This window comes from Columba livia, chromosome 1 (genome assembly GCF_036013475.1).
Source record: "Columba livia isolate bColLiv1 breed racing homer chromosome 1, bColLiv1.pat.W.v2, whole genome shotgun sequence".
Taxonomy (NCBI): Eukaryota; Metazoa; Chordata; class Aves; order Columbiformes; family Columbidae; genus Columba; species Columba livia.
This window is the reverse complement of record NC_088602.1, coordinates 98183816-98305711: the sequence shown is the minus strand read 5'-3', so window position 1 is coordinate 98305711 and position 121896 is coordinate 98183816. Positions and strand designations below refer to the sequence as shown.

Here is a 121896-nt window from a genome sequence, read left to right as displayed (position 1 = left end):
GGACATAAAAATGAGGTTGCATAGATTCAGATGAGCGTTAATGAGTGTGAAGGCCTGTAAGAGTAATGCGTTTTTTACTATTATTATAACATATGTTTATCTTTAAAGAAGGCATCTGTAAAAGGTATCGCACAGGGATTTAAGTCATGTGGGTAGGTGCAAGTAGCACAGGATTAGGTGGGTGTGGGACCAGACTAAGATCGAGGAAATTATATCATTCCCAAATTCAGAAAATTCAGCAGTGAATCTCAAGGGGGAGATGAGGGGAGAACTACACTAGAAGATGTTTTAAGAGAGGTGAACACAAGGATGTTTCGTTTCGTTTTCTTTTGCTTTTTTTTTGCAAATTCCGTGTGACACCTTCCAAAAACACAGCAGAAGACAGTGGCTCTGTTGGTCAGCTCAGGCATCTCCCCCAGACCCATGTGTGGAGACCTGTCCCTTGTGGGACAAATTCAGCTCCCAGAATTACACAGCAGATTTTTACTTATTTGCAGCAACCTTTCTTCCTATGGTACCACTTTTGCAGTATGTTGAAAAGCAGCAAACTGCTTTTTGGGAACACATGGCTCATTCAAAGCTGGTCAGTAAGCACGTGTATATCTACCTACAGGACTGGCCATGCACTCATTGCATACTGCTGATGCCCCTGGAAATCCCAGGGATAGTGGTCCCAATAAGCCAGGTCCAAATTAATTTTGAAATGTGAGAATCACTAACTGAGGGCAAAGCATGGTACCTGGATTTAGAAAGCAAGATAAAGACCACCTGGGGAATGATAGAACAGTCTGCAGAAGTCTGGTACCCCGAAAAATACTCAGCTAAATTATCAGACAGCCTGTGACTCACAGAGAATAACAAGGGGAAGGGCAACAGCCAACGAGGATTTGTGAAGAGCAACCTGACCTCGAGGTCAGGTTGGATGGGGTTCTAAGCAACCTGGTCTAGTGAAAGGTCTCCCTGCCCATAGCAGGAGGGTTGGAACTAGATGATCTTTAAGGTCCCAACCCAAAGCATTCTACAGTTCTATGAATCTATGAAATTACATCAAACTAACTGAATTTCCTTCTCTGTCAGGGCCACAGGCCTGGTGGTTAGGGTTATGCTGTAGATTTGCTATATCTTGACTTCAGTCAGATTTTCACCAGCATGAGGCTGGAGAGGCCTGAGCAGCACTTACACAGACAAAACTGGAACTTAGAGCAGCCCTGATAAAATAAAATTAAGCAGATCTGAAATCAGCAGGGTGAAACTCAGCAAGATGGATGTGGAGGGCAGCAATCAGGAAGGAAATCTCTGGTGCCTAGAAGAAGGACAAGCTGGTGAGATGGACTAGGCTGCTGCGCAAACTGGTCTGGGGGTCAGAGTCAAGCAGGGAGTGAACATGAGTTGACAATGTGATACTGTTAGAAAAAAGGCAAATGTCATTCTGGGACATGCCAGCAAGTGCTGTAAACAATTAGTCTGCTCTGCTCCACATTGAGGAACCCTGAGCAGCAGCCCTGTGCCCAGATCTTGGCACCAGGCTCTGCAGAGGATGCAGGCAGACAGGGGCATGTAGGAAAGAGAAGCAAGAAGAGCTGCAAGGGACTGAAACTCAGGTTTTATGAGGAAAGATGAAAGAATAATTCATTTAGGCTAGAAAAGGGTTCTGCCATAAATACTGCTCAGAACAGTATTAAATGCTAGAATTCACAGACTTGCTGGCACTTGGTGACTATGCTGGGTTCTTCGAGAGACTTCAGGCACAGAAGTGGGGAGGTGGTGCAAAATATTTAGGAACGAGCACGCTACCAAGGGCAATGCAGACGAGCTTACTTCAGAGCAGGGAATGGTCCCACTGATGTCCCGGGACACCCACCTGCCCTCTCTGTCATAGTTTTGCAGTCCCACCCTGTTCTTGACCAAGATCTGAACCCACCAGAGCTACCAGCTTCCATAAAAACCCTGCTCTGAGCTGACATTGCTGGTGAAAGGAGCAAAGAGGACCAAGTCCCATGCCCTACGTTTCAACATATTAATTTCTTAGGCGATGTTGAGCCCCCAAGGATGCTGTCATGGGCTTTGGGCAAACAGGGCAGCAATGACAGGACCAGCTGTCAGTTTGTCTGCCACGTGGCACCCCAGGGGGACAGGGCGAGCATAGAGCAAGCATAGTCTACTGAAAAAAAAACAACCAAACAACAACAAAAAAGGCAACAGTAAATAATTTCTGACTGTGGAGAAAAGGAGGTCTGAAGATGGGTTAGCTCCATAAAAAGAGTAAATCAGCCAGTGGAGAAAGGTTGCATGGGGGGTTACTACTGTTGTTCAGGACTCTCTTCCTACAAATAGATGCCAGTCTCAAGGGTGAAGATGGGGTACCTTCCCCCCAGCATCACTGGCTGTGGTTGTCTCTGCAAAGTACCACTTGTTTTGGGGTGGGAGGGTGAGGGGAAGATCACATGTGACTCTGGAAATTGCCAAAACCATGCTTGTTTGTCTTTGGAAAACCAAAATCCCACTTACTTTCCCCATGCTTCACATGACATGCCTCTCTCCCTGAGTCTTTTTTTGAAAAATTGCAAAGCATCTATGAAGCTTGTTTTCTTTTTTGCTTATGATAAAAAGTGCAAGGTATCACAGTTTGTCTGCGTACTGCACTGTACAGACCAACATGTCCAGTGATTTTTCTCACTCTCACAATGCACCTTGGCTGCTTTCATCAGTTTACTGTTTCCAGACTCATTTTCTGAGCAGCTGTCCTCTATAATCTCAATTTGGATCACATCAGAGAGAACCACTGCCTTCTGACACTGATCCAGCCTGAGGCAGGTGTAAACCTTCCCCACCTCCACAGCACAGCTCATACCAGAATACTCAGGACTTTCCGTGAGCCCCCCACTGCCACACAGTAAATCAGCAGAATCAAAGACATGATCTTACCCGGGGTAGAAATGACTTTCCCATCAATTGACATGATTTAATGCATGTATGCTACATTACAAAGTGTTGTATTTTACCAATAGCACATCCTTCTGGGACTGTGCATCCCATCCCTTGGGAGGTTCCCATTCCTACATGGAGAAGGGCAAAGAGAAATAGTTTCCTGCGTGAACTGACACACACCCCTGCCCTCACCCCCACCACTTCTTCCTCACAGAGAACAACCAGACTTTACTACCAGTATTTTTGAGAATGGAAAAGAAGCATGTGACAGTACTTTTAACGTCTGCTGCTTTTCCATGCCCTCCTCCGTGTTTCTTTCCTGGAGCTGTACACAATCTCCAGTGAAGAAAAGATTTTGAGTAACCCTCTGAAAATCCTTCTGCACTGTGTCCAGGAAGCCAGGCCTGGTGGGACAAAACAAAGAAACAAAAAACACTGTGGGTTTCCTAGTCAAAGGAATACTGTCCAGTTTGAGCACACATATCCATGGATAACAGAGATCAAAAGCAAAAACGGACAAGCATCTATCTCAGTTATTTTAATTAACACAAATGCTGACTTTCACAAAGTCATTATGTCCATTGACTGAGGTGCCCCACCGAACTCCCCGAGGTTCGGGAGTCCGCACAGCTGCTTTGACAGTACTTGGCAATGCCACTGTATTCATTTTCTCTGTTATGAAACACTGTGGTTGCCCCAGGCTTAGTGGGTTTGCTTTGTTGCTGCATTACAGCCACTGGACTTTACAGTATGTTACGTGGAGGAAAAACACAGGGGGCAAAAATTCAGCAACTGAAGATCTCACCCCATGGTATGCAGCAATATGCCAGAAAGAAATATGAAGATGACACAAATATTAATTCCCCATTATATGAGTCTTTTGTTCCCTCATTTGCTCTCAAATGCAAGTTTGTCACAGACAGAAAAGTGCTGGCTCTTCAATAACCACATACACTGCAAATTAAAAAAACAAAAAAGGAATGTTACTAACAGTCAACATATGTTTTACCACATCTTTGCAGAGCAAATAACTTTTAATATGTGCTGCATCTAAAACATTATTATGTAAAATAACATGTATTCTGTGTTTTCAATAGCTTAACCTCAGGATTGGATGGTAAGTTTTTTGCATAACATATTTTAGGTAAGAGCCCATTGAGAGATGGAAGTTTTCCCACCATTAAAAATGCTAGCTGATTACAACATTCTAGAACTTGTTCACTTGGAATCTACAAACTTATTCATGCCTGGTAGCCCAAGCAGATTCCACAATTCGTGTAGCTGCATGGCAGATGGAGTTAATACTTCGGAGAAAAACCTTTCCCAAAGAGGCAGGGGACACCAGTGTCTTCTTTCTTCCTTTGCAGTACAAGATTACCCTAAAAGGATGAAGAACTGGAGGACTACTGTAAGACTGAGAGCTCCTGATAATTTCCTAAGAGTTGTGTGTTATTAATGAATCACACTCATCATACAAATCAGAAACAGGTAACATCATGGTTTCTGGCTGGACAGATGGGTGGCATATATGGCTGTAGATTTTTCCTGGAAAGTGCTGACACAAATTGACAAAAGTAAGTTCTAATTTATGTCTAATGTTGCCTTGTTAGACTTGTCAGAAAAAAATAGGACTTTAAAAGTCCTAAGTGAATAAACAATCAAATGTCCATATTTTTAAGATGCAATACTACACTATAAACTGGATTCCAGCTTCACTTAAATGCTCCATATTGTTCTATTTCAGGCACAATAAGACATTTTGTTCAGCCACAAATTATTTTTTTCACTCCTCTGTTCATCCAAACCACTGAATATTCCCATTTTGGAGCAACCTGAAACAAACTGTTTTAGTTCTTTCAGCACTGCCAATGAACTGCAAAAAACACCCCTTGTTAGCCAAGGTCTGTTTGCAGGTCCCAGGCTCTGTTTTAATCCTTCAAAGCCTCTCTGTGTTTTCCAGCAATTGTGAGTGTTTCAGGCAGAGCATGTGTGTACGTTTATCTGTAAAATAAATTCTGGCACAAAGCTTTAGTATGATGGGAAAAGCTTTTTGATTTATGAGACTGAAAAACTGCTTTGCTTTGTTTTGCTTCTTCAGTACCTGGATGAAATGTAAGACTAATTTAAAGAGGACTTAGGAAGGATATTTTATTTTAATTTAGGATTACAGTCACTTTAGCTAATGGCCTATAAGAAGATCAAAGTTTAAAGACACGTTTTCTGTTTCTATCTGAAATACAAAAACCCCCTCAAATCTCATATTTGTTCTAGAAGTTTTACTGATGTTATGGACTTTTTATTTGTCATGTCTTATACCCGCCTGTGGAGTCTTAGATGGTTCAAGTCCTTAATGGTTACTTCTATAAAGAAGTAGTCATTGAGTTATGTGGGTGCTGACAGAAGCCAAAACCAAAACTGACTGTTACCATAACAAGAGACACATTGAATTAATACTGGGGTACCTCTTCAGCTGGAGAGAAATTCTAGCAATCCATCTGACTAAGCATCTCTTCCCTTACAGCTGCCCCATGGTCACTGTCTGGTATTTATAATGTCACCACTTCCCCCGTCGCCCCATGATTGCAGCATCTTCCAGGAAAGCAAAACATAGGTAATTTTTTTTTTAATTGTCAGCCCCAGCAGCCACATGAGAAGTGAGGCAGTGCTAAGGCTTTGGGCCCCAAGAAGTTAATAAGCACCAGGCCAGGGCTTTCCTCACCCAGGGGTTGCACACAGATCAGCTACAGCTTGTCTTCGTATCTACACCTGAGCGAAACAGCAACCCACGTGTGCCCCATCCCCCTCTCACGCACTGGCAGTGTCACACTGCAGCTCTGCAGTGCAGTGCCTCTTGGTCACCCATGTCCAAGCTGGTGCTCCAAGAAGCGGAGAAGGGACAGACCAATGTCAGCATAGGGTGCTGAAAAACTTGGCCTTGCAGAGAACCACCCTTTATAAACCAGAGAAAAGCTGATGTTAAAAGAAGAGGCTTGGAGGATGGCTTCTGTGAGAAAGGGAGGGTAAAAGGGAAATTAGGTATGGTTATGTCTCACCTAACCCTTGACCCCTCCGGAGCATATCTGTTGTGCAGGGTATTTTGTACATAAAAATGGAAGGTGAAAGATAAGCCGTTTTTAAGTGCTGGTGCCTGGCAGCATCTGTGACGAGGTTGTCTGTACTGGATGTCTCTCTCACCTGGGCAGCTCTGCTGGGAATGGAGATTCATTCACTCATCTCTTTCACTAAGAGATAAAAACAAGTGCTGAAAAACATAACGATATCTCCTAAATGGTGATTCTGACACAGAAAATACCTGATGTGTGTGTCAGATATTCCCAAACAGCTACATTCCCTGAAATAGCCAACAGAAGTAAAGCAGCAGATTAAAATGGGATGTCTAGACAAAACCTGCTTTCATAGATGTTATCATAAAATCATAGAATTGTTTGGGTTGGAAGGGACCTTCAAAGATCATCTAGTCCGACCTCCCCGCAATGAGCAGGGACATCTTTATTTCCCCTAACACCCTACAAACTCATGTTTGTGTGGATACATGCTGTGGACAAGCATTTTCCTTTCTCTCTGTCATGGCATCAATGACTGTAAGGGAAGCAGTGTGTATTTTCTTTTAATCCAGCTCTTCCTCTAGTTTGACTCCAAGATTTATAGAGCTAAAACATCTTCATTTGTCTTCCACTTACTTTTGCCTTGGCAACATCAGCTGCAGTATGAGAGCGTAGGCTCCCCAGTGAAATATGGTTGTGGGTCTGACTTTCCTATCTTTCAGACCAAGATCCCACTTCAGCTACTAGTAAATTCAGTGGGAAATGTGTCAGATGTATTGGTTACAAAATGTGTTTTATTTGTGATAAAAGTACTTGAGTTTAATCCCGGTTTTATGAAAGTCTGTAGCAAAGCTCCTGCAGTCTTCTGAAGGGCCAAGTCTTCACTCACTGTGGTTTTTCTAATGAGAAAGTGGACAGTGTCACTCAAACAGGAATATTTCTGTCCTTACTAACTCCCCTCCTAGGAAAAGTCCTACAAGCATCCTCAAAGTGCTACACAGCTGGCCACAGATAGGGAATTTATCTGCCATGTCTTTTGATGAGGCATGAAATAAAATTTAGTTGTTTTACTGCCTCAGAATTGTGCTGGCTGCTCAGGGGTGGCAGGAGAAAAAGCCATATTGCCATCCAACTCGGCAAACCCAGCTTTGAACTGACATAGCAAGCACACAGTGACTTCTTGGAGCAGAACTGCACATTACCATTTAGCTGGATGAATGCATGAGACAGAAAAGTTGTTCTTGATTAAAAACAAATTTTGAGCATGGCAAGAAAATGAGTAAGGATAAACAGATTAAGTGTGATATGTCTGAAGGCTTCCCACAGTATAAAAGCCATATGTGGGAGGCATGAGCCTAAAATTAAACTCCTAACAGTGTGAGTTAAGTTTTTTGAAAGAGGCACCTGACACAATCAGTGGAGGAAAGTCTGAGTAATTGGCTCACTGGGGGAGGTTCTTACTACTTTCCCATGATCTGCACCTTCTTTCTTCTGCTGCGCTCCTCCAAACAGGAAAACAGCATTCAAGGGTCAGACCAGACAAGCTGGCTTACATGTCCCTCCAGCCCTGCTCATCCAAAGGAGTCCCCGTGCAGAGCCAAAGCAGCTGTGGGCAGCCCCAACTAAGCCATGACCCATTCAATGCCAACCCAAGCCTAGGCTGGAGCTGGTATGAATTATGAAGTCAAGTCAACCTGCTAGCAGCCTCCTTTTCCACTGCTTAGCCAGCTAAAGCCCCTCATCACAAGCTTGTATAGGAGAGTCTTTTTAAAAAACAGGCAACAGATCATTTTTTTTAACCAGTCAATCACAGACTAATTGCAACAAGCAATTGCTTGGGACAACAAACAATTAACACAGGGCCTTCCTCACAAACAATGCACTTCTGGTTGCCATCTCTGTGGTCGGCATTGTGGGCTATGACCTCAACTCTCTCACAAGCAGAAAGGCAGTGTGGCATGTTTCTAAGCTACATAATTCTTTTCTTACTTCATTCAGTCCACCAAACTGATTTCATTTGAGGCTGCCAAATTTTGTTTGCTTGGTGATGCTGCAGCCTGGGCTTCCACAATGAGCCTAAACTTCTGTCAGGAATGCTGTCTGACCTTTTCATTGCCCGGGAGCAACCAGTATCCTCTAGGTCCACATCATCTGCCACCCTTTGCCATGCAGCTGGCATTCCCACACACATCCCTGGAGGCTCACCACTCATCAGTGGATGCGAGGGAGCCTACGATTAGTGGGAACCCAGCATCTCCCAAGGCTTTAGAACAAACCACTTGCACTGCCACTCAAACCACATTTTCCAGCAACTGTGCAATCAAGCAATCGTTCACCCAGACCAAACTCAATAGCTGTCTGTTGCTTTTGCCTGCAAGCCACTCAACTCTGCTGGTTTCTTCCTGATTAGTCTTCTTTATAGACCTAAACAACAACATCTTATCTTCATTGAGGAAGAAATAAATCAGATCCAGTCAAGGTACATTTGTTAGTGACTAGGAAATTCTGAAGTTTTAGGGTCTTCCCATAATGCTGAAAGCCCAATCTCTGCTGCTCACCACCTTGTCTGGAGGCCTTTGCAGAAGGAGCCCATACAGCAGCTCAGAGGCTTTTCGATTCCCATCAGACATGCACCAGCAGTGAGACTGTAGATGTTCCCACAGCCACTCTTGCTCCCACAAAGACCTGCTGTGAACATGTCAAAAAATCCTGTTCAAGTGGAGCATACAGGGCCTACACATAACATTTTTGGCAAAACAAAGGTCCAAATTAACCCCACTGAGAGAGCAGCGGTGGGGAGATCAACCCCAAGGGACCATTACAGCTCCCAAAATATGAGCAAGACTTGCCAGTCTTCTGTCATCAAACTCTTTACCAGTTATATAGGTTTTCTCTTTTTTTCTTTTTTCTTTTTTATTTCCATGGGGCAGACTGTCTCCTTACGCAGGGTGCAGCTCACTTTGCCCGTGCCTGGCTGCTGTTTTGGTAGTCCCAGGTTGTGGAGCTCAGAAGGATGCTGCACAGTCATGGGAAAGAGCACCCTGGCCCGTGCCCTGCAGTAAAATCAGCTTCGATAAGCAAATGCAATGAATGGATTTGTTATTTCAAGCCATTGGCTATCCCAGTCAGGCATGAAATTGACAAACGATTGGGAAGGGGAGCTTTTCCTCTTCTCCCTCTGTGGAGGAGTTGTCTTCATCCAACTCTGCACCGCTCCAAGATGAAGTAATTTTGGCTCTCTCTGTTTTAGCTATTAGAGATAACAAACTCAAATTTCTTAGTCATCCAAAGGCAAAACTCTCATTAGCTCTTTGCTGGTATGTATTACGGCCTGATTTTCACTGTACCCTATGCTCTTGGTGCAAGCATGTGGGTCAGCAAGACACGGAACCTGCTCCTACCCAAGGCAAGTTACCTAAAATTGATGTTGTGGAAGGGCAAGAGGTGAAATTCAAACATTATTAGTAACATTTCCATAGAGTGCCCACACAACTGTTCACAGGAGGATGTAATTATCACAAAGGATAACCAAGAAAGACTGATGGAAGAGAGTGCAAGGTTTTGCATTGTTGCTCACAGGCTGCACTATAAACAGGGCCTGAAACACCATGTGCACCCACGTTTCCACCCAGGAGTTACAAGGCAGTCCAACTTGAGAGTGCACCTGAAGGTTAGTTTGGGTTTTGTTTGGGTTTTTTTTTGTTTTTAATGAGACAGGGCAAATCTTGCCTTCAGAAACACCAAGTAATCATAAGGTAGTCGGTGGGTATTTCTGACTGGACTAACCATTGGGGAAAAAAACACTAGCTGCATGCTACATCTGTGTAAAATGTCTGTGCTCAGCACCACATGGAGCTGGATGCCTGTGGCTCTTTGCATAGGCATCCTTTTAGGTTTTTAATTTGGGAGCACAATCAAATGTTAGGGACATGCAGACAGGTCAACATGGAGGCAAGAGTTATTACACACGCCCCTCCTAGTTGTATCTATTTATTGAGACTGGCCACAGCAAAGGCAGTAAGGGAAATATTTAACTACTACTACCCTGTTTCCCCAAAAATAAGACCTATCCTGAAAATAAGCCCTAGTATGATTTTTCTGGATTTTTGAGGATGCTCAAAATATAAGCCCTACTCCAAAAATAAGCCCTAGTTAAAGTTCATTAAAAAGTCAACTTAAATAGTGTCCAGGCAGATATTCATGTTAAAAAGTAGTAAGTTTTGGAGCAAAAATTAGTATAAGGCTCTGTCTTGTTTTCGGGAAAACAGGGCAGAAACCAGGAGCCCCAGCATGCTCCAGAAGCCAAAGGGAGCATGTCTTTTTCACCATCTATGTCACACCTAAAATCTTATACAGGTGAGTATGCCTTCCTCTATGCTACATCACAGATATAGCTGGGTAACAGATACACTATAGTTACTAGAAACCTGATTCTTTAGGCTGCACTTCCTCAGGCAGATAGCAGAAGCCTACTACATGGTGAAGCATGCAACCAAAGCATCATAAATATCTGTTATTCACTGTGACCTGCTCTAGACCAAGAGAGTAAAAAATATTTTTCATAAGGTATCCTGAAAGTATTGTTGATTAAGGAATGCACTCAAAATAATGAGCTCTCTTGGAAACACATTAAAAAGAAAAAAGAGATTAAATTCATTAGATTGATTTGCGCTGACTAATTATTAACCCAACTTTGTCAAGCAGTATTCTAAACAAAAAGGACTATTTAATCTGTTTTTCCTTAATTTTAATTTAACTTATTAATTTTAATTTAATTAATTTTAATTTTTATTGCCTCTTGGTTTTCCAATGGTATAGAGCACTTTTTCTCTTTGTTCAACCTTCAAAGAACCCTTCTTCATCAAAAAAAAATTGGTTTTGAGTTGGCTAGTGTGAGAATGACTAATTTCCGTCTACCACACTCATCTTAATCACTGGTCAGCCAAGATTTGGAATCCAGAAGATTGTCTCAAATTAAGAAGATAATAAAGCCAGTTGTTTTATTGATAGCATCTGTTTATTTATCAGATTAGAAAACAAACAAACTAACAAACAAAACAGATCTGTTTTCCTGAAGACAGGAAGACAGGAATGATCAACATCAGCCTTTCTGGATGGCAGCTGGTCCCAAAGCACCTGGTCAGAGCTGCTCTACCTATTCATCCTCATCACCTCCTTTCATGGTGGTCTCATGGTGGGCTCTCTCATAAACCTTAGTTCTGCCCCAAAAACCCATTTATCCATAAAGTACAAATTCTTGAGCTAGCTGTGGATTCACTGAGTGTTTTAATTGATGTAACTGTTGTCTCCTAAAATGATATCACCAAAACATGCTTTCTGTTCCACCAGAAAGTTGACAGAATTAGCTTTATGGAGATCTAGAGAGTTACATGTTTAAGATACCAACAAAGGCAGTGGTATATTTAGGTGTCAGCTCAGTCAAATTCAATTTGCTCAGATTTGTTTTAGCCATATAAATATGCACCAAATTATGCATGCATGTGTGCACACAAGCACACCCCCACACACACAAATGCACTGAACCAATATATGTACATAATTATATGAACACACAGAAAATATTTTCCTACAGTTATACCCGTATACACCAAACAGTTGAGTTCATAATTTTTTTATTTATTTTTCTACCATGAAACAGAAAATCTGCTGAATCCAGAAGAGAAGAAACTGATGAATGGTGGACAGATTAAGATGCCTACAGCTGGTGAGGAAGCTCAAAGTTTGTGGGGCTGCTGCTGCCAACTCAGTGTGTGTGGCAGGACAGAAAGGAGAGGAGAACATACACTGATGTGCCCCATCACAGGAACATTAACAAAAAATGAAAGAGAATATTATCTTTCCAACAGGACAAGACCACCTCTTATCAATATGGTCTTAACCGAAACTGTCCTCTGGGGAAGGTCCTCCTGCTGTTTCCCAGTCTGTTTCCCTCCTTCTATGAGATAGCTATAAGATTTTATGACCAGCTAATGTAGTCCAGGATGGCAAATGCCCATATTCCCCACTTTCCCACCATTTCTTTTCTCTGTCCTAAGGAGTCAAGGCATGGACAAATCCCATTGACGTAAATGCTGTGGTGTAGCAAGAATGTTTGCCACCAGGCCATGCTCTGGAATGACAAATATGCAAGAATTAGCATCTATAACTCTCCATAAACATTGAGGTTAATCTCCAGGGTTTACAAGACTCTTTAAATGTGTTTTAATAGGACAATATGCTTTACACAGGACCCATCCAACACTTCACATTTCAGCGAAGTTTACAAGAAGGTAAAATGAGCTAGGGTAATAGTTCAGATGTACAGCCAAGGCTCTACTGAGAATGCCAAAGTCAAAGTAATAAATGGATTTGCAAGTATAATACCTTCCCAAATGGCTGAAGAGCATTCCAAGGCTGGCAGGACAGTCAGAAAGGAAGAGCTGTGAAAATTGCATTGTTCCTTTTCAAACTCTGAAATCTAAAGAAATTGATGAAATCACCACACATTGAATGCAAAATGATGGTCTGGCTTCAACCTGCACTCTGCAAGACTCACCCAGCACAGGACTCCGCTCCTTGGGCGGTCCTGCTGAGGAGACCAGTGCTGCTCACAGTTTGGGGTTGCTGAGGATGAGTAATGGTGGTTCATTAAAACTGAAGCCTATGTGGACATCTGTGTGGTCACCTACCATAGGAAAGGAAAGTTGAAGCCCTGGCAAAACCTGTTCTTCTCCACTGAAGACAAAATCTTCCTTCTAGCCTCCTAAAGCCATGTGAGATTAATCCTGCCCTGAGTTTATCTGAGCCTTGGTTGTCTACTTGCATCAATAACCTCCACCTCTGTGGTCACAGCAAGCCATCAGCCCCAAGTACAACTTGGTTTCATTTTGGAGAATGATTTTTAAGATGACTGGTCTCAGTCTCACCATTAGCATCCAACAAAGACATACAAAAGGTGGAATAAGCCTTTGCTAATAGATGACAAGTTTGTTTTGGGTTAACTTAGTATTTCCATGTTTTTCATCCAAAAATGAATATCAACAAGAAAATAAAGGTGGGAATTTCAATAAATGACACATTTCTGTTAAATCAGTATAAAAACCAGCCAGAGTATCTTAATAAACATAACGAATGAATTAGGCATTTAAATAACAATGACTTCATGTTTCACTTCTTTATGCTCACCCTAATTATGACAGAAAAATTCCCCAACCTAGACTCTCTTTCCATGTCTCTGTAAAGACCTGAGGGGACTTTTTGAAGGAAGCCAGCCAATATTGTAGCTGCATTTGCTATTGTCTCTGTTTATCACTTGGCACAACCCCATCAGAGTATGGGTAGATTGGCAGTAACAGGATGATTGCCTCATTATAATAATTCAATCTGCACTGAGACAGGCTGTCTCCTGTGCTACGTGAGAAACAGCTAGAAACTTTACTTCATAAGTAAAATTACCACTGGCCATTTTAAAATACCAAGAGCAGCTGTCATTCGATTGTGGTTCGGCTGGTTCTATTCTCTGGTGCAGGGGCTGCAGTGGGCTGAGAAGCCTCCATCGCAGGAAGGAACTGACCTTCCTGCCATACTGGAGCGAAGAGGTGACAAGCAAGAGAACACTTGACCATTCTTCCAGCACAAAATCAGAAAGTTCAGGAGAAACATCCTTATAGACCAAGAGAAAACATTCTGTAATTGCTTGTATAGCAAATTGGGAACAATTTTTGCTCCTTTAGAAACATAAGCTTGACCTGGTTGCTACAGCTGAAATCTGGAAGGCAGATTCCCATGGCTGGAATGTTTAAATCAATCTTTATTATGTATTTCAGGAGGATCAGCTGTGCAAAAGCCAAGGAGGACTTGCACTGTTTGTGAAAAGTGTTCTGATCTGCTTTCAAGTTTTTAGCAACTCTGGAACAAATTTTCTTATATTGTTATGGATTAGTGTCCTCAGAAATGGTGTTTGAGATGGGTACCACCAGTATTAACTTCAATGCCAACAGGAAAGAATGAGTTCAGCTCCCTGGATTATGATGCATAGGGACAAAAAACTGCATTGGCATGGGCGCTACAGCCCGTGTAGTACAAGATACCTCCCATTGCATCTATCAACACATTTATGGCATGTCCAGACATACAGAAGACATAGCATGACTTTAATACATGCAGTGTATTATATGTATTGTGTAAAATCTGGTGTGTAACATACCATCTGAACATTTTTTTCTTTACAGCTTACTAGCAGATCAGAGAGTGCAAAGTAGTAGCTGCACAGATACAAGCCATCATGGTTGGATCATGTTTATTGGGATCATCATCATATGGCCTCTGCCAGGATTAGGTATTTTGAAAAGCCTGGCTTCAGAAAACTGAAAATATTACGAGGAAGAATTTAAGGACAGAAACGCAGATGACTGACAACTGCTGAATGATAGCAGATAAGTGATGGCTGATGTATCCTGGTTGGTAAAGAACTTCTTTCACCACTAAGTAGCTATTGGTGTCTGATAGGGCTTGAGCTTGGTCAAAGCTTTTTTTATTGATGGCTATTCATATGAGGTCTCTCTGAGGTGGGTCTTTTGGTGTCTAGGAAGTTGAGAACCCATAATAAAGATTTTCGTCCAGAGAAGTCACTAATTAAAAAAAAGAGTACGAGTGTTAATGAATGTGAATTACAGGCTGTAAATTATAGCAGTATGGTAAGAAAAGGACACAAGCAAACATCTATGGTCAGCAGGAGTTTTAAAAGTATGTTAGCTACAAATAGGGTCATCACAAAGGTAACACATTGCTTCTAAACGGACATGCTAAGACTGCCAACAATAGACCCAAAGAGGTAAAAATGTTGAGTAAATATTTCCCACTTGTATTTTGGGAAAAGTCAGATAATGTATTGCATCTTATGTAAGAAAAACAACCCTTTCTTTTATAGCAATAATTTCTGAATGTAGAAATGCTTAATTGGCAGTTCTTGAATAATTTTAATCCAAGAGGCAAAGATGTTCACTGAACCCCTGCTGCTGATTTTGAATAAGTCTTGGAACACTAGAGAAGTTAGAGATGTGAAGGAAAGATAATGTTGTGCCAGCACTTAAAGAGAGTAACTAAGATGACATGAATAAATATAGGCCTATGAGCCTGACGTCAATCTGAACAAAATAACAGAATGGTTATTTGGGGACTCTACTAAGAATTAAAGGGGAAAAAATAGAATTATATTGAAATTATCATGAACTTATTAAAACCAGACCTTATCCAAATAATTATATAATATTGGAGCATGTACAAGTTTCATTAGTAAAGGTAACGGTGCGCATGTAAATTGTACTGTTGGACTATTTTACCAACTGATAGGACCTAAAATCAAACTGTCTTTGGGGCATCAACCAGTCTCATGAGCTAGGTTCTTGGCCCTTCACTCTTTAACAACCGTTACCTGCTGATGGAGCTGGCAAATAAGACAAAGACCGGGAGGGACTGGTGAATGGAGAAGATGCAACAGCTAATCTGGGAGATGGATCCAGTTTGCTCTGTAACTGTGACACAGCAAAGGAGGCCAGACTTACCAGTGAGGAGCCTGGTGGTTCTGAAAAGATTTCCAGATCCTGATAGAAAGTCAAATGAACATGAGCGAGTTCCATGTCTGAAGGGGCCAAGACAGCTTGTGGCTTTGCAAAGCAGGGTCTGTTAAGGCAAAGACATTCCCTGTGCTTCACAATGGTGTGATGGCTCCTACAAGTGTTGAAGTGTTCAGAAGAAGGGTCCTGAAAAATAATGCAGAGGATTCAGAAAAAAACATACTAACTTAATTAAAGGGTGAGAAAGCATGCCTTATTCTGAGAGACTCAAGAGCTCAGTTTATGTGACATGTCCAAAGGAAGGCTCAAGGATGACTTGATACTAACAAGTTATGCCTGCGTAGACAGCAGAGCTTTCACAAAGATGGACTCCTTCACTTGTTGGACAAACATTTAACAAATCTCATGGTCTGATGCTGAGTTTAGATTTATTCTGACAGAAATAAGACACTGGTTTTCAGAGGGGAGAATAAATAACTTCCAAAATTACTCACCAATAGGCTCCTTGTTATTGATCAGTTTCTAAGAAAGCTTGGAGGATTCCCTAGCAAGGAAAAAAAAAAGTACTGTAAAACATTGAAATCAAGAAACTTCAAGCAGGAAGAAAGCCAGATAGGTCACATGGGTTGTGTTAAAATTAAGATCTGTCTGGAGGACCCTCAAGTCCATTCTGACCTTAAAAAAATCTGAGAGAACAGTTAGTGATGATACACTCTTTCAGTGAGTCTTTCATCCAGCATACTGTCTCATCACTGGGACAACTAGGAAGACCTTTCTTTACACAATAGAGTGCTCAAACTTTCCCAAACTTACTCTTTGCTTTTAACAGCTAGATGCTCTTACAGACAGACAAAAAAAAAGACCTCTTGGCTAGTGCAGCCACCATGTTTCTCACTGTAAAGCTTTTCAACAGTTGTTCTTTTAACCCTATCTTGAGAGTGTGGCAATTTTCCCATGCTAATAGGACTTATTGATCTTGCAAATTAGTGAACATTTAGTAGCAAGGACGTTAGAAGTTCAAAACCATTTATCCCTTTTCTTCAGACTCCTCAGCTCCTTTTGTGGCATTGTAGAACTTTGTGCTGACCAATTTTATGAGGAAGCTAGATGTATCTCTTGTGACTTATTAAGAGCTGATCCGAGGGGAAGCACCTCTGCAAGCTGCTCTGCTGTAGTTCGCATGGCCTTGAAGCCCATCAGTTTGACCACGTCTAAACTCTTAAATCACAACTCAAGCAAAATCATTGTGGTTTCCCCCCTTTTCCCATTAAAATTTTTTGAAACTACCAAGTTTTCCATGGCCTTTTCCCAAAACCACAACCTGCTGCAAATTCAGTGAAAAGCAATTCCAAACTTAACCCAGATTAATAATGCTTTCAATTAGAATGGCCAAGTTTTGCAGTTTAACAGATTAAACGCTGTCATGTTTAACGTCTCTTTGTGAACATTTTGTTCCACTCAAACCACAATCCCACAACAAATTATTACCGCCAAACTAAAGCTATAAAAAAGTCCACCTTTGCATTTTGAAAACTCCACACTTTAGTGGAGTTCAGAACCACAGTTTAATTTTGTCCTGTTGCATAAAGATGGGAGGAACCTGCTTCTAGATCCAGAAGGGTTTCCAAGTCATAGCCCTACCCAGAGCAGGATATTTGGACCCATATGCTTTTGTTTGTATTCTTCACTTTTTTTTCCTTAAAATGGAGGGCGTGCTCAGATCATCTGTAAGTGCTTCAAGCTAACATGTTTTCAGCCCTTAACCTCCCTTTAGCTGAAAATCATTGCCCCTTGACTGAAGTGTAATATCCAGCCACAGTTCCTCACCAGTGCAATGTGAAACAGGTTTTCTGGCTCACCCTCATGGAGAGGTAAGAGATGAGAAGGGTGAACACCTACAAAGATGCTAATTCAGTTGTTTGTGATCACGCTCGCTACCCCCTACATTTTTCCAAGGTTGGTTTCTTCCCCCAGCTTCTGCATTCTTTTCCCTAGGTATGATATCTGGAGACAGAAACATGGGCTGATGATGACTGAAACCACATTCCCCTGAAAAGGATGGCCCTTGCACTTTCTAGGCCAAAGTACTCTCTGGGACTGTGCTAAAAAAAGATTTATAGATTTTAATCTCCTCATAAGGTATGACTGTTAAGTAGTCTATAATATATAGGATATAATACATAGGAATTTATTTAGCACTTTTTTCTTATTTCATCTGTCAGTAGATTGCCATTTCAATTATTTATTAAGAAAATTATGTTTTTCAACGTAAATGCATTACTTTTGCTATCTGCTTTCAATTAGCTGGGAATTCACTGTGTTCAGCCAAATGTCCATTCATCAACAAATTCCAGATTCCTGGCAGTCTGAACAAATTCCCAATTTTCTTCTTTTATGGGTAAAATAAGTGAAGATATTCATGCCTCATACTAAATTATGGCTGGGGTTAGAGTAGCCTGGAGGGAGGAGAAAACAACTATGGAAGGTCGTGAAATATATTAGTAGAAGTTTTGATAGAAGTAGAGCTAAAATATTTCACAGCCTTTTTTTCTTCAGGTGTTTTTTCATGTTCACTAGATGCCCTCCTGCCCTCCTTCATGAGTAACTCAATGAACTGAGCTGGTCACTCTCCAAAATGCATGCAACAGGTTGATGAGACCATCTATAGCTGCAGGGCTTTGCCTTGCACAGGGACCTGCAAAGTAAAATACATCCCGCACCACTGCAACTCTTCACATGATGTCCAACCCTTCCAATTAGTGAATTCACATTTTCAGTGCAAGGCTGTGCTGCAAAGTGGCTTCACCAGCGTCACAGGCTGCCCCAGGGCCACCTGTACACCCTGGAACATCAAGTGAGTAGTGAGCAGGGAGAAGCACAGTGGCCATCCGTGTGCCTGGGCAGGACAGGGTCCAGGCTTCTGCCTCAGAAGTATTCCTGTGCTGGTCCTCCTTTCTCCTCCTCCAAAACACAGCTACCTAGCTGTGGGCTAGATAATTGCTGCCACAGCTATGTGGCTTGTGAGACCCCAGACGGTTTCTCAGCCCAGCACCACGTCACACCCTGTAACTGTGTACATCACAGCCAGTTCCCTCCACAGCCAGCTGCTCGCTGGGAGGACAAAGCCCCAGGCTGCAGCCTGAGAGGTGGGCTTCTTACAGAGGAGTTATCCTGAAAAGGAAGCAGAAGTGCTTTTTAAAATGCAAATATATTTTTATAAATGCCTCATGTCCAAAGGCACTTTTGCTACCTGCTTGCTATTGACACCTCACTCGGTGCTGGGCCAAAGCCCTTTACAAGGAATCTTCTAGGTAAAGCCAGGAGAAAGGCTCTGCCCCTGCCACCTTGCGCATGGAGGGCAACCAGAGATGCTGCACCAGCCTCTGTGAGTGCTCACCGCAGCTCTGAGCTCAGCTACTCTCCAGGCACTGCTTGGAGTGGTACTTCTGTGTGTGGTGTGATTGGCCCCAAGCCATGGGGAGAACAGATGAGATGGCTGGAGTGATCCCACTGGCCTGAATGTATCAGCCTCCTTCATCTCTGCAGGGCACCAGGTCACATGCCCGAGGAGGTCCTGGGCACACCACAGCTCCCTGCTGAGCCACGTTTCCTTCCCAGAGGGCATGGAGATGGGGAGGAGGGTAACTTCCCAACAGGGAGTCAGGACCCAGCCAGGATGCTTGCTTGGATGAAGGAGCTTTGGTGTGAGACAGACTTAAAGTATAAGTAGTATTTAAAACTCAACTTTTCCCTTCCAAACTAGGAAGATTTTGAGTCATTTTAGTAATTCATTTTATTTCTTCCTTTTTTTTTTTAGCAAAACTGCTGTCTCCCCTGGCTTCCTCAGCTGTTGTTGCCAAAAATCCTCTGTCCTGGTCATCACCTATCAGTCATACAAAGCCATCTTGGTTTTGTGCTGCACTTTTGTTTCCCAGCTCAGCCAACACTGACTGTCTGATTATGTTTGTTTGGTAACCTACTCTTTCCTCATTTCCACTCACAGTGGATACTTTCTGCTCCTTTTGTTTTCTCTTTCCAATGATCCAGTAAGGCTTTTCTGTGGAGCAGAACTCTTTGGCCTTTCTCATCATATTCAGGTGTTCATAGGTCTCTCCCTCTCCTTGCACACTCTGAGATTGTGCTCTCCTGTGCACCGTATTTTTCACCATGTGAGTGAAGAAACAGAGTCACCAATCTGCTTTTCATTCCCCAGGCTCTGCAGAAAGCTGACTGTCCTTACGTGGGCTGACGCCTTTTCCACCAGGCGTAGGAGAGGCAGGAAGATGAGATCTTTTTTCCTTACGTGATTTGTGTGCATCTTAGCCAGATATTTCCACATGGCAAGAGGACTAGGCTGATGTTTTGGAATAAAATCTGTGCCACCTTCACTTCTTGGTGGCACAAAGCCCTGAGAGCCACCTTGCCATGCAGCAGCTCTGCCAACGGTGAGTGTTCCAGATGAGGGCTCTCTCAACAGGCAAAACCATCATCACCTCTTCAACATCTGTCTAATGTCCTACAGCCCAGGCAATCATGAATTCATGTGTTTATTTTACTGGTAGAATGCACCTGCAACTTAAATATTGTATGATAAGCAGATGTTCACTTCTATAAATTGAACAGTGCACAAAGATTTATAGACCCCAGAGGTTCAGATCTAGCAAGTGAGAGCCAAGGTCACAACTGGACCTTCAGATTCAATAAATCTTGACATTACTGGAGGGTTGGGGGAGGGGAGGAAGGCGTCGTTATAGACATATAACAATTTTTAAACTATGCCAGTGATGATCTGCAAAGCAGATGTAAGGCTGATTTTGATATGTTAAACTGACCCTCCGAGGCAAAAAATGAAATAACTCAGGATTTGATTTGAAGTCACATATGGAATATAGGAGTGGAAATGGTGATAAGCCCCTGTTCATATGAGAAGCAGAGGGAAAAAAACCTCCATTAAAAAGAATAAAGTTCTGTTTTCATGCTGTGAGAAGGACAATGTTGATATAATAATCCGTGAATTTATTTGAATTATAGTACTTTAAATGACATATCTGTGCTGTATTTTTCTTTCATGCAGTGCACTAATGAAAACTACTGGTTTAGCTACAGAAAGACCAAATTGCTGCTTGAGCAGAGTAGGTACTCACTGCAACCCAATTGTGTCTCTTGGCTGCAATGGCAGACCTGGTGCTGCAGGGTGCATTTGGAGGCCTGGCAAAGAAAACAGGTTGTTGGAAGTAATTCAGACTCTAATATCTCTTCAGGCCTTGGTGTCTTTGCTGGAGCTTTAACCACAGGTTGGTGGCAAGGACAGATGAGAAGGGAAGAGAGGCAGTATGGACACCCTGCACCAGTGTTACCGGAGAAGAAAGAGAGGTTGGAAATTGAGAGAAGGAGTGTAAGAGGCAAGGAGGGAATTTTTAAATGGGCACCAAAATATTCTGACATGGCTGCATTTAAGCACTTTCATATGGGCAACTCAGTACCGTTGCCTTGTGACAGCTGCAATAAGACAGCACAAAGTCTGTAAATAGAAGTGGCTAAAACACCAGAGGCAGCCTGGACCAAGTCCTGCCAGCCCAGAGCCCAGCCTGGGCCATGAAGCCCTCCAGAGAAGTAGTACAAATCTGTCTACTGCAGACTCCACGCCATCCCTGGTGGCTCTCAGGTTAGTGCAGTTAAAGTTACCTTTCATCAGGCAACCTGACCTCGCAGGACGGGCTGGGAAAGCCGGAGCGGCCGCTGATGTACACGGGGTGTACGTGACCGGCTCCTCCCGCACCCCCTCCGCCCTCTGGGCACCGGTCCCGCTCCACACCTGCAGCTTTGCGGCTGCCCACGATGTTTTAAAACAAACAGTTCAACTGGCCCATTGAGCAATTTGCAGTTACAACAAAAACCCACATGGAGGTTTCCAACGGGCAATTATAAATTACAGTGGTGTTTTGGTGTTTCTGCCTTTCTGTTTAGAGTAACTCATAGCAGCTTGTGAGAATCATCTAACTAGCAATTTTTAGGGACTTCCAAAACATGTAGTTCAGCCAAAAGCAAAGCAGAAAAAACACTACCAGCGAGAATTTCCCCAGATACTGAATAATAACTAATAAATACAATTACCCATTACTGTAGAGGACAGAGTCAAAGAAGAGAACACAAGAGGCAGACAAAAGAAAACAAACATGATAACGTTGTACTGGCTTTTTTTTCTTATTGAAGTAGATATACATGTGAACATGTCCCCCAAATTCATACACCTGAAAGCAGACCTGTCTGAAGCAGAATCAGACAGGAAGATGTAGCATTTGATGGCTTCTGTGGCAATGGAAATGAACATTTTGGAGCCAAAGTTATCACTAGCTGCCAGATACAATATTTGCAAATTAGAGTGCTCCCAAATAAGACTGTGGGATATACCCTGGCTGCCAGCTGTAATACTGATGAATAGTTGTGTCATCTGGAATGTATGACAGTCTGAAGCACCATCTCAGGATTTTCAAAGTGCTTGCACAAGCATGTTCTAGATGTCCATGGGCAGATATCTGCATGACCCCCTGAAAGGAAATCCAGTGGGAAAAGCTGGAGCAAGGCCAGGGTGGCTGTGGCCCAGAGCATTACCCTGTCTTGCTCTCATCCTTGCTCCAGTTTTTCACCTCTGGGCACAGGGCTCATTTTAACTCTCACACCCATGTGTGCAAGACATGGGCATATTTTGCTTCAGAGGATGTAATGAAGCTTATGATATGTACAGGCTTGGAAAAGGCTGCTGTAACAATCTGATGTGCAACAAACCTTCTGTTAACTGGTCTTTGATAACCAACAGTGTGTTTTCTGCACACAGATCCCAAGTTACAGGATGGAGGCAGAGGGAGTGATTACCTGCCCCTGTGCCACCCAGCAGCCCCAGCCAGCAGCCCACTGCAGTCATCCCAGTCATCACATCCCCTCGCCTGGAGATTTTTCCCCATGACCACAAGCTCCAGGATCATTAAGGAAAGGTATTTCTCAATGGTTTCTCCACCGCTTCTTGTGAAAGTCCTACACAACCAGGGCAAGTGGGAAGTATTTACACTGTCTGGCCTTTGTTACAGTATCTTTAAACACTGACTCCAAAATAATTCTGATATACATACTAAATAAACACATTGTGGCTTCTTTACTGGTGAGGCAAAGACTGTGAATTTCCCTGTCTTGGAAGTTGCAAAAGACAGCTTTGGTATGTACAACATTTTTTAAGGGAGTCCCTGGCGTCCTTAATGAAACATTAATTTAGGTAAATCAATATTTGGCTGCATTGTCATCCTATATCAGACCAGACTGCAGGTGAAAGTGAGTTTAGCAGTTACTATTTATTCCTATCTGACTATCAATCCCATTTCCCATTGCTGAAATAAGGCATTAAAAATCAAAGTAATCTCTCACTGAAAAGAAGACATTCCTAACAGCTGTATCCTTCAAAGGCTTTGGCCTTTTCTTTCCCCTTACCATCTCTCTAGGTAGCCCTCTGGGACACACGGTTATGTGGGATGCCAACTGCTCACTATTCATCATGGCCCTGTTCTCCAAGGGCCCATTGACTTTCAATAATTTATCACTCGTTGTTTTGTGTGTTGCTGCAGAAATAAATCAGAACTGAGAGCGCCAGATGCTCCCGCATCCCATTGTACTGTGTTAATTTATTAAAAAGGGGTTTTCTCAGCCCAGCCGTGGGGTGCAGGAATCTCCTCCACAAGCAGCAGTGAGGACAAGGGTTAAGGTCCACTGAGCCAAGGGCAAAGAGTGTTGAGAGAGAGACTTCAACGTGGAAGCACATGAGCTTGGAAACCCTTGCAGGGTGAACAGGCGGTCGGCTTTCCAAGTAGAGTTAGTGGTGATAGTGCTCCAAGAAAAATACATTTAGTCCTTCAGCATGTAGCTGTTCTTCTGGGCTCACAGTCTCTTTTTGTTTCTTGGACTAGGTCTCACACTCGGATACGGCAAGTAAATATCAAGCCATAAATCACAAGTTGATGCTTGCTTATCTTTCCTCAAGGTTGTATAATATGATGGAAAAGATCAAGCATATGCAAAGCTATTTTACGCTGCACATGCAGAGTGCAAAGGGCCCTGAGTCTCTTCCAATTACCCCACAAGAATGATAGGCCTCCTGCTAATGAGCAGATCTATTTTTCTGAGGCATCACACAAATCCTCTCATGGATGGAAGAGTTTCTGCTGCTCTTGTTTTCTTTAATGTTCTTGCAATACAGCTAATTAAGCATGTAATGACCCTTCATTCAAACTTTCTGCACTTATATATTATTGTAGTTTCATCAAATGTGCCTCTGGCAGAACAGGAAATGCAAATTTCCTATGTTCCTTCCCAGAGTCCTGAAAGCACATCAGCAGCTTTTTGGTACTTACCACCCTTGGTCATTTCTCATCTCCCCTTCAGAAGGGGAAAGCCGTGACTGCTAATACATAATCTTGCCTCTGACATTACTGCTGGAGCACCAGCCTGACTCCATCTGGAAGACAGGAGGGTGCTGGAACCTCTTGAAGTTCTGGGACCTTGTTCTTGAAGTCCAGCAGCACCCAGGATTCACACTCGGTTGCAGCACTCTCTAAGGCATCAGGGTCTGAACTCACACCACTGGTGCTCTTATGAAATCAGTTTCTAGTTAACTGCAAGGGGAAGAGTCAAACTGAGAATGTATGATTCTTCCAACCTCTCAAAACACTGTTCAGGGTCATTTGTCTGGGACGATGCCTGCTCAACAGGAGTTGTATAGCAGGATAGGAGCACACCTAGCACTGCAGATGCATTAGCAGCCTCTCTGCTCATCTCTGAGCATGTAAAAATGGGACTTTGGAGCATTACATAACTAACTGACAGCTAGTTTTTGTGGTGGCAGCAAGAAAACACACTTTTTTGACACCAGCTCCTTTGCCAGGTTTCAAGTCTTCCCTGCACCTCCAGAGGGACTTTGCAACCTTTACGGGAAAGAGCTGGCAGGTGGGTTGGAAGCCCCCACTTCTGTCTCCATCCTCTCCTCCACCTTCTCAGCTTCCATTTGCATCGACATTTTCCCTAACTTGTAAGCTAGGGAAAGATATCCAGTGTGCATAATGCTAGAGCTGAAGTTTGCCAATATTATGAGAAAGCATAAGCAAGAGCTTATAATGGGAAGTGTTATGCAATCCTGTTTTTACTGATGGCAAAATCCCCCACTGTGCCTGCCACCAAGATTAATTCCAGATTTCCTTAGGTTCTGTGACATGTACAGGGCCTGTCCCAGCAGCTGCTAAGCACTATGGGGTCTAATGCTCCTTCAAATCTCTCAGCCCTAGTATCAAGAGCATTATTCTGAGGAGATTTTTCCTGAAATCTTCGTGAGACAAAATTGGGAAATCCTGATTAGTCAGTAAGACCACTGTTTATCCTCCTGGTAAAACACAGCTTCCACTAAACCAGACCCTTTCGCTCCATGAAGATAAGCAAATGATAGCAAAATTACTGTAAATTGTAAGATTACTGGTTAAGGTTGCAGCAAAACGCAATTTGCAACTTAACTCTGTTTTCTCTCATTTACAGCCTTCTTCAAATGTCTTCTTTGGCAATGAAAGCATTTGTCTCAACCTAAAAGTGAACTTTGGATGAGGGGGAGTCTGAACAAAACCCCTGCAGCTGCTTTTGAATCATCCAGGAAGAAAAAAATGCGTATTTCCCGGTATAAATATTATCTTGTTTTTATTTTGGTTTTTGTTGTTGTTTTGTTTTGTGGGTTTGTTTTATTTTTGTTTTGTTTTGGTTTTTTAGTTCAAGGAGAACATTCAGTTTACTTGGATTATTTTATTTTATCTAGATGTCAGCACGACACATCTGTATTTCTTGGTGAGACAGAGGAACATAAGAACCGCTCTGTGAGGTCAGACCATAGGTCGGTCCAAGCCCGTATCCTGCCTCCGATGGTGGCCGGTAGCAGATGCTCAGAGCAAAGCACAGAGGAAGCAGGACCGGAGCCCAGAGGCCTCCCCTGGTGTCCCTGCTGAGCTCCCAGCGCTCAGTGGTCACAGGCCTTCCTGAGCCGCAGCTGCAGCTGGGCCCCTGCGTTTGACAGTGACCTGCTTCTCTCCGAATTTGTCTAATCCCCTTTCCAGCCCCTCTACCCTCTTGGCCTTTGCAGCTTCCTGTGATAGACACAGGCACGAGGTGCTACGCTGCCTGTGAAATTAATACTTCCTTGCCCTCTTTTTAAACCCAATCATGTCCTTGGAAGACTCTTAGTTCTTACATTACGAGAAGCACTGAATAGGCTCTTTCCCTGAATAGGCCTTTTTTCATAAGCTGTTTCATTACGCCACCCGTGCAAGATTGGTCATGGCCCTCCGCATTCTTGTTTTCCTTCTCTCTGTACCTCTGGCTCTCCTGCATCGATTGTAGGGTTGCTGAAGCACAGCATGACTTGGACTTACAATTCAAACATCAACGTCCTTTCCTGGTAGTATCTAGTACTTAATTTGCCTATTTTTTACATCCATCGCTGAGTAGCAGACAACGCTGTCGCAAAATTTTCCATCATCATTCCAAACTTCTTTCTGAATGGCAGCAGCTAGTTGCTGGATAAGCAGTAGTCACTTTGTTGCTTTCCCTCTGTTTCATTACTTTACAGTTTCTCCTGCCATTTTTCTCCCAGTCACTCAGCAGTGTGAAATCCTCCTGCAACTGTTTGCTGTTGGCTCTTCTGAAGGGTTCTGCATCATCTGTGAGTGGAGTTCACTCACTATACATCCCCTCTTCCAGATCTTTGGTTGACACATCAGAGTATACCACATACATCTACTACATTTTCTAGACAAGAGCAGGTCTGCAAAAAGAATCACATCTTTTTCCCTTCGCAGCTTCATTTTCCAGTATTCCTGGGGCAAAATATCATTTTTGGAAAGCTGGACATGCTTCATCGGTGATGTCTTGCTTAGTCACATACTTACTGACCTTTGCAAGGACTGCCAACAGAGTTGCAAAGCCTGACTTTCCCCCACAGAAGCAACATTTCTCTCCTTCCACCATCTATCTCACACACAGGATCCATCCATTTCTTTCAGTTCAAATTTGTGATATAATTTTCAGCACCTTGCCCAGTATAGCAGGCCAGCACATTCTGAGGTTCATTCTTGGATTATTCTAGCTATAGTTAATATATTTGGAATAAAAGGTTCAAATTTGGGGTTTTATCAATAATTAGAAGGACAACAAATATTCTGTGTAGATGAGTTCAGTTATGTTTGCTAGTTTCCCTGTTTAAAGTGTAACTTCTTCTACAAACTGGCCCAGAGTATACCCACAACTACTTGGAAAGTTGCCCGCATAAATAAATTGTTATTTAGTTTTTGCACAGCAAAATGCAATGGCAGTTTCTTCCTCCATAAACTCCATTTTTACATTCACAATTTTGCTCCTAAAGTCCCTGGTGGGTCAAACATACTACAAGGCATCAAATGAACATTCAGAAGTTGTCACATAGTTTGGCATCTGCAATTAATGCTGTGATCTGAGTTCACAACTAATTAGAATCCTCTTACACTGGGAAATGCACTAGTATTATTTTGCCTCCATAATTTCAGTTATATTGGTACAGCTTTCTCTGTGCACACTCCTTTCCTGGTATAATTGTGCATATTTGTTGAAGTTTTAGCATATTTTCCTTTCAGCATTATTACCTCCAGCTTTACAGAGCAGAGATTTACATACCAAACCCTTTTAAAATGTAGTCAAAGTATAACACAGGGTAAAACTATGCAAGTTTATATTTGACTTATCTGTCTGTCTTACACACCTGAGTGCCATGTGTGTGCATAACACTGCATGAGCATTCATGCAGACATTGGAGAAGGTAAATCCATGAACAAAGGTATATGTATAAGAATTGTGTTTTATTTCCAAAACTGCTATGTAAGAACAAAGACGCAGAAGTTACCTATAGCAGTGAAGGCATCAAGTATTTAATCATGAACAAAATTATAAATTACAAAGCACTGTCTGCAAAATTAATGCAACCTATGAGATGCTTTAAAAATAAGCTCATGCCTAAATATTTCACGTATCCAAGGCTTCTGTGGGTATCATCACAGTACCACCTAGGTAAACAAATGTAGATTAATGGAGGGAGTGTGAGTGCTTTCACCTCTCTCCCTCAAAATTAGCAGCACCACCACACTGTGCATTCCCACATGATAATACATCAGGGCTGTGCAGCTTTGCCTCCACCCCTGAGTCAGTTCAGGGCTGTGTTTGCCTCTGGGTAATGTTAAATTTAGGGCTTACATTTCAGGACTACTCATCTTCACTTCGCAGCTCTCTCAGCTGCAGTATATCACTCACAGGCCAATACCCTGAACCCACAGCGGGGATATCCCATGTGGCATACACTAATTTATAAATGAGAATGATATCTGAATGCATCACATTTCAGTGAAGAAAAACAAACCTTATGGACTCTTTTAAGGCTGTGATAAATTAGAATGTACACGCTACAAATATTTGTCTTGCGCCCTTATTACAAGTATTTCCTTTTCAATGGTTAATTTGATTAAGAGGTGTCCCTTCGGATTAAAACTTTGTAAGATGGATATAGTTTTCTCCAAAGCATAATTCATTTTGAATGAAGAGAGGAAAACTCATAGCTCCTGAACTTATTAATAATGATCTTAATTTAAATACATTCCTGTTTTCCTTGAACACTTAGGTATGTTACAGGATAGCTGGGAGGGGAGGAAAGAGAGATTATTTTTGTTTTCCTGAAAAGGACCTGATCCCAGAAACACTGTGGAGCACATACGATGAGAAGTTAGTCACAGTGATTTCTTTGGCAAGGAGAAAGGCAGAAACAAAACCAACATTGACCCAACTTTCTGTCAAAGGCGGGGACAGGGATGAGGGAACCAGTGAGGATCATTCTTCCCTCCTGACACCCGGGAATGCATCTTACTCCAAAAAAGCCTCACTGTGCTTGCCGGCCTGTGGCTGTGAAGGAGACTGAGAACAGAAGCAGTGGTGGTCAAGGCTGCCAGGAGCAGCTCAAGGCCCAGAGAGGGTCACTCTACTGCATGGCCCTGGAGGCTGTGGGGACCTCCCTTGCGTTGCCCTCTCTGTGTGCTGCAAATTGTCACCCAGCACAGGACACTGAGACCCCAGAAAGGCAAAACCCGCAGAAGACCCCATCCCAGTTCAGCTGGCAAGTTCTGTGTGAGAGTAGCTGTCCTCTGAAGACATTACTTGGGCTGTAAACCCAAAAAGAGGGGAAGACAAAGCCCATAGGAGAAGGTGCAATTTAGGGGTTCAGAGGGTCAGGATTTTGCCTGGGGTCTGCCGTGCTAATCTTGAATGTGCCATTTTGACCCACTTCTCAGGAGCCCTTCCTGACTTTTGTCTGACCTACTTCAAGGGCAGTATCTCTGGATCACAAGTTGACTCCTGCTGTGTCTGTGCAACAAAACAACAAGGCTCCACACACAAGTTTGCTGACATACAGGCATTACAGAGAGATGATGACAAAACTGCATCTGTTTTTGCAAAATATCCGCTTTGCCTCTGCTCACAGAGCAATTCCTACAATTGTCCATTAGAAAATTAGTTCCCAGCTCAGTGCCTACATAGGGGTGAGTGATTTTGTGCCTGATTCTCTCTTCAAGGGAGAGTTTAGACATACATATATTTGGGAAACGCACCTATTTTGAGAGGCCTCTTCTTCCACAAAGATTAGTGTTTACGACTTCCATCACTGCCTCTGAGGGATGATTTTAATGATATTCAAAGTTGAATAATAGAAAAAGGCTTGTCATTTCACTTCCTCCTTAGAGGAGTATTTTCTGATAGCTTTTGAGCATTGTGTCAATAACTCCTGTCATATTTTCTCTCATTACAGAGCCTACAATACACTGCTAACAAACTTATTAACAAAACAAGGGGCATCACTGGCAGAAGAAAAAAAGGCTACTCAGACATAAATACAAAGTCTAGTAAAAAATCTCAAGCATATAAGCTCAAACTTGAATCATTGCTCCAGTTATAATTGAAGGAGTTTCTCAACACATTATTCAAATCCATGTTGATGCTGTTTTGCTTCCCACCCCCTTTCAGCACCCACAGAAACCTCTCTGCTGACCCTAAGACCCTTGGTGAGATTCAAGACAGAGTGTTTGGTCAGTGCCAGGTCTTACATCAGTGACTGGCACCTCTTCATGGCTCACATGTCCCACTTTTAAAAGAACAATTACAGCCATGCTGTGAGTTGAATGACAAAACTCAAAGGAAAATAAACTCGAAGATGTTTCCGTAGCAACTGTGTGCAGCAGTGCTGCCATCGGTTCAACGTTATAGCATCACACTCTGAACTGAGAAAAATACAGATCAAAATTTTTACCACTTCAATGTCAAGTGCAGCCTGGCAGAGACACAGCTTTACTTGGTCACACCTGCCCGTACCCAACTCATAACTCTGGCTTTTACCTTATCTGGAAGACCACTCCGGACAAGGAACAGCAACAGCCATAAACACAGGTTCAGGCATCATAGCAACCTCAGGAGCTGGCCCTGAAAAAAAATAATAATTTTGAAAAAATAAATAAGTAAAAATCAGTATTGTTAAAAGAAAATAAACATTGATAAATGTTGGTTGATTATCTCTTTCTCTTTCCCTTCCTGATCCTTCTCACTACAACAGTGGTGTAACTTTAGCATATGCTGTTTAACAAGTCGCCTTCAGCCATCTGACGTACATTGGCTTTCTTGAAACAAAAGCCATCAGTTCCCAGTGGACAAAGCCAGACTTACTCCCCTGATTGTAATCATCTTCATGCAGTGAGCCTTGCTCAGTGCTTCTTGCTCACCCTTCCTGACATGGCCTGACTCAGAAACAATGTGCCCTGGTGCCGTCCACCCTTTGTTTCCTGGCAGACTCAGAGGTCTGTATTTTCTCTCCACCACATTACCCAGGTGATGAAAATAGGGGGAGGGAAGAGGCAACAGTCCCATTACTATCCTAATAAACACATCTATCTTTTGCTTACATTACCACAACTGTTTTAACCGATGTGGTCCACTCTACTGCACAAGGCCAGCTTTTCATGCTGAATCCTGCATTATTATCTTCCAGATGGACAGTAACTATTTCCCTAACAATGCTATTCTGGTTTGAATATTTAGGTACACAGATGAAAGGCCTCTATGACATCATACTGTTAAATCTCTTTTGCACTGGTACAGTATCTATTAGTTGCACTTCTGAGACAAATGCAACATTATACCATATGACTCCAAAACCAATTTCCACTCACCTGTTCTGGAAACATCCTGTTCCATAAACTTGGGTTCCACCTTTTGAACCTGAAAACACTCTGAAAATGCTCCCCAGAGATGGTGAACCAATTACTTTCTTTAGCTGATGCATGCTTAGCATCAGTAACGTGGATTTAATTAGCAATATTAAATAAAAAGATTGTATCTCGCACTGTGATTTATGTCTTACTTCCTGCAATACAAGAGGCCTTTGGCACACTGAGGTAGAGATGCATCATATACCAGCAATAGGACATTTTTTATTAAAAAACTGTGAGGGGAGGGAAGCATTCATCAACATCCACACATTAGCTGTGCAGCTCTTCCTCCTGCTCGTCGGTTGTTAATACTCATGCCATTCATCCTTCCTATGGCTCTCCACACACCATCAGTAGGAAAAGCTTGGCCAGGGGCTTTGCAAGGTAAGGCTAAACAGCCTCAGAGTATCCAAAAGCTTCAGCTGATGAAGCAGGAGGAAGACTATGCAATCACTCTGACACACAAGAAAGAGAGCACTGCTTCTTATCCAGGTAAAGTGGTAGGTTTGTGCAACTGAGCAGGTCAATCCAGGAGGGAAAAGAACAATCAAAAAGCTGAAAGCCCTTATCAGTAGAGGAGGCAATCCTGCAATTTCTGGGCCTGCTTTGGGAAAATAGCCTCCCATTGCCTCCCAAGCAACATGCAGGGACTTGGGCAACCCACGAGACCCACAGTCACTCACAGACTTCAAATGATGAGTTTTTAACCTGAGAAAAGCACCTGATCCCACTCTTTCAAAATTATTGGAAACCTCTCAGGAGGCTTTGGAGTATTTCATAACTGCATACAATGGAGTTAAAACCTGAGAAGTCCAGTTTTCTTCTCTATAATTGAAGTAACAGCCCACCCCTATACTTAGATTAAGGTGTACTTTACAATAATGAGAAGTCATTAATTCTCTTCTTACAAGAGTTTCTTGTGAAATCCCCTCCGTTGACACAGGATGATGGAGATTAGTATGTCAGGCAGACAATATCACAGGCATTTTTCTGTGATGCAGAATTTCAGATCCTATCCTGCTCATCAACATACTTACATGGCATCAAGAACGTTCTCTCATACCTAGGAACTACGCCTTTTCCCATCCCTGTGCAGCGTTGCTAGCGTTACTTACAAAACCTCCCTACTCACAGGCTGGAGCTGGCATGGGAGTCACCATTTGTCTTTCCTGTCTGCACAAAGCTTTGATCCAGACTCTCATCTTCATAGGAGCCAGAGCACGGCTCCTTCTGGCTCTCCATCCCACCAGGTGCCATGAGCCAGAGCTGCTAATGCTGCAGCCACAGAGGAGGTGGTGTGACCCTGTTGTGAACGGGTGATGTAGATCACTTAAAAAGTCACTGTCAAAAGTATCAGCAAAAGGGGGTTTATTGAAATACGTTGTAGAAGTGCAACTTAAAGTTTGATGGCAAGGTTCATTCTTTTAATGTACTTCACAGTCATTTGAACAACGATTCAAAACTACTAAGGCAGATTCAAATTTACCAAGACAAAATCAAAGTTATCAAGACACAAATCAGAGTTACCATACTAAAAAGTCATATGCGCTGTCCGTCACTAACCAAAGATGGGCTGTTAGTGCAAGGTCTCTCTGCCTCGAGAAGCAGCCTTGAGAGGTGCCCCAGCTGAAGGGGAGATCATTGCTCTACAGCCACATTGCTTGTGAACTCAGTGAGAACTCAAAGAAAGCTCACCTGGGCTGTCATATTTACAGAATAAAGTGGTTGGCTTGTAGTCAAATCACATGCAATGGAAATGGTAGGCATGAGGCTCCTTGTACCCACAACTTTCTTTGTTCCTTGACAAATGAGTCTTGGAAAAGCGACTCACTATTCACGTGTTAATTGCATGACCAATGTTCCAAGCTCATAGGCACTGATGCTCACAGGGTCACTCTGCTCCTTCGTGGCTTTTCAGAGAACAGCCTGGAACTAGAGAAGTTCTTGCCCTGGTTATAATAGAATTACACAGAATCACAGAATGTTAGGGATTGGAAGGGACCTTGAAAGATCATCCAGTCCAATCCCCTCACCGGAGCAGGAAGACCTAGATGAGGTTACACAGGAACATGTCCAGGCAGGTGTTGAATGTCTCCAGAGAAGGAGACTCCACAACCACCCTGGGCAGCCTGTTCCAGTGTTCTGCCACCCTCACTGAGAAAAAGTTTCTTCTCAAACTTAAGTGGAATCTCCTGTGTTTCGGTTTGCACCCATTGCGCCTTGTCTTGTCATTGGTTGTCACTGAACCACCAATGGTTATGGCCTTTACCTCCTTTGGAGCCCGTAGCAAACTTCCACTAGTTTGGTTAAGGACTTGAACGCATCTGTCACAGACTCACATGGCTACCTACCTGCAACATTGCATTTTTAGCTAGGATCTGCCCCAGTCCTAGGATCCAGCTGTTGCAGCTGAAGCATGTTGACCACCCTGAGATGAGTTATGGATTTTGTGTGTAAGGGTAGGGAAGCAGCAAAGCAATTGCCCTTTCCCATAAAGTCAAGTCAAACCCTGTTCCCACAGAAATCAATGATTGAACTGCCAGGACCTCAGCAGGGATGATTCAGGTCCTTTGTGACTGTCTGCCTCTCAAAAGTAGTTTTGCTTCATTAAGATGCTGAATCTTTATCATTTGAATATTTGATTAGCTTCGGGTCTTGGGTTGTCTTCATGATGTGGTTGCCAATCGGGAATCAAAAGGGGCATCTCTGAACCTGCTGTGAGGCCATGAAACTTTACTGAGCAAACACGACATGGAAGGTGACAGGGAGTGGGCAGGCACATTTCTGGGGGAGTATCTGCCTGTTTGATACCATTGTTATGGAAACTTAAAACTTCAGGATAAACCGGGAAAGCCAGTGAAATGCAAATGGCACGAAGCCCAAGAGAGACCATATTTGCTCACTACTCACCATACTTCCACAAAACAAAATGTCTGAGTTGCTGCCTTTCATGAAAATGAGCTTTCCTGGGGTCCTAAAGGCCAAATTCCCTTGCAGGCATAAAGGTCAGGAATCCAGTTGCAGTGAGGTGATGGGCACTAATCCCAACAACCACTTGAGATGCTTACTCTGGAAACAAACTCTCACCAAAAAGTGGCAAACTAGAAGATGTGATGCAAGAGCAAAACAAACAAAAACCATGTGTTTTGTCCTAGGATGAGTTACCTACTGGGAGAGGGAGGGCAAAAGTAGCAGCTTTGTTGTATATCTCCAGCTTTTCACATCCATCTGAAACCAGCTGGCCAGTCGTGACAAAAACTTCACGCATTTTGATGAATTCAAACAGTATGGTTTTAACAACGCAGGAAGAAATGTCCTCCAGCAGCAAAGCAAGGGACCAGATAGAGGTGGGCCATCGTGCAACAATTTGCCAAGCAAAATGGCACACTACCGTAATCCAAAATAAAACTCTTTCAGACAAAGGAAAGGTTCATTTTTTCTTGCAAATGGCTTAATTAATCACTTCCCTCAGCTCCAAATGGAAATAGGTTTGAGATACAGAAGTTCAGCCTGTATTAACTTCTGGGCAAGCAGGCGCTCTTCCCTAAAATTCATTTAGCTGTCAAAACGGGGGAAAAATGCCAGCAGCAGCTATTCAAAAACTGTTAAGTCCAGGCACTTTGATGAAGCTTTTCCCTTTTTTATAAAAAGGAATAATCATAACAGAAAAGTACACTGAAACACTGAAACCCAACTCTAGCAAAGATTTTGTTCCCATTTCTCCAGAAGGGAGGGGCAGTGTGAGGACACCAACACGCAATCCTTTCATGTAAATTATTTCAAATCAAAGCTCTTGTTCTTGCCTGAAGAAAAATGTAGAATGCATCACTGTTGCCAGACCACCTGGGACATGGGGAGGAGAGGAAATTTCCACATGGGTTTGGAGACAATTCATTTATATTTATACAGCCAGATATTTTTTTCCTGAGCATTTCCCTTTGCTCTATCTAGACCACCAAGAATAGAGGGAGGCACAGAATTTCTATTGCATTAATAGACCTGGTGTTTATGGTTTTGGCTTTTATGAACTTGTGGGAACTCTTTATTGAGCCATAAACTCCACTAATGGGGATATTATCTCTAAATTATATAAGTACTACAGTATTTGGGTTAGTTAAAAGAAAGGTTCAAACCAGTTACACGCTTACAGTTTATCTCAGTTACCAACATAATCCCATAATGGGAATTTAATTGCTAATTGCTAGCTTATATTGCAGAAGAACTATAATGACAACACACAATATATAGCCTGTATAAACATGTCCAGACAATTCTATATTGCCTGCTTTCACTGCTACCTTCTCATATGGAGGGTTTTTTTATTACAATGATTAACTTCCTAAATGCCTCCAATTAGGAATTCCTCCTTGTCAGAAAAGCATTTCCACCAGTGCTTCATTTGATGTATTTTAGTAAGCCTTGTGCACACACTCCAGTGGCTTAGTGAAAAAGGGACAGCCTCATGTGTATGCTTAAATACTTTGCTAAATTAGCTTCTCAGAGAACTCTAACAAGAGAAGTCCTAGTTCCATTTAAATCAACCCAGGTTTTCCTGGAGTGAAATTTCACCAAGACCCACTGCCCAGAGCCTGAGTCAAGCTCAATGAGGACAGTCAGGTCCTCCTGCTAAGTATGGCTCTGAGCTCCAGAATGCCCCACGAGAGGGATGGCATGCACAGCCAGCACGTAGCGTGGACTCACAGCCTCCTCTACCCAGTCTGCCCAGCTGTCGAGGGTTAAGATTGCGGGGTGATAATAAAACCCTGGCAGATGTATTGTTAACCCCCCCTTCCCCCCACTTCCCCTTTTTGCCCCTCCCTCTCCCCCCTTTCCACTAAGGAGAGACGACTGGGAGGAAAGAAGGACAGAAAGAAGAGAGTTGGAAAAACGAACAATGTTTTACTAATGCTACTAATAAGAATAGAGAAAATAATACAAAATATACAAAACCAATCTTGAAAGTCTCAGCAACTGCAGAGCCGGCACCCGAAGTCCTGGATTAGACTCTGCAGCCAACCGGAGCTGGATTCAGTCTCTCACTAGGCCTCAGTTCGCAGGGACGACTAGCAAGGTCCTCTCCTAATGTCGGCCATAAGCAGAAGGGAAAAAAAGGCAAAAGGGAAAAGCGAACGAGATCCTCATGATCTCCCACTTTTATATGAAGTATTCACGTGAATGGAATGTTATACACAGTTGGTCAGTTTCTTGCTCACTTGCTTCTCGTCGCCCCTCTCGCGAGATGTCCATCCATGCTTATCAATAAGTTTGCATTCCATTGCTAGGTTTACCAAAACATGTGTCTGGTTCTCCAGGAAAATGCAGCTAATATGAAGGCTTTAGCTGACAGGCAAATTCACTGAGAGAAACAGTGAGAGAAACACTGAGAGAAACAAAACCAGGACACCAGCTCAACCTGGACTACCCACAGCTGCCCTTCCTACACCTACTGCACTCACTGTGGCGTAGCTTCAACCTGCAGCAAGGCTGGGGAGCAGCCAAGTGGTCACCATGCTTGACCTCCGTGCTCCTCTAGCAATGATGGTAGAGCTGAAGGGTGGGATTCATCTCAGTTGACAGCAATGCAAACATCGACATTTACATGGTTGTTTTAAATCCCTCCACAGGCAGCACAGAGAGAGGGGCAGTGTGTAGGCATCATGACTCCTGTAGATATTCCTGTAGGCTGGTCACTCCCTGGAGGTGCCCATTGCACTTCCATCCGCATGTAAGGAATCCACAGAGCCACTGCAGGTGCAGATATCTGCATTGTAGACATCTGCAGGTAAGGGACATAAGTCTCACCCTTAAACCTCATACTAATTTAGACTAGGCTGCATCCCACCTGTGCCACAGCAGCTCTGCAGAAGGTCTTCCTCTCGTCTTTCCAGACAATGTAATTTCTTCCAACAGATTTGCCTTTGGAAGGAAGAGTTCTCTCAAGTACCGTAAGGTGATACAGTGAATGTTTGCTGTTACAGATCACCCCACTGTGCCGCTTGCCAGGGATTTGCATGAGACCTTGGCAAAGTTTGTGAATCAGCTCCTTTACTGCTATTAATTCATAGTTTTTAATATGAAACTAGCCTGACCAAAGAGGAAAGCAAAGAAGACAGGCATCTACAGTGAAAGGCAGATGAGGATAGCTAGTTTATTTGTGTGTAGGATGTATCAGAGGAAACTTCCAGATGATTCAGAAATGCCTAGCTGTGCAGAGAAAGAGTTTATATAATCAATCCATAACCTTAATATATGATATCTTTATTAACTTCCTTCCTCTTCTTGGTTATGCTCCCTCACTGGTCTTGAACTTTACATGCGAAACTTGCAGGGACACGGACTTCCCCACACACTCTTAATCTGGCTTGCTTGACAGTTGCCTAAAACATGAGTGTTGCTTCCAACTGGGTCTCACTCACCACCCTAAACAAGCAGCAAGAAATTAGTTCATAGTAAAAAGTAACTTTAAAAAGTCTTCTTTCAAGATATTTTTCTCTCAAGTGTTATCCATACTGACCTCTAAAACAAACAAACAAAAACTTTAAAAATCTGACTGAGCTCAGATTGTGGCAATTTTCCTCCTGATATTGTAACTTCTTCACAAACACGCTGCCGTTTTGTTTTTCTCATTGTACTGTGGCTTGCTGGCTGAGCCACCTCAAAGAAGAAGAAATGCTGCAAGTAAACATCCAATGGAAAAGTTACTGAAGGTACAGGACATTATTTCTTACAGAACTAATGTTTCCCTCCATGTCACTGAATAACCTACATATGACTACAAGATGTTAAAAACTGGAAAATTCTTCTAACATTTAGTTCCATGTCTCAAACCATGGGAACACACAGAAGGGTCCAGCAACCAAGAGACTGGTGAATTACTATTAGTGATAAATGGACTGCTGTACCTGAATGCTGTCCAGTAACTGAAAACATCCAACATTTTGGTTATTGTGGAATTAAGATCCCTGCAGTTTTCCCACAGAAAGTTCACCTTTGGGAGGCAGAAATGTGTCCTGGGCTAAAAGAACAAGCCAGAGAGAAAAGATACAGGAGTCAACTGAGCACAAACTTTTGCTGTGAAGAGCTTTCCTGCCATGAAGTAGGATCAACTCACAACAGCAAAAGGGACAAATGCAGAAGGAGGACTTGGACATCTTTCAATTTGTGTAGATGAACATCCGTCTGACATTGGCACAAGTGTCTCTGTCTAGAAAAATACAGTAAATGCCTGTATGATGGGCAGGACACAGGAAAATATTGCCTGGTGAGGAACTTCATCTTTGTCCACAGATTGTCTATGGCTGCTTGTGGCTACCACATCTGAGGGGACACATCTGCTGGTGACCAGAGCAGGCACTCTGCATGGGACAGGAGCAGCAGCTGATGCAAGGTCACGAGCTGACAAGCACCCACCTCCACACAAGGACCGGTCCTCTTCACTGTTTGCAGCCTGGCCAGTTGCTTGCAGCAGCAACTATCCCAGAGAACCTAAGCCTCTTATTCTCAAATGCCAAGTTGAGGAAATAAAAATTAGCACTGAACACGCAGCAGACCCCAGCAGTGAGATGGGGAGCTGGTACTGTAATGTGAATCTCTTTGCTCCTGCCGTGGACAGCACAGATACTTGCGGAAAGAAGATATCTTTGGCTTCCCTACAGAGATCGAGAGCTGAGATTAATGGCAACTGTGAGGGCTGCCTACCCCTTCATGCGATGCATGCTTTAAAGCTATGGCCTCCTGCCACCTTGAAACTTAATATTGTGGTATTGTCTTCATTCAGGCCCCTCATCAGCAATGTGAAAAGAGAGAAGAAGCTGGTGCTAGGATTAGAGGAGAGGTTGAAATATTCTGGGCAGCATATGCTGTAAGTCACATTATACCAGGAGTATTATTGGACTGCTCATTGGCTAGGGCTGTCCCTTCTAGAAGCACTGCTGCTTGTAAAAAAGAAAACCTGGTGAAAAGTGTTTATAACACTTCAGACAACAGCATATGACACACTGTGAGCATGGTGACAAGTACTGAAAATATTTTTCAGGCCCCGTCTGCCCCGCTCCTAGAAGACCCTTTTGTGCTCATCAGGGTTATGTAAGATGCATGGGAAAAGAGGAGAAAGAGAAGTTAGAATAAAAATTCAGAAGGGTATTAATAAACACGCTAAAATTACTGTCATCAGGTGACCCATCTCAATCTTAGGACTGAGTACTTTAGTCTTGGAAAGCTGTTAGAGACCTTCATTGTTTTAGAAGTGAGAAACCACGTTTTGTTGTCCAGTTTAAATTTATTCGTGGCAACTTATACCCATTTGTTCATAGACTACCCATCTTCTTAACTGGAACAGATTATTTACTCTCCTGGCTATAATATATTTACGGAGGGAAGTCACATTATCTCTGAAACTTCATTTTATTTTGCTAATTAAGACAAATTCTTTAAGCTGTTTTCTTATCTCCATTTTCTTGGGTACCTTTCTAGTTCTTCTTTGCACTGGTTCCAGTTCGAATTCGTCTTTCTTGACCATGACTAGACCGTGATTGACCAGACCTATACACAGGGTTCCACATGTGATTATAAGAGATTATATTTCTTGCACTTTTTTTTTTTTCTTCTGAAAAGAGGGTCCTCTTTGTCCTATACACTTAAAGGAAAACAAACTACAGTGAATCTTGCATCTCTAAAAGCTACTTGGAAAGTTTTAAATGTTCAGAGTAAATCTTCCTTGGAAACCTTTGGCTGTACAAGATTTCCACAATTGAAACATATCCTTCTGAAGTTCAGAGAACATTAAGAATTTACAAGGGCAACTGCATTCGCTTAAAGTGTCAAGCTCAGTCTTGGTGGCATGTTGCAAAAATCTTCAACTTCATCAAACTGGCTTCAAACACAAGTTATTGTTGTTCTGGCTCCTGACACTATCCCTGTGGTCAGACATATTTCTTCATGTAAGAAGCAATCTTCCTCTTTTGCTCACAAAGCAGTACATGGCCTTGTCTACAACTTAGAGCACTTCAAGTTTTCACAGTTTTCTTTGTGACACCCTGGACACAGACCATCACTTTGCTATTTTATTGCAAACATCTTGCTAAGTAGCAGCAACACATGTAATTATGCCCTGCCCCAAGTCCCTTTTTTTGCTGACGATAAAGGTAAAAAGCTGCCAAAAGCTTCATATTTTGCCAGATGGTGGGAAAATAGTTTCTTTTCAGGAGCTAGGGAGCTTAGAGAGGAGACATAGAATTAAAATTTTCATTTACATTATCATGCAAAAGTGCAGAAGGTATTTCTAAACAGAACTGTAATTCTAAAAGGGATCCTGAAGTTTCAAAAAAGATACAGTTTTACTGAATTAAGTTATTCTTTAAACTACTGTCTTTCCCTCAGTTTGGGGATTTAGATACATTAAATTCTCATCCTTCTAAATCGAACATTTCCTCCCCGAATTTTAATTTCAGATTACAGAAAGCTCAGAGTTGTCAGTCTACCAAGTGTGTGAGTATCCCAGGCACCAGCAGAGGTGCGCTGGCTCACACCTCTTCCCCTGCAGAATCACTGCGGAGGAGTCAGCTCCCCACTCCACCTCAGCTCTTCCATTCTTTAAGCTGCAGTAATTACTTCTCTCACAAAAGCATGCAGTAAATTCAGATGTAATCATGGCTTTGAGCTGGCATAAGCTTAAAAAGATACCAAAAATGCTAACAGGAACTCCATTTAGTCATCATGATTTTGAGCAAAGAGAAAGGCATAAATTAATTTTCAAAGGGGAAGTACTGTGCTACTGCAAGAAAGCTGTATCCTAAATTGTACTGAAACACCTTCTCTCATACATGTCCCACCCAAGTAAACTTGGGTGGCTACTAAGCTGAGTCACATTCAAAACCAAAAGCAAAGACTGATAGCTTCCGCGCCATGCCTGCAAAATATTTACTTCTACACAGGAACGCTATAATTATCTCTGATACCAGAGCAACTTTATACTGTGCTAAAACCTTGCTAGTATTTCCTCCACAAAATCACAAGCTTTGACACAGACAGTACTTAAGCATATAGGAAAAAAAACGACAGATAGAAGCTGAAGAGCAGGAGAGGAATTACCATACTGTGCTAATATTTTAAAAGGTCGTCCAATAACCTCTTTTGCTTGCAGAACAAAGCAAAGTCAGTCAGATTTTTCTCTGCTTGGCTTAAAGGTTTCTCAATATTTTTAAGTTCTCCACATAACCAGACACAAAGATTAGAGGAAACAGTTTTAATCATACTTGTATAAGCATGAAAGCGTACTGTTGATTTAGAGTTAGAAAAATGCACAAAATGTACATCTACATTGGAATAAGAAATTAAATGTAATAAAACCTACATCAGAGGTTTTTGTTTTGCAAGAAATGTTTTCAGTATCTAAGTAAGTTTTGGAGCTGAAACAGTAATCCAAAAGTAGTCCCTCGCATGGATCAGATTATTCTTCTTTGCCAAACAGATCATCCAGAAGAGGTAAGTATTTGATCTTTTTCACAGGAAGGTATGGTGGTTGTTCACCCCACTCATCTTCATTCTGAAATTAGTAACCCAGAGAATATCTTAGAATATAATATTGAAAACAAGAAAAATTAAAAGCTAGTCAACTTGATGCTTCATTTCCACCTACAAATCTGTGAAAAAGCAGACCTTTATATAGCATATTCTCTTAAAAGATTACTACATGCACATTTTTATCATCTTGCAGAATACTTTATTAAAAATATTTTCTATCATTAGCCCTTTTTCAGATATTTTCAAATTAAATAATGCTATCTTTTCTTCACTAAACTACTCATACTTGCAAGTCTTGTAAGTCATCTATGTGTCAACACCAAAAATCATAGAAAATAATGACACAGAGGGAAAGAATTTAAAAGTCAGCTAAACAAGCACAACTCTGCTGCTAAAATCTATCTGTCACATACAGGTACTGTAGCCCCAAAATATTGCTTTTAATTCACGGTAAGTCACAAACAGAATGACAACTGGATTCTAAAGTTGGACAAGATTTAAATCCCTTCCTTTCTCTGATTATTTCCATTCCATACTGATCTCTTCATTAAAATATTCTTGTACCATACCAAAGATAGCCTAGATATTGCAGCTAACTAACGAAATAATAAAGTCAATGAAACTCCGTAAACTATACTGGTACCAATTTGGATACAGTTCATTAAAAATAGTGCTATATACCAGTATGACAGTTACAGCAAGGCTTTGGAGCTGATGAGGAACTGATTATCCCAGCATGATGATGACTGATTATGATTTCTGGTGATGCTCTTTCTCCCTTTTTGATTTCAGCTGTAACTTTCCCCCCATGACTCCATGTACCATTCTCGACTGGGGCTCTTGGGCACAGGCCACTCCTGTCTTCTTCATACCCAAACAAAACCTTATCTCTTATGTTGATCAGAACAAACGTTTCACCACAAATGTCCACTTCAACCTCCTGCTTGTTTCGCAAGCATGTTTCCTCCACACCTTCAACTTGTGAAGGCTGCCTCTTGGTTCCAAGGCCACTTGCACCCCACCTTCACCCCACAGGAGCCATCTCCTTCCCTCAACTTCCAAAAAATCAGGTCACACTCAATGGCTAGATAAGACATCCTGTGAGGGGGAAAAAACGGCCAAACATGTTCAACAGCAAGGGGATCTGTGCCCCTGCTTCTTTCACCCTTGCTTTTTGTTAGAGAGCTTTGCACCATCTTCAAGGTAAATATCCGCCAGGCACAGGCTCTGACCCTCTTTTTCTGTGGTCCAAGGCTCATGAGGCCCCTTATCCTGGCGTAATCTCCTGAGAGCAGTCATTGTTTAAATATTGAATTATAACTTAAGCACAGAATTCTTCCGTGAAAACAAAGAATACCCACTGAACAAAACCTAATGCACACTTTGAACCACAGGACTGCTGTATAAAACACATGGAAGGCCTTTGATTTTATCTGTACAAGATGGAAAATTCTTCTCAATGACAAGGTGAAAAATAAACCACCGTGGAAAGCAGAGCAAACCAGCAGCATTGGGCTCTTGTTAGACATCACCAACAGTTTGAGATCCTACAGAAGAACAAGCTGGTGAGTCAAGTGAGAGGAGTCAGGATAACAGCACAGTATTTGAGGAATATTGGTTTAAATGATGTCACCACTGAACTTGAATTTAAAGTAATGCTATGTTTCTAAACAGTCTGAATGCAATCAAACATATTGTGTACAAGCATAGCAACACACTGGCTGGGCCAAAACTGAAAAACTACATGTTGGCAGAAGGGCTTCAGATTTATCTGTTACAAAGTTGTTAAAAATCAGCATAATTGCCTTAAGCACCATCTATTTTAAAATGTTCCATTCAGCACAAGAGGGCAAGATTAATCTCTGCAGTTTGCTGATACCACATTGTTATTTACCCTAAGTAACAGGCTGGTGGAGACGTACAAAGTTGATCCACCAATACTACTCTTGCTGTACGCCTACCAGTGATGTGGTGTATCATGTACAAGTTTCTATGGAGTTGTAAAAAGTACATTGCTATTTTCTGCAGTGTCAGTGGAGTTTAAAGTATTTCCTGACTACCTCATCAAGCAATCAGATTGTTTGACATGTGACAATGATATTTGTGGGTGAAGTCGTATTCACACCCATCGTTCATGGACAAATACACCTGTTTCCCCTTCTCTCTTTTTTTTTGCCTTCTAGAAACATGTCGCATAGATGTGACACCTGTTAAGCACAGGGGTGTTACAGGGCTCCTTGTCCCTGTTTGTCTTCTCTGCTTCCTTCCAAACCTCCCAGAAAAAAGTAATTACTTGAAGAAAACAGGCACAAATATGCAAATATGAAAACTGTTGTAGTCTCCATTGGATAAGGCAGTCATGTTAAAGTTGGACAAATCATATCAATATACTGTACTGTTCCTTTGCTGGAATACACTGGTTTTACCTTGGGAAGAACCTTTATTGTCTGGAAAGCAGGGATTTGATTCTCTCTCCAGTTCATCCCATCCACAAACTTTTTATAATCCACTTGCTTATGATCATCTTCAAGCCTAAGCAGAATAACCATAAGATGATTCAAGGTTAAAGGAAATCTTTTAAAAAAGTTGTGTCATCTACAGCATACTAATACATTATCTTGAGGATAATATTTTTTAACTCATTTATTACCAAACACTAGCAGGAGTACAGAAAAACACTACCAAACTGTCAGAACTTCTATACCGTACATTCTACAAACACATTGTGTACAAGCATAGCAACACATTGGCTGGGCCAGAACTGAAAATCTTCTTGCACCTTATTATTGTTTCTCATAGTAGAATTCAACTTCTTTAATGTTTATTACATTTCAACTCATTTCACTTTACTTTTGATGCATTGCCCAATCTTTTCCAGCACTGGGATCTGACAATTGTGATGAATTGGGATGACCAGTGTATGGTTCCTTTATGTAGAAAACAAACAGGTAGAATGATGCAAGATAGCTGTGCTATAACACAAGTGACCTACTTTATATGGCTTCTACAATCATTTCCTGAAAATAAGCAACCCTTCAAAAATGCTGTTTGCACACACCTTGGGATCACTGTACAATTGACGAACACACAGCTCTCTAACCTATCAAATAATAGCCAGAATTAAGTCACAAGCTTTGTAATTTGGTTATTGTTTTATGGCATTGTTCTTTATTTCTGTGGAATAAATACATATTTGTGTCAGTTATGAGGGCCCCCTAAATGCATGAAGATACATACGCTGCCAGCTAAGGTCTACAGACACATGTGGAGCATGCCATTTCCCTCAAATTTCTAAAATCATTACCCTGCATTAATAAACCCCTTTGGAGCAGATTTGTAAACTACATCATCGTAAATCATCTGCCATTGATTTGGATGAAGCAGCTTCAGAAAAAAAGTCCTCAATTCAGCAAAACACTTTGGTAATTAAGGCACTCGGGGACCACTGTTATTCAGTGGGACTAGTCGCATCCTCAAAAGATATCCACAACCTGACGCTACCATGCAAATCATTCTTGAAATGGACAACTTAACTGCTCTGCTATAAATACTGTCCCAGTAGCTTCTGTGAATGATATCTGTCTCACCTAGGACTAGTTGCATACAAAAGGGACCTGTTTCAGGCATACAAGCACACCCTGGACGTGTTTGTGCTTCACTGGGGTCCATGGACAGATGTATACAACTAGTGAGACTCAATACCTATTATTTGGTGGAAAACATCAGGTTAAACAATTCTGCCATATCATCTGGTCACACAAATACTACTGCACAGGAGCAAGATGATATTGAGGAAACAAGTCTTCCAGAAAACCATTTTATCATTTTCTTTAAGAAACAGCACTGCACAAAACATGGGCCTCAAAACCCTTCAATCACTGCAGAGGGTTCTGGTAAAAATTAAGCATGAAGGTACTTTAAGGGAGAATTTACAGCACAAACTTGGAAAACAATACTGAAGAAGAGGAGAAATAAATCTAGTGACAAAAATAAACTGCAATAAACTGCAACCCATCCTCTCCTTCTCCTCCCCCCACATCTTTCATTTCATAGTCAGCAGGAGAGATAATAATAAAATATACTGAGAGCCATAAACAGAGATGCTAGTGATAAACTGGGATGTTAAGTACAGTGAGTTATGCTGAAGATGAAAGCGAAGTCAGAAAAGAATGCTACTGTTACCAGTATTGAAGAGGAGCCTGAAACATTGCCATGAGAAACGCTCCTGTGATAGCTTGCTTTTTTATTAGAGCTCACACGCAAGTTAACATTTTCATAAAGCCTTACTTTTGGGGAATATATCCAGTACAAAAGAATATCATCATTGCCACTTCTAGGGAGTTCTTGTTTGTTCCAGGCTTTTGCAGGTGGCAATTGGGAAAAGAAAGGAGTTTTGCATTACAAGTAACAAGACAATAAAAACGCTTATACCTCTTGGAAAAAAAAAACTATGGCACACAGATTTTGAATTTCAGAACTATCATGACTATTTTTTTCTTTCATTATATATGCATTTATCTTTTGCTTGTTGTGGAAAGTCAAAGGATTAAGTTTACTGCCAAGATGCAGAGTTGCATAAGCAGGATTTTTAAAGCAGTAGCGAAGGTGTGTAACTGCTTAAACTTTATGTTGAAGCAATGAAGTCAAGAAGAGCATTGCTTCTGCTTTCACCACACATTAACGAGGAGGAAAGACCTTTGATGTGACAGTACTATCGAACTGAGATGACAACATGGACATTAAGTTAACTATAACCAAACGTTTTAACATGGGCAGGGGAAATGGGATTTCTGAAACTCATATTTAAATAGCTACAGAAAGCAGCTTAAAATATTACTCCAGGATAATCCAGAAAGAAGAAAAAATCTACTCTTTAGATCTCTTTCCAGCTATGACTTATTGTATCAGTCTACTAAAAGCACACACTTCCAATTTGGCACAGAGCATTCAGATGGACTGAGGAGATGTTATCAATTTGTGCATTATTAGGACAGAGATGCCATACATTTCAGTGGCTGGAGTTAATATGACTGAAGCTGACCATGCTCTCCAGGAAAGGAAATTAGATTTGTCTTATCAAAAAGATGCAACAAAGATCTCTCGAAACCATGTTTCATTTCAGTTTTGGCCTATGACTTCACCAATGCATCTGGTTTTAGACTATGAAGGTCACTCCCCCATCCCTATTGTAGTTTGAAGACCTTTTTTTATCTTTGAAATTACACAAATAATCACACATTTCTGTTTCTAAAGATATATATTCATAATTAAATACTCCAGATGTGTGAAAAATCTGGTTAAATCAAATTGTGGCCATTCCTGAGGATGTTTTGCTGAGTAAAGGCTACTTACAAATATTTTTTCTTTCCCATCAAGAAATCTGCAACCCCAACATTTATTTAAAAAGTTCATGTACATGTACAGTTTTTTAAATTCCTTAGTTTTTGATAACATTAAGAAGTTGATCTGATAATAAAAGAGGAGAAGCATCATGCTAGTGCCTCGGTAACACACGTATACACCTAAATTGTCATAAACTGCTCATATGAAAAGAATTAAAACAGTAAGCACAGACAAATCTATGCAGCTGATCACTATGAATTAAGTAATTGTGTATACATTTATTCATGTATTGAACAACTAGAAATTAAACCATCAGTTCCTCAGCATACTGAATAACAGAAATAATTTCTTTTAAGAGATCCAAATATTAGTGCTAGAGAGTCTTTTCATCACAAATGGCACAGGGAGTCTCTGGCATCAAAGGTAACAAGCAGAAGACAGAGCGCAGGAGAAAGATCTTGTGACCATTTCCAATCTTGCTCCTGCTACCAGGACACTTGCTGTAGCAGGAAAAGAGGGTTTGCTTCCTGAAAGAAACAGGTCAGCCCCAAAAAAACCTTACAGGTAGGTAACTAGGTAAAGAAATTATTACCCAGTCACAAACCAGGGAAAATCTGAGCAGGCAGGAGTGGCCAGGCCTGGCCTATTAGTCACTTGGGAACTGGGATGACCGTGTAGGAGCCCCATTGCTGTCGAGCGTGGCTACCTCAGCCACTGGGGATTCACTTCTTCAGCATAACAAGCCCCCCTCTCCAGAGTCCAACAGAGGCGAAGAACTACACAGCCGCTTTTACCAGAAATTAAAATAAATATTTTTTAAAATAGGACATATGCTTGACAACTAAACCAATGTGGAACAATCAACATATAAAACTTGTCAACTCATCATCTGTTTTTTCTTCTCTCCATTTCTTTTCTTTCCTTATCTGCCAGCTGTTTATATACCCTCTGAGGAAGGACTGCATCTTTTTAAGTCCTTGTTAGCATACAATTAGCATTGCAGTAAATAAAAATAACAGAAAAACAAACCTAAATTCATTACTTAAGCACTTTAGCAACATATATTTATTAAACAAACTATAATTGTTCATTATGCCTGCATAAATTTGAAGAAATGTTTATAATGACTCTTGTGGTTTTCTGGCAGAAACAATGTACCATCTGCATTGCTTAATACATTGTGATTAGAAGTCTGTATTGCCTTGTGATTAAAAGCTGAGAAAATGCTGATGGAGAAAGGAAATACATTTTAATAAGCCAGCTCAGGTAAACTGGAAAAATGGACACATTGTCGGGTACCTAAATCCTACTATTTCTCCACCCTGCAATTAAAAAGGGTCTTATGAAACCTCAGTCTTTGTGCTAATGCTCTCTGCACTCTGTGGAAACTGAATGGTGTAGGGTACAGTAAACAAAGCCCTGGGTCATCTGGAGGTGACCACAAAATTAGACAGTAACTTCTAGTCCCATCCCTTGCTTTTAATAAGTGACAGATAATTGCAGTATAATTTACAAATGTAAATAATAAATACTTTTAGAGTATTACCTTTCAAAATGGAGAAACAGAGCCATTAAGTCCTAGAAAAATTCTTTGCCACCTAATCTTGGATAGCAAAGCTGAATAAACACATAGTTTCAGCCTTCAGCTATTATCTGATCACATTGTCTAGCATCGTTTTATAGCTGAATAGGGTCCAGCTAGTGCATTAGCTATATATACTGATTTTGTGGGAATCAGTCCAGCAACTTTTATTGTACCACTTTCTTCCTTCATAAATACAGAAACAAACCAGAGGACCACCACCACCACCACTTCATTAAGAAGCATCAGTGGACACAAAATTAAACAGTTTCTTATCCAAAAAAAAAACCTAACTAGGGAATGAATATTGTTGACAAACTTTGCCCACACTGAATTGCATACTCTCCAGGAGCAAGACTGTTCTTCACTAACAATAAACCTGCCTGTTTCCTGATTCTTCAGTCTTGAAGAAAACTACAGAAAGCAAGAGGAAAGGAAAAGTCTAAATCTCATTCAGCCAACCCCAGTCTTTGACTTCCAGATTACTGGAAATTAACTCCTATTAAACAGACTTTAAAAAAATCTTGCCCTGACTCTGTAACAATAAACTTCCCAAGCAACGCCAGCTGCACACATTGTTAAGAATGTGACAACCTTCCTTCTTACCTGCAGCGCAGTGACTCACCACAGGAACTGCCATCTTTTGAAGCAGCTGACACTGTAACTCAGACCTGGCATGACACATAGCACTCCATCATGTGAAGTACTTCTCACACTGATTTCTGAGGCCCAGCTGCACACCATTTACCCTTCTCCTACAGAAAATTAAAATACAGGCGGACCACAGCCCCTTTAGAGACAAAGGGAAACGGATGGTAATTTAGAAATCCATCTCTTATACAGGCTGAGCAGATAACTCCATTGCCTGCAGAAAGAACCCACAGCTGCTGAATCCCAACTCAGCTGTCATGGTACCTGGCTAAAGCTGGACGAAATCCAATCCTTAGTCTCCTTGTCTCCTAAGCTTATCTCTAATTTTTATTATCGCGTACTGGGCTTTCTCTTTTTAACTGCCTACACCGAGACTCTTAAGGAGAGAAGGGGTTCATTTTACAAAAGCTTTCCCTGGTATAAATTCACAAACAATAAACATGTCTCTGGAGCCCATGATGTGTCAGGCTTGTCTGTTTTTCATCAGCATTGAGTTAGTACACGAAGGAAAACCTCCAGTCCCTTGTCTGTGCATCTATTCAATTTCAGCTTTTATGAAGAGGAAACTATGAGAACTCCTTGTCTAATACAGGACGTCAACTGTCCTCCAACACATTTTGCATTGGGCAGCTTAGTGGGAGTTCTAAAAAATGAGTTTTAGATTAATGCTAAAATTCAGACATGCTTCTGATGACAAATGCTTGTAACCTGTCAGGAGTGATGAACGGCAAATTGCCAAAGTCATCTCTCTGGCTACTGCAGGGAACTATTCTGTAAGGTTTTGGTCTGGAAACAAGGCCTTTGTGAAAAATAGCCCCTCAGGCTTCCTAAAGCAGTCTTCTTGATACTGATTTAAGTAGGAAGTCTTGTTTGCAGTACAAAGATGCTGTATTAAAATGGATAGCACATTTCTGCCTGACAAGAGTATTTTCATTACCTGATAAATCCAGATGCTTAGTTTGCAATTCCTCCTGAAATCAAGAAGCATTTCTACCTGAAAGCATCTAAACATGACAGAAGACAAGACCTGCTCCTGCTTTTAACATAGTATGAAAGCACAGACAATACATTTAAGGATTTCCCACAAGGAAGAGACCAAAGATCAAGCACTTAAACCTATTACCATAAAATCTGGCTATGAAAACCAAACTCAACATGACATGAGTGTTCAAAACACCACAGGTTACTCTGAACTTTAATACAAGCCTTTAATACAAGCACACTGAATATTAGTTCTTTTTCACCTTCTCCCGTTAATACAGCTAGCCAAGCAATTAGTCTCAAAACACTTAAATGTGCTACAGAAAAATACCAAAACCACATCAACACTCCTTTTCCTTTTTAAAAATTACAATACGTTTCAGGTGAGATTAATAGCAGTAGCAAACCACTTTTATTTACTATTGATGCTGTCTACTTGATTCAAAGACATTTCATTGTACTCATCTTGGTATGTTTCTTAAAACTCATGTAATGTGTTTTCATATCATTATTGTTTTTACCTTACATATACACAGGAAGAGCTAATAAAAAAAAATAAAAGAATCTCATTGATCACGATAAGTATCGGTAGCTATTCCCATAAGACTAGTTCCACAGAATTCTGTCAAAACCCAGATGATCTACCATGTCAGATAAAATGAAGTTGCTAAGATGGATGCACCTCAGCTTATAAATACTCTGTAAATAGAAAAGTCCACACATGTACAGGGATAAAATCAGTATCACAAAATTAGTAATGTTATATAAATGACAAATTATTAGGAACTGTGTCTGCAGTAGATATTTAGCATTGATTTGCACCCATGCCGGCAGGTCATACTATCTGCCCTTAACTTACATGGTCAATAAAAGTTGTAGATCCTCATCAGCCAGCGGCAATTTAAAGGACTTGCAAACAGTCCTGCATGTCTCATGGGGCAGCACTCCACATCTACACAAACAGAAAGATGGGGAGAAGTGTACATTAGGTACTTTCCAGATTTACTTCAAGTGAATGTTGCTGTGAATAGGAAAACACCTGAGGAATATTGGGGTAGAGGTAAAGAAAACAAGGTTTCATGAAATTTTGCTATTACAAAGCTGAGAAACCTGAAATGCACATGGTGGCCTGCCTCCCCGACACTGAGATCCTTAGTGACTCTCTGTGATTCTTTATCTGTGACTTCAGAGAATAAAAGGGGTAAATGAGTCATATAAAGAATCAGTTACAAATCCTTTCTTTCTTCCCTTAAATCACTGTTATCCCCCTGTGATTTAAAATAGTGTTGGCCTGTGAACGGGCATCTGATTATCTCATAGAATGTTCAGTACAGCAGCTATAATTAAAAGTCCACAAACAAAATGAAAAAGAGAAAAAAAAAATCTATCCTCTCCTTGTCTACTGTCAAGTACTGAAAGAGGCTTAACATTACAAATAATATTCTTTGGTTTTCTCAGCAACAAACAGAAAGTAGGTAGGTTTACAAGCAGACCTTCCCAAATAACAGCTTAGGATAAATAGAGGAAACTTACTTTTTACAGTCATTGTATGTAAGCACCGCAGACAGTTGTTCAAAATTGTCGAAGTTATTTTTCTTTAGTTTTTCTTGAGCCACTGCAAGGAGGTAGTGGAGGTCTATTTTGTATTCATCTCTCACACCATAATAGTGCCCAAGGGTAATTACTTCATGTTCTGAAAACGCTCCATCAGTGATACTGACAATCAAATTTCTGTTCACAAGAACAACAGCTTACATTAGTGTTAAGTAAAGTAGTTAAAACCAGTTAATAATCACTAAATTTCAGGGGGGGGAAAGGATTAAAATGCACTTGTTAAAAAATGTTGTATTTAGATCTTTAAAGAATGTATCCACTTATATTTGAAATCCAGATCTGTTCAAGGAGGTATAATGGAAATTATCTGAACTCTTAAATTTTTACAGGATGTCCACATTTTGGCAATTAGTTGGCTATACCTACAAAAATACTGAACAATAATGATTGAAGTCTTTTACCTGGAGATGCCATATTGGCATGGAATATTAGCAGAGATCATTTTTGTCATTGCATTTACCCAACAAAACAGTCAATTAGTAAGATATGACCCTGTTTTGTTCCTAATTTGCATTCTGCAGCACATGATTCATTATCTGTAAACACAAAGTATCCACAATAACAGTTGCATAAAAAAGAGAGAGAGAATTAACAGCAAAGGGGAAGTGGGGCAGAAGATCCCAGTAGAGAACAGATAAATCAAGTGTCAAGCCACACTTCAGGAAGCATTGTGAAAGCTGGCCCTGCTGGGTAGATTTTGGGGGAAAGCTGGAGGAAGGGAAACAGAAAATGGTCACAGAGAGAATGCAAATCACAAGCCCTGCTGGCAAGAATGGAAGACAGAAGGCAGCAGCAAGACCAGTTTATGCTTGGACACTGTCAGCAGAGAATCAAATACCATGCAGGGAAGAGCCTGAGATGCGCTCTTCCATGATTGCTTGTGCTGCTCAGACAAACCAGCCCAGTCCAAGGAAACATTCCTGAGATCCACCTGATGGGCCAGTGCTGGCACTGAATAACTAGTCATTCCCGTTAATATAAAGAATTTATTACTTGTATTAGAGCTGGAGTGATTTCTGGGCGAGCTCCTGAAGGCAAATGGACACAGGCTTTGGAGCTTAAGAAGCAGGACTAGTAATTACAGTTCAGAACAATCTCCCTTTGCTTTACATTGTTGGTGGAGGGGAGAAGGACTAATTTTAAAGACTACATTGTCTTTGCGGTAGGGGCTTTGCTGCCTTCGATGATTACAGCGTTCTTCATATGCCCTGGATGATGACAGAACATTAGAGAGGAAAAACAACAGTAGCAAGGTACATGCCGAAACCTAGGAGGCTTCCTGCTCTCCTGGAACAAACTGGCCTGGACCACAGGTTACCTCAGCTGTTAAAAGGCCTCTCATCAAACCCAACTTAGTGTAACTACATTGCCATTATCATCGCAAACGTCTGCCTCTGGTGAGCTCAACATAGGCCCACGGGCCTCAGTCAAAATTAGATTAATTATAGATAATACTTGTGGATAAAGTGCACTAAGAATAAACTTCACCAAAATTGCTGATGCAACTAGAGCTGTACATCGTGGTACCCTCAAAGGTACTGCACCACTGTGATTATATATCGATCTTCGAAAACAAGCGGAACAAATTATTAGTTCTGACACAAGACTCAGACTTCTGGCTGCAGAATACTTAAATCCTTGAATGCATCTGATAATCAGTATCTTAACATCCACATGTGAACTGAAAGCAGAGAAAGTTAGTACCCTTCCAAACAGCAAAATTTTGTCAACAATTTTTCACTTCCTTCCTCTCAGAGGCTTGTGCAGTCCTGTTCAAATGAAGATATCTCTTCAGAGAACATGATAGTGCTTACACAGCTATTCAAAAAAAGGATGCTAAATACTGTATGGTGTCTACCTTGATTCAACTGCTGGGTTTTTTCATCTTAAATAAATCAGAAAGATCCTGTATCTGCAATAGCAGGAGATAAATATAAAGAAAAGACAAGTTGTTGACAGTAGCAAACCTCACTTGAGATTATGCAAATTCAATGACCAAAACCTGGTCCACCTACCAATATTATAATTCTCTTGTTATTACTACTATTCCGCTTACTGAATATTATTATTTATATTGTAGCAGCATTTGGAGATCCAGTCAAAACTGGAGCCTCTTTCCTGAAGCCTACAGTAATGCTACTGCAAACCCAAAGAAGAGGCCAATACTGCCTAAGAAACCTGGCACTCTAAATGCTTGGGCTGGCGAAACCGAAGGCACGTAGGTAACATCACCCATCTGAGTACTTCCACAAGCTGGATTTCCACCCATGGCACCAATTTTTCCAGTGTCAGGATTTTAAAGGTCTTTTATTTTCTCAAGCCAGTCAGTGACAATCAAGGCAACAAAACTGCCAGATAAAATTATTACCTCATTTGGGAATTAAGGAATATTCTAGTGATTGCTAGGGACTAATAAACAAGACCCAAGATTCACAAACAGAATTACATCTAAGTTCCTCCTGACAAAAACAAGCTGCAACAATTGTTCTCACAGCTTAGTTATATTTTGGTTTACTTTTTTCTTTTTTTTTTTTTTTTTGTTATACAAGAATAAGACAGATTGCAATCTGAATTTGGTAGGCAAAGAATAAATAATAATTAACTGCTTAAGAGAGCTGTTTCTCAAGCTGAATTGAAGACAGACATCTTTGTTAAACTCACATGGTTCTTTGTCCCTAACAGCAAACAGTCTTGCCAGTAGCTTAGGAGAAAACCAGACTGGATAGGAACATGTGATGCGCAGGCATCTAAGTTTTAGGGGTTTCTTTTCTTCCCTTTTTAAAAGAGCTTTCAAGAGTTTTAACAAGAGCTTAGGGAATAGCTCCAGTGTACACCACGTATTTATTTCTTGGATCACGTGCCACATATTCGAGTTCTGAAAGCAGCTGAAGTAAATTGCATAATAACAATTCTGCTTCGCTACATCATACTTTTAAGTGTATTTTTAAATGCGGCTCTTATAAAATTACATAGGTAGAATCAAAGAAATCTGAACAGCCAAATTCATAGCACAGTAAAGCTTTAGCTGTATTTAAGATAAGAAAAGAGGATTATCATGCTGGTTGAAGCTGTCACACAGATAATTGGCTGTACTAAAAATAATGATTTGTAGTCAGTTATAATCACAAAATGCCACAACGGATTAAAAATAAGTAGTGATGTACCTAAGAAAATACAAAACTGAAAGAAAAATACATATTCTATTCAAAGAAAAATAACTTTGACTTTTCATAGATGCAATGAAGTGCTCTTGCCTTCAGCATTAAAAGTGGGGGGTTTTGTTCTGATATATTACACATAGATTAAAAAAAAATAATAAGAAGAAAAGAGAGCCTTTGGATTATTGTATATCATATAAGTGAACAGAAACAAAATCTACTATCACTATAAAACACAAAAGTTAAATGTTTCTCAGAGGCAAATTCTTCCTCTGGCACCGTGAATGCTTCCTGTCAGACCCCCCAGTCACACAGCAGGAGGGACATGGATGACTGGTAGGTGCTCAGGCTGGCCCAGGCGAGCACAGACGCCAAGAAAGCATTTACTGCACAGATTCTGCTGCTTTCTCTCATGCTCATGGTGAGGGCTACTGCATTTTTGTTGCTGAAACCAAGTGCCTCATTGCTATATAACTAGACCCATGGCACAGAACAGCACTACCCTAAATTAAATAGCCGGGCTGTACACAGCTGAACAGAATATGACTGTGATTAAATTTACACTCAACTGAGCCTCTCCTTGATAAAATAAAAATTCTTCCCGCGTTCTACAACTGTGCTCCACCAATTTTGTCATGCAAATCTTGCAAAACTTTGACTTGCTCTTAGTGTGTGTAAGAAGATAAAGTTTTGTAGAATATTATTTCATAATTTGAATTAAAACCATAATAATTTTATTTTAAACAGTTAATGTGCATATAAATTAAAACTCTTTTCCAAATGCTATAAATTTTCCCCAGATATACATTAACTCCCAATTTTCTCCCCTTCTTACTCTGGTAATAACATTTTCCCTCTCCTCTTACTGCAATTAACAATCCAAAATCTTGCTTCTGTTGAGTAAAATATCTGAGTCTCGAAATATTTTGACCAAAACTATGGCCTCTCTTAGTTTAAATCCTACATTTTACATTCTCATTTCTGAATACCAGGTTGGTTTAATTTCTCACTGCTTTCACTCTGAATTGCTGGAAGAACCTTCTATATATGTTCTGATGTGCTTCAGAAACAATTCCTGCCTTGGTGAGCATTCCTGTAGGGATGTCATTCTACACAATATACATCTATCTATATGCTTTAGTTATTATGACAGTGCCTAAATATGTGTTACCACTGTGAAAAACAAATGCTTCTAGGTAAAATCTCCTCCCCTGTTCTACATCATTAACTTTACCAGTACCCAACACAGTTCATATGCTCAAGTACTCTGGCTGTGAGATGAGACAAACTGAAATCAGCTTCCATTTCAACATGATTTCCTCTTTCAAGTATCTATAGAATCACAGAATCATAAAACCATTTTGGTTGGGAGAAACCCTCAAGATCACTGAGTCCAACAGTTAACCTAACACTGGCACTAAACCGTGTCCCTAAGAGCCTCATCTACATGTCTTTTAAATACCTCCAGGGATGGTTAAGTCCACCACATCATTGGGCAGCCTGTTCCAGTGCCTGACAACCCTTTCCATGTGGAAATTTATCCCAATATCCAATCTGAACCTTCTGTGGCACAACTTCTGTCCTGAAATCAGCTTCCATTTCAGCACGATTTCCTCTTTCAAATATCTACACATTTGCTCATTGCCATATCTGGATCACTGCCAGAATCCAGACTTCTGCTGCCCTTATCTATGCTGAAATTACTACCCAAGCATTCATTATTGCTCTCACTACTGCTTTCCAGTCTTTTTTAAAATGCTGACCACTCCATCCTATAATTTCAATACACTTTGGTTCTGTGAAGACTATATATGATTCAAAACCCGAATAACACCATTTTCAGGAGGCAACTCAATCATTCTTTCTTGAATTTCAAAACTACTAATTAATTTGTTTGACTCTCAGGATGGACTTTATTTTTCAGTGTATATATTACTGCTGACATGACTTTCTTCACAACACCACGTGCCAGCTCCGTAAAAAGCAGACAGTTGTTCTTTTCAGCTTACTTTAAACTACCACATTTCTCTTTTTCCCTGGAGCATGGATTCACTTTCTTTCTCACACAGTCTCCAAGTAAATGCAAAACAAATGTATGCCATTTGTCAGCTTACTTGTCAGCTTACAGAAAGCATCAGGAAACAGTCATGCTCTATACATTTTGGGGGAATGTGCCTTCATTAAATCTCAAAAAACAAAATCCACTGTCTTACCTGAAAGGGTCATATTCAATCAACTTGGTATGCTCAGGGTCAGCAGCTGCAAACACCTGTCTGATTTCTCGAGAACGAGGTTCAGCTATGTCTTTCAGTTTCTTGAGGATGACACCAACATCAGCCATGGGGAACTTAACAAAGGAAAGCAAGACATCGGTTAGAGAGAAAGGCACTTTGCAACCAACTATGCATGCACCAGCAAGAGTTGTCAAGATGCAGGACAATGTTGAATTGCTAAGCAGCTAAGTACTACTAGTTTCTTCATTGTCTCACTTCAAATGCATAAATCAGCACTGTGTTAAGCTTGGAGGGAAGCTTACTACTGAAAAAAAAAAGACGCTTCCTACTGAGAATAAAAAATAATGAAACAAAAATCATCACATCATGCACTCTCAGAAAGATTATTCCAGCTACTCAAAAAGGCATCCATTCTTACTTCGAAGACTGAATTGTTAAAGCAGAGGCAGAAATATTTCAAGTATAGTTCTAACAACTTGGTCCTCACTTTATGTTGGTGCATCTTGCTTAATTCTCAATTAATAACATTCACCATGTTAAAACTTTACATCATTGGCTTCAATGAACTGTTGAACAGATATTCATACTAGACTGAGTATGCTGTTTTACATACTCAGAATTAGCAGATTGAAAATTTGTTAGGAACCAATTGTTCCTATCATGTAAGAAGAAGGCTTATTTCTGCAACTATAGGCCATTAAAATAAACTTAAATTTAGATAAACAGAACTAGAGCACTTAAGCTTCCACCCTACATTCATATTGTTGTGTTTGAGATCTACCAAAGATTTATTTGCTCCACTCATTTTTAAGATAAAACATCTATGTATTTAGTCATTAAATAGGGATTGAGTCCAAGCATGAATATCTGATACAGCCACTCATCTGCCACGCTCTACCTAACCTATAAAATGTAATAAACAGTCCAAAAACAGTTTTTTACCATTTCTTCCAGTAAGCAACATTGTTTTAACTAGCAATTATTTGAAATTTGTTGTGACTGGTATTAAGGACCTACTCACAGCAAAGATTAGGTCTCACTCTCAGTTATGCTGAAGTCTGTCTACAGCATTGTATCCATTCAAAGAGATCTAAAAAAGGGTATTTAAAGTCCCTAAGACACTGCCAGAGCAGTATAGAGTGATCCAAGTTTACGAAATACCTCAGAGGTTGCAGGTAACATGCTCAGATTTAGAGAAAACAGCTGCTGCATGCGTCAAAACTGCCCCAGGTTACAACCGTGGCATGTGATGCCATTGCTGCACCAGCAATCAAAAAGTTTCAGAGACAGCAGCTTTCTGAGTCCCCTCCCTAAGCTGTTATTGTTTGAGCTGTAAGCACACAGCTTTGTTGAAAAAGCAAGAAGCAGAAATTGCAAACTGATGGGACAGAAGGAATCAATCAGCAGAGTATTTAAAGATGGACAAAGTGTTCTGTCTATTAAGAAATCTGCCTTCTCTACATTATCAAAGCAGTTATTTTCACATCTTTTTTCTAAACTACATATTGCAAACGCCTACATAGACATTGAGTATCCAGGCAGCATGACAATAACTCTTTACCCGCTTTCCCCCATTCTCATGCAATTGCTGACATGCTAGTAGTCACAAATCTAGTGTTGTTTGATTGTCTTGCTTAAGTCAGAGGTTATTATGTGGAATTCAATGGAAGTAAAACCAACCTCCATGTTTGTGCTGCAGAAGAGTACAAAACTTGAACAATTGAGACTGTTTAAGAGACGATTAATTAATTTCCTAGGAGGCACAGTGATTCCTTCTTTGAAAGAGTCCTCCTCAAACCTGGATAATACCAGCAGGACTCTGCACAACACACATGCTCTGCTTTGCAAGCAAATTTGCACATTCTAAATGCATCTTTTTTCCTCAAATTGGATAAGAAACTAAAAGTGTTGATAAGTTTTGAGAATTAGATCCTTAAAGTTACTTTCAGCACAGGTAGCAATCAAAAATTACAATACTCAATGTTTCTCCCCCCATAACTTAAAAACAATACAATAAATACAATTTTGAAGCAGAAACATAAAACTTTCCAAATATCTCATGTGATGTCAAACAAATGTTTCAATGATGGCAAAATCAATTCCCACCTGCACAATGACTACCAATTAAAATTTCAACTAAATAAACATATGCCTATAGAAATGTGGTCAAAATGAATTTTCCATCTGGATTTCTTTCACCAGTTTTCAGAAAAAAATACTGATGCATTCTACTGAAAGAAAACCTTTGTTTATTCAGAAGGAAATTTTATTTTCTAATTTTAGAAAAAACTGACAAATATTAATCTTAAAATTGTTTCCCCTTCTTCAAACCATCTTCTGCTCTTCTCTAACAATTGCTGAAGTTCTTGTGATTTGAGTATGAAAATCCCTGATGCCCTGAGGCAAACAGGGTTTGTCCTTACTTCTGGAGCTCTATTCAAAGGATGTGAATACAGCATCTATCACTAGCAGAATAAATCTTTTTTCCTACTAGCTGTTTTAAAGTCATAGCTGTGCATTTTTAGTGTTGATTCTTCCCATTTTGCAGATTTTATTTTGATAATATACAACCATTCAGTCTGGAAAACCAAAATCTCATCTCTTTGATCCAAGGCAATAAATGCAAAAAAAGCAGTTCCAAAGAACACTTACAATCTAATGATGCATTCCGCATTTTGGAGAACAGCTTTGGTTTTGACTCTGCTCAGAGGAGAAACAGCCCAGCAGTAAGAAAACATAATGCATACAGCTTTGTATTTTACTGCTTAAAGCATTTAGCAGCCATAGCATTTCACATCAACACGAATTTTGCAGACCTTTCTCACTATTCCAGGGAAGGCAGGTGGTGCTAACTCCACGTTAATTTACAAAGAAATCACACCGCTCTGCTATTTCCATTTGAGTGAGAACAGCACGTGTGGCCCAAAGGCAGCGGCAGCGTCAGGTTGCTTCTACCTCTGCCTCAGCAGCACGATGGCATCAAGACTCGCAGTCCTCAAGGCTGTGCCAGGCCTCCTGGCGTCCTGGGAGTCCTGCAGGTTCACTCACTTTGGTGAGCCAACAGATAGGGAACAACTAAAACCTGCACTAAGAACCTCCTCCCTTCTCCAGCCACAAAAGATCTGGACAAAAGGGCAGACAACAGTATCTTGTAGTATCTTCTGGGTATTTTCTCTAGGGGTACTCTTAACAAGCCTTAGCAAAAGGATAGGTCTGGGAAAGGTCTGCCGAAGGCACAGTTCATGCTGCCACCTCACCATGAGCTATGAAGCATATGCACGACCCCAAAGTCCCCAGAGTACAGCCAAGTCCAAAGGCTGATGTTCAAGATCATCACACTGTGACAAAGCAACAATCCAGAAGCAGGATTGGAATGTAGAAATGCCTTGGCTTGTGGGCTGATGCTTTCTTAAGATCAGTCTCAGAGTGACTGGGTCAGAGTTGCATATAACAGGAATTTCCAAGTATATCAGTGTCCATTTATTCAAATATTGCAGCACAAACTTCACCATAAACAACAACAAAAAAAAATCGACATTTCTTACCAAACCAACATAAAATCCCACAAAACACTCTGCAACTTTCCTATGGTTCTCCATCCCTATATTGTTCCTTTTTTGACCTCAGTGACAATTGCTATAGAACAGTGAATTACCTCCTATTGGATAAATGTCTGGCTTTGGCGAATAAGGGCTTCTTTATCAGCCATTTGTGTAATGACTGGTAGCATTAAGTACGCATTAGAAGAGGCACCCCAGCTCTCTATTTATTGTTGCTCTCCCCTCTGAAGACAACACCAAAAGACAGTGAAACTCAGTACAAATTGTAAGCTTGAATTACTGACTGTGATATGAATTTCTAATATTACAAGAGAAACGTTTCAGCAGACAAATATGTATGAACCCCCAAAAATGAAATCAGGGAATAAAGCAGCCTCATCGGTAAGACTCTAAATTGGACGTGCCCCCATTTTGAGTACTGCGCACTGCTCCAGCCTCGACATCTCACAGTGGCCTTGCAAGAACAGACTAAAAAGAGCGAGACTCTTATCTGGATAGGATTGGGCTGAGGGGAAAAACGCGTGGGATTTACAAAATTATGAAAGTAGTGTATAAGGTAAATGAGGATCTTCACCAAGCCCCAGAACATAAGAGGTGGCACTGAAACTAGTGGGAGGTGAGTTTAAAACAGATAAAATATATTTCCTTCTTTTATCACATATTTTTTTTTGCAAAACAGGCAGTGAACTTTTCAACTTGCTGCCACAGAAAGCTGTGGAAGCAGACAGTATCTGTAGGTTCAACAAGGCTTGCATCAATTCAGGGATAAAAGTTCCACAAACAGCCTCAAGAATGAATAGGCAGGGCTATACCTTCTCACAACCCCTAATACAATAAGAGTGGATGCTGAGAAAGTAGAAGGGGAATGGACAGTAAAGAGTGAACCAGGCTTGCATGTGCTCCCTAGGTAGCATCTCCTAAATCCATTGCTACACAGAGAGCACTGAGCTGTGAACTTTAGGTGAAGAAACTAGGCATAAGTAATTCTGAAAAATAAATACATATGATACAGTACTTAAAGTAATAGAAAATAACAAGAGCTGCTTCACCTCATTTGCATGCTTCTCCATATAGTTGAATGTGTACTCATCAGCACCCACCAAAAGAAAGTTGTGACCATGGAAACAAACTTCAGCTCCAACAAACAGATCCTGAGCCTTGAAATATTCAGATGGCTCACTCTTAAGGAGCTCCTGCCCAGGCTTCTTAATGCGACCTCTTTCCAAGAACTTCCCACCAAGTATCCCTATGGGAAAAGAATTGTAAATAATTAATTGTGGCTTTACTTGGGGGGAAAAAAAAAAACAAAACTGATGAAAGAAAACCCAAAAAGCAGCCCGAACCAGCTGTTTTGTATTTAAACATCAGTTTTCATCCTTGAGTTTCCTGTTTCATAACAGAGTCTTCCCTTCCCCCTCATTGCTAACAGAGAACTGTCTCTGGCAGTGTCCACAGCAACAGTTACATTGTGCATATTGTGTGACACGTCTCATTTGAATGCCTGCCAAACACCTTCCCTTTTTTTCCTTTTCTTTAAAATGGGACAGAAATGTACCTCTTCAAATAGTTCCCACAACCCTGTTGCCAGCCTTGAGACTAACCCTTAAGAAACATTAAGATGCAAAATGTAAGATGCAGGCAATTATCCTTGAACTGTTAAAGCAAAAAAAAGAAAAGAAAAAAATCACAACTTACAGTAGCACAGTTCTACAAAGATCATGAATTCTAGTGCACTATAAATCTAATTTGTTTTTAAGGGCTTTTGAATGTTTAAAAAAAAAAAAACCAAAAAAAACCACACACACCACAGAAGTGACAGACACTGTCTTCCAAATACTGTTCTGCCAATGCAATTTAATTGCAATCTGTTATTTCCTTTGTGAGCTGGGTATGTCACGTTATTTCTTTTCACAAGCAATTCAAATAAAAGGTTGAAGAACAGTGTAGTAAATGTTCTTTATAGTTAAAATTATAAATGAATGTGAAACCCAAACTACTTATTAAACCAGAATTTGGATCAGATGTCTGTCTTAATTGCTTTACTAGCACCATAAAAGCAAAAGACAAAAACCACACTATGGTAATGGTCAGGTCTAGCTTCAATAAAAAAAATATTCAAATCACTAACTCTAATCTTAACACATTCTTTTTCACTTAGCTATTAAAACAAATATGAAATTTTAGGTTATATAATCCTGGCAACTATTTGTAATATTTAAACAGAATGGGTCACTGTAGGATTGAAATTTCACTCCTGTCTCTGCATTTCCCTGCAATTGGGCACTTAGATTGGAAATTTACCTTAATACTTCTGTCCCATAATTATTTTTAAATGTTACAAGCTAGCACATTTCACGTGGTATAAAGAAAAACAACAAAAAATGTCTCATTAGTTTAGAGATTTTATACTGAAACCTGATGAGATATTTTGATGGAAATCTACAAGAGCCAGGCTCAAAGCACAAAATAAACAACACAACCAAAGACCCTCTTCCATTAAGATCAGATCAGACTTTGCAGGTGTTTGTACAGCTGTCGGCTTGGTCTTACACTGAGTAAACAGGGAGTTGTGATCTCCTACATGGGGAGCCAAAGTTCTCATTCTTTGACCCCCATCTCAACAAGGGCTTCGAGATGTCCAGCTCTGTGCATTTATAGTGTTTAATAGTGTTATTAATTTTCCTGTTTGACTAACCTGATCTCCTTCTACAACAAGGTGACCCATTAGCGGATGAGGGAAAGGCTGTGGATGTTGTCTACCTAGACTTCAGTAAAGCCTTTGACACTGTTTCCCAAAGCATTCTCCTGGAGAAATAGGCTGTTCATGGCCTGAACTGTCGTATGCTTCTCTGTTTAATAAACTGGATGGATGGATAGGCCTGAAGAGTTGTGGTGAATGGAGGCAAATCCAGTTGGCAGCTGGTCACGAGTAGTGTTCCCCAGGGCTCAATATCGGTGCCAGTTCAGTTTAAACTCTTTGTCAATGATCTGGATGAGGGGACTGAGTACACCCTCAGTAAGTTTGCAGATGACACCAAGCTTGGTGGGAGTGTTGATGTGCTGGAGGGTAGGAAGGCCATACAGAGGGATCCGGACCAGCTGGATCTCCGGGCTGAGGCCAGCTGTATGAGATTCAACAAGGCCAAGTGCCAGTTCCTGCACTTGGGTCACAATAACCCCAGGCAGCGCTACAGGCTCGGAGAAGAGTGGCTGGGAAGACGCCCAAAGAAAAGGACTTGCCGGTGTTGATTGACAGCAGGCTGAACATGAGTCAGCAGTGTGCCAGGTAGCCAAAGAGGTCAACAGCATCCTGGCTTGTATCAGGAATAGTGTGGCCAGCAGGATTAGAGAAGTGATTGTGCCACTGTACTCGGCACTGGTGAGGCCCCACCTTGAATCCTGTGTTCAGTTTTGGGCCCCTCATCATAAGAAGGACATTGAGGTATTAGAGATAGTTCAGAGGAGGGTGACGAGGCTGATGAGGGGTCTGGAGCACAAGTCTGATGAGGAGCGGCTCGGGGAACTGGGGCTGCTCAGCTTGGAGAAAAGGAGGCTGAGGGGAGACCTTCTTGCTCTCTACAACTACCTGAAAGGAGGTTGTAGCATGTAGAGTGTTGGTCTCTTCTCCCAAGTAGCAAGTGATAGGACAAGAGGAAATGGCCTCAAGTTGCACCAGGGGAGGTTTAGATCTAACATTAGGAAAAAATTCTTCACAGAAAGGGTTGTCAGGCATTGGAACAGGATGCCCACGGAAGTGGTTCAATCACCATCCCTGGAGGGGTTTAAAAGACGTAGATGAGGTTCTTAGGGACACGGTTTAGTGGTGGACTTCGCAGTGTTAGGTTAATGGTTGGAATCGATAATCTTAAAGGTCCTTTGTAACCTAAATGATTCTATGATAATAGTGTGAAGTACTTCTCTGCAACCTTCAGGTTGCTGGATTGAGAAATGTAACAGCAACTTTATTACTTCCATCTTAGGACTGAGATTTGGAACATTTTTACTTGCCCATTTGTATCAATTCATGCAAATAAAAAGGCAAAAATAGCCCTTTAAACCTGCACACAAAAGGGATGGTCATGTCGTCATTTTGGGAGCCGTTTACTGTTTTAACTTATCCCCTCTCTAAGATGTGCTCAACCTTACTCTTCTCATACTGCATCTGCTTCAACACTTTTTCTTCTCACACACAAATGTTCTTTTCACTCCCATTTTGTATGCCTTGCTTCTTTTTCCTAGCCACTCCTATCTGACCTCTACAAAGCTTTATTCTTAACCTCAAAGAAACCCATTCACTTTTCCTTCAGACACGACTAAAATCACAGAATAACAGAATGTTAGGGATTGGAAGGGACCTCCAATCCCCCCGCCAGAGCAGGAACACGTAGATGAGGTTACACAGGAAGGGGTCCAGGGGGGTTTTGAATGTCTCCAGAGAAGGAGACTCCACAACCCCCCTGGGCAGCCTGTTCCAGTGCTCTGTCACCCTCACTGAAAAGAAGTTTCTTCTCATATTTCAGTGGAACCTCCTGTGTTCCAGTTTGCACCCATTACCCCTTGTCCTATCATTGGTTGTCACTGAGAAGAGCCTGGCTTCATCCTGGTGACACTCAGCCTTTACGTATTTGTAAACATCAATGACATCACCCCTCAGTCTCCTCCAAGCTAAAGAGACTCAGCTCTCTCAGCCTTTCCTCATAAGGAGATGCTCCACTCCCTTAATCATCTTCATGGCTCTGCACTGGACACTCTCCAGCAGTTCCCTGTCCCTCTTGAACTGAGGGGCCCAGAACTGGACACAATATTCCAGATGGGGTCTCACCAGGGCAGAGTAAATGGGAAGGAGAACCTCTCTCGACCTACTAACCACCCCCTTCTAATACACCCCAGGATGCCATTGGCCTTCCTGGACACATGGACACAGTGCTGGCTCATGGTCATCCTGTTGTCCACCAGGACCCCCAGGTCCCTTTCCCCCACACTGCTCTCCAACAGGTCAGTCCCCAACTTATATCGGAACCTGGGGTTGTTCCTGCCCAGATGCAAGACTCTACACTTTCCCTTGTTATATTTCATTAAATTTCTCCCCGCCCAACTCTCCAGCCTGTCCTGGTCTCGCTGGATGGCAGCACAGCCTTCTGGCGTGTCAGCCACTCCTCCCAGCTTGGTGTCATCAGCAAACTTGCTGATAGTACACTCTAGTCCCTCATCCAAGTGATTGATGAATATATTGAATAATACTGGTCCCAGTACTGACCCTTGAGGCACTCCACTAGATACAGGCCTCCAACTGGACTCCGCTCCACTGACCACGACTCTCTGGATTCTTCCATTCAGCCAGTTCACAGTCCACCTCACTACCTGATCGTCCAGACCACACTCCCTCAGTTTAGCAGCAAGGATGCTGTGGGAGACTGTGTCAAATGCTTTACTGAAGTCAAGGTAGACCACATCCACTGCTCTGCCATCATCTATCCAGCTGGTTATGTCTTTATAAAAGGCTACGAGGTTGGTTAAGCATGACTTCTTGGTGAAGCCATGCTGACTGCCTCTAATGACCCTCTTATCCTTGATAGGCCTTGAGATGGCACCAATGATAAGTTGTTCCATCACCTTTCCAGGGATGGAGGTGAGGCTGACCAGTCTATAGTTACCTGGGTCCTCCTTCTTGCCCTTTTTGAAGACTGGAGTGACATTTGCTTTTCTCCAGTCCTCAGGCACCTCCCCATGACTTAGCAAAGATGACGGAGAGTAGCCTAGCAATGACTTCAGCCAGCTCCCTCAGCACCAGCGGGTGCATCCCATCAGAATCCATGGATTTATGTATGTCTGGATTGCTTAACTGGTCCTTAATCCAGTCCTTATCAACAAAGGCAAACTCCTCCATTGTCCTGACTTCCTCTGGTGCCTCAGGGCAGGATGAGGAAGAGATTAAGAGAGAGAAGAGAGGGGGAGAAGCAACAAAAGAAAGTTGGAAACAAAGAAAATTCTACAGTCTCAGGCCTCTTCTCAACTACTGCTCTACCTCCCCCCCAACCCTACTTCATATCCTGCCTCTTCAAAGCTGTTCTCACTAAACTCTCCAATGGCTAGTTCTCAGCTACATCCTTCCATTTAATCTTTCTACCACCTCTGAAAGTCAGCTACTCCACCCACTTCAACATCCTAAGCAAGTTAAAAACCCATTTCCTTGCCTTTCATATGCATCTTAAAGCATTTCTTACTGTTTGTATGCAAACTTGCCCATTTATTGTTTATTGACTAGCAATGTTCAATGGGCCCCCAGCTGCAACCCCAGCATATATTCTTGTTCCCAAACAACAAGAAGCCAGAAAGCAATCTCTGGTCTGGCACCCATGCTGGCAAGAGCCTGACCGACAGACTACATCCACAATGCATGGTGTGTGGCCCTGGCTCTGCTCTGTGTGCTGTGTGACAAACCTGGGGTCTTCAAACACAGCTACTCTTTGTGTCTTCAAACTGTTTGAAGACATGTAAGGGCCATGCTGCAGTCCAACAGAGTGGTGTTTTACAGCATAAAACTGAGGGTATGTATTGCAGCTGAGTGTGGCAGAAGGGATTTTGAAGTGTGCAAAACCTCCTGGGATACTGACAGATAACTGATAAGGGTGGAGCAAGCCAAACGTGGTGCAGCCTTGTCCTTACTGCCTTGCAAGAGGCTTTCCTGGAGTTAATAATCTTCCAGGAGGAGCCTCGGGCTCTCTGGGACCTTGTCTAGTTGGAATGGTGCAAAGGAGAACCAGGAGTGACCAAGCAGGCAATACAGATTATGAGGGTCCAAGATTCAAACTGTTCTCTGGACTTCTTTAATTTAATGGTGCAGCTGTGCCCTTAGCATCCTTTGTGTCTCCAGACATAAAGAACACTATTCAAACATGTCACTCACCAGTGCAGGACTAAGCTGCTCTTGAACCTCACAGCAGCATTATATAATAAATATAAATATACATGTATATATCTTTATCTGTAATAAAAGAAGTTGCATAAATTACACACCACTGGATGGCAGGAAACCAGTAAAATAATGCTGAAAGGAAACTGTTGCCATAAACAGTGTTAAATCCTGACGTTGCAGTACAGCAGGACTAACTGGGAATGCTCACTGAAACTTGGGCAGGTACTCTACACATTCTCAAAATATTTCTCAGAGAATTGCTTGTATTTTAATTGGGGGTGAGGTCACTACTTACGCATTCATAGCATAGTTGGGTATGACCACAAATGTCATTAGAAGTTCTTTGCATTGAAAAGGCTCAGGCTTTCCCAAAAACCTACTCATGTGCATGGCACTTAAAATGCCTTACAGAAAGAGTTCTCTAGAAATACAGGCTATAGATATTCACCACTCCTTCATTTTTTATGGACGTGAAGTTCATCATAGGTCTGACAATTATTAACATCAGAAATCATTTTCCGTAAAGGATTAACGTAGGGTCACAAGAATACTTAGCCTTTAACTGTAAGCTGAATGACTGGACCTCAGGAAGTCAACTGCTGGCACCAGAACCTGCAGCAAAGGGGAGTGACCAGCTCTCCCTAGAACAGTCTTTGCTCTGGACAGTGAACTGGGAGCACCATATAACATCCTATGGTGCCCTGTGCCAAGAAGGTCGTATACAGCAATTCAAGCAGTATGAAAAGAGTTAGTCATGATGTTCCACGAGAACCTAACATGGTAACGAAGGAAATCTTCTATTACCCTTTTTCCCTTGTCTTTGAGAGAATATGATTTCCTGACTTTTTCTGCTCCGTGGTTTTATCAGAGGCTGACAGCAGCTTTTAAGAGTCAGTCCTTCAAACACACGTTGAGAGGTGTCCGAGCAGTTCTGTATGTTAACGGATCTGAAACTGTTGCTGCAGGTGTTCTGTGGGCTTCACAAAAATACCCTAATCTCTCCAACAGGTTCATGCTTCCCTATCTCTCAGAATAACTTCGAACATCCTTCCCAGCACTATATCCTTCCATCCATGTGCAAGACACTCCACAGAAATAAAAAGATGCTGAAAATCATAGACCCTTTCATATCCCCAGCTGGAGGCAGCCCATTTTGGACAACAGTCATCAAAAGAATTTAACCATGACAACATCAGGTCATCCATCTCCAGCAACAGGATGAGCATGATCAAGCAACTGAGAAGTAACAAAGCATTTGTCACTTAAACACTGGTCATCTGGCTCTTGAAATTCACTTCAGTATTACACACATACACACACACACACACACATACAGATAATAGCATGGGACAATCTTCATGCTTTATATGCTCAATGCTACATGATTAATTATATATTACGTTAAAAAATATCACAGCTGTTTTGCTTTCATGAGCTGTTTCTATCCAATGGATGCTATATAGATATCATAACACAATCTTGCAAAACAAAGGATTTACTCTTTCATTCTTGATGTCTTACATTTCCTGTTTCTATTTATCATCAGTTATAATTTAATTCCTGTATGTTATCCACAACAAAAGCAAACATTTAAAGGCCAAATTTGCAAATTAAAATGCAATTAAAGTTCTAACGCATTAAAGGTCCAACTCCCAAAGGATATTGTGAAGTACTGTCATACTATGAACAGTGTTATTCTGAGTGATGAAGATTATAAATTACTATGACATAGAACTATGCAAGATAATGCAGTAGAGCTGCTGATGTAATTCTCATTGCTTTTAAAAATCCATATCCCTGCTTCTGCTAGTGATGAGTCTGGCCACAGTGTTTACTATAAACTCCAATCAAACGAGCAGGGCAACTGGGATTGATTATAAGACATTACTACATCCTACCTGTGTTTCGCTGTGTATGTTCAAAAACTGAAATGGTGTCATCGCTCAAGAAGCAGCAAATAAGGAATTTCCGATCCTTGTCAATAGGACTATCTGTGATGAGTTTTGCAAGAAAGCGCAGGATGTTACTTTCCAGGCCATATCTAAAAAGCAAAAGAAGAGGTAAGAAATGAAAAATGGAGTATGAGAAAATTTTTCATCACTAAGAGATGCACCCTTCTGAGTTTTGTAACACACCTTAGTTATTCACGTATCAAGAAGGGAAATGGCATAAGATTCCCTGCTTTGTCAAAAACCATTTTCAGCTTAAATTAATGAAACCAGATAGAGTCAGCCAGACAGAAAGGAATCATTTTCCGGGGAAAATTACTTTTCTGCCACAGGTCTGGAATGAATTTGTATTCAAATTCAGTTGCAAATCAAGCTCTAAGTTTCTTTCCAGAAAATTTATAAAGGAAGAATACATTTAGGTACATGTATTTTCAAATCAAATTCTGAATAGCAATACATACTAGGATTATCTCCACAAAATCGGGCCCACCAAATGATCTTACTGGTTGGATATTTGTTGAGTGATTGGGTTTTAAATTATTTACAGTACTGCCATATGCACTACCAATACATTCTAAGCCTTTTTCTTCTTTTACAGAGGTTCTACAGGTGAATCTCTAGTATGTGACTTTGCTTTCCACTTAGGCTTCAAAAACCATTGCCTGACAAACCATTTCATAATGGAAAGTAAAGGATTAATGCTTTAATATTGCTATAGTAAACTGCATGAAATTCAGCAGACAAAATAAGTAAATGCCAGAAAGTCAAACAGAAAAACAAATCAGTGTTGGACTGCTGAAACATACAAAAACCCAGACTAATTCCTGGAAAAGAACCTCCATCAAACTCCCACTGAAGACAGCAGAAGGGAAGGAGGTGGGGGATAGGAGGCTCAGAATATTTGCCTTCTCAAAAGAGAAATTTTGCTGAGTTCAGAGAAAACTGGAGTACTGTATCATTTAAAAAGTCCTCATGCACCTATCCCTTAAAAGTCTGATGAGCTACATATTTTGCTAAAAAAATGACATCCGTACTTAACATTTACTTCCTTCACAAAAAGACAGAATTAAAAATGTTGGAATTATTTTTCACTGAAATACCTGTCTTTCTCCATTAATTTCTTGAAATCTTTTCTGGGAGGCTTAAGCAGCAGACCCATGCAGGAGCACAGAGAATCCTCTTCAGAACCAAATCCATTATAAGGAGGAAATGTTTTTTCTGGCTTTGGAGGCGGTGGAGCCTTATATGGAATTGGGGTAAAATCCTCTACAAGAAAGACAGCAAGATCTATTTATTACTGTTCCGATTAAGCCATTTTACTATGGATTTTAACTTCCAATATGAATACTTATTAGTCTATTTCTGTAGCAGATAGCTGATCAAAGTCAAACCAGGATCCCTCCTACTGTTACAGGGTAGAAAAAGGTTCTACAGAAGCCACCATAAAATTATTGTTTCTTCAAAAGTTTCAGGATTTCATCTATAAACTTAAAATGCTTGACAAATATCATTAAGATACACAGGCAAAAGGAAAGATAAATATTGTTTCAAAAAGGGATGAAATAATAAATTAATAATGCTAAATTAATTTTTCAGTTTTATCCTTTGAGACAACATGATAGAGTAAATACTTGGCTTATGAGTTTCCTTCTCTCTGCTTTTTGCCAGAGGAAAATAAATACATAAAATTTTATTCATTATTTAAAGCATACATAGATGAGAATAATTTGGTACATTGAAGCCAATAGCTTCAGTCCACATCTCTCTTTATCCAGAGTTTTGGAACCTTTGTTTTTACTCATTTTCCCCAGTCTCAAGTCTCTCCTCACAGTGATCAATGGTCTTGACTATCCCAGATACACAGCAGGAGTTCTCCTGACCCAGCAGAGACTTGTCTGGTCAGGAACCTGCACTCACTTCCCATAGGGGTTACTTCCAAAAGCCCTGCTGCCCTATGGCCACTCCTAACTCCTCTCTTGGTGAAAAGCTTGCTGTATCATTTGGCCCCTTGTTGCTTCCCTGTACTGCTCTTTTGCTGCAACACAGCTCCCAGCTGCCAGTGGGGTTCATGAAATATTCAAACTGCATAATACAATCTGCTGGTTAAATAAGGTTATTGGAAAATGGAATAGGTGAAAGGAAAAAAGTAATTTGTACACAGGAGAAAAAAAATGGGCAGACCTAAGGAAAACGAAGACATAAATCGTAGAAACACAGGATAAGTCAGGTTGGATGGTACCTCGGGAGGTCTCTAGGGTGGCCTCCTGCCCAGGAAAGGATCAGCCCCAGGCCAGACCAGGCTGCTCAGAGCTGTGTCCACTTGGGGCTTGACACTTCCCAAGATGAAGCCTGTACAGCCCTGGCAGCCTGCTCCAGGGAGAAAAGATTTTCCTGATATCCAACTCTGAGCCTCTTGTTTCCACTCACGCATGTTGTCTTGTGCCCTCCCACCTGTGAAGAGCCAGGCTGCCTGGTCTCAGCAACCTCCCCACGGGTGGGTGCAGGCGGCTGCTCAGTTCCCTACCCAGGCTGAGCATCCCTGCTCCCTGGGCACTCCTCAGTCCTGAGTGTCCTGGGGCCTCCCCTGAACTTGCCCTGGTTGGTCCATGTCTTTCCTGTCCTGGCAGACCCAAAAGGGGACACAGCACCTCAATGAAGTCTCACAAGCACTGAGCAGCAGGGAATAGTCACTTCCCTCAATTTTGGGGCAGCCAAGGCTGCAGCTGTAGCCCCATCCCAGCTCCAGAACCCACAGAGTCCTTCCCGCACCAACAGAGGTGCAATGAGAAGGTCAGAGATAACTGGGGTCCCACTCGTTACAGCACTGCCTGCATAGTGGCGCACCACCTCCACACCCCGGTGCGCTGGAGATGCTCCCCTAAAGAACAGAGAGCTGGCTGGGCTGGTAAGTGAAAAACACATGAGGCAAACTGGAAGAAGATGGATCACAAACTACAGGCCAGGGGGCAAGGAGTGTTATAAGTGACCAACATATAAAAGTGGACCCCATGAAATAAAGCATTTTTCTTTAAAAGTTAACTTTTCTACCCAGAACTGAAGAGAGATGAATAATCTAAACTTGTAGCATGAGTTTTCATGCAAACAGAGAAGGACAAAACTGCTGTCATTCTGAATAATTCCTGGATTGGTTTGTGACTAAAATGTTTTACATATGGCTACATCCAAAGATCAAAGAAACATACTGTCTCAAAATCTGACTTGCCTAACAGTAGTATGAAGCAGAAAAAATACAGAAAGCATTCAGACATCAGAGTTTTTCTTTAACCTGAAAACACAATAAGATCGTGTTTGGCCTTTATTTCTTAGGACATGGTCTGACTTGAAAAGTTGATCACAGAATCAAAGAATTGAAGAATCATACAATCACTGTGGTTGGCACAGACCCTCAGGACTGAGTCCAACCATAACCTAACTCTGGCACTAAACCATGTCCCTAAGAACCTCATCTACACATCTTTTAAACACTTCCAGGGATGGTGACTCCACCACTTCCCTGGGCAGCCTGTGCCAATGCCTGACAACCCTTTCCACGAAGAAATTTTTCCTAATATCCAATCTGAACCTTCCCTGGTGCAACTTGAGACCATTTTCTCTTGTCCTATCACTTGCTACTCAGGAGAGTAAAGCAACACCCTCCATGCTACAACCTCATTTCAGGTAGTTGTAGAGAGCGAGAAGCTCTCCCCTCACAACCCCCTTTTCTTTAGGCTAAATCAAGAGAGGGTTTTGCAAAACCATGCCAACATTCTCCTCCATAATAAGTACATGTGCTCTTTCTGTGATTCAGAAGTAAAAAAGCCAAGCCCATATGCAAAATAAAGTCCATTCAGAAATTTTCAAAGCCATCTGCACTGTGACATAGTAAGTGTATATGCAGACACGCACAAAAACACTATTTTCTAAATACTGTTTGTGACAAAATCGCCCCTCGGGACATTCGCGGTGTGCCCCGTTATGTAACTTCTACACGCCGCTCTTGTGACACACACGGAGGGCGCCAATCGACGTACAGCGAGGCAGAAAGCAAGCCCGCATACCCACAGGTGCTGAGCGGGCGTGTGCCAAGCGCCGCGCACGGACGGACAGACGGAGCGGCCCGTGTCCCGACGAGGGTTTCCCGCGGCGCCGGGGGGAGGAAGGAGGGAGCAGCACGAGGGGCGGCAGGCGCGCGCCGGCGGCTCCCGCGCTCCCACAGCGCCACCTCGTGGCCGCGCCCCCACCGCAACGCGGGCTCTGCTCATGGGGGTCTCGGTGCTGCTTACAAACCTTGATTTTTTAATTATGCACTGTGTTAATCTGCACTAGCATTTTCTCCCTCAAAGGCCGGAGGCTTGTGACAATGTATTTTTGGCATAAACAAACGCCTTCTCTTTGCGTGGCTGCAAATAACACCCTTCCTGCCAAAATGTGTTTGGGAAGCCGGGACATCCAGTTGAACTGATAAATTTGCAAGACAAGCTAATGTGTTTACATGCAGGTCACAGTGTATGCACAGTAACACTCACTCATAAGGCATTGATTAAGAAATGCTAAAACATTTCCCTGTGTATGTCCTTTAGCCCATATGGATGAAAATCAGATTTATAAACTAAAAGGGAACTACAAATTAAGAGGAATATCATGTTATTCCTCTTATCCCGTTATCGCCCCAAAGACTACATTAAATCCCTCATAACCCAAACTTGGAGTAAACGACATCCACAGAGAAGTTCAGTGCTTTGGTTCCCATCCTTTCCCTGGTACAAAATGACCTTGCTTCACTCAGATTCACTAACAAGAACAACGCAAACATCCTGCCTTGTGCCACCTACAGTTTCCAGGATTTTAAAGGATTATGTATGCAGAGTCTCTCCTGTGAATGAGGAAATTCTGAAAGAAATTGCCATGGAGAAATGCAGTTTACCAAACTAGTTACAAGCTCATTTCTGCAACTTTTGAAGAGCCAGCTAGGTGCAGTAGCCAGCCATACCAGAGCCTCATTTCATCTTTGCTGTGCCACACACCATTAGGGTGGAATCAGACAGCAACTTGCATTTAGACATAAAATGCACTCCTCTCAAGGCTATGACTGTTTCTTAAGAAAATTACCTCTGTCCACTCTGGAAAAGGAATCAATGCTCTCTTCTTCCAGGCCGTACCGTTTTCAGTGTGAATTTACAGTAGGTGGAGGGTAAATTGAAAGTCTGGGATTACAGATTTCTATTTCCAGAAATAATAGCACAGATATTTCCCCCATGGACAGTTTAACCCCTTATTAATTCATCAATTGATGCCCAGCAGGAGACAGGCTGGCACTGGGGTTTATTTCACCTAGTATATCAAACCTTTACCGCATATTAGTAACTTTTTCTCACAACATCAAAACCTGAGTGAGATTAGAACAAGCACTGGGAACATGAGGAAACAAAGCAGCTCCAGCCATATCTTTAGCATATAAACAGTCTGAAGACAGCATAGCCTGCTTAGTTAGGAAAACTAAATTCCTCAAGAAAGTGTTGCCACAAAGGAAGCATTAAACCACCTTGAATGAGCTTGTCTGCTTTCAGTTTCAATATACACTGAAGGTTTTGGTATATATTGTAAGATTACCTCCTGCCCTCAGTCAAAGAACTATAGGAAAACCCTCATGTATTAGATAAAACCATATTTCAAGGAAGAGTCGAGTGCTGCTTATTTTGGATAAGAGTGATAACCACACTGAACATCAGTAGGTAGCAGGCAGGCAAAAAATTCTACCTTCAGAGTAAGAGAAGAGACACCTCTGAGCTTTGCAGCCAAGAACAGGAGAGAGAAATCCCACTAGCCTTGGACAATATAAGATATGGTGATATCCTGGAGAGATGACACGGTTAACACGATGTTCTCTATACGTAAGAAAAAGATGTGTAACAACTGGGTGAGACCTGGTTTCTGTGAAAGTCTGTTTCACAATTTAGGTAAGAAGTAAAATAAGAAGGCAATACCACCATCTTCACAACTTTCACATGCAGGATTAAAGAAAACCTAGTGCTCACAGAGCCATCCATGTGGCTAAAACATGACTGTTTATTCTGATTCAAATAAAATCACCTTTTACAGAGTCTTACTTCATGATTATTCCAGTTACCTGAAGAAAAAAAGCATCTGTAAATGCACAAGTATATTTAGAAGCCACTGCTCACTCTCCACCACATGTAGCAGGGAGGTTAAACACCAGAGAACCTCTGATCTCTGACGAGTCCAGCAAAAATTGGCAGCAGGCTTTAATGCCCCCGCTGAGGGAAAAGCCAGAAGTCATCTGTTATCCAGCAGCAGCTGACTGGCCAAAAGCACACATGTCCTAACCAGACCATCACCCCACGCACTGCGCTGCCCAGGCAGCAGGTCAGATAGGGAGCCTGAGAAATGAGGGGGTGTGAGTGCGAGGAGAGCTGGGACAGGAGAGCGATCACAGGGTGCTACGAAAAGGCCTAACACACAGGCTTGGGAGGTGCTGGCACATGGAATAAAAATCAGTAGGAAAGCAGATTTTACTGTTTGTTTGGTTTTTTTTTTTCCTTCAGGAACAATCTGCTATTTAAGAAAGAACACTTTGTACTTTATACTCAACTCTCTGCTAAGATACTGTATTTAGTGAGAAGAAAAAGTATCAGCTGCCCATCACAGCACATCAGTGGATTTCCTCTTTCAGCTGGGTGACCACAACACCTACATGGCTATGGAAGACTTTTCTCCTTCTCTGAGGCTGCACTAGCAAGTCTAGACAGATAATATCACACATTAAGGCATTTTCTCTTGCATTCATAGCACTGCTGGATGACAGTAATGTCATTAGCTTCCTATTGAAGAGCATTACCTATTGTTTACCCATGGAAAAGCTCTCCTTTGCCTTTTACACACAGTATAGAGAGTAAAACAGGCAAAACCAACATTGGAAATATATTGGATATCATAATCATGCACTTCAAGGGAAATCTAATTCTACTAAAGGGCAAATTCCATCGGCAAGCAACTTATGCTGAAACTGCAGAGTCAAAAATAAATGTCGGCCTCTTTAATGGCTTTGGCAGAAGAGTATAAATTGAAGGGGAGTAATGTGAAAACACAATAACAAACAGCTGGATTGACGCCACGAGGTGCTGAGCACTGTGCCTTGATGTAAGAAGTAATTTATCCACTTGCTTCCTCTTACTCAAGTAAATGGTCTCCATGGACTCAAACTGCAATTAAGCACGTTTCAGTGTTTAATTGGATGGGAGCAGAATGCTGGGCGCTTCGTAGGACTGAGCCCACTGAGAATACCTTGAGAATATCTTGTACCAGACACAAACAAAATTTGTAACTCACTAAGAATGAAAGGTGAACGCCCACCATTTCTCTCTCAAAAGCTGCTTCCAACCTAAAAACTATGCTGATTCTATTCCTAGTCCATTCTAATTAAAAAGTCATACCTACTTTTTTCAATCCTGATGGAGAAAACAGGAAAGAATTTTACAGCAAAATGTGAGAATCTCTAAGCTCTAAGGAAGTCTGTATTTTCTGTGAACAAGATGGGCTGTATCAAGATGGATGTTTTTTTCATGGTAGCCAGAGTCTCTGCTATCAAGTATCATTAAAGATATGTGCAAAACACTTTCCAGTCTCACATCATTGTGTGTTTTGTGTTAAGGAGGTAGAGGAACTGGAGAGAGCACTGAGAACAAAACAGAAAAATTATCACAGGTATAAAAGAATGGGCTATGGAAAACGACTGAAAGGTTTCCCTTAACACCAAATGGTCTGGGAAGGGGGTAGGGTGGTAAGATGGTGTATTGGAATAGTGTTCAAATATGTACAAAGTTCTTATAAAAAGAGGATACTGAGCAGTTGTTCTCCATGTCCAACAAAGACAATAAAAGTTACCCTTCCAGTTTACACAAACCAGTTTCAGAGTAGCTATTAAATAGAATTTCCAACTATGAGGTTAGGACAAGATACCTCAGGAGGCAAAGAGATCTCCTCTTCTGAAGGATGCTGATAAAAAGCTGTACAAACATCAGTGACAATCTATGTATATACACTATCCTGCCTCAGAACAATGGCAACAGATTAGATCACATACGGTCCCAGTTTTCTAGAATTCTACACATCAGCAACTTCTCAGTTCTCCTAACTTGCAAACTATCTAACTTTAACATGCAAGGACATAACCAGTAGTTATTGAGACAGCATTTTGGGGGGGGGAAGAGCCTTTGCATTTGTGTAACACTTGGTTGCATTGATACAGAATGGTCAGCTGCATTTCATTTATTGCCTGCCATGAGTAAGAAATCCCCATTCACTGTTCCAGGATATTTTGCTCAGACAGAGGATATTGCTGCCAAACAGCGGCAGCGGTCTTGGCTGAAAAAATTCTCAGGGAAGAAGCCTCTATTTTGCATCTCTGGAGTTAGACTCGTCGTTATTATAGATAATACTATGATTATTGAATATGGCTTCCTCACACACTGGCTAATATAAGAAATTATTTATTTTGGTATAGACATGCCAGGCTATTATTTAAAAACTCCTAATGAGACATGTTTTGCCAATTAAGAAATTTAATGCTGTAATGGCAGCACTATGCCATTTAATTTCCCAATGCAGCAGGCAAGCTTTGATCCAAACACTACACTCTATCTAATCACAAGTCAAGCTGAAAGAAATAGTCTACCTGGGTATTGTATTTCCCAATGTCAGAGAAAGGCCATAGTAGGATTCTTCCAACCATCTCTGAACAGTCAGCCAGTTAGCTATATTTATTGAATGAATAAACTGCCATAAAGTAACTAAGTTGTTTTTGCAGGAAGATGTCCATAATAGAACCATTAGCAAGTCTGACTGAGGGAATTCAGAGACAGATAAACAAACGAAAGCCCCAATTGTTACACATTTCCAAAATGCTTTTCCATTATGGACATAGTTGCTTAATGTTTCCTGAATGCAGTGCTGAAACTTCAGGGGATACATATGCTAATGGTCCAGAATACACAAAAATGCATTGTAAAAACCAGTAATGTGACAGACTACTACCGTTGTGTCAGAAAATCTTATTATATGAGGATTGTGACATCCATATAAAATGAAGCACAGTGTAATGGGGAATAATTGAGCTCACTCTATTTACCCACTCACTATATGCTCTTCATTATTTTCTGACTGCAAACACAGCTATTGGAATGGGAGGGGGAAGATGAGAAGAAGACTTGGCAGTCTATCCATATGACTATTTTGTCATTCTGGTTTTAAAATAGAGGCAGTTAGGAACAGAATATGTACATTTTGTGTTAGTTTTCAACGGAGTAACATATAAGAAAGCCCTTCTGGATCACCTGCAAAATTACTGCTTTGCTGTTTAACAGCCTACAACAGATTGTTATTGTCAAAGGTTTTAATGAACATGTTTTGTCAGTAATAAAATTGGAAGACAGCTCTGTCAAACTCAGAAGTGTAAAAATACTCATAAGGAAAGGATAATTATCACTACTTACCGATTCCATACTTTGTCCTGTAATATTCTTTAGTGTATTCATCACAATCACAGAGTATTATCTTCCTTCCCCAAACATTAATTACTGCCCCTATTTTCAGGTCACTGTCTTTGTAAAATTCCTGGTGCACTGCTCCAGTCTAATAAAAGAGGAATCATTTATACAGCAGTTCTATAAATCTCAGAATCCCACAACCTTTCTTAAAATCTAGGTCATTTAGTGTGTGTGATTTAAAATATAACCTTCATAGTCCATTTGCAAGGATTTTTCACCCACGCTAAGCTACCTCACTTTCATAAATGTGGAATTTGCATACAGTAAATCTCAGTAGTTTTCATTTGAGTTATTCTCCAGTTGCAACACAATTTTATAAAATAACTCTAGTTGTAGAGGACAACAACCACAGAAATGACAAAAATAACTATAAAGAGATTCAAGATCTGGAGGAATTCAATAATATCTGACCTTACGATTGTCCAGAATGTAACGGCCTTTGTTTCCTACTAAATTTCCAAGCACATTGAGAACAGTGTGATTGGTGATTGTGCCTGGCTGATAGAGCCCAGTGGGAGCATACTGCAAGAAAAGAGAGCAACTCTTAAAAAATACTCTTAACAGTGAAGAAACAGAACATGGTTACCTTAGAACTGGCAAGTTTTTTATAGACTGGCTGTTATTGTAGTATTTTCTTGTGAGAATTTTTAGTAAATTCTAAGGTAATATTACACTACTGAACCTAAAAGCCAGAATTTATGTCAAAAGCCAGTATGTATGCCAGAAGAAGCAATCAGAATCTTACTACGTATCCAAGAGTAAAGGCCCCTTTTCACTGGAAGCAAACAGAAAACAAAGGTTAGCACATGCAAACTAGCACATCTTTGTCAACATCTGCTCTAAAGGCTATGATTTTGATTGGTCATTACTATAAAAACATGCAGAAGAACCACTTGGGGTTGGTCTTACTGTGCTAAACACTGCATAAATACAGGGGACTCAAGTCAGAATGATTCTCCTGGCAAAATTGTTAGTATTTTTGTTTCTATTTTAAGTTTCAAAATTACAACAGTAATTTATCCCACTAATATCAAACTGAATAGGCAAACACATTAAATTTTTTAAAATTCCAACCAAACTGATGATACAGGGTAACCAAAGTGGGTTATTTTCTCATACCACCTTCCCTGACACCTCAACTTTTGACTGATCTCCTCTGATGCCCTTCTCAAAATTTCCACTGAATTCAGAGGAAGAAGCTATCCCTTAAAATTGCAAACAGGGACTTCAATGGTAGAAGGGGTCTGTTAACATAGAGCCACTGATAAATCAGCATCTCAGAACACAGGATCCACAAGGTGAGAAAAGTGCAATATTTTGCTATTAGGCTTTTACAATGAAATCTGATGCACATCTATGGCATCACAAATAGATTACCAGTTTTAGAAGGAAAGGAAGGAAAAAGATTCCACAGTAGTTTACTCCATCTGTGGGCTGACATTATTCTATCATCAGGATCTGTCTGGAGTGATACAGAAGAGTATCCAGCTCATTAATTTTATAATCATAATAAGTTACAGAGGATTCAAACCTCTTGAAGATTTCTCTGAGAGAAGCCTTCTCAAATAAGAACCTCATTAATGTCTGACAAAGCTTATTCATGGATTTCTATCGATTTTAACTAGCTTTGCATAAGGTCCCAAATCTAGGAACTCGATTTTAAGAAATCACTCTAGATTTGCTCCAAAGAAGTAATGTTATAAAATACTGCATTTTTCCAAAGATTCCAGATATAAGTCTCATGGATTAAATTTGAATTCACCTCAGTTTTACATTAGTCTGTTTATCAATATTGGTTAATTTTCTGCACTTACATTACTGCAAAGCTTCCATTACCTTAATACACTACTAGGGGAGAAAAGAAATCATAGAATATCTTTCTTTTTCAATTCTTTCTCCTTTTAGTTTAAGCATGACAAGACTAAACTTATTTTTTTCCATCAGTTATTAAGCTCTCATATATATGTGTAGAACCTAAACCATGCAATTATGATTAATATTCTGATAACACTTTCTAAATATCATTACAATCCTAAAACAGGATTTTCAAAACAAGGAATTTAATATTTCTTAATTAGCAGAATAATTTGAAATAAGCTGAAATTTTCACTCCCCACCTTTGGAAGCTTATCTCTTCTGAGGAAAAGTGGAACTGCATCCCGGCCTGAGTTTACTGGTAGAATTTCTTTCATATCAATAGTATCATCAGCCAAATAATAGTGCAGAACAAGTTCCCGTGGGTCATGAAACATGGATTCTGGGTCATCCCACACACAGAAAAAACGTAAAACATGTCCATCGTGCTCCAGAAATTGTTTCAAAGTGTCAATGCGCTCATAAGGGCGCAATGGATTCATACTATCTAGAATCTGCAGATAAAGGAGAAATTAAGAGAACCACCTTTTTAATTATTTGTTCTTAAAAACAGGATACCATACTGTGGGGTACCATCTAATATTAGAACATGCTTTTAGGATTTTCAAATAACGCCACACGATTAAAATAAATGAAACACTATTTATGCTGTTAGCAAAGAACTATTTGCAGGGCTGCTATGCCCTCAGAAAATATATGAAAACAATTTGGATTGGTTTTGATCCTTGTTTTTCTTGCAATAATGTCCTTCAGATGAGAGAATTGTTAAATTATTTATAGTACAGCTCACATTTTCAACAAATTGCCCATGGTAATCATATGACTACATCTCCAAATAGCATCACCCTTCCTGATTCACTTCCTTCAAAATTATTTCCTATAGATGATGTGGCATAAAGAATTAATTATTTCTTTTCCCTTTGGCGTTTTCTTTCTTTTAGTTTTAATACATAGTTTATTCACTTTTGATTCGTGTCATACAGTTGGCAGGTACTGGGTCTGTATGTTCTCCTCCCAATATACACTCATAGGTCTGAAAAGAAATAGCAAATCTCCAACTAAAGATGTATTCCAGCTGATGTGACCCATGACAAGAAGGTATCTACAGTCACAGCTGCTGCACAATCAGTAGCACTGCATTAAGTCAGATCCCAGGATGATGATACAATCTGAGGTCTGCATTTACCTCCTGTTAGTTACAGACACATATTTAAATGGTAACCTGTCCAGGGTGTTTTTGCCAAGTTAAAATCCATCATGTCCAAAGTGAAGGGGCAAGACAGTCCTTCTAATCTGCAAAATTCTACAAAATTGCTTCCAAAGAAGAATGCTGACAGACATTAATAGGACAATGTAAGTTGAATTGTCTGAACAGAAAGAACTGTTGACTATGGACAGTTTATATCATTTCTGTTTACCCACTGATACGTTTTCTGGCCTTAAAAATATGAGAGGGAAAAGGACCATTCTTTCAGAGCATCAATTCTTAATATATGGAGAGCAGAACTAAGTTTTGCCTGCCAATGTCCCTGCTGTTTTGCAGCATTCTTTCCATTTCAGGTATCATCATGCTCATATGCTACAACTCAGGTATTTACCACCCCACTACTATCTTTCCTCTTTCCTGACCCATGGGATATCACCTCCAATGAAACAGAAATATGAATCTAAGGGATTTGCTATATTTTTCATTGGTTTCATGTTCTATGTCATCGTATTCTTTACTTTCCCTCATACCTTCATTTTCTGGCTACCTATTAGGAGTCCAGTGCAAACCAATTTAATTTTGCTGAAAGCAGTCCAGAGCAATCTACCCTTAATAAATAAAAAAAAATACCTTCCACAAATTAGTCACAGGAAAGTGAGAGCATTAAGCAGCCAGAATTTGCTAGATGACTTTTCCGTAGAACAACTGAGAATATTAAGACCTAGATTTCAGTAATTTTTGGTCTTCTGATGCTTTTATTTCTCAAATCTTTTTCTCCTTTCCATTCTCTTAAGGCACACATATGCACAATACTTGAGCATTTTGCTTGTTTTTAAAGAATAACAACAACAACAAAACAAGTAAGCAGGTTATGTAGTACCATATATAATGTTGACGCAGACAACTCAGCATGTGTTAATACACACCTGTTACCTACAATGTCCGAGTAAGGGAAAAGAAACCCATGGCCAGCCTAAGTCACCACTATGCAGAACCAGGAGACATACTACAAATACTGCTTTTCACTGAGGGACTGCAAAAAGCCTGAAAGCGTGCATGAATTGACACCAACACATTGGCCTGAGGGTGCCTCAGAGACACACAAATTATCCTATACTTCTCAGTCACAATTACCTTCCATTTTTTGCTGCTGAGAGCTGCAGCAGTTTTCTCCATAGGAGGATTATGTTGAATGCAACAGGTCCGTGCAGCACTTGTTGCTTTCAGAGTACTAGGCTGGATCTGTCACACCAGGCTGCATATCATGGGCTAACAGTCCTAACAGAGCCAGGTCAGGAAAACCAGAACTGAGGAAACTGTCATTATTCCCTACGGAAAACATCGTTCCCACTACTATTCCCAGAGAAAAGATCCCAAATCCTGCAGAGAAGAATCCACAAAGCATCTAGGAGCTGTGAGTGAGATTTTTGGAAGAGGTGTGTATGTATACCCATATACTCATAAAAGAGGGAACTGTGTTCAAATAAAACCTCACAAGTCCTAAAACTGCAGAGTGTTGGGTTCTGTGTGACAGAAGAACTTGCTTTACACATGCAAAGAGCTGTTAATAATGTGGGGGCAGAGATGAAAGATGACATATGAATAGATCAAGTGAGTCTGCAGCAAGCCATGGAGGTGCTTGAACCACCATTACAATTAGATCTTCCTTTAAACACTTTAAAAGTGTTTATTATCATTAAATTAGCTCAAGCAAAATCATGAGTAGAACATATAATAGGTCCATTTTTTTCAGTTTAATACTGAAAGGTTTATTTTATTTTTACCAATTTATTTTGTTCTGTTTCAAAAGGCATGTGAATACATCCTGAGAAAATCAGTTATAGATGGGACTTCGCTATGTTAATACAACGAGCCATATAATAGAAATTTGTCAAGCAAGTTTTCTCTTGGGATTTATTATGTTGAAATAGCTACTTTCTATTTGTTATTAGAGAAATATTTTCTATAATGCATATTACTTATAGCGATGGCGCTTTTATTAAGTTTTCACTATTAGTCCTGATCTGACCTTTTGTCGCTCTTTGGTGTATGGGTCATCTGGACGATCAGCAGGAGCATTTAATCGAAATCCCATCTTCCTGAGGAAATTTTTTGTAAACTGGTCACAATCTATAATCTTATATCTTCGGGCATAAAAGATCACTTCTATGTTGATATTGAAATGATCTATAGTATAGAACTGATCTTCATGAGGAGGTGGAAGTGGAATCCGATGCCGTCGAACAATAGTTCCTGTAAAAGAATTAGAATTAGAATGTATTAATAGACTAACTACTGTTGTTCTAAGGATCACTTCACAGACTTGCTAATTTTCTATGCCGATATCACCAAAACAGATGAAGTTATTTGGGCAAACAAAATTATCCTTCATTCAGCAAAAGAACTATTAGGCAAGAGGATCCTTTTTATTAACAACAACACTTGCTGATCATAATCTGGAACTTCAAGTTCTGGTATTTGACTGAAGCTAATGCAGAAAATCACCACCTTCTGAAGCAAACAGGAAACCTCTACAATAAATTTCCATTTGTTGGTGCAAATACGACAGGTTAGTATTTTTTCAGACTACTTTTCTCATTATGAAAAGAGACGTCTTTTTCACTCTTCTTGAAAAATAACAGCACTTTCCAGTACTCATTAATTGTTTAATCATTAATTTTTATTTAAACAAACAAACAAACAAGTTGTGCAAAAAACATTTGGGGGGTGGGTATGGGAGAGACAAGGTTTGTCTATACACTCTGTAGGGTGAGGAGAGCCATATGTAACTAAGCTGAGAGAAAAAACCTGCCCTACCGAGGAAGAAAGTGTGACCTATCAAGCACAGAGGGAGGGACATTCAACTGAGCTTCCCTAAGGAGCACACTGAAAGTACAGACAACAGAGATGAGCCAGCCAGCTGCAGTAAAGAATCCATGTCAAAAATACAGAGCCAGGAACTCATAACCCATAGTCTAACAGGAACAGTATCCAAAAAGAAAAGGGTGGAAAGGGGGTGGAGAAGAAAAAAGAGAGACATTTAAACTTTTTTAAAGTACACACTTAAATTCTCTCCTTTATTAAAGGACCGTTATTCTAAGAGCATTGTATTTGTTTACATCTACCACATTAGAAGGAAACTGCTGTTGGTCTATCAGCTGAAAACCGACAAATAGAGTGATTAATTGGGTAATGCTTCAAAAGTACTCACTGCTGACAACTAAGAGACTGGAGCATCTCTCATATGAGGAAAGGATGAGAGAGCTGGGTCTGTTCAGCCTGGAACAGAGATGGCTTGGGGGGAAAACTTGTCAATGTTTATAAATACCTGATGGGAGGGAATAAAGAAGGCAGAGCCTGGCTCTTGTCTGTGGCATCCACTGACAGGACAAGAGGCAATGGTCACAAATTGAAAGATACGAAAATCCATCTAAACACAAGAAAACACTTTTTTATTGTGAGGGTGATCAAACACTAGAACAGGCTGCCCAAAAAGGCTGGGAAGCCTCTATTCTTGGAGATACTTAAAACCCAACTGGACATGGCCCTGGGCATCTGGCTCTAGCTGATGGTGCTTGGAGCAGGGCGGGGGGACTAGACGATTTTAAGATATCCCTTCCAACTTAAATTATTTTGTGTTCTACAAGTATATTAGAAACCATTTATAAGATACAGTTTCATTAAAGAAATAAGTAACACATACATTAAAGAAAGGTATGCAGCTGCATGTATGACCAGCTATTATTTACTCCAAGTGAAGGTACAGTTCACAAAGAACAGCAGATCAGCACAGCTGGGACTGAATTATTTTTTTCAACATTATAAGAGAACAAAAAAGACAACAGCAAAAGTTTTGCCACATCAATACCTCAATATAGTTGTGTGAAAATACCCTGCAAATAATAAAAAAGATGGTCCAGTCTTCAGCCTCAGGCTCGTCACTCTGTTTACCAACCAAGATGCTTCTGTAACACCAGCTTTACAATGCAGATACCCACTGGCTAAGAGCAGACAGGAATCACCAGTCCATATGATTATAATAATTCCATAGGCTCCCAGCAACTTATAAAATTTCAGTTATTATAAAATGTGCAACTTTAGGACAGCTGCAGTAAACACTCAAAAATTCCAAAATGAAAAATAGTTCTGGTACTAAACTACTACTACAACAATAGTTTACTAGACACAATTATCTAAAAGGTCTATCTCATCATCTCTCGCTACAGAACTGGATCTAGTTCCAGTGCCCTTCAGCTGTGCATCTCGTCATGTTTCCCACTGAGTCCCGTTTGATCATTTTCCAGGACTGCTATTTTGTTTTGGGAGTAGGTTGGGGTGGAGGGGGCCTGGGGAGAAGAAGAGAGGTAGAGGATGAGGGAGAAAGATATTGCTGTGTGGTTTTGTTTGGTGTTTGAAGGGCCTTATTTCTAAATTAGTCTGTGGAAATTCTTTATTGTTCACTTTATTTCCCTAAGGACTAATCTGTACAAAATACCTTCCACTACTACATTATCAGAGTTGTTGAATTCTAACTGTGAAAACATACCCTTAATTTTTTAGGGGAATAAAGCAACAAAGCAGATTTACTTTACATTCCCATTAAAATAATCATTTAAGACCCCTTCAGTATCCTGATGTTTCACATGCAGCAAATCCTACGTTCTGTTAACTGACTTTTGAGTATAAAACAAATTTTAATCTCTATCTGTTTAAGCATACTTATACACATATTTAAGATGCATCCTCATGGAATTATTAGTTAGAAAATATGGTAATTAGCACCTTTTAATATTATGCAAAACTGCATCACATTACCACTAACAACACCACATACTTTAAAATATTTACCTGGTTTGGACTAATCTTTGGGTCACTCCTACAAAAATCAACAGATAATGTGCTAAGTCAGAACAGTCCTCTGCAAAAATGCAAATCCTGTTGAATCACAATTTTAGTAAAAATAGAATGGTTGACAATTTTCTAATATGATGTGTTTTCGGAGCATATATTCACCTCAGAACTGGTGAATAAGCTTTCAGCTGGTTTTCCATATCACTTTTCAAAGTACAACACACATACCCATTTTGTTCTGATGGATAAGAATTTCTTTCCTAATAGAAAATGTCTTGAAAAGATAATATCTGTAGAAAGGATAATATCTTTGCTTTTATTAGGTATCACTGTGCCTGATCAACACATGTAGAGGATGCATTTTATATTGTTGAATTTGAAATTTACTAAAACCTGATCAGCTGAGGTTAGGTCTCAGCATTTTTAAAATTGTCCTTCCTTCTGGAAAATAATTACATTTCTGCTTCTAGAAATTTGCTACCAATTGTTAAAGGAGGATCTGGGCATGCGCAACACTCATGTTGCTTAGGATGGATGGCTATTCTTGATGTTTCTTTTATCAGTTTATCAAGCAGACTATTCTAGTGCACCACCAAGAACTATTTTAAATATTTGCATCTGGTCAGGCTAAAGCTCTCTTCTACTGTGCTTTTGTAAAGGGAGTTGGGGTACTGCTTTTCTCCAACTGTGGTTGTGACATCAAGTTCCACACCATAATTTGTAGTGTATCTTCTTTTCTCTCAGGGATTCTGATTATTTGGCAACTACAGCAGCAGCCTAAGCAGAACTTAATAGTAGTGAAGGCCTTTTGTCTATGGGGCAGCTCACAAAGCTGGGCAGCAAATGATTGGGTCTCTGCTGCTACACTGCCTTGCAGAAGAAATAAAGTGCTAACAAGAACTTCCTCAGCACAGCTTTCTGATTCCTTCTGCACTACTCAGGAGCACACTAGAGAGAGGAGAGGAATGGGTAACATCTGGAGTTTGTATGCTCTTTGCACAGAAAGGAGGAGAAGCATCCACTACTATTCCTATGACACAAAGAGTTCACCCCAATAAACAAGGGGGCTTCCTTCTCGCATTCACTTACCTACCTCAAAACATAGTGAGGTCATGATTTGGCCACCATCAAGTATAGCAAAATCACGATTACTTCAAGGCCTCAGGAGAGGTTTTAAACCCTTAGATCATCAGTTATATTGGAGAAGCTCACTGCAACTTCACTTTCCTGCTTGTACTCTCCTCTTCAGGCAGCCGGCCTTGGGAACCCAGCCAGCAGGCAGCTCCACTCTCTTTCTCAGCTGGCTGACCTTGGGGAAACCAGCCAGCTACTCCACTCTGCTCTGCTTTGCAGGGCCTAGATTGTACTGGAAGCTACAGTCAACCCCATGGGACACAAATGACCTTTTGATAAGACAGTATCAGGCAGCCACAGTCCTGTCAAGTGGGAATTAGATGTACAAAACACTTGCACTGCCATATCTAGCCTGACTTTCTATGGGAGGATTTCTTTATATATGGGAAGAGTAATTAGCATTCTGGCTCCGGAAGAACACAGTGGAGTTTGTTATGTGGTTAAGTTTACTGTCATTCCCTTCACTCTGTACTCCCTTATCTTTAGTTATTTTTTGTGCACTGTGATTGTCCTGGTATTTTTTGCTTTGATTCTGGTTTCTCAAGTTCACGTTGACCCCTGCATTCCTTTGTGTTTTGCATTGAGTTTCTCTGTTTGTATAGATTTCTTCTAATGCTTCTAATATTTTCCAAAGTTCAAACTACAGCAAGGCAGTTTCCAAAATTAAATGAAGTTTAAATTTCAGTTATTTGGTAGCAACCTTATCTGTCTAAATTCATGCCCAAGTACAGCAGCCAATTCCGTAATGCACTTTTTAAAGTCACTGAAATGCATTTCCCACAGATCATTTACTGTGTCACTCTGAGGTCTTGATCAATGGTCAAAGCACATTTTCTGGCTTTTTCTTTTTTTCCAAAGCCAATTTGTTTTAGTTTTCTAAAATTACAAACAAAGTTAGAAATTCTTCTAACGTACTTGACAGGTATTCCTTCGCCACATCTTCCTGCAGTCCATAAAACTCTCCAAGTTTTTCTTCTGCAAAGCCACAAGTGCTACCCACAGTGGAGAGTACAGTGGGAAACTATTATACCACATTTCTCTGATCCCACCATGCCCAGGGACACCCATTCAGACCCTCAAGCTCTCATTTGTGGGTTACAGCACAAACTCTAGTAATCCCGTGGCCTCAAGGCATTAACCAGCCAAGCTAATAAGATCTACCTTTGATCTACCCTATCACCCGCCTTTGATCTACCCCAGCACTTGCTATACTCTGCAAGAAAACTCCTGAGAACAGCCATTTGAGCTGCCTATTTTATAACTTTTCCACCAGCGCAAATATCCAAGTTAAGGTCACCACCACCTTCTGCCTTCAACAGTTGAATTCCACTTTTTCCATCACATTTTTTTACTGTTCCTCCTTCACACAACCCCTTTCCCAACACTGCAACTCTCCAGCTGTTAACACAGACTGAGCCTATCCTGCTCCTGATGTTCCCACACTTCTTCCTTCGCCCACATTCCTACACCTGTGCTCTTTTTGTTCAGTGCAGTTTGCCTTTCAACATTCCAAGCTCTGCTACAGTTGAACTCTCCTCTGCAGACCCCTGGCCTTTTAATTAACTGGAGTGTTGTGTTTCAGCAGACATGCAGAGGACAACATTACAGTTAAGATCCTGAACTTCAGTTCAGTTCCTCATCCTGTTAATGACTTTTTCTGCATGATCAAGGGCAAGATTTTCATTCCTTTGTGCTTCATTTTACAAGCTTCACAATGCACACACTTGCATTTCTGTTGTTCTCTGGCTTACAAATTCCCAGTCAGGACAGGGAATTTGAATCATATAAGAGAGATATATAATTATAATAGAAGTGGCAATGGGCCAATTTTTAACTGAAAATGGAATAAGACCAGTAATTAATGGTTTGGAATTTCTCTTTAATGAACACTGTTTTGCCTGTGTTCAATGACAAATGTTTAGTGCCTTTAACATAACAACTTCGTGGTTGCTCTTCTGTTATGGAGCACAAAGTCACTGCCTAAGTGCATGTCAGTAAATAAACCTCTGATAGGCACCTGCACCACCTTTTTCTCTCTACATCACTTATTCTCTAGGATAAGAATATTTGCGTAGATGTTTATGATAAAGTATAGGCCCCAGATCTTCTCATCAGCTGTGAAGCCCAAATAGTCCTTGAGCCTTTCAATCAACAGTATCTCTTCCTCCCTAAACACAATCAATACATGGAGCTTCCTTATCAGCCCAGGTACCAGCAAGAAATAAATTACATGCACCTTTCATACCCTGGAAGATTTCTTTTCAAACCATCAGTTTAATACATTGTGTATACTCATTTATCCCAAATAAAGTACTGATACAAAGCCAAAGAGAACTTCAAAACATTCTTGCATGGAAAACTCAGAGAATTCTTGTTTCCTCTAACACTATTCAGTTAATTTATTTTAGATCAAATACCAAAGGTGACACCAAAACCACTAATATAAGATACAACCAGGCTAACAGGGAGAAACTGTAACCTTCCTGTCACCACAGGATCATGACTAGACTGCCAGGAACATTAGGCCTGAAGGGGCAGCTTGCACAACCCATACCACAAAGACAATGAAAATGACTCATTCCTATAGTGAGATTCAAAGGAATCAGCTTTGAATTTGCTTTATCCTGCTCTAATGAACCTGGTTTCCACCTTGTCTCTCAAAGGTGTCACCTCTGCCTCTCGGGTTAACTGTTCTTCCTTTGTCAATGGTCTTTGTTCTAAGCCACAAAATCCAGAAACAGCCGCTCCCACTCACATGACACAGAAGTCAAGGAAAAGCTAAACCAAATGATGTCTCCAGACTCACACATATGACGGGAGAGGGTAAGTAACTTCTAAGTTCCCAGAAGAAGAGATCAAATATACCTTCCTTCAGGTCTTGAAAAAGCACTTGCCCAGATAGGAGTAGGAGGGCGTTTCTCTGAATTCAAAATCAGATCCCACTGAAGAGCCAACAAGATTTCTGTCAAGAAGAACTACTCAACACAAGGAGAGCAGGGCCTGATGTACTGGTTTAAGAAAAGATTCCCAGGTAATTTTATCCCAAGTCTAGCAGTAATGATGCACATAACACTTTCAAATATTATTCCACTCTGTAGACAGAGAAATTTATAGCATTTGCTCATCTTGGAAAAGAATACGGTAGTTAAATGGTTACTTATATTTGAAAATTGCTGTGCTAAGATCCACCAGAATGTACAAAATATCTTTGGGGACTGGGAGGCGCAGCCATCCCAAGACATCCTGCTTATCTGGACTATATCCCTTGAAAACTTTTTTTAATTCTGGCACTAACCCATAAACACCAAGAAGCAGCAGCTGTGTTCCCCTTCTGTAACAGGATGTTGACTGCTAGATCACATTTTCTTAATGTAAACCAAAACCATTAATACTCCAATAAATCAACTCAGTAAACGCTCCTCCAAAAGTCCTCAGGCTGGCCTAAGTGCGGTGATGTGACACTGAGGCAAGGCAGCTTCTTAACTTGGAGGTGTCAAGGAAAAATTACTGTGCCAAGGGCACTTTAATCATGAAAGAACCAACAGAGGCACAAAAGGCGCTCTCCTTCAGTAAAAGCGTAGATACTGCAACGGCTAACGAACAATTACAGAGCTGCAGCTAGAGAACTTACCAACAGTGCCAGCATGGGAGGAGCCAGGATCAGAAATAGAGATCTAGAACAAAATCTGCTGTTGCAGAAGTGAAACGACACTGACAAAAGACCTGCTATCATTTGATTTCAAACAACTATTTTAGAGAAAAAAATTGTGTATGGGAGGGGATTCTGCCTTACAAAACCTACATCTTCAGAAACTAAGACAATAAAAAAGTTCACATTATGATCCATAACAAGAAAAGACAATTATAGCTGCTCATTTACATCTCATTTTAACTATAAGTCTACATTACATATCCTTTGGAATAAACCAAGACTGTACAGAAGAAAGATATAAAGGGCAAAAAAAGAATGCTAGTAAAAATAGATACCTTGATTTATGCCACTATTTTTCACTCGGGGTTCAAGCACTTGAATTGTATCATCTTCCAGGTAGAAGTATATTTTACAATATCTGATTCTATATAGTTCTTGGTTTTTGTCAGGCACTTCCTCCTCAAAATAGGCATCAAAAGACAATACCTATTAAAAACAATAAATAAGCATAAAGCAGCAAAATCTCCAATGCTTTTGTAAAATATATCAATAAAATAAGATTGTACAGATTATAAGTAACTAAATGTATGGATTTTAGGAGGTAGATTTATTTCTCAGAAATGTAAGAAGAGAAATCCACATTAAATCACATAAATGTAAAATAATTTGCTTGGCATTTTTATTATCACAACATCTAAGCAGCGATGGAACTCTAAAGCAAAGAAATAAATCAAATCTAAAACTATCAGCAAGCTGCTTAGAAAATCTTCTGAACAAAGCACTTTTGATAGTACAATGAGCTACCTAGGTCCTGAAGCAAATTTTAGACTTCTATTCAATGAATTGCTGGAAAATAAAGAGCATTTTGACAGCCATGGATTTATCACTGAGGTAAGTGGAAAGGAGAGTTCTTTTCAAGCAGACCCTGCAAGCTGGCTAATGAATGGTATTGAAGATTATCAGAGAGAGATTATATTTTTCAGGCATCACTTAGAGCTGTGCAACACTGGCATTTCAAAACTCACCTGGTTCTGCAGTTCAGCAAGTGGGGAAATCTCGGAGAGGGTATCAACTGGTCTTCACAGTCTCTTGCAATAGCAATAATGCAAGAAAAAAAACCCTTCATAGGCAAGGTGCTCAGTGGTGGACTGCAGTGGCCTTTACGTTTGGAGATCCCAGCTCAAACTCAGCAAACCATTACAGAGGTTTTGCACATCTTGGTATCATTTATGATCTTTAATCACCAAGACCAATTTTAAGGGAACGTGCAACAATTATCTACTCACCAGTGTATTATCTACCAAAATGCTTGCCATGGTTAAGTATGTGCAAGGAGGCAGTAATTCAAACATGGTTTCCATCCTGCTCCCCCAGCACATTTGGGTCAAATCAGTGCTAATCAATACTTCATTTTGTGCAATTATTCTATTTAATATATTCAATTACCTTTATTCTTGATTCATTAGACAAACTGAAGTATTGGAATAAAGACAACTTACCTCTTATGTTTCAATGAGCATCTGGCAGACCATGGCATGAAAATGCTTAAAATCTAGTGAACTAGCCAAGGTCCCCATATGACACAGAACAGACCGGTTAATAGTCTTTATTCCTTTAGCACGTGTCTTTGAAAACTTCAAAGTACTTCCATGAATACTAATGACAGAAATTTTAAAACACCCTAATAGAAAAACACAATGTCTTTTTCTACATCTGGGGAGAGAAAGCCAGCAGCTTGCTCAGGAGCACACAAGAACAGCTGCCCAGTGTCCTAGCCAGGCTTCTCAATAGGCCACTCTCCCTCCTCTCTGTCAGGATAACTGCAAGATTAAGAAAATGTTCTTTCCTCAAACTCTTTCAAAGGCTAAGACCCCACTCATTTTCAGCACGCATCAAACAATATGATAGACACATTTTTGGCATCAACTCTCCTGCACTGTCACCTGCCACCGTTAGGGAAATAAAATTTAAATTTTAATCAAATGACATAACTGTTGCCCGTTAAACCTGATGGCATTAAATCTTCACACAAAAAATCTAGACACGATCAGTTATGGTTCAAGTAGTACAACATGCAAGTTTCCAAAAACCTACAGACAAAAGAACTGAAAATAAATAAAAATTTATTCTGGCCACATATAATTTTTAACTGTGGATTTCACTATTTTATGTATCAAACACAAGACTACTGGATAGAATATTTGACATACAACAGAGCTAACATAACTCCTTTAACATCTTGTCATCCTTCCATTTGAATAAACATTGGCGTATAGTGTCATTTTTGGTGACCAAAGTACCCTTCCTGTCCTCCAGCTACTATTCTGGAAGGACCAGGAGCCCTATGTAAATCTCTTGAATACTCCAAGGGACTTCAAAGGTACTATGGTGGAACCACCACAGCCCAGTCTGAACATCCTGGGGTTCAGCTGACAAGGAGCTGGATTTAATTCCTTGCCCAGCTGCTGATAAGCCATGCAATCATTGTAAACTTCCATAGATGCTGTACCCTCTTCTCCCTGTTCTGCTGGTCCCACCTGAATATAGCCATTAGAGTACAGGCACTGGACAAACATATTCTTCAAGTGTCCTATTTGATTACTAACTGTTCTTAATTTTGCCAATGATCTTCTCTGAGAATGGCATGAGACACCAGCCAGGTGAAATGGTCTGTTTGCATAGATCTCCAAGCACAATCAGGTCCTAAATACACTGTATTTATTTCACTGACCATACACCTATGTCCTGGTTTACTCCATTTGAGGAGTTTGTACAACTTCTTTTGCATTTAAACTTTATTCTCTTTATACTTTTATCAACATGCTTGTGTATGAAATAATATGGAGCAGCCAAACGCAATCTTGCAGATCAAAACATATGATTCAGGAAGGCTTAGAAGAGGAGGCAACAGAAAAGAAGATGGCTTACTTTTAATTTTAAAGCAAAGTTAATTTTAAAAATACTTGAAATGTAACGCTTCCTAACTCGTGTCTCATCTGTAGTACATTGCTGTGTGCAATGTTCCCACCCCTTTCTTTAAAGAAATAAATGTTGCATATGATAACCAAGAGTAACAAATACTGAATAAGCTCTGTGGTATCTTGCAAAGCTGGCACTAGGTTTCCCTGACACCTGTGGTAGTCAAATTAGAAACATCGTTTCAAGCCTAGCGACTTGTGTGTGGACTTAATCGCAGAATAAGTTACGTTTACACCTGCTTCCTATTAGGCGTATGAAATTGCAAACATTATTTTTTAACCTACTTGGTAATGAAGTTTCATGCCTGTACTTCCTCCAACAACTATTGTATTGCTGAAAGTTAAAAACCAAACAAAAATGGTAAGAAAGCAGACTAGATTTAAAAAGATAAACACCTACTCAAACCATTCTCCATGTATTCCATTTTGCTGAGTCACAAACTGCAGCACTGGAGGACGTACCTGCATTCTAGGCTCCTAAATGGGGAAGCTAAATCAGTTGGGTAGTACCTTTGAACTATCTGCAATTAATACAAACACATGAGCCCCCCAGAGGACAATTCTGAACCTGCAAAATCCTGTCCTGTATTGCTCTGTGGAAGAATACACTGATTAGAAAAAGAATGTCAAAAGCTACTTAGCTCATCCCACCAGCCAAGTTCAATGGCAAGTCCCCACTGCCTCCTACCTAACACCTTCCTTTCATAAACTTGGGTCTAATTCATGCTGAATTATGCATGACCCTCAGAAGCCAAATGCCTTCTCATTGAAAGGGTGCAGATAAAGCAAGTACAGGACTGGCTGAATCCTTTAAACTCTGGCACACACGGTTTTGGTCCCCACTATAGAAGAAAAGATGTAGGCAGGCTGGAGAGGGTCCAGAGAAAGGCCACAAAGATAATCAAAGGACTGGAAAGCCACCACACGAGGAAAGGCTGAGACAACTGGTTTTGTTCAGCCTTGTGAAAAGAAAGCTTAGGGGAGACCTTATCACCATGTTCCAGTATTTAAAGGGTGGCTACAGGAAAGACTGAGACTCCGTTTTTTAAAAGAAGTCACATGGAAAAGACAAGGGGCAATGGGTACAAGTTACCCCTGGGAAGATTCCAATTGGACATAAGCAGGAAATTTTTCACAATGCAAACAATCAGCCATTGGAATAATCTCCCCAGGGAAGTGGTGGATTCCCCAAGACACTTTTAATATTCAGCTGGACAGGGTGCTGGGCCTTCTTGTCTAGACTGTGCTTTTGCCAGGAAAGGTTGGTCCAGATGATCATTGAGGTCCCTTCCAACTTGGTGTTCTGTGATTCTTAAGCACATTGCTGAAACCTATGTGAGCAATGCTAAGGACTTCTGAGGTAATGCCAACCAAAGTCATAGCATCATAGAATCATAAAATCATAGAATCACAGAATCATAGAATAGTTTGGGCTGGAAGAGGCCTTCAAAGATCATCTAGTCCAACCTAGTCACATGTATCTGTTCAAGGCTCACATTTTCATGTAGCAGTTCTGGTCTGCCAAAGGGACAAAGGCATAATTGTACTGCAATTACCTGCATAGCTCATCTTTTAGAGCAAAAATTATAAGACTAGCCATTCTTCCCAATATTTAAACACTGTAATCATTTAGTCATGCAACATTTCTGTGATCTGCTGAATGGTTTCTTTTTCTGGATCATTTTCCTTTTCTGATTGTAGGCCTTTTGCTTTAGAAATAAAACATTGTTAAGTAGAATTTCATGTAAATTTAAACATGGAAAGAAATGACAGCATGCTAGAAAATTCATATCATTACAGATTACAGTTATTTGATAAGTCTCTAACTTTAAAGGTGTCACTACATTCTTACAAAACAAAAAAATATTAATTTTAAATTCCTGTGTCTATAATAGCACAATCTACCTATATTACACATGAACAGATCACACAAAAGTCAACAGGACTTTAAGCAAGCAAACATGATGGCATAAGTGAATTCTGAGCCTATGGCATTCCACTGTGGTTAATGGTTCCCGAATGCCCATGCACATTTTCTCCTGGACTGGTGCCTACCCTACGTTCACTCTTACCAGGTTGCCAGATAATTTCTTTACTATCACCATTTTCACTAAAAAGAAATAGATCAACCGCTTCCTTATTTTTATTATACCCTGTAGGAGATGTATCCCAACACATAAATACTTGTATATGTTGCTGTATGGCATGTTAGATGTTTATATTAATTGTCCAACATACTATTATAATATGAAGGATAAATAAGTATTAGTACTCCTTTTGTCAATCTAGGAAGGTTTTTTTGCATGCAAAAAATAATCTTCTAAAGTATGTGACTAACTGAATTTCACCTTTATATTGTCTTTGTTATATTGTAGCTATTCATAAAAAACATACAGATTTCCACATACCTGCTTGTCAAATGCTACCCAAGAAGGAGCATCACTGCCCATGCCTTCAGGAAACACACTGTATTTAGGTTTCAGCTTCTGACCAGGTAACAGTTCACCCCCTATTCCAGGTTTATCTTCTCCAACCAGCATAGCAACATTATTGCAGAAACCCCAGTATTGTGGCTTGTGGAACTTTTCTTTCCCTATCTGTCAAAAGTTGAAGAAAAAGAGAAAAAAAAAGAAACATTTGTGATTTCTTTATATTATTATTATTTTTTCAGGCAACTAAGGATGAAGTGCTTAAAAAAATATGCACAACCAATTGCAAAGAAACCCATCTTGCCCACTTGCATTTTGCAGCTGGGGCTGGAGTCAGTCAGTCTTGACATGATGCAAAAAAGCTTCTGGTCTCACATGAACATCAGTCCTGCCTGTGGGATTGTCCCTCCCCATGAGCTGTTAGGTTTGCTGGCCAGTTCCCTCCAAGGGAGGTTGCCAGTGTTGGGCTGCGCTCAGGCAGCAATCCCTAAATGATCCCATACATCAATCTCACATAAAAGGACAGAGAAATCATAGAATCATAGAATGTCCTGAGTTGGAAGGGACCCACAAGGATCATCGAGTCCAACTCTTGTCCCTGCACAGGACAACCCCACAGTTCACACCATGTGTCTGAGGGGTTGTCCAGTCTCTTCTTGAACACTGTCAGGCTTGGGGCTGTGACACCTCCCTGGGGAGCCTGTTCCAGTGCTGCACCACCCTCTGGGGGAAGATCCTTTTCCTCATGTCCAACCTAAACCTCCCCTGGCACATCTTCCTGCCATTCCCTCAGGTTCTGTCACTGATCACCAGAGAGAAGAGCTCAGCGCCTGCCCCTCCTCCTCCCCTTGTGAGGAAGCTGTAGCCGCCATGAGGTCTCCCCTCAGTCTCCTCCAGGCTGAACAGACCCAGTGACTTTAGCCGCTCCTCATACAGCTTCTCCTCCCAGCCCTTCACCAACTTCGTGTCCCTCCTCTGGATGCTCTCCAGTAGCTTTATATCCTTTTTATACTGTGGCACCCAGAACTGCACACAGCACTCAATACAGGAAAGCAAAACAAAACAAAATAGGACAGGAAAAGCCAACAGAAAGCTCCACCGACCCTTCCCCCCATGAGCAGCATCCCTGACTCATTAGCTCCTCTGACTCTAGCATTCCTCCCTCACCCTCTCAAATCCTCAAAACACTTTGTCCAGGAATGCAGAGAAGGGTCACGGAGTAATGGCACCCCAGCACACCTCGTAAGGGGAGATGGAGACTACTGGAGCTGTGCTTTTCCTTGGCCTGGGACTGGGCGAACATGAGAGAAGATGAGGCTGAAGGAGAAGGAACTGATGTTGTGGGTGAGAACAGAGAGGGCCCTGGGCAGAGGAAAAGACTGGACAGCACCATTTTCATAGTGCTACCAGAACAGGTGTTGGCAAAGTAGCAGAGGGCCAAAATTGCCTCTTATTCAGAAGACTGAACACTAATTACCACACGCAAATATATTTAAACTAGTACTCCCCAAAAAGGCGTAGACAGCACTTAAGTTCCTACAAGGAATTAAAAAAAAGGGCCAAGAAAAAGAGCAAAGGAACAGATCATTGGTTTGCATCACAGCAACATTCAAGTGCTCCAAGATAACATAACACACACTCAGCACAGCAGTTCCGGGAAGAAGCGCAAGCAGTGAGGCAGCAAAATCTGAAAGTAACCAAGTATGTATTGCATTCTGCCCACGTAAGAGTGAGAAATCTGGATGGCACCTAAGCAACCTCATGGCTCGTGACATTCAATGTGCGTATAGACAACACTACTGCACACTGGGAGTTACAATCTGAACCATTCACCTGCCTTGTGGTGTTCTAAATACAATGACACAGGATATGAAGCTGCCCTTGATATGAACAGCTCTATCACCACCTTAGCTTAACCTTTGCTTAAAATCATTTCGCATACCACTTGTGTCCTTTTGCAAGGACAGTGGCATGGAAAATAATAAATAACTTACTATTTTTACAAATTGTTTTTAATGCCATAATAATCAATGGCCATACCTTGCTTAGGTTAACAAAAGCTGGGCTAGTAAGCACCTTTTGAAACTGTTACTGCAAAACAAGAGAAGGCGCACAAACTAGGGACAGTAATGACTGGGAGCATGGAAGCACTTCTCCAAAGAAGGTATTTAAAAGGTAAGCAACATTTTGAAAAGTGTAAATAAAAGGGCACATGACAAGTAACACAGTTTAAAAAATAATACAAAGGAAAATGAGAAGTGCTCCTGAACTGTATGTTTATAACTCAGGAACAAGGGTTACCAAATAAAAGAGAAAATCAACAAAAGGAAATACTTCTTTGTGTAACAACTAGTTAAGCCATGTCACACCTGCCTCACACCACTGCTCACGTTAGGAATTTAACAAGCTTTTTAAAAATAATGCCCAAAATAAAATATTTAATATCAGCACATTTTTTTGAGCTGTGACATAAAACTTCATGCTTTGGTGCACAGTGTAAGCACTGACATTCAGGCTTTAGGAGCAGATGTTCATGTGGTCGTCCCACCCTTCCATGAAGAAGTGAACACAGGCTCTCTCCTGGTATGAAACTCTGGAATAGATGGGCAATGACAGGGTTTGGTACCTGCTTTGTAACACATCTGCACTTGGGATGGTTTTCTCCCTCTCTTTTGGGCACTACCGAGCTGCCCTTACTTCTTCTATTTCTTTTTTTTTAATAATTTTGTTCATCGGTAAGCTGATATAGAGTTGGGGAGAAGACAGAGTGGGAGGGAGCTTTCTGCATTTGTCAGTTCAAATGTAAAATAACTGTAGTCAAGCTGAGTTTTAAAGCGGAAATTTCTAGGTAGAAACATCTAATTTTTATTGAAGGTGCTAGAGAACTGATTCACTTTTTGGCACAGCAAGTATTTAAGTATTTTCTCCCTATTACCAGAGCATGAGTTAGAGAGAAAGGCATAGTTCTCAAAGCACAGTGAGGGTAGCAGTTTTACTGAGCAAAGGAAGGCTTTTCATGTCCTCATGCTGTTCATCTGTTTCTGGGTGTTGGTGAGCTACAGTGTGGTAAACTGTTCATCAAAGACGTCTAGGTTTGGTCCTGCTGGAAACTGTTCAGAATTTAAGGCTGAAATCACAACATCATTCCCAATTTGAAATGAAAAATACATTGCCCAACATCTGAAATTCGGTTAAGAATCTTTTGTGGCATTCTTGTAACTTTTTAGGGTTCGAGAGAAAGACTATTTTAGATTCCTAATCACAGAATTACTTATAAGCCCCTTCTCTGTGAAAAGCACCTAAAACCACGTGCAAAATACTATCTTCCAAAAATACGCAATTTCTTAAAAAATAAAACAACAACAACAAGAAAGTTTATGAAAAAGATTAGTTATAACTGAAGATTACAAAAGAGAAAAATGACATTTGGGAAACTTCAGCTAATGAACTCAGACCATATCCAGCCTAAAATAGTGACAGAACATCATGTTACCTCCACAGTAATATTAAATGACTTCTAAAAGAAGTCTGTGAGAGTGCAGAGAAAGAGCTTTACTGTGTCTGCTGTGCTAATGCAGCTAAACCGAGCAGGCCATATATCTGCTGAACAAAGCTGGCCACTTTCTGTGCGGTGAGCCTGAAATAAATATTGAGGATATATTCAATAGTGACTAATGCAAAGGTCAGGATTCTCTGACTGCAGCTATTGGCTTTGCAAACTCAGCCACTGCAGTCCTTGGGGAAGAAGACTGCCTTGTGCTCTCCTCATCTTGCTCTTTAATACTCTGGTACAGAGTCAGAGCAACCTCATCAGCGAGACGCAGGTTTCAGCTGAAGCAAACACAACTGGAAACCTCTCACCACAGTGGCTGGAGGGATGAGGGAGCCCTGTGACACATTCTGTCTCAGGAGCTATGTGTTTTTAACCAAGTCCCACAGGGAACTATGGCAAAAGCCACTGGTAGCAGTCAGGTTCTCTTCCCCGTATCCAATTTTAATTCCCACCCTGAGAACAGCAGCTGCACTGTCCAGGTACTGTTCAAACCCTGTATCACAATGAACTGTGGCATTTCTGAACTACTCCAGGCTGCTGATACAGTCTGTTGCTTGTTTCCGCTAAAGAATGGAAATAAATGCAAATGCTGCACACTGTGCCAGTCAAATTCATGTGACCTCCTGCCCTGTAGAAAGCCCAGGTCACCACCAGATAGAAATGAGACAAACAGCAGACGTTTCTGCAATACTTATAGGTAGCATCACTCACAGAGTAGCAGGCACTGCTTAGTGAAAAGCCATATTTCATCTACCAGTTTACAAATCTTTTATCATCTCTGTCTTGCTGCTGAGGTTTCAGTATGTTCAGAGGTTAAGTGGTACTGTAAAAGGATTATTACCTTCAGACATCATTGTTCCCAGCAACTGTTGTGCCCCTCTAACACATCCCAGAACAAGGTGCATCAACATTAACAGCCTGGATCAGTACAGGAAAGACATGGATGTATTGGAGAGGGTCCAGAGGAGGCCACCAAGATGATCAGAGGGCTGGAACAGCTCTGCAGTGAGGACAGGCTGAGAGACTTGGGGTTGTTCAGCCTGGAGAAGAGAAGGCTCTGGAGAGACTTTTTTGCAGCCTTTCAGTACTTAAAGGGGGCCTATAAGAAAGTTGGTGACACACTTTTTAGTAGGACCTGTAGCGATAAGACAAGAAGTAATGGGTTTAAACTAAAGAAGGAGAGATTCAGACTAGATACAAGGAAGAAATTTTATACAATGAGGGTGGTGAAACACTGTCCCAGGTTGCCCAGAGAGGTGGTAGATGCCCCATCCCTGGAGACATGCGAGGCCAGGCTGGACGGGGCTCTGAGCAACCTGATCTAGTTGAAGATGTCCCTGCTCATGGCAGGGGGTTGGACTAGATGAGCTTTGAAGGTCCCTTCCAACCGAAACCATTTTATGATTCTATGATTCTATTAGCTTGCTCTTATTGCCTGAGCTGGTACAGCCTGCGAGAAAACAACAAACAGATATAAAGGGTCCAAAATGCAACCCTAATGAGCAGCTACAGGAAGATCTGGGTTTGAGGGTTGTGAATAGACAGAGATCTTGAGGAGTGGGGCTGAGCGGCAGGAGGCAGTGGAAGGGGTTCAGAACAGAAGGCCAGGGCAAGGAGAAGGGAAGGCACAGCAGGCAAGCTTACTTATAAAAAGGTTGGCAAGCACTCTGTCGAGAAAAACTGACGTCCAATTCTGGCATTAATGATTATAGAGCAGCAGAAAATACTCAAGCCAGGAAACACAGAGACAACAACAGTAGCACAGTTGAGGACAATTCCAAGCTCCTGCAATAAACAAGGAAGATGAGGAACTTGTGCTGCACCACTGAAGTTTGCAACAGAAACTGATATTCTCAAGCATGTATTTCCCCTGAGATCTATAAACTCGTTATCCAGTTCTCTGAGAAATGCCATGCCAAATTGTTGCAGAGAATTCTCTCTTCAAGAGAGTTTTCAAACTTCGGGCACAAAAATACACTGGTCAGCTAGCATCTGGTAAATCTGACACATATGAATACAGTCTTCTCCATTAGCTGCTGATATAGGGCAAGAACATGAATGTGGTATCAGACACGGCAGCTGCCTTGGACAACACGCGGTGGACCAGTAACACTAACAAAGGAAGTACTAGTGGTGTTGCATCGCGATCAGCGTCATCCCTAACACAGTCAGGACTCTGAATGGACACACTTTTTCCTGCAGTAACAGAGGAAACCTATTATATGCTACGTTTCCACAACATGCAGGATCAAACATGGTTATCAAGATCCATGATTTTCTGTCCTGACAAAGAGGTGACATGCATGTAACTGGCATGAACAAAGCTGAAAATTTCGCTGTTGCACAATTTGAGTATCAGTTGGGCTCTACACATAGAAGCTACTCCCCACGCCTCTTAGAACATTGGCTTCAGTGGCAGGAACAAATGAAAAGAGAAATTCCCCTTTTCTAAGGGTACAAAAGAGGTAGTGAAATTTGCAAACAGGTAACCCATGAGTTATTGTTTGTGAAAATAAAGAAATTGATAAACTCTTGAATTCAACAGGATAGTATATGATGTGTGAATACCACGTTCTGCCACTGCTGGGCCGACAAGGGCATTTCTTCAGGGCTGTCAAGACAGAGGAGCACCAGCCTTGCCGAGGGGCAGCAGCACTCCGGGCACAGACTCTGGCCTCCCCAGCCTCAGCAAAGGGGAAAAGCAACTTCTGCCCCCTGAGGAGACGGACCTCACAAGCAGGCAGGAGATGGGCTAATCCGTGCGCAAAATACCAGCCTGTGCTATCATTACGTCTCCTGATTGCCCTTATCTTTGGACTTCTGTTCAAGGAACAGGAGTTTTAAAGGAGGTGAAGGGGAGTTATTTGACGAGTGAATTTGTGTGTACACAAACCACTGTAATTTTGATTTTCAAGAGATTTGAAAAAATAGGGGTGGTTCCTTTTACTTTATTTGTACACGGTAAATATTTCATGCCTCTAATGCCTTCTGCTAGCCATCATTCTTCTCTGCCCCATGAAACCAACCATCAAACATGGCATTGCTTGTGCTGTGCCTGTCCCTTTCATCCCTGCTCTTCATTCACCACAAAGGAAACATTACCTTATGTTACCGTAGGAACCACTCCGCCTGTTCTAAAAGTGTCTGTCACCTTCCAATGTTTCCCTCTGGTCTCATTAGCTATGATGCCCGAGCAACAAGATTTTGTCCCAGGTACACAGGACCATAGCAGCAGCATGGCTCTCGGGGATGTTGCTGAATCAAGCACCAGCTGGTTACAGCTAAGAGAGGGAAAAATAGTAAAAACCAGCCAGCGGCGACTGTCTTTTGCAGTGCCAGCAGCAGGGGTGGCTGCAAGCTGCCCAGCATCCCTGCATTTGCTATCAGCCGGAGATGAAGCATCTCTGCTCCTGACTGGAGCAGAAGGAAGCGTTCCCAGCAGAGCTAACTAGAAGTAATAATAATCAAAATGGAGGACTAACGCAAGGGCCAGTGGCTCTTAGATCCAGAGACCTAAGCGCTATGAAAGGATTTCTTACTTCCCATGTGTGGAGGCAGTTTTTGCTGCCCTAAGTCAGACTCTATGTCCCTATCTACCTTAAAGCTCTGATTTTCTGGGGACATCCCAGGCAACTCATTAAGCACATCCCAAAGTAGAATAAAGTAGACAAAACCCATATAAACTCCTCTTCCACTGCCTTTCATGGGCCTATATATGAGGCCAGTGGAGGCATTAGGGGCAGAGAAAAGAGGATTGAAGCGGTAGCTTGAACAGTGGTAAGAGAGGAATTAATACTCATAATTATAAACCAAGGGCTGACAGGAACAGTAATCCCCTGCCCTCTGCTCGTCCTTCTTCAGGGCATGCTTTGCTACTATTTTTTCTGTGCGGTAACAGGTGTTGATGGCGATGCTCAGAGTACTAACAGGTGAAAATACTGTTTTCCTTTTCAATTTTTCTAGAGCAGTGACACATTTTTTCTTTTGAATATGCTCTTATTGGCCTCTCATCTGTGGAACTATATGAAAATAAAACTAGATCTAATAGCCAACAACTAAGCAGAGATCAGAAATGCTTTTTAAGAAAGGTGAGTTATCAGTACTAACTCCACTGTCTCAAAGACTGTCAAAAAGCATAACTTGGAGCCCTGACAATGGTATAACTATGGTTTTACAATGCTGTCTAGTGGCAATTTTGACTTGATTTTCACAACTTTAGTTCTCATAACACATATATCAACTATGTGTACTTCAGCATAGGGGGTTTTGGAGACAACTCTGTCATACTCCAAAACCAATAATCCTGATCAATTAAGTTAAATTAAAATTTGGAGGATAACACTGAGCTGAGCTATTCTGCTTCCACCCAGCAGATACCAATGATATACACCTATTTCAACGTTGCTGATATCCTCACTCAGCACTTACCTGAAACGTTATAACTTTTTAATACAAATTTGAATTCAGCAAGAGAGATTGAGTGGTCACCACCAGATCTTTTTTGTTTCTTCCTTTTTCCTTCTAAAATGACAGCACCCAGCCTGCCATTTATGGGGGAGAAGTTGCCTGTAAGATCCCCACTGCTTGTAAGCTGGGCTCTTGCTGCAAGAGGTCCTGTGTGTGCACACACCTGTGTAATGCTGACACACCAAGTGAGGCTGGGCAGTCCACATATTTCTACACAATTTCATGTTCCCTGTCCCAGCACCTAGGCAGCTACCATTGGCTCTACTTATTTTTTTTAAGGGAGCTGCCAGAGCTTTTACACTGGACCATACAATGCAAACTGATGCATAGCTCCCAGATGTGCTACCAGCGTGGACAAGTCTCATATTGAAGGGGTAACAATGCTTGTGGTATCATTGGCATTAATACACGTGCCTTGACAAATCATTTGCAAATTGGTCCTGAAATACATTATCACCTTGTATACTCTCTCTCATAGGGCAGACCAGACTCATGAGCTAGCAAAGCACCCCAGCAGTCCAGATGCAGAAACAGGGACTCTAACGACCACAATATATTCATAGTGTGAAAATGACAGATTCCCTTCCAGATATTTTAACATTATTTAAAAAGTCTAAATTGTTTCACCTGCCTCCTGAAGGCACCAGCTTACAGTGCCACACCCGAATGCTTCCTCACCTCCTCGCCTCCTGCCATCACAGTACAGATTGCGTTCAGCAAATTTTTAGCTATACTTAATGAACAAGCTTGAAATAGTGATGGCAGCCTTCTCTTTTGTTTGCTATTGTAGCTTACTATGAAAATACCATCTTATATATTCAGACTGCCAATGGTATTTAATAGCACTGGCAAGTCTGTAAAGCCATGTTAGTATCCCTAGTGTTTCCCCCGACCACTGCAAAGAATTTTTGAGTTATTTAGAGTCTATCTGCCTCTCCCCCATTTGCTTTGCTAAGAGAATGATAGAATCATAGAACGTTAAGGCTTGGAAGGGACCTCAAAAGACCATCCAGTCCAATCCCCCTGCCAGAGCAGGAACACCTAGATGAGGTTACACAGGAAGGCGTCCAGGCGGGTTTTGAATGTCTCCAGAGAAGGAGACTCCACAACCTGCCTGGGCAGCCTGTTCCTGTGCTCTGTTACCCTCACTGAGAAGAAGTTTCTTCTCATATTTAAGTGGAACCTCCTGTGTTCCAGTTTGTACCCATTGCCACTTGTCCCATCATTGGTTGTCACCGAGAAGAGCCTGGCTCCATCCTCCTGACACTCAACCTTTATATATTTGTAAACATTAATAAGGTCACCCCTCAGTCTCCTCCAAGCTAAAGAGACCCAGCTCCCTCAGTCTTTCCTCATAAGGGAGATGCTCCACTCCCTTAATCATCTTTGTTGCCCTGTGCTGGACTCTCTCCAGCAGTTCCCTGTCCTTCTTGAACTGAGGGGCCCAGAACAGGACACAATACTCCAGGTGCAGTCTCACCAGGGCAGAGTAGAGGAGGAGAACTTCTCTCGACCTACTAACCACCCCCTTCTAATACACCCCAGGATGCCATTGGCCTTCTTGGCCACAAGCGCCAAGAGAGACGCAATGAGAGCTCGAACAGCCCCACAAGCAGCAGCCAGACCCCTCAGTCCCGGCGCGGCTGCCAGGTGCTCCCGGTCCCAAGGCACAGCCGGAGGAGGTTCGCAGGCCCAACCGCATCTCTCTTTCCACCTGCCGGGTGAGGAGAAGTGGGAGAGGCCTCGCCGTGTCACCGGCGCTTGCTCGCCAGCCCCGGGGCCGGCTCCGCGGGGAGCACCCATGCCTCATCCCCTCTCGCCTGCCCCGCCGGCAGCTACAGCGCATCTTGTGCCAGCCTCGGCCCCCCTCAGGCGGAGCCTCGGGGGGTGGTGGCCGGGCCAACCGACGCCGGCACCGCCCTTGCGCAGCCCCGGCACCGGGAAAGGGGCGGGGAAGAGGCGTCCCCTCCACTGTCACTCACTTTCCGGTCGCGGGAGACCCCAGGCAGGAGCGGCAGCGCCATGGCCGCCCCGGCCCCTCCGGCGGACCCGACCCACTCCGCTCCGCTCCTAGCCCGCGCCGCTGGGGGCGCCGTTGCCTGGAGACCGGCCCGATGGCGTCACGGGGGGCGGGGCGAAGGGAGGCGGAGCCGAGCGGGGTGCTCGAGGCCTCGGCCCCGCCCCGCGGCGGTTGGCGGGGGCCGTTGTGGCTTAGGCTCCGCGTCGTCGCTCACTCCGGCCCCGTCGCCCGTTCCCCCGATGCTCTAGCCCGCCCGGGCGGTACGGGAGGGAGCCCCTGCCCTTAGTGCTCAGGGAGCCCCGGCCCTGCGGAGGGCGGGCTGTGTGGCGGTGGCGGCCCAAATAGGGAAGACGAGTCAGGGTTTGGGGCCGAAGCACGAATCCATTTATTTATTTTTTTTTGATAATTCATTACCATCTTCTTCACAAATCTCTCAAAATTTACCTCAGGCCCAAAGCGTTTAGTCCATTTCCTCCCTCCTGCCGGGGGCAGTAACCTCTGTCTGAACATGGTTCCCCCAAAAATAACTTGGGAACAGACAGGAGCAAATCACGTGTCATTTGCCATTTCATACACGAATTATTTCTGATATTTTTCTTTTTGTGACTTTAAGAGTCCCATTTTACTTTGGGAGCCTTGAAGGCTTGTGGAGGTGGGGGGCGGGATGCTTTTATTTTTTCCTTTTTGGTGTTTTTTTTGCATTTTAGTCCACGGGGATGGCAAAACTAGGTCAGTGGGTTTCCACTTTCTGTTTTCCCAGTGCTGTATTATGCACCTGCATTTGCATTTAGTGCAGAAAGGTAAACAGTTAAAGTGTATTTTAATTGAAAAGGAACCATCATTTTAATCACATTCGTTTCATACAGTGGGTGGTATTATGCTCAAATTTAAATTTCAAACAGAAAATACACTGAGAGTTTCTCACGGATGGCTTAGGGGGGGGAAGGGTTGTTTCTTTCGTGGAAGTAACATTTTCCTTGTTAATAAGGGAGGATGTGTTCCAGATCTCCTCCAAAGCTTGTTTCAGAGAACAGCAACCATGCTAAGTTATGCTCCTCCATTTACATAAAGCTGTTAATGAACATATTTTTTGAATTACAACTGCTTTTTTACAGAAAAATGAGGTTATGGATAAAATAGTTAGCTGAAACACAAATATTTCAATTCTGATACGCCATCACGCTGTCTCAGAGGACCTGTACTTCAGTTGCTTAATGTCCTCATTCTCATAGATGGAGTGGATCTCCCCTGCCATATTTTACACTCCATGATGCATCATGCCATGAAATTCCCACATCTCATCTCTCCTCCCTGAAACAGGGGCTTGTGTAAGAGCATGGGTGAGATGTTCAGTCTGAATGCATCGACAAAGTGTTTTCCGTACAGCTCCCGAGGAGTGCTTGTGCGGCACTGCTACCAGAGTTTGGCTAAAGTGTTCCAATTTCAAAAACTGTAATTTCAGTGAAAATCTTTACTTTTTTTTTTTTTCCAGAAGTTTGAAATAGGGAAGAGAAGGAGAAGGAGAAGGAGAAGGAGAAGGAGAAGGAGAAGGAGAAGGAGAAGGAGAAGGAGAAGGAGAAGGAGAAGGAGAAGGAAAGTGAAACAGAAAGGAAAAGGGAAGGGAAGGGAAGGGAAGGGAAGGGAAGGGAAGGGAAGGGAAGGGAAGGGAAGGGAAGGGAAGGGAAGGGAAGGGAAGGGAAGGGAAGGGAAGGGAAGGGAAGGGAAGGGAAGGGAAGGGAAGGGAAGGGAAGGGAAGGGAAAGAAAGAAGGAGGAGTCTGTGCAAATTCTAAAATGGTCATTGCAGGACAGGCAACACTGCTCTATTTCAGCAGTGAAGCTCTTCAGCATCTCTTGTTCTTTGCACGTTCATGTGATCCCTGATATCCTCTCGACATGTCTTTATGTACCTGACAAACATTGCACGAGAGACCGCTGCCATACTCATGAATCATACCTTTCAGTGTTGGCAGCTGTCATTAGAACAAGGATCTTCAGAAAGTGCATTTTGTAGTGTGTATGTGTCAATGTGTTTCTCTGTGATTATTGAACCAGCATAGCTACGGCTTTGTGTGGAATCCCCACAGACCCCTTGCAGCTCATGGCACAACTTCTCATTTGGGAAGTAACCATTGTCAAAACACAATAATGAAGAGTTAGTGTCTCTTTTCACGTCATTTATCCTCCAGAAGTGGTATTGTCTGTTTAGTTTTTGTGGCTCATTACATAGTGGGGCAGTTGAAATGTCTTCATACCCTTCTCATTATCAATAATAAATTTGCTTCAAGGTGTCAGGCAGTACAGGAGGGACTGTATGGGACAAACATGCAAGGGACACAGCAGCCCTTCTTCAGGCAGGTTAGTGAAGCACACAGCATCAGTAGAGAGTCCAGTGTGTTTCCAGCAGAAAATCCTGTGAATCGTCCTTAACCTTCAGGTCAAATCTTTCTGCATAGGGTTTTTACAGAAAAATGACTTTATGGATAAAATAGTTGACTGAAACCCAAATATTCCAGGCAAGGTCTTCTGCCTCACCCAGCAAAGAAACCACGGGGAACTGTGGGGAGGGGGAGCATCTTCCTCATGCACCAAAAGCACCATTGCAATGTGGTGTTTTCTACCAGGTTTTGATTTTTTTTTTTCTTTCAAAAGTAAAAAAAATAAAATTAAATTTAAAAAAAAAAGACTATATTCTACTTAGACCAGAATTAATTTTTCCTACACTACCTTCTCTTTGAGGTTTCTCTCACATGTTTATCTGTTTTGTTCCTTGCTATATTCAATCAACAATACAAACCAAGTGAAAACAAATTAATTTTAATGCCTTTTCTTGGAAAAATAGAAGTACTGCAGGAAAAGCATTTTTGATAAAAGCTTTTTATTAAATGAAGATTGCTAATGACAACAAAGGCAAGCAGTTGCCAGTAGTAAATTAACTGTATACTCTGAATGTACTCTGCAGGTAATAGTGGTGAATGTACATAAGACTGCATTAGTTGTACAGTTCAAAGGAGGAAGAAAGCAGGAGGGAAGCTAAAGCTGGAGCAAACATGAAAACTACTGGTTTTGTGATAAAAGAGATTCTAGTCTCTTTGTATTGTGATTGAGTTTTACTAGCAAACTTAAAATCAGTAAGAGTATTCAAATTGTAAGCTTCTGAGCAACCAAAAAGTTTCCAGAAAAGACTTAATTTTTTTTCAAAAAAAGAATGTTTCTTACTCTGACCAAATGCCATTGGCTCCAGGCTCTTGTTAGTCCATTTGTCTTGAGTGCAAGACCAGGTCTTCCACTTCCAAGTTGTGTTGAGTTTAGAAAAGGAAAGGCTTGAAAGGAGACCAGGAAAGTTTGACTTAAATCAGCATAATTTAGTGTCATATCACTGTGAAGATATGTATCTGCTTCTGTCATACGTGTTACTACGTCCTGTGTCTGAGACTGATTTTACAGGCCATGTTAAGGCTGGGCTGTCCAAAATTAGATAGTTCTCAGGCTGCCTGGTTTAAAGTGGATTATGGCCCTATGTGGATCATCACCCAAGTACACTAAGACTTGAGCATAAGCTGAACTCTTGACATATGCTTAACTAGATACCAGAAATTAAGAATGAAAAAATATTACCTATTCATATCTTCTTCCTTAGGCCTGTCTTAGAAAAATACCAAATGCTGTAACAGTTATTGCAGAAATCACAGAGGGGATAGGATTAGAGGAATCAAACACACACACACGCACAGAGGTCTATAGATCCACCTGTAGCTACTCGGCATAGGGGAAAAGGACGAATCCTGACATGGCCGTTCATTGAGGCACAGTGTGGATCGGTTGATACCTTCAATGAACAATCCCTAGAAATATCGATTCCTTAGATTTCCCGGTGCCTTCTATTATTTCATTGTTTTTGTTTTCACCAGTCAATGAACATACAGCATTTGAAAATACTTCTTTGGTGGCCAGAAGACAACACTGAGACCATAATTTTTGGCTGCAGCTGTGGAGTGTTCCAGACAACACACACAGGGAAAACTGGGCATTTTTGGGGCCATGGGTCTGTGCTGGCCAGGTACCATGGTGGCGCTTGACACATTATTTCTGCAGCTGCCCACTGCTTCCGGTATTAAACATTAATTTCATGGCCCATAAGGCCTTTCTCCTGGCAATGCTGTGGGAGACTGGAGACCACAAAAGCAGTTACATCCAGCTTGGTCTCACTGGAAGGTTTCCTTAGACAGAATGACCTTTCCAGGGCTAGTTGCTCCAAATCAGCATGTCCTAATAAGGCACTTTTGTGTGAGTCACCCTCGCTCAGATCTGCTGTGCCCTTTGGGGACGCCAGGCGTGGGGCAGGGAGAAGGATGGGAGCTGTGGTACCCCTGCAGGGGGAGAGGCTGGATTTCCTCCCGCTTCCTCCCCACCCCATCACACCATCTCACAAATTCATGAGCCTCTGGAAACTTGGTGGAAGAAGTTTGCTGTCTCACAGAACAAGCTCGGCGGGCGTGTTTCACTTTGACATGCCTGTTTGAAGCATTTTGAAGTTCCTGTTCATCTGATACCCAGCTCTTTTACATAAGGTGTGAACTTTTCAGGGACGTTTGCTATCAGCCTGACTGCCCTGTCATTGAAGCCCGGGAAAATATGAGGGGTTGCTTTCCTAAGTCCCCTACACCTCTAAAAGTACATGAAAAATAAATATTCTGGGCCTGGTAGATACCTTTGAGTTGCCCCTGCTGCATATATTCAGTGAGATCTGCAGTGCAGAGTAGCTGCTTGGTTCCTCTTCACCCTCCTTACGTGGGCTGATATGAGATGCAGCCACGCCAGTAAAACAAACCTGACAGAAAAGCCTCTAATTTAATTCAGAAGGAGAATGCAGATTTTTTGCAATTAAACCACAGACAGACATTTAATACAGCATGCAGTTGTTGCTGGGAAGAGTAGGAAAAATCCATGATAAGTAACGCAACTAACAAACTGACAGGAAGAAAGTATGAACGCAGCACTCAGCAGCAATGTAACCATTCGTCAAAATGCAATCGAGGCCTCTTGAAGTGACGTCATCACCTGTGCAAAGGACAAAGCTCATGTTCCTCCCTACAGGTAACATCTGTTTCAGAGGGAAGACAAATCACCTGGGAACGTGAAGCCCCTGAGGCGGGGGCACACAGTGACTCTCCAACGGCAGCAGCATAAAAGGGCAGCCACCCCCAGACAGCCCCATGGAAGTCAGAGAAATGCTGCTTTCACCTCAGCTGCATCATCCAGACACCTGATGAGAGTGCCAGACATCGCAGAACAGTGGGTCACGTTTGTGGCCACAATAAAGAAGGGAGGCAGCTGTTTCCCTCCTGACTGTATTTATTTTCCCTCCCTTTATTCCTGACCTGTTTGGGATGTCAATGGGACTGAAGCCACCCACGTCACAAACATTTCCTGATTTTACTCTTTTTGCTCTCACACTGCCTTGCTGAAAAAAACAACAAGTTTGGCTCAGCAGAAGTGTTGATCTACATCTTTCCTCCCTTGCACCAGTAGTGTAACTTGTCTGTAGCCTGAATTTCTGTGCCCATTGTCAAAGCTCTCCCACCCAGCCAACGAGGCACTGCAAGACACTCAGAACCCCAGCCCTGCCTCTGTTCAGCCAGACTTACCAGTCTGCTTCCTTCTGCCTAGGAAAATTCTGTCGGCATTTCTCCAAGTCTTGCAAGTTGCCTTGAGGACACGTCATCGGGTTAGGCTGCATGACTGATCAATTCCTCCTCTCCTCCCATCCTCCGTTTTCAGGTTAATCTTTTCAGCTGATGGATAAAACAACAACAAAAAGAAACCCACGATTTTTAAAATTCCCATAGCAATAAAGAGATAGATAGATTATAGTCAATTACCAGAAACTGCTATTGATCAAGGCTGGTTTAGAAGTATACTTGCTTTCTGCAATCAAGCTTAGAGTACAATTTGTCCTGCATTCAGCATCTGTTTCAATTAAAATGAGAGGGGAGGAAAAGCCACTTATTTTAAATAAAAAGCTTTCAAGCTATCCTTGCAGGCTGCTTTGAGGATCTAGGACAGATCAAAGCTGCTTTGAGAACTCATCCATTCTGCATCAAATATGATAGCGCATTGTCCGCAGAAAAAAAATACGGCAGTGTAAGATATCACAGCAGCAAATACATTTTGAATTTCCAAGCAGTGGTCTCAAAACTGGTGAAGTCTGCCAGAATAATAACAGAATGGGAGTGACAGTAATCCTCTCCATCACAGAGACCAGGACATTGGCAATTGCAGGCACTGCAGCAGTTGTTTCTTAAATGAATCAAGCTCTGTCTTAGTGATCGTGAGGTCATCTGTATGGATCAAAAGTCTTGGTCAACACCAGCTTCTCAAAACTGAATGAAATCAGCTAATTATGAATAAGTTAGGAATTGAGGTTTACCCCAAACCTAATCCCTTTCCTGATTAGGACTTTATTCTAACATCCAGCCCAAAGGCATTCAGGGGAAACATATCCTTTTCCTCCTTGTTTTGGCATTGTCCTTTGAATAATGTGTCTCTTTTTTGCTGTTTGATGCCTGCTCCTTACGTAAGGACAGATAGAAATCACATCTCCTTTCACGTTTTTGCCAAGTTTAGAGAACCAGACTTTTTGGCACTTTGCTTGTGTGACAGTTCATCTTTCTTCTGAACACTCAGGTCTGCTTTTCTCTCTGCCTGTTCCAGTCTGAGGGCATCTTGCTTGAATAAATGTGGCTATTCACAACAACCTAAAAGAAGTCTCACCAAGGTGCTGCACTTTTCCAGTAGCTCTCATCTTTGCTGTCACTCTGCTGTGTCTTCTCAGTATTTTTCTCCTGTCTTTCTGCTTTCTGGGGTTTGCGCTTCCTCCTACCCCTTCTCATTCCCACTCATACCACTTTTGGTTCTGCTTCCTTTCTTCGCTGCTGCTTTTCTCATCGAAGGCCAAAATAAGTGAGAAAAGTGTCAGGTCCCACTTTCCAAACCTGCTGATTGAACATGCTGAAGAATAGGTGGTCTTCAGGGAATAGGATTTATTGGGCTCTTGGCTTGAGTGGAGCCGTCTGGTTCATCCCCTTGAGTCTCTGAGCACAATTTCTTACTGCACAGCTCCACCGCTGCTCTTCCTCTCTCTAAATATACTGTGAAAGGCTTTTGTATCAGTGTGTGAGGAGTATGGGTAAGACCTGATCTAGGGGATAGGAGAAGCAGACTTCAGTATCTGTCAGAAGTCGTTTCATGCCCTTAAAATCTATTTTTCAAGGCAGCTGGTCCTGATGCTGCACGGCTAACTTGTCTGTTAAAAGTAGAGCTGCTGTCCAGATGGGGTTTTGTCTGTTTGTTTGGAGGTAACCTGTGTTAGCACAGAACTTGAAATTCAAGTTGAGTTTGTGATTAAACTCAGTTGCCTTTATGAAGTACCTATTCTGATTTGCTACCTTGAAGATGGGGAAAACTCCAGATCTTGTCACTGAAAATAATAAAGAAGGTTTAAATGAGAGATTAAACCCTTCTGTCATGCTAGGGCCCAACATTAGCTGGTTGCTAGCATGTTCCACACCACAGCGAGACTGTATTTATTTTTGTGTGCTAAGTGCGGTAGCAAGGATAGTTTACAAATAAATAAATTAGTTGAGGTTGAATCCTTAAGGGAATTTCAAGTGGAACAAAAACTAACGTGAAAGTTAAGACTATAACAGCCTCGACAGTGTCCCTTTAAATTACACTTAATAAATACCACAGAGCTGGAGTGTTCTGTGGTTATGCATATATTTGTAACAAATGGTTGCACAAATATTTGGCTCCTAACGATGAACTAAATGGTATGACATTTGCCTAGGAAAATTAATTACTTTAACATGTGTTGTATAAAATATGAGATGATCATGTAATGTATGTGTATCCTGTAGAGAGTTGCTGAGTGACTAAGTTATTACCAAAGGAAATTTATGAGAAATAAACAAGAAATACTCAGAGATGCTGTAAATGTCATGTTATGCTCAAGGGCCTTTTGCGGCTGAATAATTTTTATGCGGATGACAACGACAGGATCATGCAGCGAAAAGTCAAGTTAGAATGAGTTAATCTTTGAATTTGCACATAATTTTATTGGTATTTAATGTAGCTATGATGTTTCTGTTTCAGATTGTAGAGTCAGTTCATAATGAAGTGACAAGATCAAATCAGACTAAACTGAGTGATCCAGCCTCGTCTTGGCACCACATTTTGAACTGTCTAAGTTCAGGAAGAAAAGCTGCCTATTAAAGAAAGGGAGAATAAAGTAGTCCTCATAGTCAGATCATGGCTGCTGGCTTGGGAAAAGTCTTACTGCCTAATTTATGGGACTTTTGGGAAGGGTGAAGTAATCTCCCTGAGAGGTCTTGCTCGTGAAGAGGCTCTTCTGTGCGCAAGTCTCACCTCTCACAAGCAGGGAAGGCTCAGCGGCTGCCAGAGCTCTGCCCTCCCCTCCCCTTAGGATGCTCTGCAGAGTCTACATGAGGCTGTGCACATGAGGAAGAAATGGAAAGCAGTGAACTGGAGAAATATGAACTGGCGAGGGAAAAGCAGATACATACATTTCTTCTCAGACAAAGAACTCCAAGCATGAAAGACCTGATCCCTAAATAGCAGCAGGTAATCATATGGTAAAATATCATATCCATTACACTCATCATCATTCCCCTAACTAAAAAATTCAGATAAGCCAGGCTCTTTCTTGAGCAGCTAGCAGAATCTTTTTTTAAAAAACAGGTCTGATTGGTTTGGGGGAGTCTTTAACTAGTCCAATAGTTATGAGGAATGCAATGAACTAGGGCACAGCCTGCTCGTCGAGTGTGTCACCAGCATTTTGTCATCCAGCAGTATAGAAAGCAGCTTCCCAGGTGGCAATCCTGGAATCAGTTCCTACCATGGGAGAGGAACAGCTGGACAGTGTGAAGGTGGAGGACAATGTTGGTGGGAGAATTACAGCATTTGTAAGCTTCAGGGAACAAAGGAAAACATGAACCTGAAGGCAAAGGACTTGAAGGCAGCAAACTTTAATGAACACAGGGTATCAGCAGGTAAATTCCCCTGTGGATCAAATCTATGGAAGAAAAGTGTTCCAGAAAGAGTTGATGGTTCATTAAATTAAAAAAAAAAAAAAAAAAAAAAAAGACCGTAGGAACATAATCAGAAAGTATCCCTGTGTATGTATAGAAAGGATAGAAAACGCAGTAAGAGATATCCGTGAAATCGCAAGCTCTTCAATGATCTCAAGTGCAAGAAGGGAGTGTACAGAACATAGAAACTAGGTCAAATATCTAAAAATGAATGTTAAAAAAACCCCCTCAGCATGTGCATACAAAGACAAAATCAGAAAGTCTAAAGCACAAAATAAAATACTTCTATTCTTTACTTATAAGGCATTTAAGGGCATTTTTGATAGTAACAAAAAGGGAAACCAAGGGAATAATTATTCCATGGGTAGGAAAATTGGCAGATGATGCTGAGAAGCTCAGAAAGCTTAGTGCTTTTTTTAAAGACTAGGAGAGGACAAATGTAGTGCTTCTGTTAAAAGTGGGGGCAGGGAATTGTGGAGACAGGGAATCAGAAATAATCACCATCCCTGTAATTCATGAGAAAAGACTAAAACAACCAATTAGGTGATTTATAATTCCATGACATTTAAAAATGAGATGCAGCTTGATATGATTTGCCCAATTTCCTTTTGTGACAAGGAAACAGGCATCGTAGATACAAGAGAAAGAATGTGAGCCACACACAGGATTGTGTATATGTGTATGCATGTGTGCTGCGGGGTCAAGGGGGGGACTGGACAGGCTTGGAGGAGGCTTTCAAGCAAAGACAAAAATGTGAGGTCCCCTCTGGCTCCCCGTACCAGTGCTCACACAGCTGCCTACGCTGAAGACTACCAGGTCTGTAATAGCTGTAAAATGCAGGGAGCATCAAAGCTGAGAGGAGCTGGGGAAACAGAAGCGAGTGTTGGGTGCGCTTTTGCAGCTGGGAGCAGTTGTGGCCCTTTTATAAAGAAGGATGCAGGAAGCGCTTGGTGGAACAGTTTCTGCATTGCTTTGAGCATCTTGTGCTTCTGAGATGAAAAGGTGTGGCCAAGGAGAAGACCCCAAAAGCCTCGCAGATAAGAGGGAGCCAGCCTTGCCAGTGCTGAGAGCATCTTGCCGTGCTTCTGCATCATGGATGCTTGGGCCAACACCTGAAGGCCAGCACCAAATGTGGGGAAAGATGCTGCATGTAAGAAAGTCCAAAGTTCAAAATACCTCTCTGGAGCTGTCATTCTTTATCTGTGTTTAATGGCCATAGTGCATAAGACAAAAGTAATCCAGTTACAACAGCAAAATGCTCACGTGGTGAGGATGGTGAAGAAGAGTGTCCCGCCCCTGCTGAGCAGAGCATCCTCATCTTGCAGTGCTTGTAACAACAGGTTTGACAGATTTTTGCGTGGTATGGCTTGGCTACAGCTGATCCACCCCAGGGTCAGTGGGATGTTGGAAATGAGTTTGTGTAGTCTCTTTCGGCATTGTTTTTCACCCAGGTTATAATGTTTATCTGCAGTAACGGCCTGTCAGGAACCCCAAGGGAAAGGTGAGGGAATGGGTGGCCTTTCACTCACAGCAATCTGGCTCATCTTTTGCTCTGAGGAGCACGTTCAGGCGTGTCCCTGCGGTCTCTTTTCCTTCTGCACATCTAGCAACTCTATACTCGCTCAGAAATGGCTGAGGAAATCACAAGACCGACCTAGCAGGTGGGATGTGTTGTCTGCAGAGGCAGCTGCACCAGACACCTCTGGGAGAAATGCAGAATCTCTGCAAGTGGGTAAGCAGTGGACAAACTGCTCGTTGGTGGAAGAATGGCAAATATGAGAATTCAGCTTCTACATGAAGAGGTTCAGTCGTAATCTGAAGTGAAGCACCCAAGCCCTGAGACTGCTCACATTTTAACCCTGGCTAGCACAACTGTTGGTAGTCCTGTCAGTTGTGCCTGCCCGACATTTTTTTAATCCGACAAGGTTGTTGAGGCAATGAAGCTTCATCCTCTCTTATTGCCTGCCTGTCAGTGCCACTGATGGGTTTTGCTGTCTTTATATTAAAAAGTTGGGAGAAGTGCCAGGTCTGCCTACTCTTGACTCCCTTAGCTTGTATACGTCTGATTGCTTCCTGTGTAAATCAGACAGCTTCCTCAAACTCAATGTGTTTTTCCCCAATTTCCTTAACAATTGCCATTAACCATCCCTTACATTTCTGTGTGTCTTGATGGAAAAAGGCCCAACATTAGCTTTTGTTTTAATGAAGAAAAACAAGTTATTCTGAAGGATGGTGAAGAATAGTAACCTACTGAGAGATGCTTGAAATGCCTCCTAGGAGAGAACCCAAAGCTCAGTCTTGTCTGCAGAAGGATCTTAGGGAGACTAAGCCCCTTAAGCTAAATTAGCTCTTCTGAGTAGGTCTCTGTAAAGCATTAGGCTGACCAGAACCAAATGCAATATTTTTTTTCTATTTGGTATGAAGAAGAGGGGAGAAAGGCCATCTTTTTAAGACCTATATATTTAGAACATGTAGGTGACTGAAATTCCCTTCTTCTTTAATAAGGTAGGAACATATTAATTGTGTTCTGTGCATGCTTCATCATAGTCAGAGATTTGGAAATGTAAAAATTTGTGGTGCTTGGTAGCCGTCACAGCTTCGTTACAATGATCAGCCCAGATACTGGATGGTTTTGAGTAATTTACAAGAACACAATTCATACAGGTTAATAACTTTAAATATGTATTCTATGTGAAGCAAAATATTTAATAAATGTGTGGCTTCTTCAGAATGGATTCTTATTTTTTTATTGTCCACTGGTCAAGCAAAACAAGGTACGAAAACACAATCAATTTGAGAATAATGTTATATATTCCTAAATGGCATCAAGACTCTGTCATTGATACAGTGAAGTATATGACTAATACCCCTAATCAAAGGCATTTTTTGCCAATAATCAGTCCTGTTGTTTGTGCAAAAGCAGTTCCACTATATACTCAGTAGTGCAGCTTTAGTGACATGAGGGAATTACCTCCACAGATGATGGGCAAAACGTGCCCTACAATGTAGCACATAACACAGAAGGAGAAGCACATTTGTGCAATTTACCCAAAGGGAAAATTTCAGTGTTGAAGTTAAGTTACAAGGCTCAAATTTAACCTGCCGTATGTTTTCCCCGTTTCACATCTCTTCCCATATCTTGTACTAGGTGAGTTACTGCTCACCTAGAATCACAGAATTGTTTAGGTTGGAAAAGACCTTTAAGATCATCAAGCAACCTTGCATCAGCCAGCCACAGCGACACAACAGTAAGTACCCTTCACCAAAGGATAACTTGTTTTCTTTGGGGGGACATGGCAGCAGAGATGGGGACTTGGGGAGAGAGCTCCAGTGAGGCTGCTCCCACCTGTGGGAGATGCATTGCTAACAGCAAATGTTAAGGTAAACATAGGATCACAGGATAACTCAGCTTGGAAGGGATGGTGGAGGCCCTCAGAGTGTGATTGGCCCTGAGATCAACCCAGGTTGCTCATGGCTCGAGAAAGAACTTGGTAACCTCCAATGACAGAGCCTGGACAACTTCTGTGGGCAACCTGCTCTGCTTCGGGAACAAATCCCTCCTTATGTCCAGTCTGAACCTGTCTTGCTTCAGTGTATGCCAATTGTCCCTCTCCATCCTGCCATGCACCCCTGTGAAAAGCCTGTCTCACTCATCTCACTGACCTCCCCACAGGTGTGGAAAAGCAACTGCTAGGTCCCTCCACAGTCAGTGAGACACCTATCCCAAGGATCCAAATACATTCATTATTAACTAAGCAGTCTTTTTCTTAGATGCAATGTCATATTGAAATAAAATAGCAGCCAGTTGAGTGTGTGCACGGATGGGATCTCATGCTTGCTAGGAAGGAGTGTATTGGTGCCAGATCCCAGCTATTCCAGGTGTGGATATGTCCACTGATCTTCTCCAAGCTGTGATGGGCAGGGGGTGGGGGGTGGAGGTAGCAGGAGACCTTCTCAGCCCACAGACCTCTAGACTTGAACACCTCAACAGAGAGGCCCGTTCCTACGCACCTATATTTGTTCCTAAAGTACTCTTCCTACCAGGCTTCTGGCAAAATTCTGTGTTCAGACTACTGCCATCTCATACATTTCCCCTGTCCTGGGAGTCTTCCAGATAGCAGCAAGTATGCAACTGAGGTGAAAGAGGCCTGGGCTGCTTTGTGCTACCCAGCTAGGGTGATGGGTTGGCATCTATATGTAGATCCCAGCCACAATCCCTTTTACCTCCTATCTTCCTCCACCAGGACTCCTTCTCCCTAGCATGATCTCAGAACCAGCAAGAGGAGAGACTGATGTCTCTGTAATTTTTATAATCAGGAAAGAAAGCACTCCCACTTTCTTCTTCTCTGTGGAGACATCAAGAGGCCTAAATTCTCTTCTGTGTCTGTAAACAGCTGGGAGAGGCTGGCCCTCAAACTGTGTCCATACCACTTTTTTTCTGGATTCCCCACCCAGTACTTTGGCAGATTGCATTAATTTTGCTTTGGAACAAAATCAGATTCACTGAAATAGTTAGCAATTTTGTTAAATGTTAAACATGCAGCTCTCTTAAACAAGTAAAGTTAATTTAACTGTAAATAAGGGCCAAATTTCAGTATAATCAGATTAATAAAATGAACTGTGGTAACATCCATTGAAACAGAATGATGCAATATCAACTGCGTTTGCAGGTTGTGCTCATCTGGGAAGAAGAAATAATATGTACCTGGGAAGACTGTCACCAGAGTATTACCGAGAGTTTTTTCTGTTGCGTAATTTTTTAAGAACCATAACTATTTACTTGTCAATTGGAAATTAAACCAGTGAGACTCAATTAATGCATGACACTATTCCCTTTGAGTAGAAACATGACTCAGAAGCAGTTCATAAAGAAGACAAATTCTTGCTTAGTTTAGCTACATGACCTGCTTAGTTCTCAAAGGGACCCATCAAACTGAAATTAGGCAGTTAAAAAAAATCATTCTCAATAAATTCAGGAACTAACAGATCCTGGGTTCCCTCTGCTAATTTATATAGCTTTGCAATCACATTTTCCATTTTTTGTCAAGTTTATCTTTTAGGTGAGAACATGAAGGTGAAGGGAGGTTGTCTAATCACAACTTTACAGTCTGCACATCAAGTGACATGTTGCTCATAGCGTGATCTCAGCCCCTTGACCAAGAAAAAAGAGGTCGCATTTTGTCCTTGTGCTACTGCTGGCCACAGTTTCCAATGTTTTGAGTGCTTGGTCGGCCATGGTCAGGATTGCTGTGGTGGCACTGGTAATGAAAAGCATGAAGATTTTTGCAGGGCCAAGCTGCCAGCAAAAGCTGAGCACAGAAAGTATCTGCCTTTCAGATCAGATCATATCAGCGCGAGGTCCTGGGGAAGGGGCATCATTTCACGTGAAGTGTGGTCGTTCTGGCCATGACTCTTCTCCCAGCTGAGACACTCCTCGGGGTGCAACGTGTGCTCTATTTTCCTGCAGGTTATTTACAGGAGGTTTGAGTAACTATGACAATATTTGGAAAAACAACCTGACCCCCCTTTTGAAAAACATTTCAGGCTCAGCAGTTTTGCATTTGGGGAGAAGACAGGTTGGGAGTTTGTTGCATGTTTTCAAACAGGAGCTGTACAGAGATAAGGGTGAGACTCC

The 121896-nt window shown here is 41.4% G+C and overlaps 1 protein-coding gene and 2 long non-coding RNA genes across 4 annotated transcripts; all 3 read right to left on the bottom strand.

The window, feature by feature from the left end:
- Positions 1-11621: 11621 nt before the first annotated feature.
- Positions 11622-30133, bottom strand: LOC135579913 (uncharacterized). Its single transcript, XR_010473855.1, has 3 exons — positions 30050-30133; positions 16063-16112; positions 11622-15754 (listed from the first exon to the last, which is right to left on the bottom strand). It is a non-coding gene; the product is annotated as an uncharacterized LOC135579913 (long non-coding RNA).
- An 11010-nt stretch (positions 30134-41143) lies between these two features.
- On the bottom strand, positions 41144-107286 carry EFHC2 (EF-hand domain containing 2). 2 transcript variants are annotated; one of them, XM_065069748.1, is made up of 15 exons: positions 107116-107286; positions 97093-97281; positions 92042-92192; positions 84099-84322; positions 81105-81356; positions 79399-79509; positions 78934-79072; positions 70525-70690; positions 69374-69516; positions 61609-61805; positions 56979-57112; positions 51527-51724; positions 50853-50945; positions 43863-43968; positions 41144-41458 (listed from the first exon to the last, which is right to left on the bottom strand). In XM_065069748.1, the coding sequence occupies exons 1-15, from the start codon at positions 107155-107157 to the stop codon at positions 41363-41365; spliced, it is 2241 nt and encodes a 746-aa protein (XP_064925820.1). In that variant the 5' UTR covers positions 107158-107286; the 3' UTR covers positions 41144-41362. The 2 variants fall into 2 exon arrangements, with proteins under 2 accessions (XP_064925820.1, XP_064925828.1); XM_065069756.1 differs by lacking the exon at positions 107116-107286 and adding an exon at positions 101508-101696.
- Positions 107287-110030: 2744 nt separating this feature from the next.
- Positions 110031-113425, bottom strand: LOC135578347 (uncharacterized). The gene is made up of 3 exons (XR_010469861.1): positions 113034-113425; positions 112800-112946; positions 110031-112212 (listed from the first exon to the last, which is right to left on the bottom strand). It is a non-coding gene; the product is annotated as an uncharacterized LOC135578347 (long non-coding RNA).
- Between the last annotated feature and the right edge of the window lie 8471 nt (positions 113426-121896).

Bases quoted from the DNA above. Each gene is read 5' to 3' on its own strand.
- EFHC2 (XM_065069748.1), bottom strand. From the start codon at position 107,157: ATGGCGCTGCCGCTCCTGCCTGGGGTCTCCCGCGACCGGAAA. The intron at 92,193-97,092 runs GTATGTGGAAAT...TGTTTTTAATAG, and splicing joins GGGTAGCATTTGACAAGCAG to GTATTGTCTTTTGATGCCTA. The intron at 41,459-43,862 runs GTAAAACCAGTG...TACTAATTTCAG, and splicing joins CAATAAAGGTTCTTCCCAAG to AATGAAGATGAGTGGGGTGA.